Source organism: Amphibalanus amphitrite, unplaced genomic scaffold (assembly GCF_019059575.1).
Source record: "Amphibalanus amphitrite isolate SeventyFive unplaced genomic scaffold, NRLGWU_Aamphi_draft 000251F_arrow, whole genome shotgun sequence".
Lineage (NCBI taxonomy): Eukaryota > Metazoa > Arthropoda > Thecostraca > Balanomorpha > Balanidae > Amphibalanus > Amphibalanus amphitrite.
Window position 1 is genome coordinate 430,123 of NW_024881746.1, and position 125,547 is coordinate 555,669.

The window sequence follows — 125,547 nt, forward strand, 5'->3', positions numbered from 1 at the left end:
TCTGTGACTTTTGTCATCCTAAGGCTCTAACTAAACTAAATGAATGCTTAGAGCAAAAGAAAATGACAAAATCGTGACCAGCGACTTCAAATACAGCAAATGAGATGAGACTGATCATGTGCAAAAGTCAACCAAAGGCCATTCGAGGTCACATGAGGTCAACATAAGACTTGACCGTTTCAAACAACCTAACTACATATATGTCATTCGACGCATCTTGATATGACTAATGCGTTGGCACCACCTTCTTTGCTGAAGAACTCTGCAAAAAAAGCCGCAGCTCGGGGTCGCTGACCTGCCATCTACCCTAATGTAGGTATCAAAAATGTGTTTGTATTTTTTCCGAAGCCCCTAGGCATTCGGGGGCTATCGCAACTATTCGTCCGGGGTGGGGGGAGGAGGACGAAAAATGACCTCCACGGGCCCGCGTGGGTTTACACCTCTGACGAGTGTTACGGCTGACAGAATGTGTCCGTACAAGTTGGAGAGCCGTGGCGACGCCCCTGCCTACATACCAAGTTTTAGAAGAATCGGTTCAAAAATGTGGGAGTTATTCAAAATTGTATGACGTCACGACACACAAATTTTTTGAAAAATGACTTTTTTGGAAGTTCTAGACCTCGTACGGAAACAAAAATAGCACCATTCGATTTGCCGTGAAAAACTGCATCAGATAGACACCTTTTTAGGCCTTAACAACCAACTTCAAAATTTGACCTCACTTGACCTGACCTTGACCTGACCTCGACCTGAAATTCATCCAGAGGTGGCCCATATCACTTATTGAGTGTGCCTATTGAATTCTATGAGTAAAATGACCCATAAAACATGTGTCGCACATGCCCTTTTCTATATTTTGTTTTTGGTGACCTGACCTGACCTGACCTGACCTTGACCTTGACCTCTGAATGATATTGTATGCAACGAATATTGTCTTGGTAGCCTAAGAACACGCGATCAGTCTCAGTCCATGACACCATTCCTCGGCAACTACGGTGCAAGGCCGATACTGTAGGAACTTGCAATTTGTACCCTTGACCTGACCTTGACCTTGACCTCAAACTTAAAATTCAGTACATGTTTTTAGTTGTTCGTGATGAGATCTTTCGATTGGCGTTTGAATTTTCCAAATCGGACCATTACACAGTGGGGATTTTTCCGATCTAGCACGTATTTATTCGTAGAGGGCAAACCATAGGTAGAATTGTAGCCAGATTGTGCACAGATGTTGGCTGGTGTGTCCTGGTGAGAATTTTACCTGTAAATGTGCATAATCAACATAGTATAGGGGGTTCCATTGGACCCCCCGCTCAGCCGTTTGGCCCCTGATCAAGCTAGAGCTTCGCGGAAAGGTCAAGCGTGCTGCCTATGACGAAATTAGGCCGAATATATCCAATTTCAAAGTCCAAGGTCATAAGCTGACTTTCCAAGTCAGTTTAATGACCCAACTAAAGTTGGGAAATCGAGACCTCTTGAAACTTCGCAAAGTTAGGGTGTTACGGGGTGTTTTGGGGTGCTGATCACGAATTTCATGTTAGTTTTGATCACAGACGATGTCTTTATGCATTTAGGCCAGGTCGGGTCAGGTCACGTTAGATCAATTAGTAGGCGTCCTGCCGGCCATCCATAGAAGTGTCACCTACTACTGATAGCTTCGTAACATGGAACGAAGGCACTAGAACTACTTCGTAAATATTCAAATGGCTGCTAAAATCGAAATCAGCACCAAAAACTACCCTAGAAACAAGTAAAACTCGAAAAAGTGAACCAAGGTCATCAAAAGGTCAATGGCCTTGACTTGACCTTCACGTGACCTTGACTCCCACCATTATGCATGGCACCAACATCATTTCACACATTTGAACGTTTAAAACCACAAAAAGACTGGAAACCGCGGATAATGTGAGCTGGCATACGCCGAATCGCGATTCCGGCCAAACATGGTCTCGAAAAATATGCCACAGGTCAAAGGTCAGTTGGGTCAGAGTCATGAAATTTTTAGGTTAGATGTAAAATTGATGATCTCGAGGGTACCGAAAGTTTCGGCGCGATCGGCCGCTTTTTGCGCGAGTAATTTGCGGAAAACCATGGGGTTTTATCCGACCCCTTCCCCCTCCCCCTCCCCACAAGTGCGATGGTTGATAAGGTTACGGTATGTATAATTTACGCTTGTCATCCTATTCCTAATGAATGTGTCTCAGAAAATATGCATCATATAAATCACGAAGTAAAATTATTCGCCTATGTCCGGAACATACCTATATCGTGCTGTTTGCCCTAGCGCTCCTCGAGTGGGGTGTTAAGATACTCTAATGTGAATATTCCGTGTTCAGGCAAGTTTCGGCAGCCAAACTAGGCGTTGTCTTGTGCAGAAGAAAGTGGCGAATTCGATAGGATATATTTCGGAGTGGAAAAGTGTGGAGAACATTGTTGATTTCCTACATTTATTTAAAATACAATTCCTTCAATATGGTGTCTGTAAGGGTTTTTTGTAAAGGGCATTTTTGTGACCTTAGTAAGGTTGTGGCATACTTTCTGTTTGCCATTCCATTCCTAATAAAGGTGCCTTTCAGACGATATGCAACTTTAAGACCTCGCAAGATTAAAACCAACAGGACAGGACAATGAAATTGAGCTATACTTTCGGGCCTTGCTGAGCCCATTGAGTAATCACGCATGAGTGTGAACTTTGGACGCATTTTTCCTAGTTTTGCTGTGGACATACAGATAAAACAATGCCATATATGAAAAATTCAGACATTTCTTAGCCCTACTGACACAAAAAATAAACAAAAATCCAAAAAATATTTTTTGAATTAATAGGCGCTAGATCGGAAAAATCCCCACTGTGCATTAGTTCGGGAGATAACGGGGGGGGGGGTAAAATTTACCCCCAGCCCCGCGCGTTCGGCTGGAGACCCCAGCCCCGCGCGGGTTAACCAAATTGCATCATATCGCATATCATTCGATTCGGCGGATCACCAGGAACACAATGATACCATTTTTGAAGCTCTAGCGTCATTATGTGCCAAGTTATTGGCAAAAACGTCATTTGACCTCAGTTGACCTCATTTGACCTGACCCATGGATAAGTACACCAAACAAAGAAGCACCAAGTGACCTGCTGTTAAGTACTGTGGTTTTAAAGCACAAAAGTGATAGAACGAAGCGGATATCTCCAGTATTTTCCGAATTTAGTATTTTCCCATAGGCTTAACATTACGACGTAATGACCTCTAACTGACCTCAGGTCAGTGACCTCAAAAAACCCGAACTATTTGTTATACAACTCGGTGAACTTCGCACATCCTGAAAGTTTGAAGGAAATCAGTCCAAAACTGTGAGTTGGACAGGTGCAAAAAGAAAATTGAAATTTGACCATGAGCTTGTACCGGTTTTTCTGACCTGGTGACCTGACCCAAGGTCACCCGGACCTGAAATTTTTAGGTCATATGTAAAAAGGTTGCCCCATAGGCTGTGCCAAATTTGGCGGCGCTGCGCGCCGCCGTTTTTACGCTATCTTCGAAAAACCTTAGGGGGGGGGGTCGCATCGACCCCCCCTGCCAGGGCGAGGGTTAAAGTTTACTTAAAAATTAAGAAAAACTTTAGGTACAATTAAGCAAGCTTAAAAGTACATCATTTGACGCGCCTTGACGTGCTGAGTTCACTGGTGCTTTTCTTTTTGCTCTATCTTAATTAAATCTATAGTTATAGGCGAAAAACTTTTGACCTGTTTTTAGCGAAATTTTGACATTTATACCCCCAAAACCCCGTAAATATTGACCTAGAGCAACCAAATTTGCACAGGGGCGAGAACTCTAGGAGGCCCACCTACCTACCAAATTTGGTGTTTCTAGATGCCATAGGAGCCAATCGCGAGGGGGGGGTCGCATCGACCCCCCCCCCTGCCAGGCCGTGTTATGAAAAAATGCCCTGCCAGGGCGAGGGATATTCCTCAAAAAGTCGTCAAGGGAGTACGATGGTAATATGAACGGTGTTTATCACCCCTAAAACACTGTTGAAATCTGTAAATGGGATTTTTCTACACCTTCCAGATACCTGTAAAATTATTGTGGGGAGTAATGCTGGCATTATGTAGGTGTCAAATATCAAACTGACACTCTTAAAGGTGTTGGCTTAGTTTTGTACACCTCACAAACTCCCTTTAATAATGAAGTTGACACTTTGCATTGGTGTTTTGGGGGTATCTGACACTCCAAATACACCCTAAGAATGTTTATTAGGAGTTATATAAAGATCTTTGAGATATATGTTAGCAGAACGTACACCCTCACGGGTGTCATAACGGTGTCCGATACCCCAAAAATTCCCCACAGGCATTATTATTTTTTTCAGTGTAACTTCAAAGCTTGACTCAGTCTTTGAAAGGAACGATTTCATTCAAATCGTTAGAGATCTATGTGAGTGCATCCCGGAGACGGCGGTTTCCTTAGTCGTTTCCCTCACCACATTTGGCTGTTTCGGCCGTCCTGTGTGTAATATCCGTTCTGTGATATGGGCGGTCAAAATGAAAGCATTTGAGGTCCTAATTGGCGAGTTTTCGTGCCTTTCTTCAGTCTCATGTGGCTACGATTTGGGTCAGCTGTTTTGCATGTAGCTCAGTTGTCGCAGCCATGAAACATTGTTTAGTATTATCATATATTGCACTGAGAAAATTTAAAACGGGTTGGGGTGTTTTGGCAGTGTATGCTGGGTGTCAGATACTTTTAACCCTCGCCCGCACATGCCATTTTCCCATCCTAGAACGCACATGGGGGGGTTGCCACCCCCGCGCCATTTCGTTCCTGTTGGAGATAGAGCTTAGCGGTAAAGACCAAAAAGATTCTTTGGGAAGAGAAAAATCCAATGATACCCAGTTTTACCTTCTCAGGTCAGTTTTTGACCTTCCAGGTCAGGTCAAACTAAAAAATGTTGCTGTTTTGGGTCACCGTTGAATATCAAGTGCGCTGCTTATCAAATACCGATGACGATGCTGTTTTCTGGTGCCAAGCCAGATAGAACCTCCTTGTCACACTTCCCGATCAGATTTTTGCTGCTGAGGTCATTTCAGGTCAAGTTAGGTCAAGGTCAATTATATGTGTTTGTATGTCTGTGTGTGTCTGTGTGTATACTGATGTGTGCACCGATTGTTTTTGGGTCCATATTACATGAAATCATGATCTGAGAAACTTTTACCAAAAATGCAGTCAAAAAAAATCACAAAAAAAGTAAATTCAGCTTGCCTATAACGCAATTATCTTAGGTGACCTAGGTTGACCTTGACCCTGACCTTGACCCCTGTACATCGTCGAATAACATGCTCCATGATAGGTGGGAGGTAAGACTAGCAAAAAAGGCCGAAATCAGGGTGTCAAAAGCTCACAAGGCCCATGGCAAACGCAAGATGTTGAGAATTGGCCATTTGGGTCATGACATGACCTGAAAAACAAGGTCATATCTCCGAAACGAAAAATCACAGAAACTTGAAATTTTCAGTGGACATTAACCCTCGCCGGACCTATTGGTTTTCTACATACGCGCCGGCCGAGGGGGGGGGGGCGGGTACGACCCCCCCCCTCGCCGTTTCGCCCCTGGTGGAGCTAGCGCGTCGCGGAAAAAACGAGCGTGTGCGCCGTTACGAGACGCAGAAATTGGTACCCGATTTTAAGGTCCTAGGTCAACCGGTGACCTCTGAGGTCAGGTCAAGTGCCCCAAGGTACGGTTCAGTTTTTGGTGAATAACTTCGCAAAAAATGGCCGCAGAGCCGTGATTTTGGCAGCATCGTGTTCGCCTCGCTCAGGCGCGTCGAATGATATACTTTTTGTTCGGGTCAGGTCAACTTGGGGTGTTGACCTCAGGTCAACTTCAGGTCAGCACCCTAAGGTCACGAAGTTGGTCGAAAGGGGTCATGTCGCATATCATTCGATTCGGCAGGTCTTCCTGAGTCCATTGGTGGCTTTCCTGACTCGCTAGCTCAATTTGATCAAGAGTTATTGACGAAAAACTAATATGACCTTGATGACGTCATAAATGACGTCACGCAAGGTCAACATTGCAAAAGTGACGCATCTAACCTTGCAAGGAGTGCATCAAATCACGATTCTGTGTGCTTGAGATAGTTGGAGATCGTTCCCGGCGCCAGAATAGAAGTTTGAATTTTTCCCCATTGACTTATAATGGTGAGGTCACGAAAATGACCTGACCTCATATGACCTTTAGGAAAAATCCGAGATATACAAGTTGTGAGACTCATAATGGATACTAGATCCTGCAAGTTTCATTTCCCTGTGACATCTCCTCTGGCAGTGAGGGCGTTGCGAAGTTGCGACATCTGAAGACCGTGCAGAGGTTCACTTATGACGTCATAGATCAGTGACATGACCTGACCCAAAAATGCGGTTGGTGTCAAAAGATCCGGCTTGAATCAAAGGTCAGGTATGCCAAGTTCCAGCTCTCTATCGCCAGCGTGTTTGGAGCTATCGCGAAAAAACCCTATGGGGGGCGGCACCCGCCCCCCCCCTCGGCCGGCGAGGGTTAAATGTGTACTGTGACACTTATTACGGTGTCATGAAGCCTGTCATACACGGTTAAAGGTGTCAAACGCTCCCTGAACACCCATTATTGGGTATATAAAACCTCCGGTATGCAGAATAACCACTTACCCAGTTAACGGTGTTCAATTGTGTTTCAGTGTGTCTGCCCGGGAGACACTGGTGCGGGGCCGAGGCGCCGTCCGTCCGGGCTGACATGTTTTCAGCCCCTCCGCTGCAGATAGCGGCCCAGGATGTGGTCCCCGCGCAGCGACCGACTCGTGCGTCAGTGTCCTCTTGTTGCGGAGTTGCGCCTAGGGGCGATTTTGCCGCCTAGCGCGCTGTGCCATCGCCTCTACTGTCCGAGGGTCCGGAACTGGAGGAGATAGTGGGACTGGCGTCGGCGACGAGCGCTTCCAGTGGTCACGGTGCTCGGGTGAGGACGTCTCCTCAGACCGCCGTCTCTGGGCCGAGGTGTCGGCTGAACGAGGAGGGCCGTCCACTACCTTTCAGACGAGGGTACCCTAGAAGCTTCGTCTTCAACGTCCTGCCACGAGTGAGTAGAATCGATAGCCAAATGTGGCTCTTGCTTGTGTTGTGCTGTTGCTGTTTCAAAGTTCAGGTCAAGAAAATTTTCGAAATGACGTCGCCATGTCTTGTCTCTTTTGGTCTTCTCTTTGCACTCACACTTTAGCTTACAATGCTATTTATTCCTGACTCCATTCCAACAAATGCCGTAGCATGCTCCGAACCTTCCACAACCAATAAGGCACCGGACATTCACTCTCCTTCCTTCAGATTCAGATCCAAAATCCCTCACAAACTCCGCCGGTTTCCGAGCACTCCAGGTCGGCGCTTCTCCACTCGCGGCACTGATTGACGAGGTGAACCACTCTACATGACGTCAACTGCACCAAGTCACCCCGACCCGTCCGGCCCTGCTTTCACTGGGGCCGACCGCGCCGGCCCGCCCGCCAACAAAAAGACGTCAGTCGGCCCCTCGTCCCGGCCCCCGGCCGATATACCCACCTGGCTACGGTCTTGATGGATGACCTTAGCGGCGTCCCCCTGCCGCTCAGCGACGGGGCTCCTTCAGCACGGGGAGAGGGTGTTTGAAGGAGTTGGGAAGGTGCTTTGGAGTGGGTTACGACCGGTCGACTGGGTGAGGGCCGGCGTGGCTCGGGCGAGGATGGAACGGCCCTCTCGGAGGCGATATACGAGTTTATCGGAGCCCCTGCTCTCTCTACATCGTCCGCTGTTTATCGTCACCGTAATTACAGAGAACAGAAGGCCGATACTAAATTCCGCAACTGCCCAGCAATAGGCAGACGAGGAGGACATTAATTAGGCTTTATTAAAGGGACCCTCCCACCTTAACCCGCGCGGGGCTGGGGTCTCCAGCCGAACGCGCGGGGCTGGGGGGGGGGTAAATTTTACCCCCCCCCCCCCTGTTATCTCCCGAACTAATGGTCCGATTTGAAAAATTCAAACGCCAATCGAAAGATCTCATCACGAACAACTAAAAACATGTACTTAATTTTAAGTTTGAGGTCAAGGTCAAGGTCAGGTCAAGGGTACAAATTGCAAGTTCCTACAGTATCGGCCTTGCACCGTAGTTGCCGAAGAATGGAGTCATGGACTGAGACTGATCGCCCAAAACGTGTTCTTAGGCTACCAAGACAATACTCGTTGCATACAATATCATTCAGAGGTCAAGGTCAAGGTCAGGTCAGGTCAGGTCACCAAAAACAAAATATAGAAAAGGGCATGTGCGACACATGTTTTATGGGTCATTTTACTCATAGAATTCATTAGGCACACTCAATAAGTGATATGGACCACCTCTGGATGAATTTCAGGTCGAGGTCAGGTCAAGGTCAGGTCAAGTGAGGTTAAATTTTGAAGTTGGTTGTTAACCCTCGCCCATGTAGGGGGGGGAGTGGTGCAACCCCCCCCCCCTGAGGCTTTTCGGAAATAGTGCAAAAACAGCGGCGCGCAGCGCCGCCAAATTTTGGGTACCTTATGGGGCAAACCTTGCGCATCTTTTGATAAAAAAAAATTTGACCGGGTCATGTCAGGTCACGGAGTTATGACGTCACAAAGGGAACAGCCTCCGGCCGGATTTTCACAAACTGAGTGCCAACGCCCGAGGTTTCCTGCTGGTGGTACGGACATCGGTTGAAAGATCGTGATGAAACTTCCCATGCATGTTGGGGCAAGTATTGGCTATCATATGGTATAAGAAACTTGACAGGGTCAGGTCAGGTCACGGAGCTATGACGTCACAAGAGGAACAGCGTCCGGTACTATTTTTGAAAAGCGCCCGAACCACTATTTTGCTAATTCTTGTCACCTCAATGGGAATATGCAGCAATATTAGCTTCTATAGGGAGCAAATGGACCTCCCAAATCCAAAAATACAATCAGATTTCAAAAATTTAAATTTTGATTTTTCGAATTTCTGCCGCCGACTGTGACCTTGCCGACTTCCGGCGCTCCCAACGCGCCATTTTTAGAGCTAGGGAAACGAAATACATACCAAACGATAGGGAATTGATCAAGGAACACGATAGTGAAGGTTTCAAGTCGATATCTCTCACCGTTTTGCCGCAATCGCCGCCGAAAGTTGAAAAAAGTCTATTTTTCCGAAAATTTGACCTTTGACCGGTCAAAAGTAGGTCAAATGTTGACCTAGGACCAAAAAATATACCACCAATCGCGAGATCTCGTTGAGAGCAATCCGTTGGTATTTTCCGCTTAGCTCTACGACGCTCCGTTTTCAAACGCCAAGGGGGGGTCGCACCAACCCCCCCCCCCTGCATGGGCGAAGGTGGTAGATCGCCGTTTACGGGCGAGGGTTAAGGCCTAAAAGGGTGCCTATCTGCAGTTTCCACGGCGAATCGAATGGTGCTATTTTGTTTCCGTACGAGGTCTAGAACTTCCAAAAAAGTCATTTTTTCAAAATTTTTGTGTGTCGTGACGTCATAAAATTTTGAATAACTCCCACATTTTTGAACCGATTCTTCTAAAACTTGGTATGTAGGTGCACATAGACCACTTCTCTGACATATATTCCGTTTTTTATACACTCAAAATTTTGGATTTTATAACTATTTTCCCAAAAAAGTCAGTTTTTTGAGAAACATTTGTGCCAAAGTCCAAAATTTTCAAAAAACGGAGATAGCCATTTGATAGACAAAGTAGAATTACGTATATCCTTTTTTGTTACGTCTTGATTCCTTTAAAAATGAAGATGTTAGCGGCGTTTGAACTTTTGCCGTTTTTGAGGCGAAAATGGCGAACATGACGTCACTAAAACGTCAATTTCTCAAAAATTTCCCGACGGATTTCGCTCAAATTTTCAGGGAACGTGTCAAATTGATGTAAGAAAAGGTACTGAAAGTTTGGCGGCGCTGCGCGCCGCCGTTTTTGAGATATTGCAAAAATTCGCGAGGGGGGGTAAAATTTACCCCCCCCCCCAGCCCCGCGCGGGTTAACATTAGTTTTGAGTTGAGATAGCCAAGTTTGCGGCCAGGCTCAGAAACCACCATTTATCCTGGTCGCAACCCCCGCAGCTTTATGGTGTTCAAGAAATTTCTTCCCTTTACTTGCAGGGTGGGACCAGCGTGGTCCCTATCTCTTAACCCGGCCGGGCCCGGGGGGTAATCCCAACCACCGCAGCCCGGGGGGGGCGTTTTTCGCCCCCCCCTGTCTAACTCCGTAAATAAGGGAGCTACGGAACCAAAAGCGATACCAAACGAAAGGTCCTTACGAGACGATTCTAATGCACCTAAAATTTTTGACCTCAGGTCAATTTTCAAGGTCAGAGGTCAAGGTCAAAGGCCAAAACCGGCACATGTGTAGTGATCTCAAAGTAAGCCTTCTAGAGGACGGCAGGCTGCATCAAACCGGCAAAATTGGATGTCAAACGAAAGAAGAGAATCTGAGGATTCTGAAAATGTGCTCCAAATCAAAGGTCAAGGTCAAGGTCACGCTCAAAATTGACCTCAAACTTGGCACTTTTTCGCACATCTTGCGTGCTAACTTCCAAGATGTTTTGAAATGTTTTAAGGCTTGTCAGTTCCCTATTTGTGGTTCATCTTACGATACAAGGCTGCTCAAAGGTCAAGATCACAGAAGAGTATCCCTGCTAGAGGCTATTTCACTGATTCAAGTTAGTAATAATAAATAAGACAATTTTGCCATCCAGAAGCTCTAAATGAAGGCTTAGAGGAAAATAGATGCCAGATTCGTGATCAGCGGGTACAAATCCATCATAAACGACCTTTCATGTGTCAAGGTCAACCAGAGGTCATTCGAGGTCACATGAGGTCAACATGAAACTTGACCTTTTCCGAACAAAATATATATCATTCGACGCGGCTTGACAAGGCGAATGCGATGGTACCACTGCCGTAGCTCTAGGACCATTCTTGTCGAAGTTATTTGCGAAAAACTAAAACCACATTTCGGGGTCGTTGACCTGACCTCTGACCTCAGGTCACCAAAACTATTTTTCTATTTTTCTCTAGGTCAAACGCTACACAGCCGTGCTCGTAATTTGTCTTTATCTCTAAAACTCTATTTTTAGCAGCTATTTGAAGTTTGCGTCTGTGACGCCGAAGTTTGCCGTGCAGGGGTCTAGAAAAATGGACCTTATGACGTCATCAAGGGGGCTAGGTCCAAATGTTTTACTTCAGAAGATGTCAAATTGATGGGAGAAAAGGTACTGAAAGTTTCGCCTTCCTATCCCTAAGCGTTCCGGAGTTATCGCAAATATTCGCCAGGGGGGGCGAAAAACGCCCCCCCCCCGGGCCCGCGAGGGTTAACCCGCGCCCCGCTGGGCTATTCAGCCATACGCGCCCTGCTGGGGGGGGGGGGGCAGATTCTGCCCCCCCCCTGTCTAACTTCCGAACCGATGGTCGTAGAAAGACGGGGAAAACGGCAATCGAAAGCTCTCAACAAGGCGGATCTTAAGAGCCCAAATTTTTTTGCTTAAGTAGGTCAGAGGTCAGGTCAAGGTCAGGTCAAGGGTACAAAATACAAGTTTCTACAGTATCGGCCTTGCACCGTAGTTGCCGAAGAATGGACTGAGACTGATTGCCCAAAACGTGTTCTTAGACTACCAAGACAATATTCATTGCACACAATGTCATTCAAAGGTCAAGGTCAAGGTCAGGTCAGGTCAGGTCAGGTAACCAAAAACAAAATATAGAAAAGGGCATGTGCGACACATGTTTTATGGGTCATTTTACTCATGGAATTCAATAGGCACACTCAATAAGTGATATGGACCACCTCTGGATGAATTTCAGGTCGAGGTCAGGTCAAGGTCAGGTCAAGTGAGGTCAAATTTTGAAGTTGGTTGTTAAGGCCTAAAAAGGTGTCTATTCGATGCAGTTTTTCACGGCGAATCGAATTGTGCTATTTTTGTTTCCGTAAGAGGTCTAGAACTTCCAAAAAAATCATTTTTCAAAATTTTTGTTTGTCGTGACGTCATAAAATTTTGAATACCTCCCACATTTTTGAACCGATTCTTCTAAAAATTTGTATGTAGGTGCACATAGACCACTTCTTTGACATATATTCCGGTTTTTTCGATAAACTCAAAATTTTGGATTTTATAAATATTTTCCCAAAAAAGTCGTTTTTTTTTAAAATTTTTGCCAAAATCCAAAATTTTCAAAAAACCGAGATAGCCATTTGATAGACAAAGTAGAGTCACGTATAACCTTTTTTGTTACGTCTTGATTCCTTTAAAAATAAAGGTGTTAGCGGCGTTTGAAATTTTGCCGTTTTTGAGGCGAAAATGGCGAACATGACGTCACTAAAACGTCAATTTCTCAAACATTTTCCGACGGATTTTGCTCAAATTTTCAGGGAACGTGTCAAATTGATGTATGATAAGGTACTGAAAGTTTGACGTCGCTGGCGTAACGCGTTTAGAAGTTATTGGCGAAAAACGGGAGGGGGGGCAGATTCTGCCCCCCCCCCCCAGCGGGGCGCGGGTTAACCATTACGGGAATCTGATGACGTCATCAGGCTTTCGAACGTCCGTTAAATGTTTGACTAAAACGTTTTGTAGCACGCGGTGGTATATGCTGCGTTGCGCGCAACAAATGCCGCACTTTTAAATAAAGTCGCTAGGAACAGCGGAGATCCCAAAAAGTAAACAAAAGTAAAAGTCTAAAAGTCTAAGTCTAGGAACAGCAGAGATCCCAAAAAGTAAACAAAAGTAAAAGTCTAAAATCTTGAAAGCCGGTGAATATTTTTCGGTGAAATTTGGTAGATATTCGTTTTCGCTCTTTCTGAACCGAGCGACATCACTTTCATGCCAATTCATAAACTTTTTTGAAGGTGGGAGGGTCCCTTTAAAGGGACCCTCCCACCATCACGATGATCCCACCTACATCCCACCTAAAAATTTGCATGACCCATATCTCATGACCCCTGCGACCTAGAGACTAAAAATTCACTGGGACGTAGTAGTGCCCATAGGTCAACTTGCATGCCAAATTTGAGCAAAATCGGAGAGGTCATGGTGAGCATGCCTAGGTGATCTGTCATGGAATTGCCCTTTAACCCTATTAGTGGCAGGGGGGGGTTGTTTTCATCCACCTCTCAGGTTTTTCGGGAATATCTCCGAAACCGCTGAAGCTACGATGCTGAAATTTTCTGACTTTTCCTAAAACTAAATTGGGCACATTCCCTGAAAATTTCAAGTTCATAACTTTACCAAGGGCGGCTCCAGAGCACTGGGAATTGGGGGGTCCTATTCGTGAAGCGAGTCATTTGGGCGATGATCACGATGCTGATGTATTATAACTGTATGCACCAGTTTTATCATGTGATAACATATACAAAGTTATTGTGCATCCTCTTTTGACACGTTTTTGCTATAATAGGCGGATCCAGGCGTCCAAAAAGGGGGGTTATGTTTTACCTCCCAACATAGGTGCCCTGACACCGCCTATGCATGACCAATACAATTGTAGTCGTTCTCTCATAAGAAAATTGTAACATAACAAGACCATTACCACCCTTTTTAGAAACAGTACCAACAAAAACCTTATTTGCTATACTTTTTGTGTACCCCCAATCTCAATGATCTGTATCCGCCTATGATTTTTGAAAATGCATATTTTTAGGATCCATGTGAATTCCTGGTTCATTCTTTATCGATCGGCAAAAGTTGCGTTAAGATTGGTTCAGAAACCTGGCCGTGATAAGCAGTCTAAAATGTATCTGCAATTTGCCCGTTTTTACCCCCCTCAACCCCCCTTTTGACATTTTCTTAATTTTTTTTTTTTAGAAATGTAGATCACGTTGAGCGAAGTCGAATGCCGTTTGAATTTTGAAAATCGGCCCGTTAGATCTCGAGATATCAAGGGGGGGTCGTAAACAGCCCCCCCCCTGCCACTAATAGGGGTAGCCAGGAGCCTGCCACTAATAGGGTTAATGAACAGTAATGAGCGCGCCCGGGGCGGCGGCGGCGGCGGCTGAGTCGGTAGTCACTCCATCAGCGGTGTGACATGGGCTGTGTGTGGGCGCCGGCCGGCCGGCTGTCTGTCCTACTGGCCGCGCCCCGGGGCGGCGGCGGCGGCGGCTGAGTCGGTAGTCACTCCATCAGCGGTGCGACATGGGCTGTGTGTGGGGGGGGGGGGCGCCGGCCGGCTGACTGTCCTACTGGCCGCGCCCGGGGCGGCGGCGGCGGCGGCGGCTGAGTCGGTAGTCACTCCATCAGCGGTGTGACATGGGCTGTGTGTGGGGGGGCGCCGGCCGGCTGACTGTCCTACTGGCCGCGCCCGACGCCCCCGGCCGATCGATCCCTGAGGGTCCCGCCCCCGCCTCTGTTCCCAGACCGGCCCTCGGGGTGTAAGAGAGACCTGGACCGAACTACTGGCGCCCAACTTGAGTTGCGTGTGGTATACAGTGCTTAGAGCGTTTCCTTGCCGTGGTGTGGCCTATTTTTCCTCGCGGTGGCTTACATGCGTCTCGGTTCACAACATGTCATCAGTCATGAGATGATCGGAGTATTGAACTCTTATTCAGAAATCTGACAACGCTGTCGCTGACTAATTGACCCCGCCGGGTTTGACGGCACTGAATTGAGCCGGTCTTCGTCAAACAACGTCGGGCTGTTGCCGGCTGCCGGCCAGGGTTGACCATGCAGCTGGTGTTGATGGTTTTGATGGCAGTGATGGCTCCCGGCGTGACTGGTGCAGCGACTCTATCACTGGCCTGTATCGTGGGCCCGCGGCGGTGGGCAGTGGGTAATTGCCCCGCGCTCCCGCCCGTCTGGCGGCGCCGGGTGGCCCGATTCACCGGCCCGGGGCGCCGGGCCGTGACGCTCCCCTGCCGCCGCGGTGACGGTCGTCACAGGCCGTGACGCGAGAGCTGACCGGCCTGCTCCGGGCCGGAGGGAGGCCGTCACACCGGCGGGCGCACAAAGGGGCCGCCTGCCGCACCGGGTGGGGGGGGGGGGCGCAGCACACGTGGTCAGCTACACGTGCAGTGGTCACAGACGGGCGGAGGACTGAGAGCTACCAACACACTGCCGTGTGGTGGTAGTGGAGCAACATGCAGCGGAATTAACCTGGCAGTTGCTGGGGTATTTCGCCACCCACCGTTTGTTGGGGGGGGGGGGGGCGTTAAACGCCCCCAGCCGATAACTCGAGAACCGATAGGCGCAGCGAAACGCACTAGGCGGCAAACGAAAGAACGCGACGAGACGCTTCAGATGAGTAGGGGAGAGTGGGGTAATTTGGCCGGTGGTGTAAATTGGCCGCCCCCACCTGTACGATGTCTAATAAAAGTGAGTGAAATAACTCTAGTCTCTATTCATTTGTCATGGGTAGAAATAACTGGAGGACAAATGCCAAACTTTGCCCCTCGTAGTTTTATTCAAAATTAATAAAATATTACTAAGTGCTCGAGCGAGGAACATATTGAATATAATTAGATAAATAAAAGAAGTTGACCTTTCCTCGACATCAAAAATGTAAAAAGCCGAATAATATATTAAAAAAAAAGGTGAGCTTTCGGCCACTGGCCTTTATCAAACCAACGTGATAACAATGTTAAAAGACGATCCTGTGAATACCTAATCTGTCTGCCATTTTTCAAAAACCGAAGATCGTGATATTTTAGGAAAGGCGCTACTCATAAGGGCAAACTATTTGATAGACCGATTGTCTACATAGTGTCCGGTGTACGTAACATACATAATATACAATTGTACACGTAGCTGTCAAACACACATCGTATGGAAGGTATGTACACTAACGCCGATGTACATCACACACATAACAAAATAATATACACATACACATATTAATCGATTGAGTTGCAAAGGCTACACGCTCACAAGATACACATGATACAGGCGCTTACATGATCGGCCACGACGAAAGATTTGAGTTTATGTGCGGGCGGTTTGCTTTTATAAGTAGGGATTCTGCGATTTTTCTGTCCGGGTGGTCTTTGGAGCGATAAAGGACGCGAACCTGAAGAGGAAGGGATGATTTGTTTAGCGGCGCGCCGGGGTGGTGCTCACGGAAGTGGTCTCCCATCGGGGTCCCTTCGGATGCGCTCAAGGCGTCTCTTAACCCATTTACGCCCTTCGTTGCGTTTTCGCAACGCAAGCAAGCGTCGACGTGATCGAAGCTTGAGAAGTGTGTAAAAGAGACTAACCGATGAGACAAGTTTCAGCGTGTGTAGCATGGTTGTGCGCATGATACTACGCAGTTACAAGTCTGTGCGGCCGGTAAGTTACTGCCTAGAGCTCCCAGAGGGAAGTCGAAGGTTTTGTGAGTGATGACGTCACGAAAACCAAGATAAGTAGGCTAAGTGCTTAATAATATCGTAATGAAAATTGTGTAAACATATTCTGCAGAGTCCCTACAATAGCGTAGATATGCATTTTGTTAAGAAATAATGCTACAAAAAGGGTTTGTGACTATTTTCAAATATGACTACGGTCGCGTTGCGGGAACGCAACGAAGGGCACATCGGAAAGACAGCGGTGTTGCGAAAACGCAACGATGGGCACATTGGCAGGGTAGCGGAAGTATGAATATCAACAGTAGACTTCACTCGTGATACGCTGTGGGTTCTCTCTTTCTCTCCCCCATCTTCCTCCCTCTCCTCCTCGTTCCCCAACTCTCTCCCCCCTCTCTCTCTCTCTCTTTCTCTCTCTCTTTCTTTCTCTCTCTCTCATTTTGTAGCCATGAGGCTGTAGCGGCGGAACATCTTCAATTAAGGGGGGGAGCACTGCTGACTTTTGGTCTCATTCTTTCCATTTCCATTTCCATGCAACGCCTATCGGGATAATGTTAAAATGGCAAAATCAAGGGGGGCACGGTGCCCCGTTGCCCCCTCCCCCGCTCCGCCGCCTATGCCATGAGGGACGTATATAGGTATGTTTAGTGCAAGGTGCGTTCGCACGTAAAATGTTGCGACACATTTCATATTTGCTGGCTCAAACAGCCACAAACACTCCTTTCTTTTTCTCTCGCAGATTTTCGGCCTCGGGCTGTTCGTTCACTAAGCAATGTGTTCCCATGCATCTGAAAATCGCATGGTAGGAAAAGGACCCATGCATCAAACGGTCGGCGATGCTAACGGAGCTGAGAGATAATGAGGTCCTTTGGAAATTGGATCTACTATGTACATTGTGCATAAATAATGAATAACGGGGATGTATTCTGGTATCAGGCGACAGATAGGCATCGCCATTCTCTGGATAGAATCTGCTGACTCCAGCATTTACGTTAGAAAAGATAACTGAGGGTCGGCAAATAGTGGGATAGGCCCCCTCTGAGGGTAGCTGAGCCCTTCGGCAGGGGTAATGAGGGCGGACCCATGGGAAAATAATAATTTTTAGGATTCATAACTCGCATAGATTCATAAGCTGCTTGATGTGGAGTATACGCCTGTTTTCTTACTGTTATAGGCTTTTTATCTAATCAGACCATTTTTAGAGCTAGCAGGATTATTGGAATTAGGGGAGACATTTGTCTGACCGGACACGGTCAATCGTAGACTGGAGACTGAGCCCAGCCAGTGGGCAGCCGCCACCCATGACCCACCCCCTTCCCCCCTCCCAAGCACTCACTGCACCCGGCTACAGGCGCGCTCCTATGTGAGCTGCCCGATTGCGATATACGTTGCCGGTCCAGCCCGGAACAGGGGGATGAGGCGTGGAGGAGGATTCAACTATCCTGAAGATGGAAAGAACGGATTGACGTCGAATCACCATTCTGTCCTGGCATTGTCTCGAGAAAGAGGTTACACGTGAAGGTCGCTGAGAGTGGGGCCATGAAAATTTTGGATTAGGTGTAAACATGATAAACTGGGAGTCGATTTGTTGTGATGCGCTACGCCTTACGCGGGTAATTTGTTAGAGCCGGATCGGTCCTTTTTTCTTTTTGCTGAGAGTGGGTACGACTAACCTGCAATGGAATTTAACTTTACTCCTAGGAGGGTGGTTAAAAATGATTGCGGATATACGCGCATGCGAGAGGCACTGGTTTACTCCCAATCCTCCGTTTAATTGTATTAAGTGTGCACTGTGCAGGGTCTGATAGGTGGAGGTAATGGATCTGTCTAGCTTCCAAAAAGAAAGCATCACCCTGGATACGTGTCGACCACAACTTTAAATGAACAGCAATGGACAACGTAAATGGTTGATAATGACCGTGTTGCCATCTCCCCGTTCGCGAATCATGAAGTTATGCTTCCTCACTGAGGCTCTTAGGCGGGTTATAGAGCATGACGGATGTGGGTTCCGCATTTTCAAGCAATAGTTGTCAACAGTTGATTGATGTTTTGTCAAAATATATTAGCATATACGGCAGTTCAGTGTACTTTATGTCCGTCTGATGTGCCCGTCGTTGCGTTTTCGCAACGCTGATGGCGCCCGGTGTGCCCTTCGTTGCGATTTCGCAACGCATGTTTTTTACGTTTTTCTCGAGAAACTTTTGCTGCAGGCAAAAATTATTTTCGATTCCATACAAGGCCCTGGTAGGAGCATAACATATTTTGATTTCGTCGATTTTCATGATGGTCAATATTCCTGGGCATAAATGGGTTAAAGGGACTATCCCACCTTTAACATGGGGTTTATGTTGAGATAGCCAAGTTTGCGGCGAAGTTCAGAAACCACTATCTATCTAGGTTGCAACCCCCGCGGCCTCTTGGTGTTGAAGAAATTAGTTCCCTTCATTTGAAAATGGGCCTTGTACAAGGCCCTATCTTCAACATGGAACGACCGTTAGTGTGACGTCACCTCGTTTAGTCATTCTGATTTAAATGGGTTTGTTCGTTGAAAAATCGCTTAAAACTTGGTCTGAACTTTGTTGTGGTGCCTACAGAGTAAAAAGAATCAGCTTTATGACAGTAATGTGGCCTGGGGAAGGAGGTAATTTTGGGCTGTGACGTCACATATTTGAAAGTTTGTGTTTGGAATATGGGAAGCCTAAGATGTTTAATGAAAAATAAATGCCAGAACCGTGTTCCTGGTCATCCAATCTATAAAATCGGGCACAATTTAACTGGTTTTAACAACATTTTAGAAGGTGGGATAATCCCTTTAAATGTTCGTTAAATCTTAGTCGAGCAGGTCGTTTTGTCTCGCCAATATATGTGCCGTCGTCACCCTTTCCTTCACACAACTTACAATTTAGCCTGTAGACGACGTTCTTCTGTGTACAATCACCTGAAAAATCTGATTTACACATGTTGCATCGTGGGCCTCCAGGCAGTGGCGCAGCCAGGATTTCGTTTCGGGGGGTCATCGCTTCCAAAGCGGGCCCCCTAGTGTGCGGGCCCCCACCCATTTTTCAGAATCTCTCCATATTTCATACGCATTCTGCTGGGCGGGCCCCCTTTACCTGCACGATAACCCTGAGCGAGTTTGAATCAGAAAATTTGCATAGAACAGTAGCTCGGTAATCACCCGGTCTTCACTTTTTACGCAAATTGACCACGACAGAAATATGTTACTATGACGTATGACTTCGTATCTTTCGAGTCCGATATGAGCCCCAATTCCGCAATATGCATAGCATATTATATGCAATCGGAACTGTTGCCTGCTTCTGTCGCACAAGATTTAAAAGTAGTCCCATGTGCCTGTCCTAAGTCATCTATTGGCTGCTGTAGTAGATTGTGCTTTTATTCTTCTTCATTACGTGAATTCGCTCGTAAGAAGTTTTAACCCTCGCCGGCACAGGGGGGAGGGGTTGATGCAACCCCCTAAGGTTTTTTTTCGCGAAGAACTCGCGTAAAAAAGCGGCTGATCGCGACGTAACTTCCATAGTGCGCTGAAATTCGCGCAACTTATAGAACAAGGATGGGTAACGTGCCTGTGAAGAGTCACAGCTCGATCGGGCCGGTGGTGAGCACATGGCGCGTGCTCAAAAAGTGCAAATTCGCGTCATAGACTTTACATGCATAAATCGGCTTGCAAAAATGGGCGACAATGGCTCAACTTGCCCGACACGGGTCCGGTCCCCGTGCAGTATCTCGGTAACCGTGGGTCCGATCGGCACGAGGAACACAGTATCGTGCATGAGAATCGAACGGGCTATCGAATGGTGTGCGGTGCAGGGATGGCACGCGCCACGTGCACCCGTGAGGGCACTTATGCTTGAAAAATTGACGTTTTGGACGGATTTTGGACTTAATGCTATTTTTGGGTGACTGTTAGACGGAGCGGGTTCAAACAACGCTTGTTGGCAAGAGAAATGTACCTACCGCCTCTCATGGGAAAATTGTGAAAAGCTAATTGATCAAAAACAAGGTGGAACAAATTGCTGGAGAAAATAGCATTTGCTTATGACTTACTTAATTACAGGGGTTTTGCTACATAACCTGGTATGTTTGACAATTGAAATGGGCATAGATTGGAAGAGCATTCAATTGTGACCAAGGTCCAATCATCGCTTTTGCATGACGAGCAACAATATTCTTAAGAATATAAATGTTTCAAACCTCTACATAGTAATTCATCGATGGCTTTCACTCTTCAATAACCTACGCCAACCTATGTCATGAAATACACTTGGCATGTTCTATAGTAGAACGCATGGTTATTATCAGACACGAGCACCTCGATGCGATGGATATTTTTTCCCAAAACCAAAATGCTTAGCCGTCAAAAGGCAATCTACCGTAATGGATACATAACCCACAGACACAAGACCAACCAAACGCCCACCGATCGAAAATACCCCTTATTCGCGTTGCGAAGCAAGCGGGTCACCCTAGCGGGCCCCATTCACCCGGGGGCTCGGGCCCTATCCACATGGGGGACCAAGCCCTATCCATACGGGGGCCCGGGCCACGTTCACCTGGGCTCCGGGCCTCGTCCACCCGGGGCTCCGGGGCCCGCCCACCAGGGGGCCCGGGCCCCATCCAGCCGGGGGCCCGGGCCCCGTCCACCCGGGGCCTGGGGTCGGTACTCCCGGGGGCCCGGACCCATCCATCGGGGGGCCCTGGCCCCATCTACCCGGGGGGCCGTGCCCCATCCACCTAAGGGGCCCGGGCCCGTTCTCCCGGGGCCCGGGCCCCATCCACCCGGGGGCCTGTGCCCTATCCACCCAGGGGCCCGTGTCCTATCCACCCAGCGGGCCCAGGCCCGTTCTCCCGGGGCCCGGGCCCCATCCAACCGGGGGTCCGGCCCCGTCCACCCGGGGCTCAGGGCCGTTCTCCCGGGGGCCCGGGCCCCATCCAGCCGGGGGCCCGGGCCCCCTCCACCCAGGGGGCCCGGGCCCGTTCTCCCGGAGCCTCGGGCCCCATCCACCCGAGGGGCCTGGACCCGTTCTCGCGGGACCCGGGGGTCCGGGCCCCGTCCACCCGGGGCCCGTTCTCCCGGTGGCTCGGATCCATCCACCGGGGCCCCATCCGCCGGGGGGCCCGGGCCCTATCCACCCGGGGGCCCGGACCCATCTACAGGGGGCCCGGGTCCCATCCACCCAGGGGGCCGGGCCCGTTCTCCTGGGGGCCCGGGCCCTGTCCACCTGGGGCCCCAGGCCGACCCCTCACCCGAGGTGTCGCAGTGGGCATTTCTCGAAGCGGGCTCGTCCGATTAGATTAGGACCTCTCTCTCTCCTCTCTCTCTCTCTCTCTCTCTCTCTCTCTCTCTCTCTCTCTCTCTCTCTCTCTCACTCTCTCTCTCGAGCGGGCCCCTGACAGATATTTCGGGGGGGGTCAGCTGACCCTCTGACCCCCCCCCCCTGGCTGCGCCACTGCCTCCAGGGCAGATAGGTTTAGATAGAGATGATCTAACCAGTTTGTTCCGTAGCTTTTGGGGGTTCCTCCATGCTATCCTGACAGCTAAGCCAGATTTCCTAACTTTACTTTGAATTTTGCATAGCAGTTCTTCATCTATGTACGGTAAACATAAGAAGCCATCTTCGCCCTTGTCTCGACTAACTTTACCCATCCTGGATCTGGACCCTTGCTGTTTGACCTCCCACAAGAGCCTTCTAAGAACTTTCTCTGGGTACCCATTTTGAACCAACAATGTCATATAGTGCATGAAAGTAACGTTACAGGAGAGCAGTTAGATTTTCTTAAAAAGGCACAGAAGTCTAATGATGTAGTTTTTAAGCAGAGCGATAAGTGCAAGGGCTTCGTGATCATGGATAGGGATGATTATGTGAACAAGTCACTTACTATTTTAGACGACTCCACAAACTACGAGGTTCTTGAGAAAAATCCTGTCCCCAAGGTAGAAGCCGAGACTAAAAGAGTTTTTAAAGCTGTGTCACAAGGAAAGTTGCCGGAGAACACCATTAACCCTCGCCGGACCTATTGGTTTTCTACATACGCGCCGGCCGAGGGGGGGGGGGGCGGGTACGACCCCCCCCTCGCCGTTTCGCCCCTGGTGGAGCTAGCGCGTCGCGGAAAAAACGAGCGTGTGCGCCGTTACGAGACGCAGAGATTGGTACCCGATTTTAAGGTCCTAGGTCAACCGGTGACCTCTGAGGTCAGGTCAAGTGCCCCAAGGTACGGTTCAGTTTTTGGTGAATAACTTCGCAAAAAATGGCCGCAGAGCCGCGATTTTGGCAGCATCGTGTTCGCCTCGCTCAGGCGCGTCGAATGATATATTTTTTGTTCGGGTCAGGTCAACTTGGGGTGTTGACCTCAGGTCAAGGTCAGGTCAGCACCCTAAGGTCACGAAGTTGGTCGAAAGGGGTCATGTCGCATATCATTCGATTCGGCAGGTCTTCCTGAGTCCATTGGTGGCTTTCCCGACTCGCTAGCTCAATTTGATCAAGAGTTATTGACGAAAAACTAATATGACCTTGATGACGTCATAAATGACGTCACGCAAGGTCAACATTGCAAAAGTGACGCATCTAACCTTGCAAGGAGTGCATCAAATCACGATTCTGTGTGCTTGAGATAGTTGGAGATCGTTCCCGGCGCCAGAATAGCAGTTTTCATTTTTCCCCATTGACTTATAATGGTGAGGTCACGAAAATGACCTGACCTCATATGACCTTTAGGAAAAATCCGAGATATACAAGCTGTGAGACTCATAATGGATACTAGATCCTGCAAGTTTCATTTCCCTGTGACATCTCCTCTGGCAGTGAGGGCGTTGCGAAGTTGCGACATCTGAAGACCGTGCAGAGGTTCACTTATGACGTCATAGGTCAGTGACCTGACCTGACCCAAAAATGCGGTTGGTGTCAAAAGATGCGGCTTGGATCAAAGGTCAGGTATGCCAAGTTTCAGCTCTCTATCGCCAGCGTGTTCGGAGCTATCGCGAAAAAAACCCTATGGGGGGGCGGCACCCGCCCCCCCCCCCCTCGGCCGGCGAGGGTTGAGCTGACACCGGCCCATAGCAGGACTCCGGTATTTTATGGTCTCCCTAAGGACCACAAGGAGTCAGTGCCACTCAGGCCTGTTATATCTGGTTGTGGGGGTCCTACGGAAAAAACATCGTGTCTTTTAGAACGCATACTTAAGCAGCTATTGAACTTTGTGGAAACGCACTTGTGGGACACTAGTGATTTCCTACAGCGGTTAGCAGCTCACTCAGAGGGACAGGGGCTCGCCGAGGGATCTATATTCTTCAGCATAGATGTTGTGAATTTGTATGGAAGCATCCCCATCCCTGAGGCTATCGATGCGGTGATGGAGAAGTTAGAGGCTCACCAGGATGAGGTGGATACTTTCGGTCTCTCCCAGGATGATATTAAACATCTCCTTCAGCATTGTCTCACCAAGAACGTATTTAGGTTTGATGATAAATTTTACCGACAAACACTAGGGATCGCTATGGGCAATCCATGTGCTCCTCCCATAGCCATTCTCTTTCTGGATCGTTTTGAGCGCAAAGCGTTAGAAAACCTGGATCAGAAACCGTCCTTTTTGGTTCGGTACATTGACGATTACGCAGGCGTGTGGACCTATGGAGAGCAGGCTTTAGTAGATTTTCTGTCGCATTTAAACTCGCTTCATCCGACACTCCGCTTTACCATGGAGCATTCCGGTACAAAGTCGGGTGTGGCCTTCCTAGATACCTTAGTGACAGTAGTGACCCAGGGCCAGGTTACGAAGATTGAAACGGAACTTTACATAAAACCTACGAACTCGGGGATCATCCTGCACTATAAATCAGCCCACCCGAAGTCTACTAAACAAAACATAGTCCGTAGTCAGTTTCGGCGAGCGATCAGGAACTCTTCGAGCAGTGCTAAAGAGAGGGCGAGTATAGACAAGATTTGGACATTGTTGGTTCAAAATGGGTACCCAGAGAAAGTTCTTAGAAGGCTCTTGTGGGAGGTCAAACAGCAAGGGTCCAGATCCAGGATGGGTAAAGTTAGTCGAGACAAGGGCGAAGATGGCTTCTTATGTTTACCGTACATAGATGAAGAACTGCTATGCAAAATTCAAAGTAAAGTTAGGAAATCTGGCTTAGCTGTCAGGATAGCATGGAGGAACCCCCAAAAGCTACGGAACAAACTGGTTAGATCATCTCTATCTAAACCTATCTGCCCTGGAGGCCCACGATGCAACATGTGTAAATCAGATTTTTCAGGTGATTGTACACAGAAGAACGTCGTCTACAGGCTAAATTGTAAGTTGTGTGAAGGAAAGGGTGACGACGGCACATATATTGGCGAGACAAAACGGCCTGTTCGACTAAGATTTAACGAACATTTAAGAGACGCCTTGAGCGCATCCGAAGGGACCCCGATGGGAGACCACTTCCGTGAGCAACACCCCGGCGCGCCGCTAAACAAATCATCCCTTCCTCTTCAGGTTCGCGTCCTTTATCGCTCCAAAGACCACCCGGACAGAAAAATCGCAGAATCCCTACTTATAAAAGCAAACCGCCCGCACATAAACTCAAATCTTTCGTCGTGGCCGATCATGTAAGCGCCTGTATCATGTGTATCTTGTGAGCGTGTAGCCTTTGCAACTCAATCGATTAACCCGCGCCCCACTTGGGGGGGGGGGCTATTTATAGCCCCCCTCCCGTTTTTCTGCAATAACTTCCAAACCGCTTGACGTATCGACGCCAAACTTTCAGTACCTTTGGCTGCATCAATTTGACACCTTGTGTGAAAATTTGAACTTCGTACCTACCATAGGTCGGCCGGAAATGACGTCAGAGTGACGTCATGTTCGGCCGATTTCGACGCAAAACATTGAACCACGGCAATCGCTCCCAAGAGCTCAGTTTTTAAGCTAGATCCAATTTCTTTGCATGAGAGGTCTCAAAATAGACTGCGCTATCAAACTGCTATCTCGGATTTTCGAAATTTTGAAAATTTCGAAAATTTTATATAATAAAATTCAAAATTTATATTTTTACATTTTTTTCAAAAGTTTTTTGACTTTTCGAAAAAACCGGAATATATGTGATAGAACGCATTATTATGACTAACACTAGCAAGTTTTAGCTAAATATCTTCAAAAATGGCCAAGTTATACGCATTATTGCAAAAAATTAACAATTATTAATTTTTCAAATCAATTTTTCAGCACGAATTTGACATCGTACGCCAATATAAATAGAACCATCGTGTTCCTGAGCTCAAACTGCATCCAATAGACTCCTTTTTTGTTGAAAAATTTTAACTTCAAAATTTGACCTTTTTTGAGGTCTGAAAGTGACCTGACCTGAGCTAAATTTGACTCAAAATGACCTCAAATGACAAAGACGACATCAAATTCGAAATGTTTGGCCTAAATGGACCATAAAACATGTGTCACGTGACCGACGGATGATATAATATTTTCGTGACCTGTGATGACCTGACCTTGACCTGAAAATCAAAGTACAAGTTTGGTACCCTCAGGGTATCTAGAGCATCTGTTCACGAGTGTGTGAACCAAAAATGAGCCTTATCTGACTTGTAAGACGGCGGCCAGAGCCCAAAACGTGAAGAAGCCAAAATGCTAATAATTTTTACTTTGACCTGACCTGTGACGTCATCGGTGACCTCGAGGTCAATGAAATTAGGTTTCGCTCGACAGTTTTTCCGGGGCTATCAGACGCCGTTTGAATTTTGACGATCGGCCCAGTAGTTTCGGAGTTAGGAGGGGGGCTATGAATAGCCCCCCCCCCCCCAGTAGGGCGTGTTATACGCAGACCCCAGTGGGGCGCGGGTTAATATGTGTATGTGTATATTATTTTGTTATGTGTGTGATGTACATCGGCGTTAGTGTACATACCTTCCATACGATGTGTGCTTGACAGCTACGTGTACAATTGTATATTATGTATGTTACGTACACCGGACACTACATGGTGTGTCAAAAGTGGAAATAGCCGGTGCGCCGTCTGGCAACCCGGCAGCCCGCCGCCATAGGGAAATTCATGCCTTTTGTCGCTTTTTCGCTCCTTATGAGTCACTTCATCTAATTAGAGCTTAACTAGGAACGAGGCGGGTCACTTGGACGTATTCGGGAGCCGAATACGGTGTTTTGGAGCCAATACCTGGGAAACCCTACCCGCCCAATGCGAGTTTTTAAGAGTCTGCATGCCCAACTTAACGTTGAGCGCGGCCGTTTTCGGTCGGTTTTCCGCGACCTTGTGGCGAAATCGCCTTATTTATTCAACCAGGGTGGGCTAATTCGCTTAACTAGGAATGAGGCGTTGAAGAGAATTATTCAAGGAATAGAGCTGTGCAAAAATATTTTTTGTATTGTTAAAACTGTATCCGCCCTCGAACGATAAATATTGTTGACCCATCAGAAACACAGCCCCTGGAATGCGTTTGGACTTGGCTGGATCTAATATTAGCGAGTATCTGCCAATGCAGTTTCCTGGCTTACACAGTGCGCACACAAGCATACATACTTCCTGCCCTTGGTTATTCCTCACTTGAATGAAAATTTTGCTATAATAACTATTCCAAGCAGTTAACAGGTTTTAGTGCAGTGCCAAGTCGGAACCGTTCAGCGCCGCCAGTCTCCCAGGCGGCGCGTAGCGGCCGCCGCCGGCCGCCGTGCCGCCGCTCTGGCGGGGTGTTTGACTTCATATCTCTGTTGCTAGAAAAGTTGTGGACCGATTTACTTGATTCTTGCATGAAAAGATCCGCCATTCAATTCTTAGCAGATAACGAAAATTTGACGTAAATTGCACGATCCGCTACCCATATTGTGATACTGCCATCTATTGACAAGGCTGGCGAACTAAAGCCGGGCGGCTATTTCCACTTTTGACACACCATGTGTAGACAATCGGTCTATCAAATAGTTTGCCCTTATGAGTAGCGCCTTTCCTAAAATATCACGATCTTCGGTTTTTGAAAAATGGCAGACAGATTAGGTATTCACAGGATCGTCTTTTAACATTGTTATCACGTTGGTTTGATAAAGGCCAGTGGCCGAAAGCTCACCGTTTTTTTAAATATATTATTCGGCTTTTTACATTTTTGATGTCGAGGAAAAGGTCAACTTCTTTTATTTATCTAATTATATAAAATTAATAAAACGTTAATTTCATTAGAAAATGGTAACTTTTACTTCTGTTTACAAAGTTGTACAACATGTAGTATTTGGGCTAAAAACGAATTCAGACATTATAGCGCCATTCTTGGGGGTGTTCAGCGGTTCCAAGAGCAATTTTATCTAATTCCGGAAAGCCGCGATGACTTTATAGACAAAAATTTTCAGAATAGCAATATGGGGTAATTTGGCCGGGACTAGCGGGGCAACTTGGCCGGTGCGCTCATGGTCACTATGCTGGGACGGCCTAGTTTTCATGGTCAATTGCACCATAAATGACATAATTCATGACCAACTTTGACTACTTTGATGCCTTAATTCCGATTGGTCAACTGTAAGAGCATGTGACGTCATCGAAGGTTACCAAACGTTTTTTGCTAATAAATCCTCACATACAAATGGTACAGCCGCACAAATGGTCTCATTCTGTTCATCTCGCCAAGGCGCATCGAATGATATGCATGATGACCTTGAAATCACGTGACCTTGAGGTCAAGCGACCTGATGCAACATGAGCTGAGGTCAACCTTTGACCTTGACTTCTCAAGGTCAACACATATATCTTTCGATGCGGACTGACAAGAGAATTACGATGGTACTCGAAATTTTGGCCTAGCTTGATTACTTCAAAAGTTATTCGTAAAAAAAACTGTGATCGCATCTAGAGCCACTAATTTGGCTATTTTGACCCCTGTGACCCCTGAGCCAACCTCCAAAATGCGGCAAATGCGTCATAGGACACACGTCATTGCTGAATCTGAAGCTGACTCGCAATATAACAGAAAATCCCGACCGCAAACTAACACCGGCCAAATTGCCCCACACCCCCGGCCAAATAACCCTGCCAGTGGGGCAATTTGGCCGCCTTGCAGACCTTTGTAATACGTCACAATTTCAATATAAGTAATTACTCCATCATTTCAAGTTCACTGTCCAGTAAAGTAAAATGAATGCGACACCTGCCAGCATTGAGAAAATGCAGAAATGTGTCGTCAATTTTAAGTTATATCGTTTTCTAAAAAAAGCGGCCAAATTACCCCACTCTCCCCTACTTTTAACCCTCGCATGTGTGCGGCGTTTGCCAGCTTCTAATGTGTAGGGGGGGGGGGGGTCGGTTGGACCCCCCCCCTTGCCGTTTGGCCCCTGATCGAGCTAGAGCTTCGCGGAAAAAACGAGCGTGTTGCCCGTGACGAGAGGAAGCCGATGATACCCAATTTTAAGGTCCTAGGTCATTGGTTGACCTTCCAGGTCAGGTCAATGACCCAAAGTCGGGAAAATCGGGACCTGTTAGAAAGTCGTAAAGTGTGGCTGCTTAGAGGTTTTTCGGGGTGCTGATCACGAATATCGTGTTAGTTTTGATCACAGATGATGTCTTGAAGCATTTAGACCAGGTCGGGTCAGGTCAGGTCAGGTCAACCAATAGGCGTCGTGACGGGTATTCGTAGTACGTGTCAACCGCCTCTGACAGCTTCGTAACATGTTACGAAGTCACCAAAACTACTTCGTAAATGTTCAAATGGTTGCTAAATTCGAATTCAGCTCCAAAAACTAGCCTAGAAACATGTAAAACTCGAAAAAGTGACCCGAGGTCACCCGAGGTCACCAAAGGTCAATGACCTGACCTGACCTTCAGGTGACCTTGACACACACGGGAGTAACATCAAATCACATGTTTGAACGTTTGAAACCACGAAAAGCTTGCAAACACGCGGCTAGTGCGAGCCGACATACGCGAAATCGCGATTCCGGTCAAACATGGTCTCGGATAAGAGGTCACAGGTCAAAGGTCATTTGGGTCAGGGTCATGAAATTTTCAGGGTAGGTGTCAAATTGATCAATGCGAGGGTACTGAAAGTTTCGTCGCGATCGGCCGCTTTTTACGCGAGTTATTTGCGAAAAACCATGGGGGGGTCCATCCGACCCCCCCCCCTACACATGCGAGGGTTAAGTTGAATTTTGAGGTCACAGGTCGGGTCAAGGTCAGGTCAAACACCTGATATCGGGCTTTCAGTATCATGGACTTCAGGACTTCGCGATGGGCGCCTCTCGTCATAAACTCTGTAAAAACGGTGCACAATCCATCATATAAGGCCTACAAGAGTGTCAGCTCCAATAGGGGTCAGTCAAGCATAGGTCAGGGTCAAAGTCAGGTCAACCGGGCAGGCACATATCCCCGAAAATCAAAACTGATATTCGCAGCCTGTGACACATGTTTTATGGGTAATTTGAGGCGTAGAAGACGATGGTGACATTCATTTTATCATACGTGTACGTGTTTGGCTAAAAACGTTCAATTTAAGAAATGCATGTATCATGGTCGTGAAGTAGTCACGAGAAATTGCTAACCCGCGACCTGGTGGGGGGGGCTATTTTTTGCCCCCCCTCCAGACTTTTCGATATATCTCCAGAACCACTGCGCCGATCGTCACCAAACTTTCAGTACCCTCCCGGACATCAATTTGACACATTGTGACCAAAAATTTTTCCAAGGGCTATGATAGGTTGGCCGGAAATGACGTCAGAGTGACGTCATGTTCTGCCGTTTTCGACCCAAAAAAGGGTTTCGCGGGAAGAGCTGTCAGGCCTACAGCTTTGCAAATACAGAAAAATGATACAGACATAAAAGCTGTAGAATGGACAGGGCTACAAAACTGCCATCTCGGATTTTTGAAATTTTTGGATTTTGACCCCCAAAAATCAAAAAATAGATTTTTTGAATATAATAGCCAAAAAATCCAAAAAATTTTTTGAATTTCAGAAAAACCGGAATATATGTGATAGTCCTTACCGCCTTCTATCTACATACCAAATTTGAGATCGATACCTCTTTTTTTGGCCAAGTTATAGCGAAAAAACTGTTCAAAATTGATGACGTCAAATTTTCAAACTCAATTTTTAGCAATTCTAGACCTCGTAGCGCAAAACAAAGACCACCATTAGACTCCCCGTGACGAGCTGCATCGAGTCAATACCCATTTTATGCAAAAATATCAACTTTGAAATTTGACCTTTTTTGACCTGACCTTGACCTGACCTCCACCAGAAAGTGACCTAAACCGTACCTGATGGTCTAATAACCAACACCATTGAGTTGGAAATGAAAAACTGGCCATAAAACATGCATCGCATAACCTTAGTAAAGTTGGGTTCATGTGGTGACCCTTGGTGACCTTTGGTGACCTGACCTGTGACCTGACCTGGTATGACCAGTGACCTCTAACAGCAACATATCTACTAGGCAACTGACGCCCTATCGCTGATTCCCGACAAAATGCGTTTTCCTCGGTGTTATAGCGCATTCCCTAGAAGACCCGTGAACGGTGAAACATTTCATCTTTGACCTGACCTGTGACGTCATCGGTGACCCCGAGGTCAATAAAATTTGGTTTCCCCCGACAAATTTGACAGGCCTTTCGAACGCCGTTTGAATTTTTCGGATCCGTCCAGTAGTTTCGGAGATACGAGGGGGGGCAAAAAATAGCCCCCCCCCACCAGGTCGCGTTATAAACAGACCCCACCAGGGCGCGGGCTAAGATTCAGTTCAAGATTTTGGAAAATGCGTAACGATAATCAATAATCAAAGATAGCCATTTGTTTGTTCATGGTATTGGCAGTCTAATAGCGTTTACGGAATGTCTGTATGTCTTTTCTGTGATTTTATATGATTTTTTGAACATATGCCGTTTTTGGTCGAAAACTCAAAAATCATGACGTCACTAAAACCTCGATATCTCAAACAATTTCCAACTGATTTTTTTGAAACTTTGTCACAATAAACTTCAATAAATTACCTACAGGTACCTAAAATTTTGCGCGCCTGCGGCGCGCCATTTTTATGCTATGGCCCGGCGAAAAAGTGGGGGCGTTTAACGCCCCCCCCCCCCAGCAACTCGCGGGTTAAGTCGTTATGCATTGAATTGCTCCTGACTTTTGATTTCCTGTTCGCAACTATTTGTCGGATTTTTAATGTCTGCATATCAGGAGAAAGAGTGGGTTTGGTGGGTTTCACGGTAGAAATCTGCACGCCACCGTTTGCCACAGTTTATCGGTCAGGTCCCAGCTGGGGCATTCCACGATAGATCGTACCAGGCCCGTCACCCTCATCTCTCAGATTTTAATGAAAATCGGTCCTAAGGGTAATCATAGGCCCCAAAGACGCCTGGCAAAATATCAGACTTCTCAGATCAAAACTTTTTGAGTTATATTGCATTACATTTTTTTTAACTTCGGTATGTAACGGTGAGTTTGATGGCCTATAACTCAAGAACGGGTTAAGCAACCAACAAAAAGTAAACAACACTAAGCTTGCGATGAATCAAAAATCAATATTACTATTTAAAAATTGCAAAGAAAAAAATTCATTGTTGAACAAAAACCTGCATCTTTTTTCATTTGCCTCTAATGACTTTTGGGACCAAAATTTTTCACATTTTTATTTTTTCAAAATAATCTTCATGTCATTACAAATCGACATCCAAAAAATTAGAAAGGTGTTCTTTCTATAAGTTCCTCATTTTCCCGCAAACAAAATGGGTTTCGGAGGGGTTGATACGACCCCAGCACGCCGTTTCGCTTCTAATAGAGCTAGAGCCTCGCGGAAAAAACGAGCGTGTGTGCCGTTACAAGTCGCAACGATTGGTACCCGATTTTAAGGTCTCAGGTTAACCGGTAGCGTCTGAGGTCAGGTCACGTGGCTGAAGTTACGGGTTCGGTTTTTAGTAAATAACTTCGCAAAAAATGGCCGCAGAGCCGCGATTTTGGCATCATTGTGTTCGCCTAGCTCAGGTGCATCGAATGGTATACTTTTTGCTAGGGTGAGGTCAACTTAAGTAGTTGACCTCGGGTCAAGGTCAGGTCATAGCCCCTCAGGTCACGAAGCTGGGCAAAGGGTATCATATGGCATATCATTCGATTCGGAAGGTCTTCCCGAGTCCATTGGTGGCTTTCCCGACTCTCTAGCTCCATTTGATCGGGAGTTATTGACGAAAAACTCGTACGACCCTAGTGACGTCATAAATGACGTCACGCAAGGTTAACAATGCAAAAGTAAAGCATTGGACTTTGCAAGGAGTGCATGAAATCACGATACCATGTACGTGGGATAGTTTTAGATCATTCTCGGCGCCAAAATAACAGTTTTTATATTTCCCCATTGATTTATAACGGTGATGTCACGTGACCGACCTGACCTCATGTAACCTTGAAAAATTCCCAGATATACAAGTTGTGAGACCTCTGGAGGACACCATGTATGCGTCATGTAACTTTCATCTCGGACAGCTATGGTCATTGGCGTCCAAAACAATGTCAGAACCAAACAGCCTTTTTGACCCTCGTGCTTATAGGAAAGAGGGTTGAATGAACCCTCTTTTCACTTTTTTCAGATGACTCAGACTTTAATTGAGATTTCAGTAACCCGTGATGTCACTAGGCAGCTTTACCACGCCATTTGTAAGCTCCCCTCCCGAAATCACTATTCAAACCGTTATCGTGACGTCAAATAAATACATTTATAGAAAGAACACCTTCCTAATTTTTTGCATACTTCCTAACAATGAGCCAAGTATTTTTTTAAAGAAATACAAATTCAAAAAAAAAATTGGTCCCAAAGTCCAAAAAATACAAATGAAAGAAAACTCGATATGTCATATATCAAAAATAGCCTATTTTTCGAAATTTCAAAAATACATATTAATCTCTGTTTCATTGCAAGTTCAATGTTATATAACATTTGACATTTGAATAATCCGTCTTAGAGTTACAGCCCGCCAAACTTAGCGCTGCAAAGCAAGATCCAAAAAATGTTATACGCCATAACTCAAAAAATACTTATCTGATAAGCCTGAAATTGTTACAGGTGGATTCAGAGCCCCTGATTACCCCTGAGACCAATTATCGTCAAATTCTGAGAGATGAGGGTGTCAAATTGGAAAAAAGTGGTACGATCTATCGTGGAATGCCCCAGCTGCCATGAATGTGTCACACGCCTGACGAAGTGTATAGCAAACAGAGCTACCGGGGCCCGTCAGCAGCTCTTTACAGATCAATGTGACCACCCTGATCGGTGGCATTCCATGATGGCTTACAGTGATGATAACCTACCACAAGCCTTGGTGGCTTACCGTTGGTTGTTGACAGAGCCATTAGTGCTTTACCAGATCCACGGTAGAAAATAAATTTTCCGTGACAAGCAGCATGAGGCAGAAGCACGATTATTTCAAGCAAGGTACTACTCTTTCGGTGTAAATCTAAAATAGCTTTATCAAAAGCACCGATAAATTCATTTTTGATTGAGGCGTCACATATTTATTTGACTTTTGCATACTTCACTGCAGGCTCAAATGCAAATGCATTTTTTTCAAATGCAGGCTGCAATTTTCAAAGCCAGAAAATTGTCGGTTTTTCACCCACGAAAGACGCCGCGCCATTGTCTCTCGGTATGTACCGAGGTGTGAGCAGCTCAGCTCAATTCCTGGTTTATCGAGGGGGGGCGGTAGTTACCTTGGTCGGCTCCCTGACAGTGCCAGCGGCAAACGACCAGTGGAAGAATGAATGGCGCCACCCACTGTGCCTTTTACATGGTCCGCGGGTCAACTGACATACCGTGCTAAATGGCCATAAGTTCCGGTACGGTGCTCCGTGCCGATTTTTGTTTGTCACCGACTCACTTTATTCTGGTTGAGAACAAATTTCGCACAGTGTCGCACAGGCGACCCGTGTGACCTTGTGCGAGTGTAAAATACAAAACACGATTTGTCAACGTTGTCGGCGGGCCGCCGAAGCACCTCGGTTGTCGTCCCGGCCCGCGGCCGCCCGCTGACCGGCGCGCTGTGACCCAACCGCCGCGAAACCTTTCCACCTGTTCTCACCGGCGCCGCCGCACGCGTCTCCCGCTCGCACAATGCGCCAAATGGGATTTCACGGACGGCTGAGCACGAATGCGGCGCACTGGGGGCGAGCGCGGCGCACGCCCCGCCCGGTGTGCGTCACAATGGTCACCGTCGGCTCGCGCTGGCGGCGGTCGCGGCGCAGCGGCGGCGGTGGGTATATGTCGGGTCAAGGGCGGGGAGGGCGCCGGCGGCGCGGTCACGCCTGGCTGGAGGGCGCCGGGGCGCCGCGGGGCACCAGGAGGTCGGCAGGTGCCGGCGCCCTCCCCCGCCGCCGGCTCCCCTCCCCGCGGCACGCACCCTCCTCCGCTGCTCCGACGGGGAGGGGCCGCTGCCGGCTGCAGGCCGCGACACCGCGACTCCGCGGCGGCGGCGGCGGCGGCGACCCTTTGTTCACGGCCTATGCAAATCGAGCGGTCCTTTTGCGCCACCGCTCACCATTACCCATTTACGCCTATCATCGGTTTTGTTTTTCAACCGTTCATGCCTGCTCGTCAGTCGCCACCAAGTATTGTTTTGCCGAGTTGCAGAGTTGTCCCGGGTACTGGGGAAGGGGAGGGGAGGGGTGGGGTGGGGGGGACTGCACATCGACCGGCGGTCCGTGTTGTCCCTGTAACCCTGGTGACCCCCCACTGACGTCATCAGGCCGGGACACCGCGCCGCCGACTCACTGGACACGCTAGACGCTAGAGTCTCCTCGCTACGGGACAAGGCCCATTGGAACCCGGACATCCAAGTCCTTGACGAATGTAGAGAGTTCCCATTTTATTTTGTTGTTGTTGCTGACTAGCCTTTACGAGGCAACAGTGCACTTACATCTCAAGTGTTCCATGAACGCCCCGGCTCCCCATTAGTTACAGTACGACGCCGGTGACCGGTAGGGGCGCTGCAGTCGCCCAGCGGCCCGAGGTCGGCGCTAACCGGTACCATGACTCAGCGGCGCCCCGCCCCGGGGTTATTACATACTGCGCAGTTGCAGCGGTCCAGACCGGGACAAAGGCCGACGGAGGGGCACGAGCTGCGCTGCGTCCACCGGCCGGGTCAGTGGACAGAGCCGGTGGTCCAACAGTGTGTGGACGGTACTGAGCTCTGTTTACCGGAGCCGACCACGGCGGAGGCGGCGAATATCAGGTGAGCAGGACCGACCTGCGTGTGTGTGTGGGGGGGGGGAGGTCTGTGTGTCCCTGTGTCTGTTGTCTGAGTGTGTTTTGTGCGTCTGTGTCTATAGTCAGACAACATGTGTTTGTGTAACGGTGTGTATGTGATTCTGTGATTCTTTGTGTGTCTTCTCTGTGTGCTAGGTACCCGTCTGAGTGTTTGGATGTGGGTGCTTACATGCATTAACGGGGAAGAGGGCATAAGAGGCGGAACGGGGGTGCACCGGGGAACCGTGTCCCCTTGATTTCGGCATTTTAACATAAGCCCTATGGGCTTTGCATGGAAAGAGTGGAGCTAAAAGTCAGAAATGCCCCTTTAACCCGCGCCCCACTGGGGGGGGGGGGCTATTCATAGCCTCCCTCCCGTTTTTCTGCAATAACTTCCAAACTGCTTGACGTATCGACGCCAAACTTTCAGTACCTTCGGCTGCATCAATTTGACACCTTGTGTCAAACTTTGAGCTTCGTACCTACAATAGGTCGGCCGGAAATGACGTCAGAGTGACGTCATGTTCGGCCGATTTCGACGCAAAACATTGAACCACGGCAATCGCTCCCAAGAGCTCAGTTTTTAAGCTAGATCCAATTTATTTGCATGAGAGGACTCAGAATAGACGGCGCTATCAAACTGCCATCTCGAATTTTCGAAATTTTGAAAATTTCGAAAATTTAATATAATAAAATTCAAAATTTATATTTTTACATTTTTTTTAAAGTTTTTGTATTTTCGAAAAAAACGGAATATATGGGATAGAACTCATTATTATGACTAACTCTAGCAAATTTAAGCTAAATATCTTCAAAAATGGCCAAGTTTTACGCATTATTGCAAAAAATCACAATTATTAATTTTTCAAATCAATTTTTCATCACGTATTTGACATCGTACGCCAATATCAATAGCACCATCGTGTTCCTGAGCTAAAACTGCATCCAATATACACCTTTTTTGTTGAAAATTTTAACTTCAAAATTTGACCTTTTTTGACCTGAAAGTGACCTGACCTAAGCTAAATATGACTCAAAATGACCTCGAATGACACAAACGACATCAAATTCGAATTTTTTTGCCTAAATGGACCATAAACCATGTGTCACTTGACCGACGCATGATATAATATTTTCGTGACCTGTGATGACCTGACCTTGACCTGAAAATCAAAGTACAAGTTTGGTACCCTCAGGGTATCTAGAGCATCTGTTCACGAGTGTGTGAACCAAAAATGAGCCTTATCTGACTTGTAAGACGGCGGCCAGAGCCCAAAACGTGAACAAGCCAAAATGCTAATATCTCTTATTTTGACCTGACCTGTGACGTCATCGGTGACCTCGAGGTCAATGAAATTAGGTTTCACTCGACAGTTTTTCCGGGGCTATCAGACGCCGTTTGAATTTTGACGATCGGCCCAGTAGTTTCGGAGTTAGGAGGGGGGCTATGAATAGCCCCCCCCAGTAGGGCGTGTTATACGCAGACCCCAGTGGGGCGCGGGTTAATTGAAGGTGTTCCGCGCTACTGCAAGGGGGCAAATGTTCCGCAGTGGCTGCCAGTTGCCTCTGCAGTGACGAGATTTTGCCCACCCTGTAGGAGTAAATATGAGACACTTCAAATATTATCCAAGCTGTAAAACCCGATGTGAAGGTCAATCAATTTCCTGTTTCATTTTCATATTTTGTCGCAAGTGTTTACACTGTTCTTAGTCTGATATCGTAGAGAACATCCAGCGGCGTATCCACAATCTTGAGATTACCTTTACCTTAGGGTACCCAGTGGAAACTTTTTAGCCCGCGTCCTGGTGGGGGGTATTTTTTGCCCCCGCCCCCGTTCCAGTCGTTTCGCAATATCTCTCAAACTAATGCTCCGATCGCCGCGAAAATTTGAGAACCCTCTTTTAACCCACGCGGGGCTGGGGTCTCCAGCCGAACGCGCGGGGCTGGGGGGGGGTAAATTTTACCCCCCCTGTTATCTCCCGAACTAACGGTCCGATTTGGAAAATGCAAACGCCAATCGAAAGCTCTCATCACGAACTACTAAAAACATGTACTTAATTTTAAGTTTGAGGTCAAGGTCAAGGTCAGGTCAAGGGTACAACTTGCAAGTTTCTACAGTATCGGCCTTGCACCGTAGTTGCCGAAGAATGGAGTCATGGACTGAGACTGATCGCCCAAAACGTGTTCTTAGGCTACCAAGACAATATTCGTTGCATACAATATCATTCAGAGGTCAAGGTCAAGGTCAGGTCAGGTCAGGTCAGGTCACCAAAAAACAAAATATAGAAAAGGGCATGTGCGACACATGTTTTATGGGTCATTTTACTCATATAATTCAATAGGCACACTCAATAAGTGATATGGACCACCTCTGGATGAATTTCAGGTCGAGGTCAGGTCAAGGTCAGGTCAAGTGAGGTCAAATTTTGAAGTTGGTTGTTAAGGCCTCAAAAGGTGTCTATCTGATGCAGTTTTTCACGGCGAATCGAATGGTGCTATTTTTGTTTCCGTAAGAGGTCTAGAACTTCCAAAAAAGTCATTTTTCAAAAAATTTGTGTGTCGTGACGTCATAAAATTTTGAATAACTCCCACATTTTTGAACCGATTCTTCTAAAATTTGGTATGTAGGTGCACATAGACCACTTCTCTGACATATATTCCGGTTTTTTCGATAGACTCAAAATTTTGGATTTTATAATGATTTTTCCAAAAAAGTCAGTTTTTTGAAAAAATTTAGGCCCAAATCCAAAATTTTCAAAAAACCGAGATAGCCATTTGATAGACAAAGTAAAATTACGTATAACCTTTTTTGTTACGTCTTGATTCCTTTAAAAATGAAGATGTTAGCGGCGTTTGAACTTTTGCCGTTTTTGAGGCGAAAATGACGAACATGACGTCACTAAAACGTCAATTTCTCAAAAATTTTCCGACGGATTTCGCTCAAAGTTTCAGGGAACGTGTCAAATTGATGTGAGAAAAGGTACTGAAAGTTTGGCGGCGCTGCGCGCCGCCGTTTTTGAGATATCGCAAAAATTCGCGAGGGGGGGTAAAATTTACCCCCCCAGCCCCGCGCGGGTTAAATAGGTTTTACACCTCGTTAGCTTTTCGTCCACAGTCTATGATAGGTTGGCCGCAAATGACGTCAGAGTGACGTCATGTTCAGGCATTTCCGACCCAAAAGAGGTTTGATGGGAGGATCTGTCAAGCCCAAATTTTTAAAGATAAAGAAAAATGTTGAAAAACAAAAAGATAAAAAAACGAGCAGCGCTACAAAACTGCTATCTTGTTTGTTATATATTTGCTTTGATTTTGAACTCCAAATTAAAGGGACCCTCCCACCTTAACATTAGTTTTGAGTTGAGATGGCCCAAGTTTGCGGCCAGGCTCAGAAACCACCATTTATCCTGGTCGCAACCCCCGCAGCTTTATGGTGTTCAAGAAATTTCTTCACTTTACTTGCAGGGTGGGACCAGCGTGGTCCCTATCTCTTAACCATTACGGGAATCTGATGACGTCATCAGGCTTTCGAACGTCCGTTAAATGTTTGACTAAAACGTTTTGTAGCGCGCGGTGGTATATGCTGCTTTGCGCGCAACAAATGCCGCACTTTCAAATAAAGTCGCTAGGAACAGCCGAGATCCCAAAAAGTAAACAAAAGTAAAAGTATAATATCTTGAAAACCGGTAAATATTTTTCGATGAAATTTGGTAGATATTCGTTTTTGCTCTTTCTGAACCGAGCGACATCACTTTCATGCCAATTCATTAACTTTTTTGAAGGTGGGAGGGTCCCTTTAACCCGCGCCCCGTTGGGCTCTGCCGAGCAACGCACCCCGTTGGGGGGGGGGGGCAATTTTCCCCCCAAAAGATCTCGAGAACCACGCAACCTAGCGACAAGCGGCAACTGGTGTTGGATAGCCCTATCAGGGAACTACCTTATGACCCAATTTTGTTGACCTAGGTCAGACCGATGATGTCACAGGTCAGGTCAAAGGTCGAATTTTCACCGTTTACAGGCATTTCAAGAAATGCGTTGTAAAATCGAGTAAAATGCATTTCATTGAAAATCATCGATGGGGAAATGTTCTTCAAACACATATTTTGCTCTTTGAGGTCACTGATACCAGGTCAGGTGACAGAGGTCAGGTCACCAGGGGGGGGGGTCACAATATAAAAGTGTCGTGTGATACATGTTTTATGGTCCATTTTAAATGACAAATGCGATTATGTGGGTCAGGCAGACTTTTGGGCCAGCTTTGGTCACGTTTTGGTCAAGGTCAGGTCAAGGTCAGGTCAAGGTCAGGTCAAGGTCAGGTCAAGGTCAGGTCAAGGTCAGGTCAAGGTCAGGTCAAGGTCAGGTCAAATAAGGTCAAATAAGGTCAAATTTCAAAGATGATATTTTTGCATAAAATGGGTATCGATTTGATGCAGCTCGTCAGAGGGAGTTCAATGGTGGTCTTTGTTTTGCCCTACGTGGTCTAGAATCGCTAAAAATTTAGTTAAAAAATTTGACGTCATCATTTTTGAATTTTTTTTCGCTATAATTTGGCCAAAAAACAAGATATCGGTCTGAAATTTGGTATGTATATAGAAAAGCACAGGTACTATCATATATATTCCGTTTTTCGAAATTGGGAATTTTTTGGATTTTTTTAGTTTTTCTAAAAAATCAATTTCTTGGATTTTTGGGGGTCAAAAACCAAAAAAATTTGAAAATCCGAGATAACAGTTTTGTAGCGCCGCTTTTTGTCGACTAGACCATAAAAAGAAGTTTGAAATTGCTTTGTAACTGTAGATTTGGTGAGCGTTTCAAGATTGCATGTTTTTTGCTCATTTTTGCTCGAACACGACCTCAGTTGGACCTCAATAACTCCTGACCTAACGTGACCTAAGACTTGAAATTTGGTGTGAAGGTGTCAAATTGATGCCCGGGAAGGTACTGAAAATTTGGCGGCGCTGCGCGCCGCCGTTTTCTTGCTATTCAGGAAAAACCACAGGGGGGGGGGGGGCAAATTGCCCCCCCAACGGGGCGAGGGTTAAAAAAGTGACTTTTGAAATAATCCCCTAAAATGCAAAACAAAATGAAAAAGCTGATCTTTTTGTTAACCCGTACCCCGAATGGGCGCAAGAATTGCGCGTGAAACACATATTTTGCTATTTGAGGTCACTGATACCAGGTCAGGTAACAGAGGTCAGGTCACTGAGGACCACAAATGAAAGTGTCGTGTAATCCATGTTTAAAGAACCCGGCGGCCACTGGGCCTCCGCGTCACCCACCGGCCGCTGGGGGGACATATAGTTGCCCCCCTTTACTTCTGCGACGATATCGTCGCAACGCGACGAGATAGAGACGCGAAACTTGGCACATATCTTCCTGAATACCTAGCCAAGGTTGTGTCCAAATTTGGTGTCGATCTCATTTGAAATGACGTCACAGTGACGTCATAAGTAAAATTATAGATTTGCGACTCTCAGTTTCCTCACGATATATCAGATATATGGGACCCTTAATAATTATTTTAAATATGGAATTGTTGTACTGGGACATGGTAAATATTCAGAAACGAATTATTCGACACCAGTAATATGTATATGATCGGTAGCTTTCGGGGGCTGCTGCCTCCTTCATCAGCCTGCTTTTTAAATGCATTAGAACACAAGACAATACGTTTCAAACATGTCTACCAAAAAGTAAACCGCCACGAGGAAAAGTTGTAACGGTACGTCTCAAGCATAGATGCACAAAACAGTTTGATACATGATAACAACTAATAACACATAATTAAGTCGCCATCGTCCGTAACATCCGTAATAAAACATTCGACATTAATCGTGATCCGTGGTCGTAACAATCGAGTTCGCACAATCGGGGTCATGACACATTAATCGATGGTAATCGTTAAAGGATCGTAATCGTTACATACTCGCAGGCGCACAAGCTTGCATAAATTCGCTCTGATAGCCAGTGGCGTAGCCAGAAATCAGCGAAAGGGGGGCCATGGTGCTCGAGGGGGCGACTTTTTCCCTTGAAAGGGGCGCCATTGTGAGCTAGTGACAGGGGGTCAGTCTAAAATGTAACGTCATATATTCATGCATGATTTACTAGGTGTTACTACGGAACCGGCACGAGTATCAGAACCAGGTTTCGCTGATTTTTCATAAAATCCAATTAATGCAATTTGTAGCCCAGTGTTTTTATCAAAAGCCTTTATCTTTATGTATATTTAGCACGATATAGGAAACGAGCTCAGGCTACGGACATGTTATTCTCAAAATACACACCCTTTCGAATTCGAAACGGTAAAATATGCGTTGATCGCTAGGCACAATCTTTATTCTTTGCAAAAAAAAAAAAAAACATACAGGTTCCTGGTTCACTCACTGAACCAAAGTGACCTGTGGACTGCAGCCTCTGGTCGACCGGGGTGGCCGTGCTTAGAATCTCAGACACTCATGACTGCATGAGTGCCAGATGGGTGAGGCGTGAGACTGTCCCATATAGTGGCACGAAGGTTAACCCGCGCCCCGCTGGGCTATTCAGCCATACGCGCCCTGCTGGGGGGGGGGGCAGATTCTGCCCCCCCCTGTCTAACTTCCGAACCGATGGTCGTAGAAAGACGGGGAAAACGGGAATCGAAAGCTCTCAACGAGGCGGATCTAAAGAGCCCAATTTTTTTTTCTTAAGTAGGTCAGAGGTCAGGTCAACGTCAGGTCAAGGGTACAAAATGTAAGTTTCTACAGTATCGGCCTTGCACCGTAGTTGCCGGAGAATGGACTGAGACTGATTGCCCAAAACGTGTTCTTAGACTACCATGACAATATTCGTTGCATACAATGTCATTCAAAGTTCAAGGTCAAGGTCAGGTCAGGTCAGGTCAGGTCACCAAAAACAAAATATAGAAAAGGGCATGTGCGACACATGTTTTATGGGTCATTTTACTCATAGCATTCAATAGGCACACTCAATAAGTGATATGGACCACCTCTGGATGAATTTCAGGTCGAGGTCAGGTCAAGGTCAGGTCAAGTGAGGTCAAATTTTGAAGTTGGTTGTTAAGGCCTCAAAAGGTGTCTATCTGATGCAGTTTTTCACGGAGAATCGAATGGTGCTATTTGTGTTTCCGTACGAGGTCTAGAACTTCCAAAAAAATCATTTTTCAAAAATTTTGTGTGTCGTGACGTCATAAAATTTTGAATATCTCCCACATTTTTGAACCGATTCTTCTAAAAATTGGCATATAGGTGCACATAGACTACTGCTCTGACATATATTCCGGTTTTTTCGATACACTCAAAATTTTGGATTTTATAATAATTTTCCCAAAAAAGTCAGCTTTTTGAAAAAAATTGGGCCAAAATCCAAAGTTTTCAAAAAACCGAGATAGCCATTTGATAGACAAAGTAGAATCACGTATAACCTTTTTTGTTACGTCTTGATTCCTTTAAAAATGAAGATGTTAGCGGCGTTTGAAATTTTGCCGTTTTTTAGGCGAAAATGGCGAACATGACGTCACAAAAACGTCAATTTCTCAAAATTTTCCGACGGATTTCGCTGAAATTTTCAGGGAACGTGTCAAATTGATGTTTGATAAGGTACTGAAAGTTTGACGTCGCTGGCGTAACGCGTTTAGAAGTTATTGGCGAAAAACGGGAGGGGGGCAGATTCTGCCCCCCAGCGGGGCGCGGGTTAAGAATGTCTTCGGCCGGCGTAGTATAGAAGACGACTTTTGATGATGTGAGTGTGCATGGTCGACTTTGAATAAGTGCCATAGAAACCTGCTGATCTCACCGAACATTCGCCTTGCGTAATCCCCAGACCAAATATCTTCATTGAGGGCCAGGTCAATTTGGCGACCTCTCTATAAGTACCTATAAGTTACCGATTACCTATAAGTTAACCCGCGCCGTGCTGGTGGCCTGTGCTTTCCGTGTCGTGCTGGGGGGGGGGGGGTGTTTTCACGTCCCCCCTGTAACTCGGCTCCTGGGCCACGTAGCGACACGCAGTAAGGGGAAATCGAAAGAGCGTCAAAAATAATGACGGAAAGACTTCGTATCAATTTTTAGGTCGGGTCAAAGGTCAGGTCACCAGAGGTCATCAAAGGTAAAATTTAGTCCATTTCAACAATTTTGGAAACTGCCAACGGCTAACTCGGGAACCAATAGAGCTACAGCGCCGCGGAAAAGCGCATTCGATAGCCCTTTTACAGGCTTTTCTGAATATTGCTCTCGGATTTGATCTCAGGTCAATGGTTTAGCCTCCAGAGGGCAAAAATTCCAAAAATAACAGTTTTTATGAAAAGCGTTTGTCTGCAATAACATTTGGTTCAAGACAGTGACGATATTTATTTTGCCTGCCTCGTGTTCCTCTCGTCGAGACGTTTCGAATGAACTATACGTTGACCTTGAAAGGTTATTTTAAAAATTTGACTGCAGGTCAAGGTCATGACCTGACCGGAAAGGGTCATTCTGCAGATCAGTCGATCCGTATCGTCGAGCTGACAACATCTGACGTGTTTTCACCGCTCTAACACGTCTCTATCAAAAGTTGAAGCCAAAAAACCGTTTATGGTGATAAAATAGGTGACCGTTTATGACCTGAGATGACCTCAAGGGCACATAAAAGGACACAGGTGCATTTTTACGATTCAGTGTGTTATGTCTACCTATGAACCGATGTTTAAGGGGGTTTTAAACGACATTCGTCCAAAAGAGGCGCATTTCACTTTTCTCCCACTGACTTGAGGTCCCAAAATTGACCTGACCTTAGGTCACAGAAATAAAAAGTCCGAGATGAGCATTTTATGCATATTGTTAGTCTTATCAATCTCTGAAAGTTTCAAAAGTGATCGTTCAGTCGGTGTAGCTATAGCGGGTCTTTTAACTTTTTTTTTAGGCAAGGTCACTTGACGTGCCCTAGTGACCTGACCTTGAACGACCCTCATCTGAAATTTAACAAGCTGTGTAGAAAAGATGTGGTGTACCAAAGACAGCGCAGGCGCTGCGCGACGCCGTTTTCGAGATATTCGCGAGAAAAAACCTAAGGGGGGCGTAACCCCCCCCCTTCAAGCACGGCGCGAATTAATGGGAGACAATTAAAATGCTCTTCTTCTGAACGAAAACAACCTCAACCATCGGGATGCAGGTTAATATGACACATTTAATCGGTAAATGTCACTCGTGATGTGACCACTTTTATGTTACTGAGGTCATCTCAGATCATGAAAGGTCTCCAGTAGATTTTGGACAATAATTTTTGATAGAGGTATACCCTATATAATTATTTTCCTTCTCGAAAATATGGATCGACTAATATGCAATATGACCTTTACCGGTTAGGTTATGACCTTTTCCTTGGGTCAAATTCTCAAATGCCCTTTTAATGTCAAATTCTAGTTCATTTGACTCGTCTGTCTCGAAAAATGGAACACGATGCTGGATAAACTAATCTCGTGCAGGTCTGAGCCAAAAGGTATTACAGATAAACGTCCTCCGCGAAAACGTATATTTTGAGGCTAAAACGTTTACCTTAGGTCAAATCTGAGATAATCAATAAGAGAGAGCATAAAAAGAGCTATCAAATATGCGCTTTGCTGCGGCGCTGTAGCTCAATCTCTTTCTGAATCCTGACTTATGCGCCGCTTTGTCGAAAAATGTCAACATCGGCGAACTTTGATTTTCGGTTGTCGCTGGTGACCTGACCTTCGACCGGTTCGACCTAACCTTAAACTGATCTTTATAGTTTTGTAATAGTTTTTGACGCTCTTTCGAACGCCGCCTACTGCGTGTCTCGACGTGGCCCACAAGCTGAGTTAGAAGTGGGTGTTCAAACACCCCCAGCAGGTTCAATAAAAAAACGCTTACGCTGGGGGCGGCACCGCACTGCTAGGCGCTGTCGGCATCGCAATAATGGGCGGCACAGCGCTGAGGGGCGCCACTTGCATTGAGGGGTGGCATTGTACGGTGAAGGGGCAGCGTCGCGTTGAGGGGCGGTATCGCAACGAGGGTGGCACTTACAAGGCTGCCTAATAAGGAACGCTTGGCACATCCAAGCCCAGCTCGGCGCCGCCTAGCTGCTGCATCTTGAAAAGGGCCCTTAGTGTCGATGAGAAAGCCCCATTGTCAAATAATTGCCTAACGTCAGTGGTTTCGGGGGGGGGGGCGCAATCAATCTTGAATGGGGCGGGGCGACCGAAGTATCCATTCAGTTTCGCGTCAGTGACTACTGGAGGGCGTCTGAACGACCTCGGATAGGGCGAATGTGATCTTCAGAAGGGAACCGGGTGCTCTAGAGGGGTGCAATGCTTGGATGGGGTCACTGCTGCCTTCAGTAGGGCGTCGGACGCTCTGGAGGGGCGCCTTTGATCTCGGATGGTCCGACTGGGATTTTCAGAGGAGCATCAGTGGTTTCAGAGGGGCACCATTGATCAAGGATGGGCCCACTGAAGCCCCGGTTCAGGTGGGAGCCAGTGGCTCTTGAGGGGCGCCAGCGACCTCGGATTGATGGGGCGACTGTGATCTTTAGAACGGCGTTGAGGGGCGCCATTGGGCATGGATGGGGCCACTGTTGCCTTCAGCAGGGCGCCGCAGGGAGGCTCTGGAGGGGCCTGAGCTTGGGTGGGCCGACTGTAGTCTCCAGGGGCGTTGTCTCGGATGAGGTGAATGTGATTTTCAGAGGGGTGCCGGGTAGTCTAGAAGGGCGCCATTGGTTTCAGAGGGCTGTCATCGATCTTAAGATGGGGCAGCTGTAACCTTCGTTTAGATGGGCGTGATCTTCAGAAGCGCGCTGGACGCTCTGGAGGGGCGTCATTGGGCTTGAATGGGGCGACTTTAGTCTCAAGCGGGACGACTTCAGTCTCAAGGGGTGGGGCGCTAGTGGCTCTTGAGGGCGCTATTGATCTCGGATAGGGCGACTGTGATCTTGAGAAGAATGCGGGTGCTTTAGAGGGGCGCCAGCGGTTTCAGGGATCGATCTTGGATGGGTCGATTGGGGCAGCTGTGAACTTCAGAGGGGCGCCGGGTGCTCTAGAGGGGCGCCGGGTGCTCTAGAGGGGCGCCATCAAGCTTTAATGGGGCGACTGTTCCGTTTAGGTGGGTGCCAGCGGCTCTTCAGGGACGCCATCGACCCTGGGGGTTCGGAATATTCTGGTTTCCGGAGGGGCGCCCTTGAACATTTGGGGGCTCAGGTCGTATTTGGGGGTGCCCTGGAGATAATTTAGGTGTCCAGGCACCCCAAAAAGATATTGAGTTCGATCCCTGCCTGCACATCACTTTTTAATTCATGTTCTCTCTGTAAAACGGCATCAGCCTAGTCGGCGCTAATTGGGGCGCCATTTGGGCGGCTGGGCGGAAAGGGGGGGCCATGGCCCCCATGGCCCCCCCTGTCTACGCCACTGCTGATAGCCACACGCCTATACAACAAAACAATTTTCAACAATCCAAAAGCAAGTGTACCTATTTTTGACAGCTCACTCAGCCTCATCGAAAAGCGCCTTACACACGTAGTGCCCGGTACATATCAGGCACCTCTCACCCGGGTAAGATGTTAACCCTCGCCCGTAAACGGCGATCTGCCACCTTCGCCCATGCAGGGGGGGGTTGGTGCGACCCCCCCCTTGGCGTTTGAAAACGGAGCGTCGTAGAGCTTAGCGGAAAAGACCAACGGATTGCTCTCGCCGAGATCTCGCGATTGGTGGTATATTTTTGGTCCTAGGTCAACATTTGACCTACTTTTGACCGGTCAAAGGTCAAATTTTTCGGAAAAATAGATTTTTTCAACTTTCCGCGGCGATTGCGGCAAAACGGTGGGAGATATCGACTTGAAACCTTCACTATCGTGTTCCTTGATCAATTCTCTATCGTTTGGTATGTATTTCGTTTCCCTAGCTCTAAAAATGGCGCGTTGGGAGCGCCGGAAGTCGGCAAGGTCACAGTCGGCGGCAGAAATTCGAAAAATCAAAATTTAAATTTTTGAAATCTGATTGTATTTTTGGATTTGGGAGGTCCATTTGCTCCCTATAGAAGCTAATATTGCTGCATATTCTCATCGAGGTGACAAGAATTAGCAAAATAGTGGTTCGGGCGCTTTTCAAAAATAGTACCGGACGCTGTTCCTCTTGTGACGTCATAGCTCCGTGACCTGACCTGACCCGGTCAAGTTTCTTATACCATATGATAGCCAATACTTGCCCCAACATGCATGGGAAGTTTCATCACGATCCATCAACCGATGTCCGTACCACCGGCAGGAAACCTCGGGCGTTGGCACTCAGTTTGTGAAAATCCGGCCGGAGGCTGTTCCCTTTGTGACGTCATAACTCCGTGACCTGACATGACCCGGTCAAATTTTTTTTTATCAAAAGATGCGCAAGGTTTGCCCCATAAGGTACCTAAAATTTGGCGGCGCTGCGCGCCGCCGTTTTTGCACTATTTCCGAAAAACCTCAGGGGGGGGGGTTGCACGAACCCCCCCCTACATGGGCGAGGGTTAATGCTATTGTGTCTTTCTACCCTGGAAATGTAAAAACCCTCCTTCACCTTTCGTTTACCCCAGTTCGTTTCATAATCCAAAATTTTAACTTCATCCCATTTGATAGAGTGCCCTGTCTCTAGCACATGTTTAGATATCCCTGAGTGATCCCGGTCTCCGATTGCTATAGCTCGTTTGTGTTCCGATTCCCTCGTCCTTAGCTTTCTCCCGGTTTCTCCTACATAAATTTTTCCGCACTGACACTTATACTGATAGACCAGCCCAGCCTTCTCCTTCACCCCCAACCTGTCCTTAGGTTTGACGAGTCTAGCACTAAGGTTGGCTGCAGGTCTCGTGCTGACCTTCGCGTAGGGTCGAAGGACGCGCGTTACCTGTTCAGTCACCCCCTGGATGTAAGGGATACTTACATAAGCCCGGTTGTCATCTTCTTCTCCCCTAGCTGTCCGTCCGGAACCCTCCCCCTCCCCCATCCTAAGCCGTTCTTTATTTTTTACCCGCCTCTGAATACGTCGCACCAATCGCTTGGGGTAGTTGTTCTTCTCTAGTGCCCGTTCTATTTTCCCTGTCTCGCGTTCCTCGTCTTCAGGTGTTGTTGTGAGCCGTGATGCCCGTGTGAAAAGTGTCTGTGGGACTGATGTTTTGTGTTGTGTGCTGTGGTGTGACTCAAAGTGAAGGTACTTGTCTGTGTGTGTCGCTTTTCTGAACACTTCGGTCTTCATGGTCCCCTCTCCCAGCCTATGTACCCTTACATCCAAAAACGGTAGCGACCCCTCCCTCTCCTCTTCGGTCGTGAACTCAATCCTCTCATGCTGAGCGTTGAGGTGGTCGAGTAGTTCACCTACCCTGTCTTTCTTTACGATCACGAACGTGTCATCCACGTAGCGTCTCCATAGTTTCACTGGGTGTGGGAACGACTGAAGCGCACTAGACTCGAACGATTCCATAAACAGGTTGGCCACCACTACGCTCACTGGACTCCCCATGGCCGTGCCCCACTTTTGTTTGAAGAACTTTCCTTTAACCCTAAAGTAAGTAGTAGGTACCCAGACAGAGTCGTAATAGTTTAATGATGTCCTCGACCTCTAGTGCTGTTTCCGCCCTTACCCTGCTCTCCTCGTCCAAAAACTCTTCTTCGAGTCTCTGGCGTGCTACGTCACATGCTGCCTCTGTCGGTACCGACGTGAATAGCGCTTTTACGTCAAAAGACACCATGGTCTAATCGTCACTGAGCGTAACAAGCGTTACCCCACGTAAACTCTCTTTGAAACCCACCGTGTCCTTAACATGATGTTCGGACCTGCCCACAAGAGGAGATAGGATGCCTGCTAGGTGTTTCGACAGCGCGTACGTCACACTGCCTATGCTCGACACGAGGACATCGAGGCCAGCACTCGAGGTCGAGGACATCATTAAACTATTACGACTCTGTCTGGGTACTACTTACTTTAGGGTTAACCCTCGCCGGACCTATTGGTTTTCTACATACGCGCCGGCCGAGGGGGGGGCGGGTACGACCCCCCTCGCCGTTTCGCCCCTGGTGGAGCTAGCGCGTCGCGGAAAAAACGAGCGTGTGCGCCGTTACGAGACGCAGAGATTGGTACCCGATTTTAAGGTCCTAGGTCAACCGGTGACCTCTGAGGTCAGGTCAAGTGCCCCAAGGTACGGTTCAGTTTTTGGTGAATAACTTCGCAAAAAACGGCCGCAGAGCGCCGATTTTGGCAGCATCGTGTTCGTCTCGCTCAGGCGCGTCGAATGATATACTTTTTGTCCGGGTCAGGTCAACTTGGGGTGTTGACCTCAGGTCAAGGTCAGGTCAGCACCCCCAGGTCACGAAGTTGGTCGAAAGAGGTCATGTCGCATATCATTCGATTCGGCAGGTCTCCTGAGTCCATTGGTGGCTTTTCCGACTCGCTAGCTCAATTTGATCAAGAGTTATTGACGAAAAACTAATATGACCTTGATGACGTCATAAATGACGTCACGCAAGGTCAACATTGCAAAAGTGACGCATCTAACCTTGCAAGGAGTGCATAAAATCACGATTCTGTGTGCTTGAGATAGTTGGAGATCGTTCCCGGCGCCAGAATAGCAGTTTTCATTTTTCCCCATTGACTTATAATGGTGAGGTCACGAAAATGACCTGACCTCATATGACCTTTGGGAAAAATCCGAGATATACAAGTTGTGGGACTCATAATGGATACTAGATCCTGCAAGTTTCATTTCCCTGTGACATCTCCTCTGGCAGTGAGGGCGTTGCGAAGTTGCGACATCTGAAGACCGTGCAGAGGTTCACTTATGACGTCATAGGTCAGTGACCTGACCTGACCTAAAAATGCGGTTGGTGTCAAAAGATGCGGCTTGGATCAAAGGTCAGGTATGCCAAGTTTCAGCTCTCTATCGCCAGCGTGTTTGGAGCTATCGCGAAAAAACCCTATGGGGGGGGGGCGGCACCCGCCCCCCCCCCTCGGCCGGCGAGGGTTAACGGAAAGTTCTTCAAACAAAAGTGGGGCACGGCCATGGGGAGTCCAGTAAGCGTAGTGGTGGCCAACCTGTTTATGGAATCGTTCGAGTCTAGTGCGCTTCAGTCGTTCCCACACCCAGTGAAACTATGGAGACGCTACGTGGATGACACGTTCGTGATCGTAAAGAAAGACAGGGTAGGTGAACTACTCGACCACCTCAACGCTCAGCATGAGAGGATTGAGTTCACGACCGAAGAGGAGAGGGAGGGGTCGCTACCGTTTTTGGATGTAAGGGTACATAGGCTGGGAGGGGGGGACCATGAAGACCGAAGTGTTCAGAAAAGCGACACACACAGACAAGTACCTTCACTTTGAGTCACACCACAGCACACAACACAAAGCATCAGTCCCACAGACACTTTTCACACGGGCATCACGGCTCACAACAACACCTGAAGACGAGGAACGCGAGACAGGGAAAATAGAACGGGCACTAGAGAAGAACAACTACCCCAAGCGATTGGTGCGACGTATTCAGAGGCGGGTAAAGAATAAAGAACGGCTTAGGATGGGGGAGGGGGAGGGTTCCGGACGGACAGCTAGGGGAGCGGAAGATGACAACCGGGCTTATGTAAGTATCCCTTACATCCAGGGGGTGACTGATAGAGTTCTGCACGGCTGCAATTTTCCACAGCCTAGCCGCCCCGCAGCCGTGGCTCCACAGCCACAGCCGCCCACAGCCGTGGCAAACTGTGGGCAGCCAGCCGTCAGCCGGCTGTGGATACTTTCAATGAAATGCAACCAAATAGTATATAACTACTTAAATGAATATTTAAATAAGTTGTTTCTAGTTGAAACATATAGCCAAAAGCACATTGCAATGGGCTATAGATTCTCAAGCTCATGAAGCATCATAGGTTAAGTGGTTGTGTATCTGGCTTTAGGCCTGAAGCCTGATGCGCAACGCATGCCTACACAAGCCCTTGCAAGGGGTTAAGAAAGATGGGTAGGTAGGTAACTACATCAACAGAAAACATAAACAACGAACCAGAATAGAAGCACTAGCAATGTAGACATCTAATGCCAAATCCTGAAGCATGGTTGTGGGACAGAACAACAGACCCGGATCCTTTTCATTATCAATGTTATGTATGGAAAATGAAACTGAAGTTGATGGACTGTCAAACAGTGATTGTCTATGTATAGTCACTTTTCGGATTATTCTCTGGGATAATAATATCTAACTCACAAGTCCATATATTTCGGATGATGTTGCTCACCCTTGGTCACTGGACAAAATAAAAAAACAATTACATATATGAAAAACCACACACCAAAATTATTCCCTAGACGGGTTACATTTTTCAAAAATATATCACTTGCCAAAAAAACTGACACGGTCTTTTAGCTTGCATGTTCCTCTACATAACAAGTAGTGCAACCAATTTTCTATATGGATACCTACTACCTATACTTGTGTCTACAGAGATACATCGGACACAATAGATCAATTTGCACAACCGGGTGTATGTTTAGTTCCTATGGATGACATCTTATGCTCATGTCGACCTATTTCTAAGGGTGAAATCCCATATTGGACTAAGGCCAAATTTTCCTACATCTCTGTTCATGTATGGATCTTTTTCTTTTATTTCTATTGCTTCGCGCACGATTCTCTTTTTCCAGTTACTCTCACATGCCAAAGTTTTGCCTTCCATGGGGTGCATGTTTCTACCGCACTGCCTAGTGTGCCGAGCGGGTGCCGACTTTTGTACCCGCCCCTGCTCGATGTCTTTAGCATGCTCGTTGAGCCTGACATCTTTTGGGCGCCCTGTTTCTCCAATGTAAATTTCGCCACATTCACATTGCATTTCATATATCGTACCCTTTTGCTTGGCCTTGGGAATCCTATCTTTCACGTTAACTAGTGACTTTTTTAGAGTTTTTGACGAATGCCCTACAATTACGTTGTGAGCTCGTAGAAAGCGGGAGATGGGCTCGCTTAATCCTTTCACATAAGGCATGGTGACATAACGAGGGCGGTTCGCTGGTCGCGGACGGCTGATCGGACCGGACGGCTGGTCCGACCCCGGCGGCGCTGGCTGACCGGTCCCGGACGGCTGGTCCGACCCCGGCGGCGCTGGCTGACCGGTCCTGGACGGCTGGTCCGACCCCGGCGGCGCTGGGGGCGGCGGCGGAGCATAACCCTCGCCCTGGCAGGGGGGGGGTCGATGCGACCCCCCCCTAAGGTTTTTTAAAGATAGCGTAAAAACGGCGGCGCGCAGCGCCGCCAAATTTGGCACAGCCTATGGGGCAACCTTTTTACATATGACCTGAAAATTTCAGGTCCGGGTGACCTTGGGTCAGGTCACCAGGTCAGAAAAACCGGTACAAGGTCATGGTCAAATTTCAATTTTCTTTTTGCACCTGTCCAACTCACATTTTTTGACTGATTTCCTTCAAACTTTCAGGATGTGCTAAGTTCACCGAGTTGTATAACATATAGTCCGGCTTTTTTGAGGTCACTGACCTGAGGTCAGTTAGAGGTCATTACGTCGTAATGTTAAGCCTATGGGAAAATACTAAATTCGGAAAATACTGGAGATATCCGCTTCGTTCTATCACTTTTGTGCTTTGAAACCACGGTACTTAACAGCAGGTCACTTGGTGCTTCTTTGTTTGGTGTACTTATCCATGGGTCAGGTCAAATGAGGTCAACTGAGGTCAAATGACGTTTTTGCCAATAACTTGGCACATAATGACGCTAGAGCTTAAAAAATGGTATCATTGTGTTCCTGGTGATCAGCCGAATCGAATGATATGCGATATGATGCAATTTGGTTAACTTGAACTTAATTTATTAATTTAAGTTTACTTAAAATTTAAGAAAAACTTTAAGTACACTTAAGCAAGCTAAAAAGTATATCATTCGACGCGCCTTGACGTGCTGAGTTCACTGGTGCTTTTCTTTTTGCTCTATCTTAATTAGATCAAAAGTTATAAGCGAAAAACTTTTGACCTGTTTTTAGCGAAATTTTTACATTTATACCCCCCAAAACCCCCCTAAATATTGACCTAGAGCAACCAAATTTGCACAGGGGCGAGAACTCCAGGGGGCCCACCTACCTACCAAATTTGGTGTTTCTAGGTGCCATAGGAGCCAATCGCGAGGGGGGGGTCGCATCGACCCCCCCCCCCCTGCCAGGCCGTGTTATGAAAAATGCCCTGCCAGGGCGAGGGATAAGATGTCATCCATAGGAACTAAACATACACCCGGTTGTGCAAATTGATCTATTGTGTCCGATGTATCTCTGTAGACACAAGTATAGGTAGTAGGTATCCATATAGAAGATTGGTTGCACTACTTGTTATGTAGAGGAACATGCAAGCTAAAAGACCGTGTCAGTTTTTTTTGGCAAGTGATATATTTTTGAAAAATGTAACCCGTCTAGGGAATAATTTTGGTGTGTGGTTTTTCATATATGTAATTGTTCTTATTTTGTCTAGTGACCAAGGGTGAGCAACATCATCCGAAATATATGGACTTGTGAGTTAGATATTATTATCCCAGAGAATAATCCGAAAAGTGACTATACATAACTAATTTCCTGGGAAAAAAATGACTTTAAAACAACAGTGATTGTCTAGTCAAAACTCTTGCTTCTTTCTTACCTTGCATATTTTCTGGGGTGTGATATGCCAGGCTTGAAGCAGCCTCCTGAGCAAGTCCCAAACTAATTTGATATGCAATGCATCAAAACACTAGTGATCATCCAAGAAAGAAAAACATTCATCTATTTTGATTTTTCCAATAATGATCTTCGCTCAAATCCCCAAGGCCGTGCGAGCCACAATTGCCTCTTTCAATCAAAAATTTTACTCGAGTTTTTAATGACGTCAATAGCAAAGAAGTGGCAATAAATTGTTTTGTGTCACTATAAACAGCCATAAAAATTATAATTAATAAATAATAATAATAATAATAATAATAATGTTTATTGCATACCGAAGTCGGTACATATAATACACAAACCGCACACATACATTACACATCATTCATCAATATACACAAAAAATAACTAGTGCAAAACAGCAAGATCCCTAGAACAACTGGTACACAAACCGATCTGCGGCACCATCATTCCCCCTCTGCCGTACAACATTTTCGATGCGCGCAACGAACACATTATTTAGCTAGAAGGGGAGATGGCGGACAAATCCAAATCATTCAGTTCATACTGCTGACGCAGTCGCAAGTGCGTTTGGGCCGTCAGCCCCGTTTGGCCAGCTGGACTTGCCAACACGGCAGCAACCAGAGTGTTGGGCGAGAGCGAAAGGCGGCGCCAAAATAACATCTGTCTATATGCTATTTGCATTGGACAAGTCAACATTCCAAGGTCATGGCAGAGTTCGTGATTACGTGCCCACTTCGGAACCTTGAGAAGCCTTTTCAAGCAGTTGTGGTACGCAACGCACAGCTCGCGAGCTGCTTTCTGAACACGATACGCTACCCAAAGCTCGCATCCATACAGGCTGGCACAATGTGTTTTAACCCGCGCCCTGCTGGGGGTCCTGGATTTCCACGCCCTGCTGGGGGGGGGGGGTGTTTGAACACCCCCCCTTGTAACTCGGCTCCTGGGCCACGTAGCGATACGCGGAAGGCGGCGTTCGAAAGAGCGTAAAAAATAATGACGAAATCACTTCGGTCAATTTTTTGGTCCGGTCAAAGGTCAGGTCACCAGAGGTCATTGAAGGCAAAATTTCGCCGATTTCCAGGTCGAATGTCGAAAATTTCCAAGAAGCCAACGCATAACTCGGGAACCAATAGAGCTACAGCGCCGCGGAAAAGCGCATTCGATAGCCCTATTAACGCCCTTTCTGAGTATTTCTCTCAGATTTGACCTAACGTCAACGGTTTTGCCTGCAGGGGGCAAAAACTGCAAACATAGCCGATTTTTTTTGAAAACAGTTTTTCTGCAATAACTTTTGACCCAAGCCTTGTACGAGCTTACTTTTACCGGCATCGTGTTCCTCTCGTCAAGACGCATCGAATGAACTATAACTTGACCTTGAAAGGTCAACCTGAAAATTTGACCTCAGGTCAAGGTCATGACCTGACCGGAAAGGGTCATGTTGCATATCAGTCGATCCGTATCGTCGAGCTGAACACATCTAAGGCGTTTTCATCGCTCTAGCATGCCTCTATCAAAAGTTATTTGCGAAAAAACTGTTAGATACCATTCGTGACCTAAGATGACCTCAGGGCATAAACAAGGGTCACGGACACCATTTTTAAGTTCAGTGTGTCTAAACCACTTGTAATTCGGTGTTTGGGAGTGTTTATAATGTCCTACGTCCAAAAGAGGCGCATTTCAATTTTCTCCCATTGACTTATAATGGGGAGGTCGCAAAATTGACCTGACCTTAGGTCATCGATATCAAAATTCTGAGATATACATTTTGTACATGCTATTGCTCTTAGCAATCGCTGAAAGTTTCAAAGCCATCGGTCACTCGGTGTAGCTATGACAGACATTGAAAGTTTTTATGAGGTGAGGTCACTTCAAGTGACCTGGTGACCTGACCTTGAATGACCTTGGTCTGAAATTTTCACAACATGTGTAGAATTGATGTATGATAAGGTGTACCAAAAACGGCGGCGCTCCGCGCCGCCGTTTTTGAGATATTCGCGAAAAACCACAAGGGGGGGTGTTCAAACACCCCCCCCCCCCCCAGCAGGGCGCGGGTTAAAGAGATTCGTTAGAACATCTCTCTTTGCGAAGCCAACAGTTGCTAACAACATGTTCACATTGCTGTACAGAGTGCGTTTGGCCCTACACATATCGTCAGTATCACGCAAGTCTTCTCTGATCACATGACCGAGGTACTTAAAGCACGGCACCCATTTCAGTTGCAGCCCTGTGAGTAGTATTTGGGGTGGCCTAGAATCAGTGAGATGTGATGCTGAGTACGGTCTTTTGGGCAGAAATTGCATGCACACTGATTTATCTGGATTAAATTCCATATCCAGCAGTTGCGCTTGCCTTTCACATTCATTGACAAGTGTTTGTAGCCCCGCTCTGGTAGGCGATAACAAAACAATGTCATCTGCATAGGCTAAAACATTAGTTGCACACATGCCTAAGCGACAGCCAACACTCATTTTACGTAAATCACACAATAATGAGTCAATGTACACATTAAACAAAAACGGAGAGAGGATTCCGCCCTGCCTCACACCATTTGCAACGCTGAAACTGTCAGATACATAACCATCCCACCTTACAGACATGGTTTGGGACCGATACCAGTAAAGCAGCAGCTTTAGATACGGTGCGGGTACACTACGCTCGGCTAAGACACTAAACAACTTTGAATGGGAAACTCTATCAAACGCTTTCCGTGCATCTAGGAAGCACGCATATACTGGACTTCCCCGTGTATTATAAAAAATGTATCACCTCTTTTAGAACGAAAGTAGCATGGGTGGTGGAATGACCTTCTTTAAATCCAAATTGCGCGTCACTAGTGCGTAAGTATGGCGATATTCTGTCTAATAGGACCATTTCAAGAACTTTTGAGACACTAGTTGAAAGAGCAATAGCCCTATAGTTTGATGTATCATCCAGAGTACCTCCCTTGTTCTTAACCAATGGCACGAGAAGAGAGTGTATGGCATTTCCCGGTAGACAGCAGTGACAAATGATGCTACGGATGATTAGAACAAGTGCATGAAGAACGTCAAAATGTTATATAAATAATAATGTTATACAGTTAACAACTTGCCCTCAAACAAAGATTAAGTATCATTTTTTTTCATTTTCAGAAGGAGACGTCATTTTATTAGTTAAGTCAACAGCTCGCGTAAGAAATATTGTGTTCAGGGTTTTCACCGTCATGTGAATTACGTGTTCAGGGGTTTCACCATCATGTGAATTAACCGTAAGTAGGGTTCATGCTCACTTATAATCTAATTCCATTGGCTCTGTTGATCAGCATTTTCTGTTAGCGGTCACTCACACACCAGTTAGAACATAAAGCGCCAGTTTTATATAATGTAATTGGACTTGCCGAAAATCCAGAAATACATCTAAGAGTTATTTTAGATAATATTTTATGAAGCCTTTACCTGCCTTTACCTAGGCGTGATTTCTTTTTCTATTACCTGAAAGAATTATTGAACGCTCGTCTTCAATAGCTGTAAGGTGCTCTCCTAATGACCAGGTGATGAGGTGAGATTGATTTGAGAGGGATGTGACACAGACAATGCAACATGTTGCATTTTCTGAAACTGTCAAGCTCTTGATGATGAAGGAACAATTGGTACCTATAATTAGTATTCTGTACCAGAGTGCAAACTCCCCTACAGCAAATGGTAAAACCATTACAGGTTTTTAAAGGCTTCACCACTTTCAATGTTGCTGGGCATCCTTTGCATGATTTTTACAGGCTAGACTGCTTATCAGAATGTAAGATTAAGGATTTATAATTTTATAATTGAGTACTTAAGATTGAGCTTGAAATCTAACAGCCGTGGCCACATCCGCAGGCGTGTTCTTGGAGATATTTGCAGCCGCCCCGGCCCACAGCCGTGGGGCTGCAGCCAGCCGCGGCTGCAGCCGGCCGGTGCAGACCTCTAGTGACTGAACAGGTAACGCGCGTCCTTCGACCCTACGCGAAGGTCAGCACGAGACCTGCAGCCAACCTTAGTGCTAGACTCGTCAAACCTAAGGACAGGTTGGGGGTGAAGGAGAAGGCTGGGCTGGTCTATCAGTATAAGTGTCAGTGCGGAAAAAATTATGTAGGAGAAACCGGGAGAAAGCTAAGGACGAGGGAATCGGAACACAAACGAGCTATAGCAATCGGAGACCGGGATCACTCAGGGATATCTAAACATGTGCTAGAGACAGGGCACTCTATCAAATGGGACGAAGTTAAAATTTTGGATTATGAAACGAACTGGGGTAAACGAAAGGTGAAGGAGGGTTTTTACATTTCCAGGGTAGAAAGACACAATAGCATTAACATCTTACCCGGGTGAGAGGTGCCTGATATGTACCGGGCACTACGTGTGTAAGGCGCTTTTCGATGAGGCTGAGTGAGCTGTCAAAAATAGGTACACTTGCTTTTGGATTGTTGAAAATTGTTTTGTTGTATAGGCGTGTGGCTATCAGAGCGAATTTATGCAAGCTTCACTGTAAAAAATGTTAACTAACTTCCGTGTTATCATGGCAAATCTCACTAACCTAAAGCGTGTAAAGTTTACACGCATCTACTGGTCAAACGTGTTTTATATAACACGCTTTTAAGAAAAAACGTGTTATGAAACTAAGACATTAGTTTTCGACGTGGTGTTGACATACACGCCTTTTGCGTGTGACCGTGTTACTTAACTAATATCTACCTGTCAATGTACTAATATTATGCGTGTAAAGTAACTAAAAAGTTAGTTATCCTGGCAAATCTCACTAGGCAAAAGCGTGTGAAGCTTACTAGCATTTTGCGTGTAAGCGTGTTTCCTTTTGTGCGTGTTATGTAACACCGAAGTTAGTTATCATGCAACTAGGCATCGCCTAGTTGCAGGATAACTAACTTCGGTGTTACATAACACACACACAGAAGAAAACACGCTTACACGCAAAATGTGAGTAAGCTTCACAAGCTTCTGCCGAGATTTGCACAACGTGCACATGTTATCCAGGCAAATATCATTAGCCAAATGCGTTATAAACTTCGGGATGCAGTGTGTAAATACAAAGTTTTCACGCATTTGGTTAGTGAGATTTGCCAGGATGACTCGAAACGTGCAAATATGTTTTACAGTATATATACATGTTGTGCGTTTTCACACACCGTGTTGCGACACGCGTCGAAATTTTTATTTAAAAAAGTATCAAACAGACGAGTATTTAAACACAAAGATGTTTATTCAAACCAACGAATAAAGCAACGCAACCAACCTCATGCCAACCAACGTCATAAATCAGTCGGTAATCTGCATCGGTCGTGGTGACAAATCTGCACTGATTCACACCTGCAACTATAAACAGCCTGCAGGAATCCGCACCAGCCATGACACCATACAGGCTCCAAATACGTATCACGAAAACATTGAGAATGCTTCATTTCTGTCGATATGGGTAAACTAAATTGCAACAAAAGGGCAAAAATTCCCTGACCGAACAATGGTGGCTCATGTGTCTACAAAAATCTTATTTGACAACTGGTTGCAGTGACAGGAATTGCATAAAACAGCACCTCACCGCGTTCACTGGTTGAGCGCCCAACCAAAAATTAGGTACATTTAATTTCTTGTTCAAAGCTTAATGCGGTTTTAGTGTGCAACATGCTCATTGAATTCAGTCCGTCATATGTACTTATAGACGTCAATTGACAGTCAACAAATGAACAGTGTCTCCAACCTGAGACCCTCTAAAGCCTGGTTGGAGCTTCATTTGAAAAGAAAATGAGTGACATACATAAACCACACTAAAACGCCAGCAATATCTCCACTGATCTTTCCCATAATCACTCACCATACCAGTAAGGATGAAAGCCATGTCCAACAATCCATATCATTTCACTGTTTGACTTCTTATTATTCGTATTCGGGTTATGTATCACCACAGTATCACCACTTCTGCATCACCACAGCAGCTCCTTATACTGCACACGCAACACTTATACGCCACAGCTCAGCTCCTTCACAACGCACGCGTCCTCTCCCTTCTCTGACTTGGCACAGACTGAACAATGGCGGGCGCAGAGGGGCGCACAAAATGGCGATTTTTTTCAATTAACTAAGGTCTTTGTAATGCTACAACAAAAAGGGTAGTAAGAAAACTAAGATTGTGAGTTACAACATGCGTTTGATTTGTTAGTTAACACGTTATCCAGAAAAAAAGGCAAAGGAAGCATAAACAAACATGTTTGTCAAATAACACGGCATGGTTTGCACGGATAATATTTGTCGGCTTACAATGATGTTAGCTTTTCTGCTTCGATGAAATGGATGTGGTGTTAGGTTGCAAACATATGTGTTATCTGACCCGTTTTTTGCAACAACGTGTGTTTTAATACTAGATTTTGCTTGAAGAATTAACTAACTGGTTTGTTAGCATTTTTTACAGTGTTGTGCGCCTGCGAGTATGTAACGATTACGATCCTTTAACGATTACCATCGATTAATGTGTCATGACCCCGATTGTGCAAACTCGATTGTTACGACCACGGATCACGATTAATGTCGAATGTTTTATTACGGATGTTACGGACGATGGCGACTTAATCATGTGTTATTAGTTGTTATCATGTATCAAACTGTTTTGTGCATCTATGCTTGAGACGTACCGTTACAACTTTTCCTCGTGGCAGTTTACTTTTTGGTAGACATGTTTGAAACGTATTGTCTTGTGTTCTAATGCATTTAAAAAGCAGGCTGATGAAGGAGGCAGCAGCCCCCGAAAGCTACCGATCATATACATATTACTGGTGTCGAATAATTCGTTTCTGAATATATGGGACCGTAAATAAAGGGCCGATTATTGGTCAGGAACTAGATGGAAGTGTATTTAGGTGTTTCAGGATTACAGCAGGTGCTGTCTAGTTCATTTACAGTTGAGTTTCATGCTCAGCGACATCAGAAACGGTCCGTATCGGAAAACGACAATATTTTATGACGTCACTGTGACGCCATCTTAACCCTCGCCCATGTAGGGGGGGGGGTTGGTGCAACCCCCCCCCTGAGGTTTTTTGGAAATAGTGCAAAAACGGCGGCGCGCAGCGCCGCCAAATTTTGGGTACCTTATGGGGCAAACCTTGCGCATCTTTTGATAAAAAAAAATTGACCGGGTCATGTCAGGTCACGGAGTTATGACGTCACAAAGGGAACAGCCTCCGGCCGGATTTTCACAAACTGAGTGCCAACGCCCGAGGTTTCCTGCCGGTGGTACGGACATCGGTTGATGGATTGTGATGAAACTTCCCATGCATGTTGGGGCAAGTATTGGCTATCATATGGTATAAGAAACTTGACCGGGTCAGGTCAGGTCACGGAGCTATGACGTCACAAGAGGAACAGCGTCCGGTACTATTTTTGAAAAGCGCCCGAACCACTATTTTGCTAATTCTTGTCACCTCAATGGGAATATGCAGCAATATTAGCTTCTATAGGGAGCAAATGGACCTCCCAAATCCAAAAATACAATCAGATTTCAAAAATTAAATTTTTGATTTTTCGAATTTCTGCTGCCGACTGTGACCTTGCCGACTTCCGGCGCTCCCAACGCGCCATTTTTAGAGCTAGGGAAACGAAATACATACCAAACGATAGAGAATTGATCAAGGAACACGATAGTGAAGGTTTCAAGTCGATATCTCCCACCGTTTTGCCGCAATCGCCGCGGAAAGTTGAAAAAAGTATATTTTTCCGAAAATTTGACCTTTGACCGGTCAAAAGTAGGTCAAATGTTGACCTAGGACCAAAAAATATACCACCAATCGCGAGATCTCGGCGAGAGCAATCCGTTGGTCTTTTCCGCTAAGCTCTACGACGCTCCGTTTTCAAACGCCAAGGGGGGGGTCGCACCAACCCCCCCCCCCCTGCATGGGCGAAGGTGGCAGATCGCCGTTTACGGGCGAGGGTTAACCCGCGCCCCACTGGGGGGGCTATTTATAGCCCCCCTCCCGTTTTTCTGCAATAACTTCCAAACCACTCGACATATCGACGCCAAACTTTCAGTACCTTCGGCTGCATCAATTTGACACCTTTTGTCAAAATTTGAACTTCGTAGCTACCATAGGTCGGCCGGGAATGACGTCAGAGTGAAGTCATGTTCGGCCGATTTCGACGCAAAACATTGAACCACGGCAATCGCTTCCAATAGCTCAGTTTTTTAGTTAGATCCAATTTCTTTGCATGATAGCACTCAGAATTGACTGCGCTATCAAACTGCAATCTCGGATTTTCAAAATTTTGAAAATTTCGAAAATTTTATAAAATAATATTCAAAATTTATATTTTTATATTTTTTTTCAGTTTTTGACTTTTCGAAAAAAAAAACGGAATATATGTGACAGAACGCATGCTTATGAACATCTTGTGGTGAACTGTTCCGTTTTGCATGATGCATGTTGCGCATGTTGTGAGTGATTGCTGCATGGTGTGGCTACTGTCCCGTTTCCGGCGCATGCTTACTGGCTTTTCTTTTGTCAGGTGCCATGCCTCGTTGTTTGTTGAATAAAGCCTTCGCAAGTTAAAGTGGCTTTCAGTTCAATTTATTCAACAAACAACACAAGAAGCCACAAGAAGAAAGAGGTCTGTTATACACTGCCTACTATGGAACGGATTATCAGACCAGATCGTTTTGATACAGACCCCAATAGCAGTGAAGCTCAAAAGGAGTGGAAGCACTGGCACAAGACGTTCTCAAACTTTCTCACGTCTATAGCTGACCATAATCCAAACAAACTTGACGTTCTGGTGAACTATCTGAGTCCTCGGGTCTATGACTATGTATCAGAGTGCAGCACATACGAAGAAGCTGTGGAAATTTTGTCTGCTCTGTATATCAAGCCCAAGAATGAGGTTTTTGCTCGTCACTTGCTTGCCAGTAGACGGCAGGGGTCTGGAGAGACGCTTGATCAGTTTCTTCAAGCACTGAAGAGCTTAAGTGTCGACTGCAACTTCAAAGCTGTCAGTGCTGAGCAGCACAAAGAGGAATTCATCAGAGACGCTTTCATCAACGGGCTGCGCTCACAGCAAATCAGACAGCGTCTTCTTGAAAACAAGACCCTGGAGCTGTCAGCGGCTTTTGACCAGGCTCGAGCCCTAGAGTCTGCTCAGCAGAGTTTGGAATCATACTCAGTTCCAAATCCAGTCACAGCGGCTGCGGCCCAGTCGGATGTAGAGCCAGAACCAGTTGCCTCTGCTTCTGATGATGTGAGAGTTACTGCAGCAGGGGTTGTGGAAAAGTGCTTCTTCTGTGGTAGAAAGCGCCACCCTCGCAGTGCATGCCCTGCTCGTAATGTGACCTGCTTGAACTGTGGAAAGAAAGGGCATTATCAATCAGTGTGTAGGTCGCCAGCTGCACCATTGTCTCGTACTTCTGTCTCGCATGCCATGCTGTCTGCTGCCACGCCTGGCAATCTGTCTAAAGCTACTGTGAGTGTGACACTTGGTGATCATGAGCTCAGGGCTCTGGTGGACACTGGTAGCACCGAGAGTTTCATCTCTGAAAGCTGTGTCAGGGACCTTGGCCTCTCTGTGCTGCCAGCCTCTGGGAAGGTTTCTATGGCTGCTACAACCCTTTCCTCTAACATTCGTGGCTGTTGTGTGGAGAAGCTGGAGGTGCAGGACTGTGTGTACCATGATGTGCGGTTGTCTGTGCTGCCTTACCTGTGCTCTGACATCATCCTGGGCCACGACTTTCTCAAGCAGCATGAAAATGTCACTGTGAGCTTCGGAGGTAACAAACCTCCTCTGAACGTGTGTGGGCTAGCAACGTTCTCTGTTTCTCCACCTTCCCTCTTTGAAAACCTGAGCCCAAACTGCACGCCAGTGGCCACCAAATCAAGAAGGTTCAGTGAGGAGGACCGGGCCTTCATCGAGTCTGAGACTCAGAAACTTCTCACCGAGGGTATCATCGAGCCGAGCACTTCTCCCTGGCGTGCGCAGGTAGTTGTGACGGTGAACGAAAGGCACAAAAAGAGAATGGTGATTGATTATTCTCAAACAATCAACAAATTTACTCTGCTGGACGCATACCCTCTCCCTCGCATCGATGATGTCGTCAACAGCGTTGCGAAGTACAGACACTTTAGCACCATTGATCTGAAAAGTGCGTATCACCAGATACCCATCCGTGAGGCTGACAAGAAGTTCACTGCCTTCCAGTCCGGACAGAACCTGTATCAGTTTCGTCGTCTGCCGTTCGGGGTGACCAATGGTGTGGCCTGTTTCCAGCGTACCATGGACGACTTCATTCGAGACAACTGTCTCAAGGACACGTTCGTGTACTTGGATGACGTCACTGTCTGCGGGAGGACAAAGGAGGAGCATGATGTCAACCTTCAGAGGTTTCTGGATGCTGCAAAACGCTACAATCTGACGCTGAACGAGAACATATGTGTGTACTCTGTCTCAACCATCAGGCTCCTGGGGTACTGCATCTCTGACGGAGAGATAAAGCCCGATCCTGAGAGGCTGGAGCCACTCCGAAACCTCCCCCTTCCTCAGGACACAATGGCACTTCGACGAGCTGTTGGTATGTTTTCATACTACTCTCAGTGGATTCCCAGATTTTCTTAGAAGATTCGCCCATTGACTGGAGCGACATCTTTCCCCCTTGGAAAAGAAGCTCGTGAAGCGTTTGTGAAAATGAAGGAAGAGATAGAAAAGTCTGTAGTCCAGTCGATAGACGAGGCGATTCCATTTGTGGTGGAAACTGACGCATCAGACGTCGCTCTCGCGGCCACTCTGACTCAAGCGGGAAGACCTGTGGCTTTCTTCTCCAGGGTGCTCAATGCCAGTGAGCAGAAGTACGCTGCCGTTGAGAAGGAGGCCCATGCCATCGTGGATGCTCTTCGGAAGTGGAGGCACTACCTTGCTGGAAAGCACTTCACCCTCATCACTGACCAACAGTCTGTGGCTTTCATGTTCAGCCAAGCGCACGCGGGGAAGATAAAGAACGACAAGATCCAACGGTGGAGGCTGGAACTGTCCTGCTTTGACTTCGATGTCGTGTATCGGCCTGGCAAGGACAATATTCCCGCTGACACACTGTCTCGTATGTCCCTCTGCTCGGCAGTCGATTCGAACAAACTGATCGAGCTACATAACGCCTTGTGTCATCCCGGTGTGACGAGAATGGCTCACTTTGTGCGCTGTAGGAACCTCCCATTTTCCATTGATGACGTGAAGAGAGTTACGTCCTCTTGTCCTGTGTGTGCTGAATGTAAACCCAGGTTCTACAAGCCGCCTGCCTCGCACCTGATCAAAGCCACCCGTCCATTCGAACGGCTGAGTATTGATTTTAAGGGACCGCTGCCTACCTCATCTCGCAACCGATATCTTCTGACAGTCATAGATGAGTACTCACGATTTCCTTTTGCCTTCCCCTGTGCAGATATGTCGACCGAGACTGTGATCGCGCGTCTTTGTGAGTTGTTTTCGGTGTTCGGGATGCCAGCTTTTGTTCATTCCGATCGCGGCGCGTCATTCATGTCCTCCGAACTCAGAGACTTTCTCACAAGTCGGGGAGTAGTGGTCAGCAGGACCACCCCGTACAATCCCCAGGGAAACGGCCAATGCGAGCGATACAATGGAGTGATCTGGCAGTCCATTACACTCGCTCTGAAAACTCGAAAACTGTCGATTACTCACTGGGAGAGTGTACTTACCGATGTGCTTCATTCCATCCGAACGCTGCTTTGTACTGCCACCAACTCTACTCCGCACGAGCGTATGTTCGCCTTCCAGAGGCGTTCAGCGAGTGGCCACTCTGTTCCCTCTTGGCTAGCTGCGCCGGGGAAAGTGCTGCTAAAACGACATGTCCGCCGTTCAAAGTACGAGCCGTTGGTCGATGAAGTCGATGTTCTCGATGTCAACCCACGGTATGCACATGTGAGGCTACCTAGCGGTCAGGAAACAACTGTGTCTGTTCGTGATCTTGCTCCGCCGGGTGATATTCCTGTTCGCGGTCGTGATGAGGATGCCGTACTCCAGCCGGGTATCGCATGTGAACCGTCGCAGGACCCCGAGTTGATCCCAGCTGATTGTGACGACCAGTCTCAGCCCCGTGAGCTTATCGTGGACCCACCTGACGCTTCCCTCGGAACTAACGAGGCCGGCGACACGTCGGCTCTTCGTCCGAATGTTGATGTGGAGTCTCGCGTTCGTCCGAATGTTGATGTGGAGACTCGCGTACCGCCGCGGCGCTCGATGCGTGAAAGACGAGCCCCAAAGCGACTAGATCTGTGACATGTTGCGCATTTTGTTGGCGGGGGAGAATGTGGTGAACTGTTCCGTTTTGCATGATGCATGTTGCGCATGTTGTGAGTGATTGCTGCATGGTGTGGCTACTGTCCCGTTTCCGGCGCATGCTTACTGGCTTTTCTTTTGTCAGGTGCCATGCCTCGTTGTTTGTTGAATAAAGCCTTCGCAAGTTAAAGTGGCTTTCAGTTCACATCTCTAGCAAGTTTTAGCTAAATATCTTCAGAAATGGCGAAGTTATACGCATTATTGCAAAAAAATTCACAATTATTAATTTTTCAAATCAATTTTCAGTACGTATGTGACATCGTACACCAATATTAATAGCACCATCGTGTTCCTGAGCTCAACCTGCATCCAAAAGACACCTTTTTTGTTGAAAAATTTTAACTTCAAAATTTGACCTTTTTTGACCTGAAAGTCAACTCAACTAGTCAACTCACCTAGTAGGTTTCCCGCCTCAGCCATATGAATTGGACAGGCATTGGATGAAGGTGAAAGGGAAACCCATTTCGGATAGAGACGCGCCGGCTCAATACATAAATATATGTCATTTGTTTCAAGTTGTTTGTGAGCCGGAGGTGTGCGTCTGCAATACAGATGTGCTGTCCAGGGTTGTATATGACTCAGAGTTGCATCATGAATCGACTCAAGAATCAGTCGATTTTCTTCGAGTCATGAGTTGAATCGAATCAAAAACTTTGAGATCAGAATGAGTCATGAGTCGATTCGATTCACATATGCATAAGCAGTTTAAGTCAAAGGTTGAATCGACTCAATGAAACTTGAGTCATATGTTGAATCAATTCGCTTTCCCGCTGAGGCCTGAATCAGTCATGAGTCGAAGTGATTTACATGTGATTAATAAACTTAAGGTAAAGATGCTTGATATTTGAATCATAAGACAATTCATTCCGCAAATTATTAAACAAACTCAGTACCTTTGAGTCATGCCTTGAATCAATCAAACCAAAAATGTGGTTGGGTCAAGTCATGAAATGATTCAATTTATTTTACAAATCCCTGAAATCAGGAGTTGAATCAAATCGTTTAACTGAAATTGGTAACTACAAAACAAATTAACTTTAGAGCACGCAGCAATCAGGTAGGTACAGGGACCCGCAGTTGCTACTGTACACATATATTACCAAGTTAGAATTGCGCTATTATTTGCTAAGCGCTGGCATTTGGAGAAAGGAAATGTAGCGCAAAGTATGGAGGAATACCACATGTTTGCTCCTAGGACGTAGGTTTTGTCTAATTCCTCTTACCGCCACAGATATTCTTCCAAAACTACAATCGTGCTATTTTTCCACGCCGGTTGCCTCCCCAGAGCTCATCCTTGGTATCGCCTATAGCTTCCGTTCCCGCTACGTGAATGAAAGTCACGTGACTACTACAGGTTTGCTCTCAGTACTAACACACCTAGCCCGAGGGCCGGTCCGTAGCGGGGAGGTGTAGAACGCCTGAGCTCCAGCGCAGTGGAGGTGGTGGTGGCCCGTATCATAAAGAGGCAACCGTAAGCAGAACTACAATTGCCGCAGTATAAGATTATGATCAAGTTTTCCTTAAATGTAGTTTTCCTTAAAATTTTGACGATCGGCCCAGTAATTTTGGAGTTAGGAGGGGGGCTATGGAGAGCCCCCCAGTAGGGCGTGTTATACGCAGACCCCAGTGGGGCGCGGGTTAAGTGCTACAACCACTAAATTTTGCTCAAACATTGCCTAGGTATTCATTTGAAGCTACGTTGAGTTTCACGTTCGTAGCTTATCAGGTTTCGGAGATATTCCGCAGAACGTAAAGGGGGGGGGGCAACGTTATGCCCCCCTCAGCGCCTCGAGGGTTAAACATGCATAAGGGCTACAGTCTGACCGTCGAGGCCCTCGAGGTGGCCTCTGATGGTCCAACGCCAGCCTCCGAGGGCCCAGCGCCAACCTTAGACTTCAGAGGACAGAGGGCCCCACGTTAACCTAAGAGGGCCTACATTGTCCTTAGATAGCCCCAAGCTGAGCTGTTCCCAGTGGGCCCCAATCTGGCCTCAGAAGACCCCACGCCGCTGGTCTTAGAGGAACCCACGCTGCCCTTATATTACCCCACGCTGGTCTAAAGGGCTACGCACTGGCTTCTTTGGGCCCCACGAAGGTCCCAAAGCGGACTCTAAATGACCATGCTAGCCTCCGACGGCTCGACTTCGGCTTCTGAGGGCCCTACGCTGACCTCCAAACCTTTGGTAGAAGTTTGTTTAGACATGTTTACGGATGCTTAACTGATTAGGCAGGATTTTGGTATACCTTTACCTACGGTATATGGTATGTATGTTAGGTGTGGTGTAAAGGTCCGCTTATACGGTGTATATTAGGTGGTATATTATGACATTGTGGAGTCGGGTTTGTCCCCATCTGCCCAGTCGAAATTCCTTAGCCGAGGTCCTGCTGTGTGACTGTCTGTGTGACTGTGTCAGTCCTGCTGTGTGACTGTCTGTATCCTATACATCCTATCCATCCTAAACACCCTATACATCTGGTGTTTCTCAGTGCATTAGGAGGTAACCGCCAGAGGTCGTACCAGCCCCTCTACCCTCACCGTCCGCATTATGAAAAAGGCCCGGCCAAGGGTAAACATGCGTAGTAATAACGTTTCTTTATTATCTCATTTTTTTTTGCGAAAAACTAATAACGATAGAAAGTTTCTATAGTGGTTACCAGTTTGCGTGCCTGCCAAGCTTGTTTGTCCGGTATGCAGCAATGCGGGTTACATGACAAAACATGTCGTAATACGTAATGACATGTCGTTTTGTGACGTGATTAGACACGACGCTGCGCGACATGTCGTAATGCGTACGACGTAACACTACGTACTATGTCACCTTTATATGATTAGTAGAAACGTAAAAAAACTGTAATTCTGTGTTCCAGATGGAGATGACAGATGTGCGTGAAGACCTGGTCGCTCTTCGCCGGGAGGTGTCCGCCCTTCGTGAAGTGGTGGCTGCCCTTCGTGAAGAGATGTCCGCCCTTCGGGAAGTGGTGGTCCCCCTTCGTGAAAAGGTGACCATTCTGAGTGAGGTAGTGGCGAAGGACCATTCGGACACGCAGAAGCTCAAGGCGGAGAACGCCGCACTTCACGGTGCGGTGGTCCGCCTGGAGCAGGCAGTGGTCGAGGAGCGGACCACTCGCCAGACCGTGGTGGAGGATCTGCGGCAGGAGGTCCGCCGGCGAGCGGCGCCATCCGGCCGTCCCCAGGGGTGAGACTGGGAGGCAGCAGGGGTCAGGGCCTCGTCTAAGGAATTTTCACTGGGGGGGGGGGGCCAGAGACTTAAGGAGCCAAACCTAGGGTACCCCAAATCCTGTTTTCTCGCCGGATTTAGACCACTTATTTTTCATCACAGCCCTGACACCATGAACATTTTTTTAACAAACAAAAAAAAAAGAAGAAAATAGTAGGCAATCCGACCCATGCTTTTATATTACTTTGCAGCCTCCTCACATTGCCCCATCAGACAGTAATAATCACACTTCTCGGTGTTGAGCGTTTGTTTGAGTGGTGTTGAGCGTTTGTTTGAGTGGTGTTGAGCGTTTGTTTGAGTGGTGTTGAGCTTTTGTTTGAGTGACAGTGCCTTATCTAAGGAATTTACATGCCGAGCCTTATGTCGAGGGCCCACACGCATATATTTTTTTGCCAACCACATCGGTTTCTGATGGACCCCGCCGACTTCTCAGCGCTCGATGCCGAGCTCTGAGGGCTTATGCCAGCTTCTGGACTCACGTCTTCCTCTATGGTAGCCCACACTGGTTTTATATGATTCATACCAGGCTTTAAGGGTCAATCTGAGTGGAGACCGTATTTTCCCACGTAGGGCTCCCTCAGAACAGTGTAATGCCGGTGTATCAACTTTATCGACTTGGAGACTGATGGCTTCTCAGGTGGATTCTCCGTAATCGCCGTGGATCTCCGACACAGCCTTAAGGTCGTCAGAGGCTATAAACTAAACAAAAATTTTTATGTATGTAAAAATGTAAAAATTTGTATGGTTGCGCAACAAGATTTTCCCGTGTAGTAGTGCAATTTGAGGCGAGGCCCGTCGGGACCCTAAGTGGCTGGTATTTGCCCTCCGGGACTCCACGCCGACTTCTTTAGATAATCCAGCTGTCAGTTCCCGTCCCCACAGACAGACCACCAATCTGCGCCTACGTACGACCACCACGGGATCCTGCTTCATTACGATTAGGAGCTACTCTAGCCGCACACCGGTGACCGTCCAGCCAGAAGTTGGACGCCGCATAGTGAGGACGACGATAGGCAAAAACAAGAGATTGACGCCCCGAGGACAGAAACAACAGATTGATACTTAAAGGAGAATTTGTCGGTAGAGCGTTGGACTCCGCGTGGTGAGGGCACGCGTCCCGGTTATAACAGTCCGGGTTCGAAGCGCGACAAAGTCGCTTGATGTTTATGAGCCTCCTGGCGAGTATGGTTGCGGTTGGTGGCAGGCCGTAACCAGTCGAAGTCAGTGAGGGGACCGGCCTTGCGCGGCTATGTGCATACGTAAAACTTTGGGCTCTAAATTCTGCCATAGATCAGGAATTGCGCGATCGGAGGGTAGAGGGCAGGGCCAACGCAACAAGCTCTGCTTGTGAATCCTTCCATTCAAAAGGTTCGGACTAAATTTATAAAAAAAAAGAATAAAAAGACGAAATGTAACGTATTGCTGAGCGAACAAAAATGGTTAAGGTCAGGTAAACAAAATAAACACTTGATAACAGGCCTATAAGCAATCGGGTAGGCATCAATGTGCTCACATTGCATCCATGTTTCGTTTACATATTTGCTTTTATGTGCACTGACGCCTCGAACTAAAAATTCGTTTACCTTTTGACTTTTGCCGGCCCCCCCAGTAGTGACTTTCTGCCCTGACTGGGGGGGCCAGGCCGATGACTGCGGGGGTTTGGCCCCCCCAGTTAACATGTTAGACGAGGCCTTGGCAGGGGTGGCTGTGGGGGCTGAGAGAGTTCGGAGAGCTGTCATGGTGAAAAGTAAACTCTCTTTGTAGAAGGTGTAAGAAATAAAACATAACTAGGTCTTTGAAGGTCGAGTAGCTTGTAATTGTAATTTCCGCCCAATTAAAGAAACATGCCTTGAATTCGTACCATCTTCTGCAAGTTAGCCGTTTAGTCTCGATCGTATTGTTCCAGCTTTCGACAGACGTCCTGCAATCTGCATAATGTTGGCCAGTTCGGGGCATTATATCCCGCACGTATTTACATGTCGTCATCAGCAATCGTGTCACAAAATCTAATCGGTCGTATCAAATCGATTGGATTCGTATGAAATCAACTCTGAACGATTTTATTCAACCGAATAGATTTGACAACATACTATTGCTGACGACGATATGTCGGGGAGAGAGGTCATATTGCGCCATGTTCTTAAATACGCCACACCTTCCTCCTGTCCAAAATTCGATTCGAATGAATTCTCGAATGTGTGCATTTACTTCACCACCAATAACTCGCTCTTATTCCGGTCCACGGGGGCAGGTGAGGTGTCTCAGCTTTCTCACAGACCATTTTTTGTGATTTCCTCTATTTTCTTACGCGAAACAGTCTATTTCGACCTTTGCTAGTGTCTTGGTTTATCTTAGAGATAGTGATTCAACTAATAATCATTGTTAATTGCTCGTTTAACCCGCGACCGCCTGGGGGGGTCGGATCCGACCCCCCCCCTCCGTTTTTCTTGAATAACTCATGAACCACTTTCGCTATCTACTTGAAACTTGGCATACCTTCTCCCCTATCAATTTGACGTCTCCTGTGCAATTTTTAAGAAAAAATTTTCAAAAATATTTGAGATATATCGATTTTAGTGATGTAACTACATGGCGTTTTTAGTCAAAAAGTGGTAAATGTTTAAAAAATCGCCAAAAATCAGGGTTTTAAGCAAATTGCAAATTAAGGACATGAAAAGACGCAGCTCAACGAGTTCTTTAAAATGGCTATCTCGGATTATCCATAAAATGCGTTTTTCACCCCTAAAAACTCAAAAAACTATATTTTTTGGAAAACAGCTAATAAAATCCAAAATTTTGAAAATTTCCAAAAAACCGGAATATATGTTGTAGAGCTCTATTAGAACATTAGATGCCCCAAATTTCAACTTTCTATCTTGATTTTTGACCCCCAAATTGTAAAAAATAGCTCCAACATGCATAGGGCATGGTGACGTCATAAGCATTTTCGTGAATTAGAGGCACTTCTGAACATCGCATGTGAAAACAAATGGCACCACTAGATTCCTGGGACAAAGCTCGTCTAGAAAAGTGCATTTTTATGTCAAAAATAAAAAGTTGAAAAATTGACCTTTTTTCTCAGCCCTCGTATAGTATAAACGATTTTTTATGCTTTCAATGCACACTTATCACCAGCACAGTGACTTGGGGTCACATAAAACCATTACCATCGGATTCGGCGTGAAAAATAAGCCATAAAACATGTGTCGCACGCCCATGTAACAGAAATTGAAAACCGTGACCTTTCGTGACCTGACCTGACCTTGACCCGTACTTAGTATGACCCCTATACGCACATGGTACCTTCACTAGGCCTTTGAGGTCATTTTTGGTGAGTTTCGAGCAGCAGCTATCGATTCCGCTGTCCGTAAGAATAATCATGCAAAACCCCTGAATTTGACCTTTGACCTGACCTTGACCCGAAAGTTGACCTCAATCTTAAAATCTTAAGAGTGCTTTGGGAAGGTCTCGTAGAGACCTTTCGAACGCTGCCTCGCGGGGCTCGATACGACCATTGGTTCTCGAGATAACAGGGGGGGGGGTCGGATCCGACCCCCCAGGCTGTCGTGGGTACGGAAATAGCCCAGGCGGTGCCGGGTTAACCCTATAAGTGGCAGGCTCCTGGCTACCCCATATTAGTGGCAGGGGGGGGGGGCTGTTTACGACCCCCCCTTGATATCTCGAGATCTAACCGGCCGATTTTCAAAATTCAAACGGCAATCGATTTGGCTCAACGAGATCTACATTTCTAAAAAAGATAAAATTAAAAAATGTCAATAGGGGGTAGAGGGGGGGTAAAAACGGGCAAATTGCAGATACATTTTAAACTGTTTATCACGGCCAGGTTTCTGAACCAATCTTAACGCAACTTTTGCCGATCGATAGAGAATGAACCAGGAATTCACATGGATCCTAAAAATATGCATTTTCAAAAATCATAGGCGGATACAGATCATTGAGATTGGGGGTACACAAAAAGTATAGTAAATAAGGTTTTTGTTGGTACTGTTTCTAGAAAGGGTGGCAATGGTCTTGTTATGTTACAATTTTCTTATGAGAGAACGACTAAAATTGTATTGGTCATGCATAGGCGGTGTCAGGGCACCTATGTTGGGAGGTAAAAAATAACCCCCCTTTTTGGACGCCTGGATCCGCCTATTATAGCAAAAATGTGTCAAAAGAGGATGCACAATGACTTTGTATATGTTATCACATGATACCTTTCATTCACTGTTCGTAAAACTGGTGCAGCATCGTGATCTTCGCCCAAATGACTCGCTTCACGAATAGGACCCCCAATTCCCAGTGCTCTGGAGCCGCCCCTGGTAAAGTTATGAACTTGAAATTTTAAGGGAATGTGCCCAATTTAGTTTTAGGAAAAGTCTGAAAATTTCAGCATCGTAGCTTCAGTGGTTTTGGAGATATTCCCGAAAAACCTGAGGGGTGGATAAAAACAACCCCCCCTGCCACTAATAGGGTTAATGGTAGTTTTGAAAGTTTATCATCACCGTGGCTTCCTGTCCTTGCCATATTTGAAGCTCATGAAAAATGTGTTCCAACCGTAATTGCGTCCACCCTATTTGCGCCCTATTCTTCAGCCCAGAGTTCAGCATCTTGTGGTTGGGACACATTTCATTGAACACTTTGAATATTAGAGCGCTCACCTTACCATTACCTTAGCCTTTACAGCATAAATGTTTAATGGGCTGACACGTCCAAATAGGCTACTTAGTTAGGTGGCAAACCGTTGTTTTTAATAGGGCGCTTTTACATGAGAGGCATGGGCGCTTTTTGATGGGGTAGTCCGTAAATGCGCCCTTTGCAGGTGTGTCGGAAAACTTTTCTCTTGTTATTTTTTATGGGTGTGATACAAATTAGGAGTTGTAATTTGATGCCAAAATAACTGAGGTACAATTTGAGATATCATCAAGCATGACAGCTGGTCAACTTTAGCCGCAATAGGCCGATATCCTTAACCCTATTAGTGGCAGGCTCCTGGCTACCTCTATTAGTGGCAGGGGGGCTGTTTACGACCCCCCCCCCCTGATATCTCGAGATCTGTGATATTTATTCACTTTCGATGATAACACAAAAGCAAATATTCTAAATAGCCAGACGTTTCGGCCTCAGGGTGCCTTCGTCAGTGACAATACCGAGATACTAATACATTAATAAATTAATCAATATTTTACACTTTCAAAATACACATGACCTGGACATTTTTCAACCATTCTGCACATGATACTCGAGATTATAAAAACTAAGTAAATATACATTTTTGACACGTTCAACTTTTAAAGCATGACCTTTCGATAAGATGATAATTGATATGCTACACTTCTTTTTCTCTTATACAAACATACACAGCACAATTGTCGGGCATAACTGTTATCAGATGTCGTTCAGTCGTATTCTTCCTTTCGAGATTCATTCTTAAATGTTTTTTTTTCTTCCTTTTCTTCTCCTTTTCGTTTTCCTTTCTACGTTTTCTTAGTTTTCTTTAACGCCATTTTGGCTCCGGATTTTGCCCATGTAAAGAAGCCCGGCTTCTCATTCACTGTGTTTTCCAAAGAGATGTGAGCTGCTTCCAAAGCCTTTCGTATTGATTTGGACATTCCTTTTTCTATGACCTCAGCCTGGTTCCAGTTCGGTAAAGTTTCACATGTTTCGATGTGTAAGACCATTGCATTTGAACGATTGTGATTTCTTACGTCGCGCTTATGTTCTTTGAGTCTTGTTTCTAAACCTCTTCCAGTTTCTCCTATGTACGACTTATTGCAAGCTCCCGAGCAGGGAATTTTGTACACTACACTTTCTTCATTTGTTATTTCACGTTTTCGTCGAGTCAAATTCGCAATTTTTCTACCAGAGACTACTGCTACGTTTGATCCGATGTCACGAAGCTGGTTCGATATCGAGTCGGCATGTTTCGAGTGAGGTATAGATATAAATCGTCCTCGTTTCTTTTGTTCTTGTTTTCGTTTTTTCTTTTCTTCCGCACTTCGTTTCCATATTTCTTCTGCTTTCTTTTTTGCCCTAATAATGAAGCCTTTTGGATACTGTAACTTTTCAAACGTATCAAAGATATGTCTAATCTCTTCTGTTAGAAAGTCGTCACTGCAAATCCGGAAAGCTCGTAAGAAAAATCCAATCACTATACCACTTTTTACGCGCTCACTATGACCCGATAAATAGTGTACGTAATCTTCCTTGTTCGTTGGTTTGCGGTACACTGAAAATTTTACCCCACTTCCACATCTCATTATGAGTGTGTCCAGAAAAGGTATTTTTCTGTCGTTTTCTCGTTCGATCGTAAATTGAATTTTCTCTTCCACCTGATTGAGGTTTCGTAGTTTTTCGTCAAGGCAAACATCTTCCGGGACCACCACTAACACGTCATCAACATAACGGAGCCACGTACATTAATTTCCCATAATGCTTTTAAATCTGTTTTCTTCTAAGCGCTCCATATAAAAACAGGCAGCCACAGGACTGAGCGGAGAGCCCATCGCAAGCCCACTAAGCTGGGCATACTCTTGTCCGTTGAAAGAAAACGCATTGAAATGCATACAGAGTGAAATTAATTCTAAATAATGTGCTTTCGGTATCGGAAGTGATCGTTCGTCCAGCATATCAACCACCTCGTTTATCGCTTCCAATGCGCCTTCAACAGGTACGTTGGTGAATAGAGATTTTACGTCGAAGCTCGCCAATTTCTTGTTCGACATGTCGATGTTCTTAAGTCGTTCTATTAGTTCGGTTGAGTTTCTCAAATTTGCATCACTAAGGGATCCGAGTGCCCGTGTTAGAGGTTTGGCTAAGACTTTCGCTATTTTATGTGGCGCGCTGCCTATCCCTGATATAATTGGACGCATCGGGTTCCCTTCTTTATGTATCTTTGGCAGGCCCTTGAGCTGGGGAGACTTTGGAGACTCTTCCAGTAAGTTGAGGAGCTTTTTTCCCTTCTCCGATTTTCTTAAGATTTTCCTTGCGTTCTTGTTGAAGTGTGTGTTTTGCTTTTTACAGAAACCTGCTGCTTTTTGTGAATATGTTTCCACATCGGCCAAAAGATCGTTCAGTTTTTGATGATATGTTGAACGATATTTAAAAGCATTGGAAGAACTGTCAAAGGATAAATATGTCTTAGTGACTCAAGCAGACAAGGGTGGTGGGATCGTCATTATGGATAGTCCAACATATCATCAAAAACTGAACGATCTTTTGGCCGATGTGGAAACATATTCACAAAAAGCAGCAGGTTTCTGTAAAAAGCAAAACACACACTTCAACAAGAACGCAAGGAAAATCTTAAGAAAATCGGAGAAGGGAAAAAAGCTCCTCAACTTACTGGAAGAGTCTCCAAAGTCTCCCCAGCTCAAGGGCCTGCCAAAGATACATAAAGAAGGGAACCCGATGCGTCCAATTATATCAGGGATAGGCAGCGCGCCACATAAAATAGCGAAAGTCTTAGCCAAACCTCTAACACGGGCACTCGGATCCCTTAGTGATGCAAATTTGAGAAACTCAACCGAACTAATAGAACGACTTAAGAACATCGACATGTCGAACAAGAAATTGGCGAGCTTCGACGTAAAATCTCTATTCACCAACGTACCTGTTGAAGGCGCATTGGAAGCGATAAACGAGGTGGTTGATATGCTGGACGAACGATCACTTCCGATACCGAAAGCACATTATTTAGAATTAATTTCACTCTGTATGCATTTCAATGCGTTTTCTTTCAACGGACAAGAGTATGCCCAGCTTAGTGGGCTTGCGATGGGCTCTCCGCTCAGTCCTGTGGCTGCCTGTTTTTATATGGAGCGCTTAGAAGAAAACAGATTTAAAAGCATTATGGGAAATGAATGTACGTGGCTCCGTTATGTTGATGACGTGTTAGTGGTGGTCCCGGAAGATGTTTGCCTTGACGAAAAACTACGAAACCTCAATCAGGTGGAAGAGAAAATTCAATTTACGATCGAACGAGGAAAACGACAGAAAAATACCTTTTCTGGACACACTCATAATGAGATGTGGAAGTGGGGTAAAATTTTCAGTGTACCGCAAACCAACGAACAAGGAAGATTACGTACACTATTTATCGGGTCATAGTGAGCGCGTAAAAAGTGGTATAGTGATTGGATTTTTCTTACGAGCTTTCCGGATTTGCAGTGACGACTTTCTAACAGAAGAGATTAGACATATCTTTGATACGTTTGAAAAGTTACAGTATCCAAAAGGCTTCATTATTAGGGCAAAAAAGAAAGCAGAAGAAATATGGAAACGAAGTGCGGAAGAAAAGAAAAAACGAAAACAAGAACAAAAGAAACGAGGACGATTTATATCTATACCTCACTCGAAACATGCCGACTCGATATCGAACCAGCTTCGTGACATCGGATCAAACGTAGCAGTAGTCTCTGGTAGAAAAATTGCGAATTTGACTCGACGAAAACGTGAAATAACAAATGAAGAAAGTGTAGTGTACAAAATTCCCTGCTCGGGAGCTTGCAATAAGTCGTACATAGGAGAAACTGGAAGAGGTTTAGAAACAAGACTCAAAGAACATAAGCGCGACGTAAGAAATCACAATCGTTCAAATGCAATGGTCTTACACATCGAAACATGTGAAACTTTACCGAACTGGAACCAGGCTGAGGTCATAGAAAAAGGAATGTCCAAATCAATACGAAAGGCTTTGGAAGCAGCTCACATCTCTTTGGAAAACACAGTGAATGAGAAGCCGGGCTTCTTTACATGGGCAAAATCCGGAGCCAAAATGGCGTTAAAGAAAACTAAGAAAACGTAGAAAGGAAAACGAAAAGGAGAAGAAAAGGAAGAAAAAAAACATTTAAGAATGAATCTCGAAAGGAAGAATACGACTGAACGACATCTGATAACAGTTATGCCCGACAATTGTGCTGTGTATGTTTGTATAAGAGAAAAAGAAGTGTAGCATATCAATTATCATCTTATCGAAAGGTCATGCTTTAAAAGTTGAACGTGTCAAAAATGTATATTTACTTAGTTTTTATAATCTCGAGTATCATGTGCAGAATGGTTGAAAAATGTCCAGGTCATGTGTATTTTGAAAGTGTAAAATATTGATTAATTTATTAATGTATTAGTATCTCGGTATTGTCACTGACGAAGGCACCCTGAGGCCGAAACGTCTGGCTATTTAGAATATTTGCTTTTGTGTTATCATCGAAAGTGAATAAATATCACAATGTCTGACACGATACAATCTCGAGATCTAACGGGCCGATTTTCAAAATTCAAACGGCATTCGATTTCGCTCCACGTGATCTCATTTCTAAAAAATTAAAATAAAAAATGTCAATAGGGGGGGGGGGAAGGGGGGTAAAAACGGGCAAATTGCAGATACATTTTAGACTGTTTATCACGGCCAGGTTTCTGAACCAATCTTAACGCAACTTTTGCCCATCGATAGAGAATGAACCAGGAATTCACATGGATCCTAAAAATATGCATTTTCAAAAATCATAGGCGGATACAGATCATTGAGATTGGGGGTACACAAAAAGTATAGTAAATAAGGTTTTTGTTGGTACTGTTTCTAAAAATGGTGGTAATGGTCTTGTTATGTTACAATTTTCTTATGAGAGAACGACTACAATTGTATTGGTCATGCATAGGCGGTGTCAGGGCACCTATGTTGGGAGGTAAAACATGACCCCCCTTTTTGGACGCCTGGATCCACCTATTATAGCAAAAACGTGTCAAAAGGGGATGCACAATAATTTTTTATATGTTATCACATGATACCTTTCATTCACTGTTCGTAAAACTGGTGCAGCATCGTGATCTTCGCCCAAATGACTCGCTTCACGAATAAGACCCCCCCCCATTCCCAGTGCTCTGGAGCCGCCCCTGGTAAAGTTATGAACTTGAAATTTTCAGGGAATGTGTCCAATTTAGTTTTAGGAAAAGTCAGAAAATTTCAGCATCGTAGCTTCAGCGGTTTCGGAGATATTCCCGAAAAAAAACTGAGGGGTGGATGAAAACAACCCCCCCCCCTGCCACTAATAGGGTTAAGGTGGCGCAATATGACCTCTCTCCCCTACCTAAATGCATATCGGATCATCAAAGGAGCCAACTACAGTTGTGAACTTCTTTTGCATTTTGATTTATGTTCCTTTTTCTTGTCTTTTCAGTAAAATTACAAAAGCGTTTCATGACGTCATAGTACAGACGGAGCCGCAGCCACCGGCAGACAGTGATACCACAGTGCTGAGAGAGGCGCTAAGGACCGTGACGACGTTCGACGCTCCGTCAGACCTTGGCGAGGATCAGCTGACGGCGCTTCTGCAGAATCTTCCTCGCTTGGAGGAGCTGACCGTCAGGGTCCCGTCCTTCGGAACGGGGCGGTGGCTGCGGCTGCTGCCGACGTCACTGAGGACGCTATACGTTACCGGTAAGAATATGTTGAGGAAACGCGTACTATTACTTCTGAATGGTGGTAGGTAATTACATAGTACATAAAGTAACAGTTTCAGTGATAAACGTTCAGCGGACATATGTGTGCCATGCTACCTACATGCTACACAAACATTAGCCACTGTATTGTACATACCTACTTTATACTCTTGCAAACGAACCTGTATGTACTGAACCTGTATGACCTGTATGTACTGAACTGTATTAATTAACCCTCGCCCGCACATGCCATTTTCCCATCCTAGAACGCACATGGGGGGGAGGGGGTTGCCAACCCCGCGCCATTTCGTTCCTGTTGGAGATAGAGCTTAGCGATAAAGACCAAAAAGATTCTTTGGGAAGAGACGAATCCAATGATACCCAGTTTTACCTTCCCAGGTCAGTCATTGATCTTCCAGGTCAGGTCAAACTAAAAAATGTTGCTGTTTTGGGTCACCGTTGGATATCAAGTGCGCTGCTTATCATATACCGATGACGATGCCGTTTTCTGGTGCCAAGCCAGCTAGAACCTCTTTGTCACACTATCCGACCAGGTTTTTGCTGCTGAGGTCATTTCAGGTCAAGTTAGGTCAAGGTCAATGATATGTGTTTGTATGTCTGTGTGTATCTGCGTGTATACTGATGTGTGCACCGATTGTTTATGTGTCCATATTACATGAAATCATGATCTGAGAAGCTTTTTCCAAAAATGCAGTAAAAAAACTTCAAAAAAAGTTAATTTAGCTTGCCTAAAACGCAATTATCTTAGATGACCTAGGTTGACCTTGACCCTGACTTTGACATCTGTACATCGTCGAACAACATGTTCCATGATAGATGGGAGGTAAGACTGGCATAACAGGTCGAAATCAAGGTGTCAAAAGCTCACAAGGCCCATAGCCAACGCAAGATGTTGAGAATTGGCCATTTGGGTCATGACATGACCTGAAAAACAAGGTCATATCTCCGAAACCAAAAACCGCAGAAACTTGAAATTATCAGTGGACATCAAGAAGGGATAGAGGAGCAGCTATACGAAAAATCAGCCTTCTAGCTCTAAAAATGTTGAGTGCAGAGCAGAAAGACTACCTGGGGGGGTGGCAACCCCCCCTCCCATGGGCGGGCGAGGACCCGCGCCCTGATGGGGGGGCCATTTTGGCCCCCCCTGTGGTTTTTCTTAAATAGCGAAAAACGGCGGCGCGCAGAACCCGCCAAATTTTGGGTACCTTACCGGGCATCAATTTGACACCTTCACACAAAATTTCAAGTCACAGGCCACCTCAGGTCAGGAGTTATTGAGGTCAAACTGAGGTCATGTTCGAGTAAAAATGAGCAAAAAACATGACATCTTGAAACGCTCACCAATTCTACAGTTAACAAGCAATTTTAAAGTTCTTTATGTGGTTGTGTAGAGAAAAGACGGCGCTACAAAACTGCTATCTCCGATTTTCGAAATTTTGGGATTTCGATCCCCAAAAATCAAAAATATTGATTTTTTAGAAAAACTAAAAAAACTCCAATTTTTTTTCAAATTTCGAAAAAAACGGGATATATGTGATAGTCCCTGTACTCTTCGATATACATACCAAATTTTAGATCGATACCTCCTTTTTTGTCCAAGTTATAGCGAAAAAAACTTAAAAATTGATGACGTCAAATTTTTGAACTCTATTTTTAGCAATCCTAGACCTGGTAGCGCAAAACGGAGACCACCATTGAACTCCCCGTGACGAGCTGCATCGAATCGATACCCATGTTATGCAAAAATATCAACTTTGAAATTTTACCTAATTTGACCTGATCTTGACCTAACCTTGACCTGACCTTGACCAAAACGTGACCTAAGCTGGCCCTAAAGTCTGTGTGATCCACATAATCGCATTTGTCATGTAAAATGACCATAAAACATGTATCACACGACACTTTCATATTGTGACCCGCCAGTCACCTGACCTCTGTGACCTGACCTGGTATCAGTGACCTCAAATAGCAGAATATGTGTTTGAAGAACATTTCCCCATCGATGATTTTCAATGAAATGCATTTTACACGATTTTACAACGCATTTCTTGAAATGCCTGTAAACGGTGAAAATTCGACCTTTGACCTGACCTGTGACGTCATCGGTTTGACCGAGGTCAATGAAATTGGGTCATATTGTAGTTCCCCGTTGGGGCTATCCAACACCGTTTACCGCTTGTCGCTATGTTGCGTGGTTCTCGAGATATGAGGGGGGGGGCCAAAATGCCCCCCCCATCAGACCGCGTTGCTCGACAGACCCCATCTGGGCGCGGGTTTAAACTGACGCATGTATAAGCGTAGCGCATGCATTGTGCACAATGTTCAATTACTGTCCAACAGTGCCGATCGACCCTGGCTTTGTCAGTGTCGTCTGTGTCAGGGTTTGACACCACAGTGTCAGCCGCCTCCCAACCCGGCAGCAGCTCCGTCCGACTGCTGTCAGCTGACACAGTTCTGTCCGACAGGGCCGGAGATGACGAAGCCGAGGTGGCCGGGACAGTACGGGAGTGGTCTGTCGGTATCTCTCCAGGGGGTGGCTGCCGACACCATCAGTCACCTGGCCACGGAGCTGGGGTCACGGATTACCCTACTAGTCACGGATGGTGAGCAGCGGTTGAAGTTACTCATATATGAATGGCTAGGAAGGGATAAACAACAGTAGCTGTTCCGGCGCTCAGCGTTCGCTGGCTGTGACGTCACGGTCAACCCGGCGGGCCGCGGCCCGGCTGACCTCCAGTGACCTTGAGACGCGCCGCCGGCCGCGTCAGCTGATTGTCGGCGGTGCGCGGCGACCCCAAACGCTGCCGGACTGGTCAGGTGCAGGTGGCGCTGCCGGGCGCTCCTGAACGGGGCAGGGGGCGACACAGGGACACGAAGAACAGGAAAACTGGCCGGCGGCAACGCTCCTTGCTTGTTATTTTTGCTCTAAGGAACTGCTTTTTTCTAGCATATGTTCATAAATAACGTGGAGAAGCAGTTTATCCCTGAAAATCTGAAGCCTAAATCAAACCAAGAATAACTGGATACAACACATATTACATGTATTGCAGGTAATGCTGCCTCATCCTAAGGTAAGACGGAAGCCATAAGCCATGGCAAGCTGTAGGATGACAAGTCGTGTGCCGTGTGGTGAATGGTGATGGTCAATGATTTTGGCCTCTATTGGACGTAATATTTACGCTACAAATTTTATAACGATACAAAATTGTTATCATTAGCTACACATAAGTGCTGAACAAAATACTTAGGTGAAAAGGTTTCAAAAACTGTCATATTGATCAATTGACATCATGAAAATATGCCTAGTTCGGAATATAATGCACTTATTAGTGGTGATTTTGTTTTATATGTCAAAGACCCATTATCATTGTACTTTATCAAAATGATGTGAATTTCATAAGTTACGGCGACTTTCCGTAACATAATATTCAACAAATACATACATATTTACTCAGACACGGAATAATCACAGCATTGTAGCCACAAACAGTTTTTACTTTGTGTTTTCTACACCTCTAGGTAAGTGTACAATGTTTGACCTAGACAAATGCCTGACATTGGTTCAATCACCTTTCCAGCACAAGTTACTACTATTCCAAGTCAACTTCGTGGTGCCATCATCAGGGTGGGCCCAAACACTATCATCCTTCCGGCCGGAGTCGGTGACAGCGAGCTGACGGAGCTGCAGATCTCACGGGAGACTGTGGAGCGGCTGTCAGTCTCCGCCGCCGACCTCCCGCGACTGAGGGAGCAGCTGCCGGAGGGCCTCAGGCGCCTCAATGTCAGAGGTGAGCTACCACGGATCGGATCATACTTACATGCAATGCCGGTATAATGGACAATGCATATAGATATACAAATGGACAGGGAGACGGCAAATGGACGAACCGATCAAATTCAGCCAACAACACACAGCGTTGCATGTGCATGATATTGGGGGATGGGTTGCAACTTGCAATGCATAGGTACAGTTGTATGCAGTGTATGCATTGCATATAATACATAAACATACAAATGCATACAAATACATATGTTAAGTATATATGCATATAATATATGGTGAAAAGTCATATAGATGAGGGCAGATTACATTGCAACCGCTTCGAGTAGCGTAATTCGTTAAACTGCCAATTTGATGTTACCTTTATACCTTTACTGTTTATAACGCAAGTGCTGGGCTGAGGGAATGTCGCAGTTACTTATGTTGTTGATATTCATACATTTGCATATGATAGGTGGTGCCAAATATCGTTGTCCAGCCGCTCGGCTGTGTCAGTGCTGGCTGTGTCAGTGTCTGACTCTCTGGTGTCAGTGTTGCAGCGGGGAGCTGGCGGCAGCTCTGTCCGACTGCTGTCAGCTGACACAGCTCTGTCCGACAGGGCCGAAGGTGACGGAGCCGAGGTGGCCGGAATGGGACGAGGATGATGATCTGTCAGTGTCGCTCCAGGGGGTGGCTGCCGACACCATCAGTCACCTGGCTGACCTGGGACGGACGGTCACAGTACTGGAGATATACGGTGAGCAGCGGCAGCACGGACAGGTCGCTGATATACGGGCTCAGGGAATTGCGGACACCGAATTAAGGTGTGCTGCTATGACCGCACGTGAAAGTGGTGATCTATGTAATGCAGCAAAACATTGTACCTCACATATCAAATGTTTTTGGGAATAGTGATTTAATACAATTTGTGTAAGTCGAGGAAGTCATATTTATCAAGCTCACGATACATTTATAGCTCACTGACTCAGGTGCACATTTACATTACTGATGTCGATGTTGTTACCATTTGCGACAAAATTTTTGCTATTAGCTGAACGGATTGCACATACAGGTCATAAGAGCAGTTTTGTGCCCTTATCTTTAGACCCGATGAATGCGTGAGTGTTATTATTCCGTTTTTATCATGCATGAGCCTTTGCGTCGGCAACATTACCCCAGGTGGCTGATCCTGTCTGTATGTGTGTCTGTGTGCTTTCCAGACTGTCCTGATCTCACGGCCGGCAGCCTGGAGCCCCTCACCAGGTGCCCTGAGCTGCGATGCCTATCAGTCACCGCCGCCGACCTCCCGCGACTGAGGGGACAGCTGCCGGAGGGTCTCAGCTTCCTCAATGTCAGAGGTGAGGTATAACGCAGGTCACACATGTTGGTAATGCCGGTACATACAATGGACAGCGGGGACGGCAAATGGACGAACTGATCAGCCTCAACTAGCAAGTTTCACCGTTGATCGTGTATATTATTGTGGTGAGAGGGGATAGTGATTCAATGCATGCACTTCGATAGTGTTCATGCTTGTGGCATATGCGTGGAATATTAGTGTAACGTCAAGGCCTCCTCTAACATACCCACTGGGTGGGCAAATGCCTACCCAGTCACCACAATTGCCCACCCAGTGGCGTCGATTTGCCCACCCAGAAGCAAATGCAAAAATAAAGGTCCGGCCAGACGTCCGGTAGGAACTACCACTTCGGTTTTCCGGGAAAAAAAAACTTGCTAGCAGCCAGTGCCCCAGCCCCCAATCACTGCAGTGCAGGTTATTTTTTTACAATGGATGCATCTGAATGCAGGGGCGGTAGCAGACTTGGCGTTTGGGGGTGGGGGCAACTTGGCAACTTTGCCAACCCTCGGAGGGGGGGGGGGCGGTGCTAGCTTAACCCGCGCGGGGCTGGGGTCTCCAGCCGAACGCGCGGGGCTGGGGGGGGGGGGTAAATTTTACCCCCCCCCCCTGTTATCTCCCGAACTAACGGTCCGATTTGGAAAATTCAAACGCCAATCGAAAGCTCTCATCACGAACTACTAAAAACATGTACTTAATTTAAAGTTTGAGGTCAAGGTCAAGGTCAGGTCAAGGGTACAAATTACAAGTTTCTACAGTATCGGCCTTGCACCGTATTTGCCGAAGAATGGAGTCATGGACTGAGACTGATCGCCCAAAACGTGTTCTTAGGCTACCAAGACAATATTCGCTGCATACAATATCATTCAAAGGTCAAGGTCAAGGTCAGGTCAGGTCAGGTCAGGTCACCAAAAAACAAAATATAGAAAAGGGCATGTGCGACACATGTTTTATGGGTCATTTTACTCATAGAATTCAATAGGCACACTCAATAAGTGATATGGACCACCTCTGGATGAATGTCAGGTCGAGGTCAGGTCAAGGTCAGGTCAAGTGAGGTCAAATTTTGAAGTTGGTTGTTAAGGCCTAAAAAGGTGTCTATCTGATGCAGTTTTTCACGGCAAATCGAATGGTGCTATTCTTGTTTCCGTACGAGGTCTAGAACTTCCAAAAAAGTCATTTTTCAAAAAATTTGTGTGTCGTGACGTCATGAAATTTTTAATAACTCCCACATTTTTGAACCGATTCTTCTAAAATTTGGTATGTAGGTGCACATAGACCACTTCTCTGACATATATTCCGGTTTTTTTCGATAGACTCAAAATTTTGGATTTTATAATGATTTTCCCAAAAAAACAGTTTTTTGAAAAAAATTAGGCCAAAATCCAAAATTTTCAAAAAAACCGAGATAGCCATTTGATAGACAAAGTAAAATTACGTATAACCTTTTTTGTTACGTCTTGATTCCTTTAACCCTCGCCCCGTTGGGGGGGGGCCATTTTGGCCCCCCCCCCCCTGTGGTTTTTCCTGAATAGCAAGAAAACGGCGGCGCGCAGCGCCGCCAAATTTTCAGTACCTTCCCGGGCATCAATTTGACACCTTCACACAAAATTTCAAGTCTTAGGTCACCTTAGGTCAGGAGTTATTGAGGTCAAACTGAGGTCATGTTCGAGCGAAAATGAGCAAAAAACATGCAATCTTTAAACGCTCACCAAATCTACAGTTATCAAGCAATTTCAAAGTTCTTTATATGGTCTAGTAGACAAAAAGCGGCGCTACAAAACTGCTATCTCGGATTTTCAAAATTTTTGGTTTTTGACCAAAAAAAAATCAAAAAATTGATTTTTTTAGAAAAACTTTGAAAAAATCCAAAAATTTTCCGACTTTCGAAAAAACCGGAATATATGTGATAGTCCCAGCGCTCTTCTATATACATACCAAATTTCAGATCGATATCTCGTTTTTTGGCCAAGTTATAAAGAAAAAACTGTTCAAAAATGATGACGTCAAATTTTTGAACTCAATTTTTAGCAATTCTAGACCACGTACGGCAAAACAAAGACCACCATTGAACTCCCCGTGACGAGCTGCATCGATTTGATACCCATTTTATGCAAAAATATTAACTTTGAAATTTGACCTAATTTGACCTGACCTTGACCTGACCTTGACCTGACCTTGACCAAAATGTGATCTAAGCTGGCCCCAAAGGCTGCCTGACCCATATAATCGCATTTGTCATGTAAAATGGACCATAAAACATGTATCACACGACACTTTCATATTGTGACCCCCCCGTGACCTGACCTCTGTGACCTGACCTGGTATCAGTGACCTCAAATAGCAAAATATGTGTTTGAAGAACATTTCCCCATCGATGATTTTCAATGAAATGCATTTTACTCGATTTTACAACGCATTTCTTGAAGTGCCTGTAAACGGTGAAAATTGGACCTTTGACCTGACCTGTGACGTCATCGGTTTGACCTAGGTCAATAAAATTGGGTCACAAGGTAGTTCCCCGTTGGGGCTATCCAACGCCGTTTACCGCTTGTCGCTATGTTGCGTGGTTCTCGAGATCTTAGGGGGGGGGGGCCAAAATGCCCCCCCCCCCCAACCGGGCGCGTTGCTCGGCAGAGCCCAACGGGGCGCGGGTTAAAAATGAAGATGTTAGCGGCGTTTGAACTTTTGCCGTTTTTGAGGCGAAAATGACGAACATGACGTCACTAAAACGTCAATTTCTCAAAAATTTTCCGACGGATTTCGCTCAAATTTTCAGGGAACGTGTCAAATTGATGTAAGAAAAGGTACTGAAAGTTTGGCGGCGCTGTGCGCCGCCGTTTTTGAGATATCGCAAAAAATCGCGAGGGGGGGTAAAATTTACCCCCCCCAGCCCCGCGCGGGTTAAGGGGCCCATGGCCATAGCGGCCTCAAAGGCCCGTATGGAACCCCAGAGGCCGATGTGGGCTCTCAGAGGCCAGTGCGTGACGCCTAAGAGTATAAGCCATGGGTCCCCAGCCACACAACAAAATAGGGCCATCAGAGACCTTATAGGCTGATTGGGGACTAAATAGGGCCTCAATTTGGAGCCATCAGAGGTTAATGTGGGCCTCAGATGTCAGTGTGAGGCCCTTATAAGACTGACATTGGTCCTCAGAGACCGGCATCGATCCTTCAGAAGCCAGTACGGGGCCCTCAGAGGCACAAAAGGGTCAGTCTTGGATCTCAGAGGCAGAAAATGGGCCGTCAGAAACCGGTGTGGGACCTTTAAAGGTCGGTTTGTGCCCTCAGAGGCCAGTTAAAGGCCCTCAGAGATCAGTACAGGGCCTGAAAATGGCAGTTTGAGGCCATCAGAGGCCGACTTAGGCTCTCAAAGGCTAATGCGGGTCCTTGAGGCAAGGATGGGACCCTCAGGGTCCAATCCACCCTAAAAGACAGGCTTGGGCTGGTGTTGGACCCCAGAGTCCAGAAAAGGCCAAGTTGAGCCCTCAGAGCCGATGCAGGTTAGGGTGCATCAAACGCCCCGATGTCTTTAAATCGATCTGTCTGTTGATTCAATTTGTTCCACTAGTAGCACAATGACGCTGTGCAAAATTAACCCTCGCCCTGGCAGGGGGGGGGTCGATGCGACCCCCCCCCCTAAGGTTTTTCGAAGATGGCGTAAAAACGGCGGCGCGCAGCGCCGCCAAATTTGGCACAGCCTATGGGGCAACCTTTTTACATATGACCTGAAAATTTCAGGTCCGGATGACCTTGGGTCAGGTCACCAGGTCAGAAAAACCGGTACAAGGTCATGGTCAAATTTCAATTTTCTTTTTGCACCTGTCCAACTCACAGTTTTCGACTGATTTCTTTCAAACTTTCAGGATGTGCTAAGTTCACCGAGTTGTATAACATATATTCCGGTTTTTTTGAGGTCACTGACCTGAGGTCAGTTAGAGGTCATTACGTCGTAATGTTAAGCCTATGGGAAAATACTAAATTCGGAAAATACTGGAGATATCCGCTTCGTTCTATCACTTTTGTGCTTTGAAACCACGGTACTTAACAGCAGGTCACTTGGTGCTTCGTTGTTTGGTGTACTTATCCATGGGTCAGGTCAAATGAGGTCAACTGAGGTCAAATGACGTTTTTGCCAATAACTTGGCACATAATGACGCTAGAGCTTAAAAAATGGTACCATTGTGTTCCTGGTGATCAGCCGAATCGAATGATATGCGATATGATGCAGTTTGGTCAACTTGAACTTAATTTATTAATTTAAGTTTACTTAAAATTTAAGAAAAAACTTTAAGTACACTTAAGCAAGCTAAAAAGTATATCATTCGACGCGCCTTGACGTGCTGAGTTCACTGGTGCTTTTCTTTTTTCTCTATCTTTATTAGATCAAAAGTTATAAGCGAAAAACTTTTGGCCTGTTTTTAGCGAAATTTTTACATTTATACCCCCCAAAACCCCCCTAAATATTGACCTAGAGCAACCAAATTTGCACAGGGGCGAGAACTCCAGGGGGCCCACCTACCTACCAAATTTGGTGTTTCTAGGTGCCATAGGAGCCAATCGCGAGGGGGGGGTCGCATCGACCCCCCCCCCTGCCAGGCCGTGTTATGAAAAATGCCCTGCCAGGGCGAGGGTTAAAATTATATCGGATGCCATCTAGGGGGTCCGCATCAGCTATGAACATGCTTCATCACTTAGCCTCCCCTGATGTAGGGGGTTGGTGCGATAACTGTTGTTTTTGTCGCGATGGGTCGAAACACGTCTGATTAGGGAACTTTCATTTGGCTTATCTGACCTTTGATACTTTAGCCTGAACATTTGGCATTTGCTGCATTTTGACATCAGGTCAGGTCAGTGACCTATGACGTCATACACGAACCTCTCAATGGTCTAAAAATGTTGTATAGCTTCGCAGCGCTCTTAGAGTCGAGGAATCCTTTGCATGGAGATGGAACTTTCATTCAGGAAGTCATAAGCCTTTAAATTCCTACAACTGTTTACCTCGGATTTTCTTTTTCGTTAAGGTCGCCTGAGGTCAGGTCGGTCACGTGACCCCTCTGTTAACCCGCGCACCAACGGGGGGGGCGGATATCCGCCCCCCTGAGGTTTTTCGCAGATAGCGGGAAAACTGCGGCGCTACGCGCCGCGAAATTTGGTACGACTATTCTCTCATCAATTTTACACATGGTGTGCAAGTTTAAACCTCCTAGCTTTTAAGGTCAGGTCACCAGGTCACTTTGAATGACCCAACCTCAAGTCACTTTTTTGCCACTTTGTCACCGTGCCAGAGCTACAATAGATGTCGGAGGCCTTTGAAAGTCGCAGGATGTTATTAGGTCATTAGTAGCTACAATTTGTTCATCTCGGAATTTTGATATCGGTGACCTAAGGTCAGGTCAATTTCGCGACCTCCCCATTATAAGTCAATGGGGGAAAAATCAACTCCCTGTTTTTACCACTAAAACGGGTCGGAATGGCCCCATATACCATACATGACTTCATATATGATCAACCTTCACTACCTTGAGGTCTGTTTCGCTGTTGGGCAGCTGTAAGGTCATGTGACGTCATCAAAGGTCACCAAAGTTTTTTTTTGCCAATAACTCCGTACAGGAACAAGATACAGCCGCGCGGATGGTCTCATTGTGTTCAGCTCGTCAAGACGCATCGATTGATATGCATGATGACCTCGAGGTCACGTGACCTGAGGTCAACCTTTGACCTTGACCTTTCGAGGTCAACATATATATCATTCGATGCGGATTTACGAGAGGATCACGATGGTGCCCTTAGTTTGTTCCTATCTTGACTAATTCGAAAGTTATTCGAGAAAGACTCTCTCCTTATCTAGCGCCGCCATTTTGACTTTTTCGACCTTTGTGACGTCATTTTTGACCTGACCTGAAAATTGCCTCAGTAAAAATTGTAGACCTTGTCCGTGCGTATCCGATGCCGTTTACCGCTTGTCGTTATCTTGCTTCGAATTCGAGATCTCAGGGGGGGGGGGCGGTCATCCGCCCCCCCCGTCGGTGCGAAGTTGGCGCAGACCTCCGTCGGTGCGCGGGTTAACCCGGCAGTTGCTGGGGTATTTCGCCACCCACCGTTTGCTGGGGGGGGGGGGGCGTTAAACGCCCCCAGCCGATAACTCGAGAACCAATAGGCGCAGCGAAACGCACGAGGCGACAAACGAAAGAACGCGACGAGACGCTTCAGATGAGTACTTTAAAGTTGAATTTTGAGGTCACAGGTCAGGTCAAGGTCAGGTCAAACACCTAAAATCGGGCTTTCAGTAGCATGGACTTCAGGACTTTGCAATGGGCGCCTCTCGTCATAAACTCTGTCAAAACGGTGCACAATCCATCATATAAGGCCTACAAGAGTGTCAGCTCCATGCAGGGGTCAGTCAAGCATAGGTCAGGGTCAAGGTCAGGTCAACCGGGCAGGCACATATCCCCGAAAATCAAAACTGATATTCGCAGCCTGTGACACATGTTTTATGGGTAATTTGGGGCGTAGAACACGATGGTGACATTCATTTTATCATATGTGTACGTGTTTGGCTAAAAAAGTTCAATTTAAGAAATTCATGTATCATGGTCGTGAAGTAGTCACGAGAAATTGCCAAGATTCAGTTCAAGATTTTGGAAAATGCCGAACGATAATCAATAATCGAAGATAGCCATTTGATTCTCCATGGTATTGGCAGTCTAATGGCGTTTACGGCATGTCTATATGTCTATTCTGTGATTTTATATGATTTTTTGAACATATGCCGTTTTTGGTCGAAAACTCAGAAATCATGACGTCACTAAAACCTCGATATCTCAAAATTTTTCCGACCGATTTTTTTGAAACTTTGTCACAATAAACTTCAATCAATTCCCTACAGGTACCAAAAATTTGGCGCGCCCGTTTTTATGCTATGGCCCGGCGAAAAAAGTGGGGGCGTTTAACGCCCCCCCCCCCCCCAGCAACTCGCGGGTTAAAGCTCCATGGGTAGATACAGACAGGAACTGCTCAGTTAGCGCCAAATATGATCCAAATTTGTTTCAGGACTTGAAATCCTATTTTGTGCCCCGCTTCCATGGATTAATGCCTGGTCGAACTTGGACCATATGACGTCGTTTGACATCACTAAGAGTATTTGAGATCATCGATCGCGAGTTTTCCTCAATAAGCTCTAACCAAATTAAGCACGAAATAATAACTATAGATAGTTTCAGCCTGGCACACTGATACACATTAAGAAGCACAGTGTAGGACTTTTGTTTGAAAGGAAGACTGGGACAAATCGCTTCGTTAAGCTTCAATGAATTCGTTGGGTTTAGATCGGTTCGTGCATATTTTATGGTTTTGTGATTCAACGACATGACTTTGACACATCGATTCTGGGCTCGCAGAAGACGTACACCATAATGATCTCGCCTATTTGAAGCCCCAAATTCCTAGTTGACCATGGCAGCGTCAAAACCAAATGGAGTTAGTTTGTCACGCATGCAGCCCTGACAATGCCGGTTTCAGACGAACTCATGTTGAAGTAAATGTTAACACCAATATTATCGGTTTAGAGTGACTCGTATTTTGTAAGCGATTCGTGAGCAATTCTTATGTACATACTTTGATGAGCACGTCCTCGACGACAACTAGAGTGAGCCGCTCTTCCGTCGGTAATTGTTAGTCGACCTCGGGATGGATTAAGTCCATGTGGAGCGTTACAAGTCTTATTGGACTTTCATCCTTCACAGACAGGTGCATGCGACGTTGTCAACGACCTTGCGGTTTCAGTAGCGACGTCCAAATTTGATATCTTGGTTTTATTACCACCACTTGCGCTATTGAATGTTGCCGGGGCTTGGGCGCGGTCTTGCCGGGGTGTGACTGGCGATGATCATTCTGACTCGGTTTCCATATTTCTCCCATTGACCCAAAACAATAGGTCAAGACCACGTGAACGACATAATCTCGGGTGACCGGAATGGAATATTCGAGACATGCCAGTTGCTACTTTCTGATAGTTTTATCTCTTTGTGAAAAACCCTTCCCCGTGCGTCGAGTGGATGCAACGCCGAAGGTCGGCACATAGTTGTTGCACCAGACACTTGAACTGGACACATGGCCCAGAAAGACGGGAGAGAGCGCAGGTCCTTCAAAGAGCAGGCGCACTGACGTCAGCAGTAGCGATAAGCTCGTCTGATGATAGGAGCATCGTCTACTCATCTCGTAAGAGTGAACATTTAAGCGTTTGAGCGTTGAACACTTACAAAATATTTTTGGTGCCTTCGTAACATGTTTCGAAGCTGTCGGTGGTGGCTGACATCTACTATGGATAGCTGGCAGGACGCTCACTGGTTGACCTGGCCTGACCTGACCCGACCTGGCCTAAATGCATGACATCATCTGTGATCAAAACTGATATGAAATTCGTGATCAGGACCCCGAAAAAAATACATAACAACCTCACTTTACGAAGTTCTACCAGGTCCCGATTTTCCCGACTTTTGGTTCATTGACCTGACCTGGAAGGTCAACCAATGACCTAGGACCTTAAAATTGGACATCATCGGCTTCTTCCCGTTACGGGAAACACGCTAGTTTTTCCCGTGAAGCTGTTGCTTGAACAGAGACCGAACAGCGAGGGGGTCCAACGGACCCCCTCCCCTGTATGTTAGACGCAGACAAAACACTAATACGGGCGAGGGTTAAGACTCCTAGGTGAAGTCAGATACATTTCAGATTTATTTGGTGGACAGTTTTAGGGTATCACTTGCAATTATTAGCGATACCAAAAGACATTTTGGCCTAGGACTAATTTTAAATAATTTGTAAGAAAGTCCCATTAATGATTAAATTCATGAAATTTCGGTAACTTCAGGGTCGATGCGGACCCCCTAGATGGCCTCAGAAATTCTTGAAATTTGGCATGGTGGATACATTTAGGATACGTAACAAATAAATTTCGGTGACAGGGGGTTCGCAGAAATTTTTCGAAAAAGTGGGGCGTTTGATGCACCCTAATGCAGGTCCTTAACCCGGCAGTTGCTGGGGTATTTCGCCACCCACTGTTTGCTGGGGGGGGGGGGGGGCGTTAAACGCCCCCAGCCGATAACTCGAGAACCAATAGGCGCAGCGAAACGCACGAGGCGGCAAACGAAAGAACGCGACGAGACGCTTCAGATGAGTATTTTAAAGTTGAATTTTGAGGTCACAGGTCTGGTCAAGGTCAGGTCAAACACCTGAAATCGGACTTTCAGTAGCATGGACTTCAGGACTTCACAATGGGCGCCTCTCGTCATAAACTCTGTCAAAACGGTGCACAATCCATCATATAAGGCCTACAAGAGTGACAGCTCCATGTAGGGGTCAGTCAAGCATAGGTCAGGGTCAAGGTCAGGTCATCCGGGTAGGCACATATCCCCGAAAATCAAAACTGATATTCGCAGCCTGTGACACATGTTTTATGGGTAATTTGGGGCGTAGAACACGATGGTGAGCTAGTGATGTCAATTTCAGAAATTTTGGAAACCAATACCAAACCGATACCGACCAAAACCACTGAGAGTATACCAAAACCGAACCGATTTTCAGAAATAGGGGGAAATACCGACTAGATACCGAAATCAGGGAATTATCAAACAAATGCTTCAAACTTTCTCAAGACATATGATAACCCTTGAAAGGTACCTAATACTTTGAAATAAGGTAACAAAAACAAATCAGGCAATCTGTTAATTATTTGCATTGCAAAAAAACATTTATAACTTATTTTGTAACTATTAACAACTATTCAGGTCAGTTATTTTACTGGAATGTGGATTCAAGTCAACTGCATGAGGTGATAGGAAAATAATTTGAACCCTGAATCTTGTCCATGCCTGAACCATCAAACCTTCTTTCAATTCAAGTCATTCATTTCGAGTCCGGTCAAGACAGGGTTAACCCTATTAGTGGCAGGCTCCTGGCTACCCCCTATTAGTGGCAGGGGGGGGGGGGCTGTTTACGACCCCCCCTTGATATCTCGAGATCTAACCGGCCGATTTTCAAAATTCAAACGGCATTCGATTTCGCTCAACGTGATCTACATTTCTAAAAAAAATAAAAATTAAAAAATGTCAATAGGGGGGGTAGAGGGGGGTAAAACGGGCAAATTGCAGATACATTTTAAACTGTTTATCACGGCCAGGTTTCTGAACCAATCTTAACGCAACTTTTGCCGATCGATAGAGAATGAACCAGGAATTCACATGGATCCTAAAAATATGCATTTTCAAAAATCATAGGCGGATACAGATCATTGAGATTGGGGGTACACAAAAAGTATAGTAAATAAGGTTTTTGTTGGTACTGTTTCTAAAAAGGGTGGTAATGGTCTTGTTATGTTACAATTTTCTTATGAGAGAACGACTACAATTGTATTGGTCATGCATAGGCGGTGTCAGGGCACCTATGTTGGGAGGTAAAACATAACCCCCCTTTTTGGACGCCTGGATCCGCCTATTATAGCAAAAACGTGTCAAAAGAGGATGCACAATAACTGTATATGTTATCACATAATACCTTTCATTCACTGTTCGTAAAACTGGTGCAGCATCGGGATCTACGCCCAAATGACTCGCTTCACGAATAGGACCCCCCAATTCCCAGTGCTCTGGAGCCACCCCTGGTAAAGTTATGAACTTGAAATTTTCAGGGAATTTGCCCAATTTAGTTTTAGGAAAAGTCAGAAAATTTCAGCATCGTAGCTTCAGCGGTTTCGGAGATATTCCCGAAAAACCTGAGGGGTGGATAAAAACAACCCCCCCCCCCCTGCCACTAATAGGGTTAAGTGTGTTATCATGATCCAAAAGTGGTGACCCAATTGACAATGATGGGCTACACTTTGGGCTGGCTACACCATAAATGTAAACAAAGCCCATGATACCTACAGTTAAACCCAAGTAGCATGGTGATTGGTGACGATACTGACGCAGCCAATTTTTCTTCATAAACAAGTGTGTAACACAACAAAACTTGATAAATAATTACTTACGAGGCACACTGATAGATAGCAGACACCACTGTAATGATATCGCGATGAAATCTAAGTAAAATGTCCATAATTTTACGGAAGCATTGACAGACGTCACGTGTCATCTCTTCCATAATGGCGGCCTTACAGGCGGCGGCCATTTGCATTAATGATTTAACTGTATAAAATAAAGTTTTTCTTTTCTTTTTTGCTTAAGTCCACTTAAATCAAAATTCCTTGTATAACTTTTGACATCTTAAAATTAATTCAAGAAAGTTGTAGGCCGCTTTTGCTGAAACATGAAGCACCAGAAAAACATAGTTGTTCAATTATTTTCAATTAATTATTGAGCTATATCGGCTCCTCAACCTGGCGCAGCTGCGACATTGAAATGTTTTTAGATGTGTTCAGTTTTGAAACTGCTGTGTGCGAGTCAAGCCAAAAGCTAAGTGCTTATGATAAAATTGCTAGCGATCTGTATCTGTTGAGAGAGCAGGAAAGAGAACACTAATTGAAGAAAATAAATTATCCACAGGATCATGACAGCATCGCTCACTACAAGGCTTTTTGAAGTTCAGCGAAGTTCGCGAAGTTGGAGATTTGTGGGGTGATGCGGGTGACGATGAAGTGACAAATGCTGCCGGCCGGCCGGCCGGCCGGCCGTGGTCACGCTTTTGCGAGGCTTATATCTCAGCAACCACTTGACCGATTTACACGCGGTAATTTTTGTAGGGTAGCTTCATTCCTTCTACCAAGTATTGGACTATTCCTGATGCATGTGGGTGACCCCTTATGCACGTGCCACGTGCAAAACGAAGAGGTGTCCGTTTTGTAATTGTTGCAATATCTCGGTAACTACTTGGCCGATTGCGCTGAAAGTTGGCATGTAGGTAGGCACCCACTAGGCACTGCATATCCATGTGCCAGAGTTGGGGTGCTGCTGCACGTGCGCACGTGCAGGGGTCGATTCCAGATCTCGAGAACGGCTGGACCGATGGCGCTCAAATTTGGCACATGGGTAGGGACCGGTTAGTAGGGTGCCGTGCAAAAGTCAGTTGGGACCCATTTTGCACGTGCGCACGTGCAGGGTGCCGCTTCCAGATCTTGAGAACGGCTGGGCCGATTGTGCTCAAATTTGGCACATCGCTAGAGACCGGTTAGTAGGGTGCCGTGCATAAGTCAGCTGGAGGTACCCCCTCGAAATGTCGCACGTGCAAGGCTCACCCTCTCGCTTGCTCCGTTAGTCGCCCCAAAAGGCGTTATACTGGTTTTTTAGCTGAATTCGAATTTAGCAGCCATTTGAACATTTACGAAATAGTTTTGGTGCCTTCGTAACATGTTACGAAGCTGTCAGAGGCGGTTGACACGTAATACGAATACCCTTCACAACCCCTACCGGTTGACCTGACCTGACCTGACCCGACCTGGTCTAAATGCTTAACCCGCGCACCGACGGGGGGGCGAATATCCGCCCCCTGAGGTTATTCGCAAATAGCGGGAAAACCGCGGCGCGTAGCGCCGCGAAATTTAATATGACTATAACCTCATCAATTTTACACATGGTATGCAAGTTTGAACCTCCTACCTTTTAAGGTCAGGTCACCAGGTCACTTTGAATGACCCAACCTCAAGTCACTTTTTTGCAACTTTGTCACCGTGCCAGAGCTACAGTAGATGTCGGAGGCCTTTGAAAGTCGCAGGATATTATTAGGTCCTTAGTAGCTACAATTTGTTAATCTCGGAATTTTGATATCGGTGACCTAAGGTCAGGTCAATTTCGCGACCTCCCCATTATAAGTCAATGGGGGAAAAATCAACTCCCTGTTTTTACCACTAAAACGGGTCGGAATGGCCCCATATACCATACATGACTTCATATACAATCAACCTTCACTACCTTGACCCGCGCACCGACGGGGGTCTGCGCCAACTTAGTACCGACGGGGGGGGGGGGGGGCGGATGACCGCCCCCCCTGAGATCTCGAGAACGAAGCAAGATAGCGACAAGCGGTAAACGGCATCGGATACGCACGGACAAGGTCTACAATTTTTACAAAGGTCATTTTCAGGTCAGGTCAAAGATGACGTCACAGGGGTCGAAAAAGTCAAAATGGCGGCACTAGATATGGAGAGGGTTTTTCTCGAATAACTTTCGAAGTAGTCAAGATAGGAACAAACTAAGGGCATCATCGTGATCCTCTCGTCAATCCGCATCGAATGATATATATGTTGACCTCGAAAGGTCAAGGTCAAAGGTTGACCTCAGGTCACGTGATCTCGAGGTCATCATGTATATCATTCGATGCGTCTTGACGAGCTGAACACAATGAGACCATCCGCGCGGCTGTATCTTGTTCCTGTAAGGAGTTATTGGCAAAAAACCTTTGGTGACCTTTGATGACGTCACATGACCTTACAGCTGCCCAACAGCAAAAAAGACCTCAAGGTAGTGAAGGTTGATCGTATGTGAAGTCATGTATGGTATATGGGGCCATTCCGACCCGTTTTAGTGGTAAAAACAGGGAGTTGATTTTTCCCCCATTGACTTATAATGGGGAGGTCGCGAAATTGACCTGACCTTAGGTCACCGACATCAAAATTCCGAGATATACAAATTGTAGCTACTAATGACCTAATAACATCCTGCGACTTTCAAAGGCCTCCGACATCTACTGTAGCTCTGGCACGGTGACAAAGTTGCAAAAAAGTGACTTGAGGTTGGCTCATTCAAAGTGACCTGGTGACCTGACCTTAAAAGTTAGGGTAGTGAGCCTAAAATGAGTATAGTTTTACATTATCAGTTAAATATATTCAAAACTAGAAAGGGTGTGAATAATGGCTATATGGGACATTGACATTACGTGTTCTGACTACGACGTCCTATGTGGCACAACGGTGTCAGACGAGCGGTTGTTCTGTAATAATTGCATCTTCTGACCAATGTCGGCTATACTCGTTTTTTGCTCCTTCGCAAAAAATGAGTACAGTTGTTTCAACGCTCTATTGTGCCTAATCTGCTGGATTTGCGGCGCTGAAATTCGCCTGGAACGTGGATATGAAATCGGTGTTGCTAACAATATAAGTATTGAAATGTAAAAAAAAATCAAGAAAATGTATTACCGGTCGTTTCAATTTATTAAGACACATAGATGACTTGAGCAGACAACAACAAACACAACCGACAATGGCCACAACACCAACCACGGTCACAGTGGCGTGGCGAACGGGCACCGCCACATTTCCAAAAGCCTGCGTGAGCTTTACCCCCTCTACTTCGATCGAGTCGTCAGTTTGGTCACTTTTCGCTTCGCGGATGGCTTCTCGATCTTGTGCGACGAAGACCGCTTCTTTCCCTTCTCTTCGCGTTTCTTGGAGAGTTTCCTGTCCTGCTGTGACGACGGAGACTTCTTCCCTTTCTCTGCGCGCTTCGCCGCCTCCAGCTCGAGCCTCTGCAGAGAAGACTCTGACGTCAAGACCTCGCCGCTCTTGTTTTGAACTCGGCTGCGGCGTTTCGTCTTGTTGGCCAGGGCCGCCTTCGTCTCACTTGACTGTTCCGGACTGAGAACACTGAGCACAGCATCCTGGAGCGCCTCATCAGGTGACGGGATGTCATCACGTGACGTGCTCCCGGGTCCCACCATCCGGCTGCGAACCTTCTCAGCGTCGACTGGGAACAGACCCGAGCCGCGGAATCCGGCCACGGCGTGGACCGGATCCAGTTCCTTCCACAGCTGGGAGATGAGAGTCGGGAACACCGACTTGTCGACAGCGACGAGTCGTGACTCACGCTGCCACCGCTTCAGGATTTGCGCCCAGGCGACCTTGACCGGCTTGAACACGGCGACGTCGAGAGGCTGGATGGCGTGACTGGTGTGTGGCGGAAGACATACCACCGTGATGTTGTTGTCCTTCGCAAGCGCTGCTGTCCGATACGTCATGTGGGATCCGTGACCGTCATAGACGAGCACTGTGGGCTGACCATCATGCTTCTTGGTGATCTCTGGGACGAAGATGGTCTGGAACCAGCTCTCGAATATGTTGCCCTCCATCCAGCCTGACGGTGTCGTCCCATAGGCCGTTCCTGGCGGTCCGCCACGCATCCACGAGTCAAAGGGCTCACGTTTGGCCTTGTAGACGACGAAGGGTGGGAAGTAGTTTCCAGTGGCGTTCACGCAGAAGAGGACGCTGTATGTCGCCTTACCACAGCTGGCCGTCTTCAGGTAGGCGTCACGGGACTTGCTGGGGACGATGACCCTTGTCGAGCGCGGATCGGTCGAGAGTCCCGTCTCATCGAGGTTGTAGATGTTGTCCGGCTTGTCCTCGAGTCCCAGGTCGACGAGCACCCTGTTGTACATGGAGAAGAAGGCGCCAACCACTTCCTCTGTCAGAGACTTGGCACGAGTGATGGTGAGGATCTCCGGTTTGCGCGACGCGAGGACACCGGCGTGACGAGCCTTGAAACGTGACAGCCAGAAGCGGGTGGGCCTGTTGTCCTTCCACTGCGTCTCTCTGCCGAGGTTGTTCAGGAACTGCTGGACCAGATCGCAGATGTCACTGGTGTCCAGTGGAAATGCTTGGCGGGCGAGGTAAGCGAGGATTTCCACCAGCTTGTCCTCTTCGGTCCTCGTCAGCACCGTCGGTCGCCCAGAGCCAGTGGAGCCGGTGACGTTGATGCCGAAGATGTGACGGCGGAGCGTCTCGTACGGCACGCCGGTGTCCTTGGCTGCCTTGTAGACGGTGAATCCATCCGCGACGAGCTTCTTCGCTCTGCCCAGATCTTCCTCCGTGTACTTCGGCATGACAATTGGTGCCACCTGACAAAAAAGAGGTCATTGTTTAATAATTCGTGCCAGGAATGTGCGCGTTTACACCAGTGCTTTTGAATCAATGACGACGATACTCGGCAGGCAGAGGCCCGCAGCTCAGGTCGGCAGGTCCTTCAGCAGGTCCTGTATGACCAAACATTACCCAATATATCAAGAGTTCTGAGGGCATACTAAATTGCGAACCGCTACAAACCAGAATGATTACCTGATATAATTTTTTTTTTTTAAAGTTGAAATCAGATTGTAAGCAATACACAACAAATTATCACTGAAGGAGAATCCAAGACTAATGCCATTCAAAACTCACCAGTTTTTGCCGTATGCCAGCAGGACACGCGCATGAGACGACGATCAGTGCAAAAAGGACGCGAAAAGCTCAGCCGACCCTCGGAGTCACCTCTGTCGCCGGAAACGCCTCCTGATTGGTCGAGCCGGTGCTGGTCACGTGACAGGTCACAGTGCCATTTCCGGTGACTCCCGATTGGTGGAGAGGGCACTGGTGGTCGCAGATCACATGACGTCACATCCGGTTGTACGGTATTTCGCCAAAATGGCCAGGAGTAGATAAAGCAATTAATGTCACCGCTTAACTATAAAAAATAAAATAATAATAAAAAATAAAGGAAAATGAAAAAGGAAAAAAAGATCGGTGACTGAAGCTCAAGCAAATGAGAATCGACCGAAACGAGTTCCAACGCTTACCGTATCGCGCTTACAGATACGCTGCAGCGTCAGTCATTGTGGCCATCGAAGATGGCCGGTAGATCGTAATCATAACCAAAATAATCCCGGAAATGTCTTTGGGGGCGATATTTAGCAGGCGGTGGAGTAGCCATGCTCAAATTCACACTTTTCATACTATACTCATTTTTTGCAACACTTTGTGGAACTATACTCATTTTATAGAAATTTACAAATGCTAAAATTTTTGCATTACGCTTTCGAATTTTCGATTATTTTTTACGGCTGCCAGCAAGCTCAGTGCATGAGACAAACAGCTGAAAAGGTAAAATTATTTCAGCAGTGCACATATTTTCACCAGGCTTCACTTTTTAGCATGTACTTTTTGTGACATTTTTGAAAAAAGCATTCAATCATTTTTTCAGACCAAAGTCGCTTGACATTTGGCGATGGACGTATTTGCAACTGTTGCAGTAGACCTTCGGACGCACTGTGTATTTTTTCTTATTTTTGTTCAAAATAACTTTGGCGTAATGCACATTTTCCAAAACTATACTCATTTTTTGCGTATACTCATTTTAGGCTCACTACCCTAGGAGGTTCAAACTTGCACACCATGTGTAAAATTGATGAGAGAATAGTCATACCAAATTTCGCGGCGCTACGCGCCGCGGTTTTCCCGCTATCCGCGAAAAACCTCAGGGGGGGGGGGCGGATATCCGCCCCCCCCGTCGGTGCGCGGGTTGAGGTCTGTTTTACTGTTGGGCAGCTGTGAGGTCATGTGACGTCATCAAAAGTCACCAAAGGTTTTTGGCCAATAACTCCGTACAGGAACAAGATACAGACGCGTGGATGGTCTCATTGTGTTCAGCTCGTCAAGACGCATCGAATGATATACATGATGACCTCGAGGTCACGTGACCTGAGGTCAACCTTTGACCTTGACCTTTCGAGGTCAACATATATATCATTCGATGCGGATTGACGAGAGGATCACGATGATGCCTTTAGTTTGTTCCTATCTTGACTAATTCGAAAGTTAATCGAGAAAAACTCTCTCCATATCTAGCGCCGCCATTTTGACTTTTTCGACCCCTGTGACGTCATCTTTGACCTGACCTGAAAATGACCTTTGTAAAAATTGTAGATCTTGGCCGTGCGTATCCGATGCCGTTTACTGCTTGTCGCTATCTTGCTTCGTTCTCGAGATCTCAGGGGGGGGGGGGGGCGGTCATCCGCCCCCCCGTCGGTGCGAAGTTGGCGCAGACCCCCGTCGGCGCGCGGGTTAAAACATCATCTCTGATCAAAACTAACACTATATTCGTGATCAGCACCCCGGAAAACCACATAGCAGCCACACTTTACGACTTTCTAACAGGTCCCGATTGCGAATAAAAATATTTTTCGGGTCATTGACCTGACCTGGAAGGTCACCCGATGACCTAGGACCTTAAAATTGGGTATCATCGGCTTCCTCTCGTGACGGGGAACACGCTCGTTTTTTCCGTGAAGCTCTAGCTTGATCAGGGGCCAAACGCAAGGGGGGGGGGGGTCGTGCCGCCGAAGGACGCAATGGCCTGTGCCGGCGAGGGTTAAAATTGGGTATCATCGGCTTCCTCTCGTCACGGGCAACACGCTTGTTTTTTTCCGCGAAGCTCTAGCTCGATCAGGAGCGAAACGGCAAGGGAGGTCCAACGCCCCCCCCCCCCCTCCTATACGTTCGCGGCTGGAAAAACACCAATACAGGGGATGGTTAAAGGCCGGCATCGGGTCTTCAGAATCCAGTGCGGGGCCCTCAGAGGCTAATATGGGCCTTTACAGGCCAGCATGGGGCCTCAGAGGTCAGTGTGGGACCCTCAAAGACCGGCATGGGTCAGCAGGGTAGCGCACTACAAGGCCAAGGATGTATTACCTACAAGTAGATTAAGGTCAATAAAAGCCGTATTTAGATCAAGAGGACGCGCCAAGAGTAAGCTGACCATGCCTCCTAAAAAGAGGCAGCGAGCATCACCTACCTATTCGATTTCTGGTTCAAGGAGCAATCATAGTAAGTTTAACTCTGCACATTTGCAGTCTTCTTAAAATTTTAAATGTATGTAGACTAGAGATGTCAATCGGATACCAACTTTTTGGTACCTATACCGATACAAAACCGATACCAACTTGGTATTTGGTATTTTGATCCTAATGTTGTTGGTATTTTGTTGGTATTACGAATCCGGCTAATGTATAAGAGGATACGAATTCGGTAAAAAGTTGGTATTTCCCTCATGTTCCCAAGTTGGTTTGGTTTCGGTATTTTTCATGGTTTTGGTTGACATTTGGTTTGGTATCGGTATCCTGATTTTCCGTTATTGATATCACTAATGTAGACAATAGGCATACCTATTACCTTTAAGGTGAAATACACACGAAATACCATATCACACACGACAAACGTTAAACTATAAATGGCACAGTTGGTTGACTGTGAAAGTGACATAGGCCTTAAAGGGACTGCCCCACCTTTGCATTAGTTCTGAGTTGAGATAGCCAAGTTGGCGGCCAGGTTCAGAAACCACTATAATCCTGGTCGCAATATCCTCAGTTTCGTGGTGTTAAAGAAATTCGTTCCCTTCATTTGAAAAGTGGGCCTTAGCTAAGGTCCTATCTCTTAACTATTAACGGCCATTTGATGACGTCATCAGCCGTCTCACGCGTTCGACCTGTTTTACGAATAAGTTGAAATCGGCGCCGGGGAAATCTTGTTACTTGTTATTGTATGAGCCGCGTCATATTTGAGAGCAAATACCTATATTTGCTGCCAAATTTCCTCCACATTGACATGAAGTAAATCCTTCATTACGTCACGGATCCGATCTAAATGACGTCACGATGAAATATAAAAGTCGCAATATCTCAAAAAGTATACAATGAAAACGCGTAAAAACTTGCAGAATTCGTCACAATATCATGAGTAACATTTCCGAATCCTAAATGGTACTTTTTTAAAGGTGGGATAGTCCATTTAACCCCCCCCCCCCCAGTCGCAGGTGAAAATGGTTGCACCCCAACACAAGTGACTGGATCTGCCCTTGGGCAGGGGAGCGGCGAAAAATTTTGCCCACCCAGTGAAAAATCCTTAAAGGAGGCCCTGTGTAACGTCATGGGGTGATTTTAAGTTGAGGCACTGGCGATAGTTGCATTGTCACAAGCAACAAATTTCCAAACAAACGTAATGAGTATTAATCGACGACTGACACTGAATGACTACATAGAGAGCTCGCTGACGACGAGTCTGAGCAGACTGACGAGACTGACTGGCCGGCGGCCGCGGCCCTGGCGCGGCGGTTATACAGAGTATAGGTGGCGCCACGATCGCAGGCGGCCAGCACAGGAATGCAGGCATTGTTACAATTAGAGAGCAAGTATTTCAAGGGGAATAATTATTAGATATAGTGCAACCAATGAGAGTAGCATAAGTAGTTTCATAGACTACTGTATTACGCATATACTTATCGCATATACGTATTATGTTCATATTCACATTCCACATATGACTGCTGCTGCTGCTAAAAAATTGCTGTGCGGCCGGTCGTCTGTTTCAGTGCTGACTATGTCAGTGTCTGACATTCTGGTGTCAGTGGTGCAGCAGGGAGCTGGCGGCAGCTCTGTCCGACTGCAGTCAGCTGACACAGCTGTGTCCGACAGGGCCGGAGGTGACGGAGCCGAGGTGGCCGGAACGGTACTGGGGCGGTCTGTCAGTGTCGCTCCAGGGGGTGGCTGCCGACACCATCAGTCACCTGGCTGACCTGGGACGGACGGTCAGAGTACTGGAGATATACGGTGAGCAGCGGCAGCACGGACAGGCCGCTGTGATATACGAGCTAAGAGAATGGCGGACACCGAGTAACGGTGTGCCGTTGTCGGACCTTATGGAGACAGGTGTGATACATAGCCAATGTGCTTTGTGAAACAATGAAGCCAATTGAGCTCCAAAATGGAGAACTGTTCAGTCAGTGACATATTCCCTCATAGTTAGTTGAACAACATATTGCGATTGTAATGCAATGTTCAATGCACTTCATTGCATTGGCTGAACTGATTGCATATCCATAGATAACATGAACATTCATGTTATCATGTTCATTCATTCATGTTATCACATTCATTCATGTTTATATGGCATATCATATAGTACCACTGTTATATCATGGCTTACGGTGTCCATAAAACCATGCGAATTGATAGCTGTTTGATGTTTCGTTTTTTCCATATATTGACATATATTTCTGCCAAATGATCCTGTCTGTATGTGTGTCTGTGTGTTTTCCAGACTGTTCTGATCTCACGGGCGGCAGCCTGGAGCCCCTCACCAGGTGCCCTGGGCTGCGGGGTCTCACCCTGTCCGGCGGCGTCCCTGACACCGTGAGCCTGGAGCCCCTCACCAGGTGCCCTGTGCTGCGGGAACTCACCCTGTCCGGCGGCGTCCCTGACGCCGTGAGCCTGAAGCCCCTCACCAGGTGCCCTGAGCTGTGGGTTCTCACCCTGTCCGGCGGCGTCCCTGACACCGTGCTGGACAGTCTCAGCGGCTGCCCCAGGCTGTGGAGACTTACACTGGGGGACCGCCAGCGGCCGGCAGAGACGGCCTTCACAGCAGCAGCGGTCACCAGGTCAGTCAGCAGACACTGGCGAGGGGTGTCCTGTCAGACAAAATGACACTGACACTGACACACTGACACTGACACACTGACACTGACACACTGACACTGACACACTGACACTGACACACTGACACTGACACACTGACACTGACACAATGACACTGACACACTGACACTGACACACTGACACTGACACCGATACTGACATACTGACACTGGCACACTGACACTGACACACTGACACTGACACACTGACACTGACACACTGACACGCTGACACTGACACTAAAACACTGATATTGACACACTGACACTAACACACTGACACACTGACACTGATACACTGACACTGACACTGATACACTGACACACTGACACTGACACTGACACACTGACACTGACGCATTGTCACTGACTCCAACACACTGACACTTAACTACTGACACACTGACACTGACTCGTACGTCCGGCCGGCTGGTGCCGCTGTGTTTGTGTGTGACGGCTCTACTGCTCTGCTCTGTTACAGACTGGTGAAGTCGTGTCGGAAGCTGTGGTCGCTGTACCTTCACTGCACGGCAGACACCACCCGGGCCGTGCTGACCGCCCTGAAGGAGGCGGACCTGCGGGACAGTGATGGCCGGCCCCGTACCATCGATCTCCATGTCCCCGGTAGGTGAGAGGGCGCCGCGCGCCGCGCCTCTGACCAGTCAGTCCCTCACAACAGACGCTGCACGGCGCCACCGGCCTCTCAGACACACACACACTCGACCACCGCCGCTGGCCGCGTCACGGACGGTGACGTGACGCGTCACGGCCACCACGGCCGACGGTGACGTCACGTCAGCCGTCTGTCCTGTGTGTGACGTCACTGGCCGGCGGTGTGTGGACATGGCTGTACCGCTGTCTGTGTGTCTGTCTGTGTGTGAGGTGGCCACCTCAGACGTGTCTCTGCTCTGTCCACAGAGGAGCTGTACGATCAGCTGAAGAGCCAGGAAGGCGATGGGGTCGAAGTGTATGAGTGGGAGGATTGGATGCGCTGAACTACCGACCGTGCAGTGATGAGCTGACTGCAGAGAGGCCGAGCCAGTCGGCCGGGGCCGCCAGCTGACTGCTGCCGTGTGGGCTGCACCAGCCGGCACTGAGAGCGGCGCCGGTCAGCCGGCACACGGCCCCCGTGTCCGCTCTAGTGTAGTCATGTAGTAGTAGTAGTAGTAGTGTAGATGTAGTAGTAGCACACTGATATGATTTAGTTGGTATTTATCGGGTGGGTATTGTGGGTAATTGGACGGGATATGTGATGAAGTGGGTAATTACCGGGTGGGTGTTGTGGGTAGTTGGCTGGAAGGATGTGACCTGGTGGGTAATTACCGGGCGGGTATTGTGGGTAATTGGACAGTGAAAAGTGATGTGACTGAGTGTAGAAACTGATCGTGACATTGCGATATTTTGTATATAGAACCCACATCTTAGCTTAGCTGTATAAATGGGGGCACTCCCGGACCGTCCGACTCGGTTCACCGCGCCTGGTCCCGGCGGCACTGCCGGCCTCGGTCACGTGACCGTCCCCCGGTGGAGTCGGACGGCTCGGTCACGTGACCGCCGTGCCGGCTCGGCTCGGCGGGCAGTCGGACGGGGACGCTGTCTCACCGGGCACCGAGGTGCACAGTAGTGATGTCAATTACAGAAAATCAGAATACCGATACCTAACTAAATACCAACGAAAATCCCGGGAAAATACCGAAACCAAACCAACTTGGGAAAATGAGGGAAATACCAACTTTTACCGATTTCTTAGCCTCTTATACATTAGCGAGGGTTTATGATACCAACAAAATACCAAACACATTACGATTGAAATACCAAGTACCAAGTTGGTATCGGTTTGGTATCGGTATACCAAAACGTTGGTATCCGATTGACATCTCTAGTGCACAGCGCGCCATGTCGAGCGCTCTGGATGCGTGCTGTGACACTCACACGGACAGGTATATATCAATATACTACTGGATAGGCCGTCCGAGCTGTATAGGCGGTGTCAGCTGAGACGGCGGCTCACAGCCGCGCCCGCCCGGCCGCTCCGGCAAGCGGGTGTCTGTTCTGCTCTCTGTCTACTATACATACACGAGAGGAGACGCTTGAGCTGTATCATATATGTAGCCCTCAATAAACCAATGAGCAGTGTGCCGAGTGTTTGTCCGGCTGCACCGTCCGCCCCGCCCCGCTGTGAACCGTCATTTTCCGCCCCGCTCCGCTGTGAACCGTCATTTTCCGCCCCGCTCCGCTGTGAACCGTCATTTTCCGCCCCGCTCCGCTGTGAGCCGTCATTTTCCGCCCCGCTCCGCTGTGAACCGTCATTTTCCGCCCCGCTCCGCTGTGAACCGTCATTTTCCGCCCCGCCCCGCGCGGTCACAGACAGTCCGCCCCGGCGGAGCGGAGCGGCAGTCTCCGTACACCGTCTCCGTACCCGTCATATACGGACCGTACAGCGGCCGTACACACTGCAGTGACACTGCAGTGACACAAACACGGAGACACATGGAGACACCTCGACACGGACATACACAGAGGCACCTCGACACGGACACACACGGTCCAGCGAAACATGTGATGAGTGAAGGTAAGAACTACTCGACTGATGTGGTATTATAATCAGCACCAAGTCCCCCCGTCCCGGCCATACAGCGGTGCGGCGCGGCTGCAGAGCTGTCTGCCGACTGGTGCGGTGCCGCCGGCCGTGGCCGCTCGTCTGTCGGCGGCCCGGACTGCAGCCGGTGGCCGAGCTGCCGGTCCCGGCGACTCGCTGCCGGCTGGGCTGACCGCCGTCAGTCACCTGAGCGGTGCTGGCCGGCCCGAGCCGGGGCTGCGGCGCGCCGCGGCACCTCAGCGACGCACCCTCTGGGACACTGAGCGGCGCGCACCGGTGGGACTGTCTCTGCCGACTGTCCCCACCCCAGGAGTGGGACCGGTGGGACTGTCTCTGTCGACTGTCCACACCCCATGAGTGGGACCGGTGGGACTGTCTCTACCGACTGTCCCTACCCCATGAGTGGGACCGGTGGGACTGTCTCTGCCGACTGTCCCCACCCCATGGAGTGGGACCAGTGGGACTGTCTCTGCCGACTGTCCCTACACCATGAGTGGGACCGGTGGGACTGTCTCTGCCGACTGTCCCTACCCCAGGAGTGGCACCAGTGGGACTGTCTCTGCCGACTGTCCCTACCCCATGAGTGGGACCGGTGGGACTGTCTCTGCCGACTGTCCCTACACCATGAGTGGGACCGGTGGGACTGTCTCTGCCGACTGTCCCTACCCCAGGAGTGGCACCAGTGGGACTGTCTCTGCCGACTGTCCCTACCCCATGAGTGGGACCGGTGGGACTGTCTCTGCCGACTGTCCCCACCCCATGGAGTGGGACCAGTGGGACTGTCTCTGCCGACTGTCCCTACACCATGAGTGGGACCGGTGGGACTGTCTCTGCCGACTGTCCCTACCCCAGGAGTGGGACCGGTGGGACTGTCTCTGCCGACTGTCCCTACCCCATGAGTGGGACCGGTGGGACTGTCTCTGCCGACTGTCCCTACCCCAGGAGTGGCACCAGTGGGACTGTCTCTGCCGACTGTCCCTACCCCATGAGTGGGACCGGTGGGACTGTCTCTGCCGACTGTCCCTACACCATGAGTGGGACCGGTGGGACTGTCTCTGCCGACTGTCCCTACCCCAGGAGTGGCACCAGTGGGACTGTCTCTGCCGACTGTCCCTACCCCATGAGTGGGACCGGTGGGACTGTCTCTGCCGACTGTCCCTACCCCATGAGTGGGACCGGTGGGACTGTCTCTGCCGACTGTCCCTACCCCATGAGTGGGACCGGTGGGACTGTCTCTGCCGACTGTCCCTACCCCATGAGTGGGACCGGTGGGACTGTCTCTGCCGACTGTCCCTACACCATGAGTGGGACCGGTGGGACTGTCTCTGCCGACTGTCCCTACCCCAGGAGTGGCACCAGTGGGACTGTCTCTGCCGACTGTCCCTACCCCATGAGTGGGACCAGTGGGACTGTCTCTGCCGACTGTCCCTACACCATGAGTGGGACCGGTGGGACTGTCTCTGCCGACTGTCCCTACCCCAGGAGTGGCACCAGTGGGACTGTCTCTGCCGACTGTCCCTACCCCATGAGTGGGACCGGTGGGACTGTCTCTGCCGACTGTCCCTACCCCATGAGTGGGACCGGTGGGACTGTCTCTGCCGACTGTCCCTACCCCATGAGTGGGACCGGTGGGACTGTCTCTGCCGACTGTCCCCACCCCATGAGTGGGACCGGTGGGACTGTCTCTGCCGACTGTCCCTACCCCATGAGTGGGACCGGTGGGGCTGTCTCTGCCGACTGTCCCTACCCTATATGTGAGTGTCTGTTTCTGCGGCGGCCGCTGAGCCCCCAACCCTGTCCTTCTCCTCTCCCCAGTCCGCTGTGCAGGGTCGCTCGAGGTCACGTGGTCAACTGGGTGTCTTCTCCAATGCACCTTGTATTTGACCTTACACACCACCGTGCAGTCACATGGCTACGACCCGACTCCCCTCCGTGCCGTCCGACGCGCCGGCATGGCCCCACAACTGGGACAAACGGCCGCCGGGGACACTCCTATGTCCGATGTTCGTCTCGGTCCACACCGGAGAGGACAGGGCAGGCGGCGGCCGGCCGACGCTGCCCGCGGCGCCGAGGTGACAGCCTCAGACCTCGCTGCTCCCAGTACGGTACACTGGTCAGGCCGGGCCGGCGGCGGCGTGCCATCGGCCGCCGGCCAGCCGGCCTCCCCGTACTGACCACTCACTCACATACAACACACACCCCTGTTTATCGAGAAACATACAGAACATACGCTCTGAACTATGTAATCAGCAGTCACCAACGAATTACGATGGTCTTCCACAACTCAATAGTCTGAAATGTCCCGCCCGCCCCCCTGATCATCCCCCGGTGCCGTCCCAGTGGTCGGTCGGGGCTCGACCGGTGGTCGGTCGGCAGACAGACCGACCGGTCACCGCCAGGTCACGGCCGGCCCACTGACAAGCACGCCGTGCCGCCGCCGGGGCCGTGGCCGTGCTCCGGCCGTGCCCTGACCGGGCTCACCGGCTCTGACCCACCGGCCTCAGAGATCTGACACCAACTACCGGCTGGACGAGCCGCCGAGCGGCCTGCCGACCGACCGCTCCCGTATGGCAGCGGGCCGCCGCCAGCTGCACCACCAGACACCGACAACAAGCACCGACACACTGTCACAGCACATCCAGCAGCCGGCTTGTCTCGCTGTCAACCACGTGCCCTCGTCTGTCCATCAACGCACTCACAAAATCAACTAATCATCCCCGCCGGTCCATCAACACACTCACAAAATCAACTAATCACCCTCGTCTGTCCATCAACGCACTCACAAAATCAACAGATCACACTCGCCTGTCCATCAACGCACTCACAAAATCAACTTATCACCCTCGCCTGTCCATCAACGCACTTACAACATCAAACGGTCACCTATCGTCAAGTACACACAAAATAATACCGAGCTCACAACTATTACCGTATTTATCGGAAAATCCCACCACAGCAGTCACCCCCGTTGCCGTCGTGTGGCCTTTCCGTTGCCGTGCGGGACGATTGTCAGCCCCCGTCGCTGCTGTGGCCAGCGGGCGGCTCCAGCACAGCGGCGAGCGTTACTGGCTGCAGCCGGTGTGTCCGTGCCCACAGCCGGGTGCAGCTGTTGGAGGCCGTGTTGGAGGCCTGTGTGACGTCACACCGTCGTGCCGTCCCAGTCCGTGTCAGTGTCCGAGTGACAGTGGTCTATATATATATATATATATATATATATATATATATATATATATATATATATATATATATATATATATATATATATATATATATATATATATATATATATATATATATATATATATATATACATATATATATATATATATATATATATATATATATATATATATATATATATTAGAGCACTTCACGGATAGGCTTTTCAGGATCCGGCCCGGCCCATATCCGGCAAGTCATATCCAGATCCGCCCATTATCCGTGTTTCTTTGAATTTCAAAATCCGGCCCGCCCATGGCCCGTATCTCAGCCATACATCCAAAAAATATCCATAATAATCCGTTTCATTACAAACCGATTGTGAGACTATCAGCATATCGCCATAAGATCCAAACGTTGGACACTAGGAAGCTATCAAATTGTAATAACAGCAATCTTAGCCACTGCAAAATACATTTTGTGGTAAAAGCTGCATTGCTAAGGATAGGGGTAACACATTGACATGGACCTCAGCATTTCACAAGGTTGGCTATCATTAGAATTGTTAAGAATCTACTGTGGTCTATAAAAGGAAGAGTACTTATTCATATAGCAAAACCACAATCAATTAGTAAGTCAAATGGTAGGTAATAATAAGTATAATACAATGAATAAATAAAGTTTCATTCATGACATTGGCAACATTCTATATGGAAAAAGGCATCAAAACACCTCAAAACACATTGTTTGGAAACTAGCCTTGGAATGTGGTCTGACACACTACAAAGAATTTGACACTGAAAACCCAGCTGAAAAGGTAGGTATTAAATAGCCTTGAGCCTGACTTTGGTCCTAAAATGAAAGGAAGATAAGTTAAACCGGCATTTTGTCGTATCAACAAGACGACACAACACAATACACAGACAAAATTGACGATAGTGGCGCAAAAAAGCAAGCAAGGATTGATTTTTTTAAGATCCGCTCTCTCTTTATGAAATAGGCGAGCTGATGACGTAATATTGATTCGTTTACCCTTTAAGTTGAATTTCTGATCAGAAAATATTTTTTGGCGTCATTTACACTGAAAATGTTGATAACATCAGAATTTTATATCGTCTTGGATCGTTTTTATTTCTAAAAAAAAAATCATCCACGAGGCATTGCGCCAAGTTTAAAACTTTTTTTTGCAGCGTTTTATTCAGCTGGTTAAAAGCATCTGTTATTGCGCATGTGTTTCTAACCTTCCGCAGTGTTTGTTGCTGTCTGGAAGATTGAAAAATTCGAGAACGCATTATCGTTTTTATACATATTATATGGGGACTGTTCTCAGGACAAGTGAGTTATTAACACATTTTTTACATGATTCGTATCTTATTCAGGAACCAGCGAGCCATGGTGGATATGATGCCATGGCGGTTGTTCTTGCTTCCTCGGTTAGGAACATGGCTGAGTCTGCAGATTTTATGTTGTGACCATCTATATTTATAAATTTGGTTGGTGCTTCCATATACCTTACAGACTATCATGGCTCACAAAGGTATGCTTATAAATCTCATGTAAATCAATTAATACTTCTGCTGCAGTGCGTAACAAGTTAAGTTACCTAATTCTTAACATGAATATTGAATGCTACAATTTTATCCGTTCTGATCCGTGTTCAACATTCAATTCCCAAATCCGGCCCGCCCAGATCCATTCTATTTTTCCAAATTTGGGATCCAATCCTATCCGGTCCACGGATTTATCCGTGGATAACGGATTTATCCGGCCCATGAAGTGCTCTAATATATATATATATATATATATATATATATATATATATATATATATATATATATATATATATATATATATATATATATATATATATATATATATATATATATATATATATATATATATATATATATATATATATATATATATATATATATATATATATATATATATATATATATATATATATATATATATATATATATATATATATATATATATATATATATATATATATATATATATATATATATATATATATATATATATATATATATGTTACGGCCCGTTTGAAAACCCGGCCCGTATTAATGCTGCCCGGCCCGCATTAATACTGACCGGAGACCTGGCCCGTATTAATACGGGCCGGTCGGCAATGCGGGCCGCCTTGCCGGTCGGTATTAATGCGGCCGATTTAGGTGGGCAGTATTAATGCTGCCCACCTTTTATTTCAAAACTTATCCGTCTACTGCAAAATCAATTACATTAGCATGTCTTTATAGACGGCGGCTTACTGATAAAAGTTGAACGCCATGTGTAAATATTCGCCAACCCCGCCTCGAACCCACAACCATTCGATTACAAGACCGGAACATATACCCCGAGACTAGCGAACAGATCGAAAGGCAGTGAATTGGGCAAGCAGTTCAAACTAGTGCTCGGCAATGATATGGAACAAAACGTGCTCGAGAAAATAGATGCTATTATACGTGATTAACCCGCGCCCCGCTGGGGGGGGGGGGGCAGAATCTGCCCCCCCTCCCGTTTTTCGCCAATAACTTCTAAACGCGTTACGCAAGCGACGTCAAACTTTCGGTATCTTATCATACATCAATTTGACACGTTCCCTGAAAATTTGAGCAAAATCCGTCGGAAAATTTTTGAGAAATTGACGTTTTAGTGACGTCATGTTCGCCATTTTCGCCTCAAAAACGGCAAAATTTCAAACGCCGCTAACATCTTCATTTTTAAAGGAATCAAGACGTAACCAAAAAGTTTATGCGTGATTCCACTTTGTCTATCAAACGGCTATCTCGGTTTTTTGAAAATTTTGGATTTTGGCCCAAATTTTTTTCTTCAAAAAACTGACTTTTTTGGGAAAACAATTATAAAATCCAAAATTTTGAGTGTATAAAAAAACGGAATATGTGTCAGAGAAGTGGTCTATGTGCACCTACATACCATTTTTTAGAAGAATCGGTTCAAAAATGTGGGAGTTATTCAAAATTTTATGACGTCACGACACACAAAAATTTTGAAAAATGATTTTTTGGAAGTTCTAGACCTTGTACGGAAACAAAAATAGCACCATTCGATTCGCCGTGAAAAACTGCACCAGATAGACACCTTTTTAGGCCTTAAAAACCAACATTCAAAATTTGACCTCACTTGACCTGACCTTGACCTGACCTCGACCTGAAATTCATCCAGAGGTGGTCCATATCACTTATTGAGTGTGCCTATTGAATTATATGAGTAAAGTGACCCATAAAACATTTGTCGCACATGCCCTTTACTATATTTTGTTTTTGGTGACCTGACCTGACCTGACATGACCTTGACCTTTGAATGACATTGTATGCAACGAATATTGTCTTGGTAGTCTAAGAACACGTTTTGGACAATCAGTCTCAGTCCATTCTTCGGCAACTACGTTGCAAGGCCGATACTGTAGAAACTTGCATTTTGTACCCTTGACCTGACCTTGACCTGACCTACTTCAACAAAAAAAAAAATTGGGCTCTTAAGATCCGCCTTGTTGAGAGCTTTCGATTGCCGTTTTCCCCGTCTTTCTACGACCATCGGTTCGGAAGTTAGACAGGGGGGGCAGAATCTGCCCCCCCCCCCAGCAGGGCGCGTATGGCTGAATAGCCCAGCAGGGCGCGGGTTAAAATAGTTCAAAACACCATTTAAAGAAAACAAACGAGGGTTTATCATAATTTTGTAGAGACAACCAGCAATATTCATCTAATTCTAGACGTTGCCCAGGGTAATAAAAGCAGGTCTAACACATCGCCCAAGGACACCTCAGGGAGTGCCGACACTGCCGCGCGCCCATTTCTTACATTACCGCTGGAGGACCGACAGTGAGTATCAGCGTATCACGCATCTGTTTCATTATCTGATCTTAATAACTAGTGATCATAAAGAGTATGGCAACTCCATTTTGAAAATGTCATAATTCGAGGACTTTAGCACTGATTTCCACTTAACCCTCGCACTTATATGGGGGGGTCGAACGGACCCCCCCCCCCCTCGTTTTTTTGCGAATAACTCGCGTAAAAAACGGCCGATCGCGACGAAACTTTCAGTACCCTTGAGTTATTCAATTTTACACCTGCTCTAAAATTTCATGACCCTGACCCAAATGACCTTTGACCTGTGACCTGATCATCGAGACCATGTTTGGCCGGAATCGCAATTCAGCGTACACTGTAAACCAAATTGACAAGTCTTGTGTAATATAACCAATCATCTCTTGGTATGTTTACCAACTGATACTTTTCAAACAAGCCGTTGTCTGGTGCATTGCTTGTCAGATGACAACTACGAGTCAATAGTTACTATACACACCAACTTCTCAGTATCCAGACCAACTCTACATTTGTTTCAACGTTTGTTTCTTAACCAGTTTTGGAAACTTGTTGCCGCATGGTTATTTAACCGGCGCCTAACTTGTACTGGTCAGCTGGTCAGCATACACATGGTCAGCTGCGCCCGTGACGTCAGACTTGGCGGACCAATCAGCGGTCGCCGTCCGGCCCCGGCGCGGCGGTTTCAAACCGTTCAAACCAGCAGTTGTCGCGCGGCCGCCGTGCAGCACGGATCAGCGACGAGGGCTGTTCCAGCATTTGTGCAGTAAAAAGTGAAATATGTGAACTGTGGTGTTCGTGCTGTGAGTGAGGCCCGCTCTGGCCTGCGGGACGCACTAATCGTGCCTATACCCGCGGTCGAGACGCCTCCCTTCCCCTGCGCGCGCAATGTAAGTGGGCCAGACCTTTGCATGCACATGTGAGCAGATGTTTTGCGGTCGGTGTTTTTTTATATATAAATACATTTATTTGCCTTTAATTCAACTCTTTGTATTTTTAACTTAACTGATGGACATATATGGGCTGTAAAAGCTTATCTGGTTGGCGATCATGCTTTATTCGAATTATCTGCGTGATCGTGCAACTGCCATGATTGTTATGGTCAATGTGGAAATATTCGTCATACGGGCATGTTATACTTCTGGCTTGATGCGATGCACAAAACCATGTTCTTCCACATACGCAGCAGTTCTTGCTTCAAAGACTTATATGCTGACGGTGCACGATAGGTATACCTTTTACTGTATGCCCGGCCTATTCAAATACATTAGCCAGAGGGGTGTGGTAATAACTGGTGTAAGCAAATTGACCACGGTCAAAAATGCATTACCAGAATGCACTTAATCCAACATTTTGGGATGGTCTCGTTCCTAAGTCGGCTAAGAGCTTCGGTCCAGAAAATAAATTTATTGTTGGCATACAGTAAAATACATACCAAACTCGGCCGGTGATAAATTTTCAAGACCTCAGTCCTTACTGATTTTTGAACTCGGCCTTCGGCCTCGCAAAAATCCAGTAAGGACCTCGGTCTTGAAAATTTATTTACACCGGCCTCGTTCAGTATTATATAATACCTCATGCATTTACCACATCCATTCGAAAATTTGCACTTGGAATTGTCTCCAGTCAATAGTATTAATTACATACTACGTGATGTAGGTACGTGACCGTAATAAATACTAATGATTCCAGAAACTTCCGAATGGATGTGGTGTATGCATTCATCGATTATATAACCCATCAGTATTTCGTTTCTTGTCAGCACAAGCCTTTGAGCAATAACTGATGCCAGTCATGATTTTGTGCACCACTTCCAGCCAAAAAATGACCTGTCCGTATAGAAAATATTTCCTGAATCAGTATCGTGGCAATTGAAAACGAACGCGAATCGTAAGTTCTTAAGGTTATCAACGCAAACAAAGCGATTGTAAGGAAGAACAAGTTCGAACTGAGCGTTAGTACACTTACTTGTTGACAATTTGTAAACTAGCAATGCCCAGTCAAAGGCTAGTTCATCAACAAACCAGGGGTTGTTGAACCGACAAGGAAACGGCTATGCCTATCCAGAAGTTGGTAGGTTCACAAGGCCCAGACTAGTACTCAACAAGGTGACGCCTATGCGAATTGGAACCAAACTTGTAGACAAACTGTTAGTTTGTTGGCCAACACGCCTGGGGTTGGTGAATCGACAAGGTGACGCCTATGCGAATTGGAACCAAACTTGTAGACAAACTGTTAGTTTGTTGGCCAACAAGCCTGGGGCTGGTGAATCGACAAGGTGACGCCTATGCGAATTGGAACCAAACTTGTAGACAAACTGTTAGTTTGTTAGCCAACAAGCCTGGGGCTGGTGAATCGACAAGGTGACGCCTATGCGAATTGGAACCAAACTTGTAACAAGGAGCCAACTTGTAGATTTGGTTTACAGTGTATGTTGGCTCATATTATCTGCGTGTTTCTAGTCTTGTTGTGGTTTTAAATATATATATATATATATATATATATATATATATATATATATATATATATATATATATATATATATAATATATATATATATATATATATATATATATATATATATATATATATATATATATATATATATATATATATATATATATATATATATATATATATATATATATATATATATATATATATATATATATATATATATATATATATATATATATATATATATATATATATACAGTGTCAGCTGTCTCCAGCTGCTGGTGCTCCGACTGTCAGCTGAACTGACACACTGACACTGCAGCCCCTGACAGTGTCAGACCGGCCACCGGTCAGTGTCAGCTGCCGGCACGGAGAGCGGTCCGGTGACACTCCCAGCTGCAGCCCCCTCCCCGTGGCTGGTGCCGCTGCAGTCTTATTGTTCCGGTGGTCAGCTCCGTCAGAATCCACCACAAACAGCTGCCGTCACTCCTCTGCCGCCGCTCCGACACTCTATTCCGGCAGCCGGACACCAGATAGCTGCAGTGGCTAGCAGTGCATTCACTCCACATGGACACACCGCTCGGAACGTCTCGCCAGACGGACCCGTCTCGGCCGGAGGGGGCGGTGAGGGGGACGCGGCCGATCGGACAGACGGCCACAGCGAGACGCGCCACGGCCGGCCCGGCCCGGCCGAGGGACTCAGCCCGCCGGAAACGGAACACACCGTGCACGGCTGGACGATAGCCAGACGCTGCACTGGTCAGGCCGGGCCGGCGGCGGCGTGCCATCGGCCTCCCCGTACTGACCACTCACTCACATACAACAGGCTTAGCGAGCGGTAGGTGGACTCACCGGTACGTCTGATCGTAGTTGACTACCCACTGCATTGCCTGTGGCATAATTACGAGCGAGCAAAAAAGGCGTGTATTACTATATATTACCCTTATAATAGGGTACACGTATTAGTATTATTGGGGTACCTCCAATAATACCCCAATCATATCATAATGATACACCTTGCAGTTTTGGTATAATACTGCAATTTGAAGGACGTCTATGCTTATGTAATAATCGATTTGTTGTAATATGGATGGGTCCCAAGAACAATCAAAATGCAGCCTCTGAAGCAGGGCTGGAAAAAGTGTTTCGGTGGTTGTCGTCCAAAGGAAAACGGGCTTATTTGGTTGTCAACTTAAGATGTCTAACCCGCGCCCCGCTGAGGGTCCTTGATTTCCACGCCCTGCTCGGGAGGGGGGGGGGTCAAACACCCCGCCCTTTTAACTCGGATCCTGGGTCACGTAGTGACAAGCAGTAAACGGCATTCGAAAGAACGTCCAAAATAAGGGCGAAAATATGACATTCGTTTTATAGGCTAAGTCAAAGGTCAGGTCACCGGAGGTCATGAAAGATATTGCCTTTCAATATTTTTTTTCTTTTTTAACACCGGCGCACAACTCGGGAATCAATTATATAGAGCTGTACAGCGCCGCGGAAAAGATTAGACAGCCCTTTTGACCCTTTCGGTGACCCTTCGACGGTGCCACTGGTCGACTTCCACTCACCTTTGAACAAAACGTGCTCAAGTTGGTACACTTCAGTCGTGCAGATGCCACGTACCCTGCGTGCGAATATATTATAATTCCGCTCCTTTTTGATAGCGCAGGGCGCTCAGCCGTCAGGCTCAATTGTCCGACGATCCGTGTTCCTCGACCTCGGAAGTCCCGAGACACCATATCCTCGTGGGCATGACATGGCGTGCCCTCCCCTCGGCCTCACCAAAACATTACCGGCACTGACACGGTCCCACTCAAGATGTCCCGCCGCGGACCTACCCCCCAGGCGCCACCGGGGTGGGTTTTGACGTCACAAAAGGAGCCCCGGCGGATGAGAGGGGACGCTAACTGGCCGCCGGCCGGGGGCGTCGCTGAAGGGTGCGGGCAGGGGCCGGCCGAGTCCTGGAATGTACTAGATTTGCCAGACACGTGTTGCCAGCGGACAACCACGGCGACCACTTGGTATGCCATTGGTCGTCTTTATGAGGGTCGCCGATCGGCCGTCCGAACGATGGTCGAACGACGCAGTATATACTAAATAGCTACGGGGAGTTGGAATATGTCTGTAGCTACCAGGAAATTTTCCACTGGGATGCCGCCGCGTACGGGAGGTAACGGACTCGAGAACTGCGAGTCGATGTGATGGGGAGGGACAGAGAATGGTTTTGCGTGGGCAGAGGTGATTGGGTTGCGTGGGCAGAGGCGGATGGATTGTGCGATTCTAACCGCACTAAGCGCAAGGAGTTAATCAGTTCAGGCGCTGCGCGTGGTCGCCATAAGATCGTCTTCTCGGTTGTCGTCGACAACGACAAAACGATACAATTTTTCACCCCTGCTCTGAAGATACACTTTTCCTTAGAAGAGTCACATGAATAAATGGCATATCTGTGCATACCATTGGTGGAGAATTAGGGGTTTTGGGGGTGCTCGAGCACGCCCCTGAAATTAAAAGGTTACCACGTAATAATGCTCCAATGGTTGCTTGCATTTCATCTGAGACACAAGCTGCTTTGCGTTAGTCGCGAGAATAGTGATGCTGTCGAAAAGCGTGCTTATATGTGCTTTACTGCGCAATAATTTGACTCTGCCACTCACCAGGTGCTGGAAAAGTACCCCCTGGTATTATGTCAATTCTCCACCTAGATGGTGCATATATTTTTAATGGCGCTATTTCAATACTGAACAGCCGTATGCATTTCATGAACGCCAATTTATTAGTTATGTATTCTTCTTAGCGCCCTCGCAAAGAGCATGGCTATGAGAATATAAATAGAAAAGAATAGATCCATGAACTCTTCTCCCCGACTACCTATCTTCAGCGAAAATGAATGATGCGAAAATTAGGTACTCTTTATTGTTGTAGAAAAGTAATTCTTACAAACAAAGAGGTGTGATTTTCTACCAAAACACGGATTGGTGTCTCAAAACTATACGGACAGATGGGACCAGAATCCGCCACTGGTCCTGCGGCTACGCTCGGCCGGCGCCACGTCCACTGACCAGGAGGTGGAGCGTCCCGGCCAAGGCGGCCAGAAGACGGCGCGGCCCAGGCAGCTGGCCAATCAGCAGACGGCGCCGGTGGCACGCGCGCTACGCACAGACCAATCAGCAGACGCCTCTGCGGCACGCGCGCCACGCACAGACCAATCAGCAGACGCCTCTGCGGCTCTCGCGTTACGCACAGACCAATCAGCAGCGCCTCCCGCGACTGGCTCCGGCCGGCCGCTGGAAAATGGCCGTAGAAAAGAGGCACACCCGCTGACACCTTAGGACTGGTCAGTGGCGTTCGGTGGTGTGGTGGCAGCACGGCACGGGGTGGGGCCGGGATGACATGTCGTAGACGGGATGGTCCCGCTATTCGCGAAAAACCTCAGGGGGGCGGGCGGATATCCGCCCCTCCCGTCGGTGCGCGTGTTAAATGCTTTTAAGACAGGCTGACGAAGAAAGACGAACGTCTTTCGAAAGCTCCCGTAACTAATAAACGAAGCTGGTGTTTTGAATATGTTTATGCTAGAATGTCTCTGTCCTAGCTAAACAATAACATTTATAACTACATGAAGTACCAAAAGAATACGAACGGTGTTAGTCATCCCCGAGACACTGCCACTATAAAAAAATAGATTTTGTTTCGGAATCTTTCCATGCACCTTCCAGATACCCGTAAATTTTGTGGATACTGCGGACAAGTTACATAGGTGTCATTCATCGAGCTGGAATATCCATGGGGAGTCTAACACCCCCAATATCCTCGATATATTATCCTGGGGAACTCTTAACCCTCGCCCTGGCAGGGCATTTTTCATAACACAGCCTGGCAGGGGGGGGGTCGATGCGACCCCCCCCCCTCGCGATTGGCTCCTATGGCACCTAGAAACACCAAATTTGGTAAGTAGGTGGGCCCCCTGGAGTTCTCGCCCCTGTGCAAATTTGGTTGCTCTAGGTCAATATTTAGCGGGGTTTTGGGGGGTATAAATGTAAACATTTCGCTAAAAACAGGTCAAAAGTTTTTCGCTTATCGCTTTTGATCTAATTAAGATAGAGCAAAAAGAAAAGCACCAGTGAACTCAGCACGTCAAGGCGCATCGAATGATATACTTTTTAGCTTGCTTAAGTGTACTTAGAGTTTTTCTTAAATTTTAAGTAAACTTAAATTAATAAATTAAGTTCAAGTTAACAAAATTGCATCATATCGCATATCATTCGATTCGGCTGATCAGCAGGAACACAATGATATCATTTTTTAAGCTCTAGCGTCATTATGTGCCAAGTTATTGGCAAAAACGTCATTTGACCTCAGTTGACCTCATTTGACCTGTCCCATGGATAAGTACACCAAACAAAGAAGCACCAAGTGACCTGCTGTTAAGTACTGTGGTTTCAAAGCACAAAAGTGATAGAACGAAGCGGATATCTCCAGTATTTTCCGAATTTAGTATTTTCCCATAGGCTTAACATTACGACGTAATGACCTCTAACCAGGGATGCGGAGCCGGAGCCGGAGCCGGAGCCGGAGCCGTGAAACAATATAGCCCGGAGCCGGAGCCGGAGCCGGAGCCGTCAAAAAAGGGGGCGACTCCGGCTCCTTTTCTTAAGAGGAAACAATTATTTACCTAATTCGGTTTGACAGTACAAGGCGTAAAACAATGTGATATTCAAAATAGCCTTGTTATGCAAATACAGAAGCAACGTGTACCAATCCCATCGCCTTTTTTCTTCCACCCGTATTTAATTGATCGCATAGGGGATGTACTGAGTAGAAGCCGGAGCCGGAGCCGCCGGAGCCGGAGCCGCCGGAGCCGGATCATTTTACTCGGAGCCGGAGCCGGAGCCGGAGCCGCCAATACATTTCACCCGGAGCCGGAGCCGGAGCCGGAGCCGATTTTTTTTTTATCCGGAGCCGGAGCCGGAGCCGGGGCCGTCTGAAATTTCCACGGCTCCACATCCCTGCCTCTAACTGACCTCAGGTCAGTGACCCCAAAAAACCCGAACTATATGTTATACAACTCGGTGAACTTAGCACATCCTGAAAGTTTGAAGGAAATCAGTCCAAAACTGTGAGTTGGACAGGTGCAAAAAGAAAATTGAAATTTGACCATGACCTTGTACCGGTTTTTCTGACCTGGTGACCTGACCCAAGGTCACCCGGACCTGAAATTTTCAGGTCATATGTAAAAAGGTTGCCCCATAGGCTGTGCCAAATTTGGCGGCGCTGCGCGCCGCCGTTTTTACGCTATCTTTGAAAAACCTTAGAGGGGGTCGCATCGACCCCCCCCCCCTGCCAGGGCGAGGGTTAAGGTGTCGGTATCAGCAGAACGTACACTATTTGAGGTGTTTCAGGGGTGTCTGACACTGCAGATGTTCACATCAAGTGTTTTACCATTATCTTTTGACACCCTTCATGAGTTTTATCAAGCGATTTACACCTAGCATATCCCTCGCCCTGGCAGGGGGGGATCGATGCGACCCCCTAAGGTTTTTCGAAGATAGCGTAAAAACGGCGGCGCGCAGCGCCGCCAAATTTGGCACAGCCCATAGGCGGCGGAACGGGGGGGCACCGGGGCACCGTGCCCCCCTTGAATTCTGCAAGGGGGGCACCAATAGCAAGGTGCCCCCCCTTAAATTTGATGTATTAGTACCAGGGGCGGATTCGGGAAAACTCCAAGGGGAGGGTCATGAATCGAAGTGGTGCCCCTACCTATGCCCAAAATTAAAACCTCAACGGATTTCGGCCACTTAATTTTGGTGGTGCCCTATTTTCAGTTTTTTATTTTCTTTATTTTTGGTTAGTCATGTGATGACTGGTGCCCCTGCTAGGCCGCTGGTGCCCCTGGAAAGACTGTGGAACCTACCTACCCTGCCCCCTGACAAGCCTACGGTGGGCCCTGACATGACTTAGGTGCCCATGGGCCCTGACAGGCCCGTGGTGCCCCTGACAGGCCTGTGGTGTCCTTGCTAGGCCTGTGGTGTCCCTGGGGCTTGGCAGGTTTGTGGTGCCCCTGTTAGAACGCAGGTGCCCTTGACAGGTTTGTGGTGCCTCTGACAATCCTAAATTGCCAACGACAGGCTTGTGGTGCTCTTGGCAGGCCCATGGTGCCCTTGCGAGGCCGGTGGTTCCCCTGCGAAGCCGATAGTGCCCCTGGCAGGTCTGTGGTGCCCCTGGAAGACCTGTAGTGCTTTTGCTGGGCCGATGGTGCTCCTGACAGGCCTGTGGTGCCACTGACAGGCCCGTGGTGCCCCTGCTAGGCCTGTGGCATCCCTGGCGGGCCTGTGGTGCCCCTGTCGGCTGTCAGGCCTGTGGTGCTCCTGGCAGGCATGTGGTGACCCCAGGCCCTACATAAGTCATGACCCATGTGACCTCCACCCTGGGATTCGCCACTGATTACTGATTAGTACTGCGATAGCTTCTTGGGAATTATACATGTAGGATAAATGGAATTTATCAAACGACAATAAGGAAGAGACAAACACATAGGTACTTGAGGATCAGCTTAAAGTTAACCACACATACGGGCAGGGGTGTAATTTTCCTAAAATGATTGTGGGTGCCTAGCTGTAGGGGCGCCCGGCGCCAGGCCGTTTTGGCGCTTCAAGTGACGTGTCTGACTAAGCAAATACACGCTTAAAAGTGGAAACTGACCGGAAGGACGTAAAAAAGATGTAGAGAGGCGCCATCCAGTAGGAGGGGCACGAAATGTGGAGGCACCAGACGGTTACGACTTACGAGGGCGCCGTGAGACGATGAAAAGGGCGCCATTCTCTTAGGAGGGCGCCGAGTGATTGAAAACGCTATGTGGTCCAGGGGCGCTAAGAGGCCAGAAGGGCGCCGCACAGTCAGTAGTGCTACGTTGGTGGGGACGTGGGGGC

The 125,547-nt window shown here is 46.9% G+C and overlaps 1 protein-coding gene across 2 annotated transcripts; it reads left to right on the forward strand.

Annotated features, from left to right (window-relative positions):
• Positions 1-6,851: 6,851 nt before the first annotated feature.
• On the forward strand, positions 6,852-108,272 carry LOC122386447. Of its 2 annotated transcripts, XM_043375629.1 has the most exons (12): positions 6,852-7,086; positions 35,370-35,527; positions 69,398-69,726; positions 79,947-80,206; positions 82,695-82,832; positions 83,808-84,017; positions 84,609-84,746; positions 85,210-85,347; positions 105,549-105,683; positions 106,174-106,510; positions 107,028-107,170; positions 107,465-108,272. In XM_043375629.1, the coding sequence occupies exons 3-12, from the start codon at positions 69,398-69,400 to the stop codon at positions 107,539-107,541; spliced, it is 1,905 nt and encodes a 634-aa protein (XP_043231564.1). In that variant the 5' UTR covers positions 6,852-7,086; positions 35,370-35,527; the 3' UTR covers positions 107,542-108,272. The 2 variants fall into 2 exon arrangements, with proteins under 2 accessions (XP_043231564.1, XP_043231565.1); XM_043375630.1 differs by lacking the exons at positions 6,852-7,086; positions 35,370-35,527 and having other exon boundaries at positions 69,259-69,726.
• The last annotated feature ends 17,275 nt before the right edge of the window (positions 108,273-125,547 follow it).

Bases quoted from the DNA above. Each gene is read 5' to 3' on its own strand.
- LOC122386447 (XM_043375629.1), top strand. From the start codon at position 69,398: ATGGAGATGACAGATGTGCGTGAAGACCTGGTCGCTCTTCGCCGGGAG. The intron at 80,207-82,694 runs GTAAGAATATGT...TCTGTCCGACAG, and splicing joins GAGGACGCTATACGTTACCG to GGCCGGAGATGACGAAGCCG. The intron at 84,747-85,209 runs GTGAGCAGCGGC...TGTGCTTTCCAG, and splicing joins CACAGTACTGGAGATATACG to ACTGTCCTGATCTCACGGCC.